Consider the following 121,896-nt stretch of genomic DNA (forward strand, 5'->3'; position numbering starts at 1 on the left):
GTCCAGGTAAAGGTTAACCATGTTGGTTGTCATTGCTGATTGTGAAATTGCCACTCAGCTAATCAGCTGCAAAATACAAGCTGTGGTACACAGGATGAGTGGATGACATAGCGTGACTGGGCCGTACCACTATTGATTTTGGAGCACTTGAATTGTACAAACACAAATAAAATGATATATGAACAAGGGCATTGCAAAGTGAGCAAGAGACACAAAAGTACGAAAAATTAAGTTATTGGGCTTTAATTTAATTTCGTGGCGCAGCAAAGGGGGCGCAGTGTAATTTGGTAGACTGGACTGCGCCGAGATGTGCCGAGGAGTCCACATTTTCAGCAGTGATAATTTCATGACAAAAGCTCACCAGCTCTGACCTGGTCTATTCAGGGCGCAGGCGAAGCGCACCCTGCATAATAGTAAAGTGTCTGCACATTTCAGTGGAAAAAACAATGACAGCAAACACTATTTCATGGAAGTGTCTGAACCAGCATGTATTTTTTTGTATTAATTGTTCCATCACAGGCGGCACGGTGGTCTAGTGGTTAGCGCGCAGACCTCACAGCTAGGAGACCAGGGTTCAATTCCACCCTCGGCCATCTCTGTGTGGAGTTTGCATGTTCTACCCCGTGCATGTGTGGGTTTTTTCCGGGTACTCCGGTTTCCTCCCACATTCCGCACATTGCGCACGGTGGCCTCTGATGCGCCATCCAGTCCTGCACATTTAAAGGCAATGATTGGTTAATGTTAATTAAGATAATTGGTTGGCCCTCTCATGCCTTCTCTCCTCCCTCTTTACTTCGGTGTAAAAGGATGGAAGCGTGGGTGCGCTGCGCCTGCGCCTGGTCCAAGAAATTATAGTCCATTGTGTTAAAATTGGTTCAATTCCACCGTCGGCCATCTCTGTGTGGAGTTTGCATGTTCTCCCCCGTGCATGCGTGGGTTTTCTCCGGGTACTCTGGTTTCCTCCCACATTCCAAAAAAAAGCATGCTAGGTTAATTAGCGACTCCAAATTGTCCATAGGTATGAATGTGAGTGTGAATGGTTGTTTGACTATATGTGCCCTGTGATTGGCTGGTGACCAGTCCAGGGTGTACCCCGCTTCTGGCCCAAAAACAGCTGGGATAGGCTCCAGCACCCCCCGCTGAATTTTTTGAATCTAATCTTATATAATCTTGTAATAATCTTATATAATGTTGTTCTTATTTTCAGCACTCCCCTCTCCCGTCAAAGTGGTTTTGCTCTTTGTTCAGGCTGCATTTGTAAATAAGAATTTGTTCTTAAATTTCTTGTTTGGGTAAATAAAGTTATAAATAAAAAATAAAAGATTTGATAAGATAATTAACAATGACCTGCATAGAAAACTTTCTAGATCTTCCAGAATCTGCACCTATTCCTTGGACAAAATGGTCAGTTTTTTTGGTTTTTTTTTGTCAGTTAATTTATTCCACCTCCAAGCACGTCCACTTGGTGTGGGCAAACACAACTGTGATTTGGACCCGGGGTGAAAACGGGTTTGATTTCCTTGCCCTAGAGGATACCACACGGTGCAATTCCCATGTAACCCTTAGCGAAAACCACCACTGACAACTGTTAACTGAATATGTTTTCAGATTTTAGATTAGATTTATTGGTCCCCTGTGGGAGATTGGTCTTCGTTGACTGTACATAACAAGAACAATATTACATAGACCACAGAGCACATCCCATACCACAACAGTAACAACACACAATTCAGGGAAGCTAAGGTCCAAGGGATCAGGCTTTTCCCAAGACAGGCCCTCCTGAACTTAATTGCTCTGTATCTTCATCCTGAAGGTAGTGAGATGAGGTATTGATTCAGTGGGTGTGTGATGATGTTGATGATGTGCTATGTTATTGGCTACACAATGGATAACCTGTTCTTTAGTTCTGTGAGGAGACAGATTCTAGCAGCTGTGTATGTGACATGTGTGAGTTTTGCCTAGTTGGTGTGGTCACAGATACTTCAACTTGCTGATATAGTTCATCTTCAAACTACAATAAATAATGCATAAGGCTAAAAATAACCAATTAGCTAAAAATGTCATCAAATACAAAAAAGGAGAAATATGATCTCAGGGAAGAAGTACATTTGAAACACTTCTATGCTAGGACTACGTTAAAAAGCCATAGCATTTCAGTATGTGGAATCAAACTATGGAATGGATTGAGTAAGGAAATCAAACAATGCACAACGATGAGCCAATTCAAGAAACAACACAAGCAGTTGATGTTTGCTAAATACAAGGATGAAGAGTCTTGAACCAGTCATGATGTGCTATATATATCACTATATTGACACTTACTATGGTACCCATTATGGCATTGGATGCTCATATCACCTCCTACTTCGGTATGTGACAAAAAAGGAAAAAAAATTAAAAATTTAAAAAATTTTAAAAAATTTAAAAAATTTAAAAAATTTAAAAAATTTAAAAAATTTAAAAAATTTAAAAAATTAATTAAAATTAAAATTAAAATTAAAATTAAAATTAAAATTAAAATTAAAATTAAAATTAAAATTAAACTATTTTAGGAAAGCAGGAAGTGAACAAATGTAACAGTTACTGATTGTAAAAGTACCAGATGGAGGGGTAGCATTTAATAAGCTTTGCTTCTTCCTAGGGCTGCACGGCGGACGAGTGGTTAGTGCGCAGACCTCACAGCACGGAGACCAGGGTTCAATTCCACCCTCGGCCATCTCTGTTTGGAGTTTGCATGTTCTCCCCGTGCATGCGTGGGTTTTCTCCGGGAACTCCGGTTTCCTCCCACATTCCAAAAACATGCTAGGTTAATTAGCGACTCCAAATTGTCCATAGGTATGAATGTGAGTGTGAATGGTTGTTTGTCTATATGTGCCCTGTGATTGGCTGGCCACCAGTCCAGGGTGTACCCCGCCTCTCCCCTTAAGACAGCTGGGATAGGCTATTCCCAGATATTTGAAGGTGTTTACTAGGGATGATGCAGATATCCATTACGGATAATGCATTTTTTCCGGATACGAGTACATTTCATTATTATCCGTATTTGTGTTGTGTACTCGCTTATCCTTAGTGCTTACTGTTTGGGTGTCTGTTCAACTTTTAGTGTTTTTTTTTTTCATGTTTCCTCAGTTCTGCTGTCTCCATCCGTGCCAACATACAAATAGTGAACATTAGGTAGAGAAAGCATGTTGTGTAATAAATTACATTACATGACTGAATGATTAAACATGCCACTGTTTTGCTGGCAAATGATATAAATAAACTGCGACTGGCTGGCAACGAGTCCAAGATGTAAAGCACGAAATCAGCTGGGATAAGCTCCAGCATACCCTTGCAACCCTAGTGAGGATAAGCACCATAGAAATTGTATGATGATAAAGAAAATCATGAATATAATGTATATTTTATTAAATATAGTTACATTTGGGAAGTTATATTGGCTGTTTTTTTGTGTATTCTCCGTGCAAATTACACGCTTTTGCATACCAGAAGCATCATTTTAACAAAATAAACACTAAATAATTTGTTATCCGCTGTTCAACTGTGCTATTTTTTTATTGAAATTATGGCCAGTTTTGAATGAAAAAAACACATTTTTTTTCTCTGCTCTGTTTTACAACATGTATACAAATGACGTGCAAATTAGCCAATGATGTAATTTAAGCGACATAAGTCCAACCAATCGCTACTCTTCTTACTGAAAGTTGGCAAAGATGACGCATGCGCAGTGTCAGTTAACGATAGCGACTTCTATACCATTGATGATTGAGTATATAGCGTATAATTGCCACACAACTATATGTACACCTGATATAGGTGTTTATTTTTAATAAAAAAATATGCCACTCTTTATGCCGTTTAATTTATGGTTGTGAGGAAAAGCGGTAGAAAATGAATGAATGAATGAAGTACAACCAATAGCTACTCTTCTTACTGAAAGGTGGCAAAAGTGACGCATGCGCAGTGTCTGTTAACGATAGCGACTTCTATACCATTGATGATTGAGTATATAGCGTATAATTGCCACACAACTATATGTACACCTGATATAGGTGTTTATTTTTAATAAAAAAAATATGCCACTCTTTATGCCGTTTAATTTATGGTTGTGAGGAAAAGCGGTAGAAAATGAATGAATGAATGAAGTACAACCAATGGCTACTCTTCTTACTGAAAGTTGGCAAAAGTGACGCATGCGCAGTGTCTGTTAACGATAGCGACTTCTATACCGTTGATGATCGAGTATATAGCGTATAATTGCCACAAAACTATATGTACACCTGATATAGGTATTTATTTTTAATAAAAAAATATGCCACTTTTTATGCCGTTTAATTTATGGTTGTGAGGAAAAGCGGTAGAAAATGAATGAATGAATGAAGTACAACCAATAGCTACTCTTCTTACTGAAAGGTGGCAAAAGTGACGCATGCGCAGTGTCAGTTAACGATAGCGACGTCTATACCGTTGATGATTAAGTATATAGCATATAATTGCCACACAACTATATGTACACCTGATATAGGTATTTATTTTTAATTAAAACATATGCCACTTTTTATGCTGTTTAATTTATGGTTGTGAGGAAAAGCGATAGAAAATGAATGAATGAATGAAGAATACTGTACAATCCGTACCAAAACACTATTAGTAAGATATGCTAGCTAGTGGTGCTGTGTTTATATTGTTTTATTTCAAACTATCCATTTGTATAGAGTCCGTTTAAAGAGTTAATATTCTTCTGCCAACGTCAAGTGGCACATGTGGAGGAAAAAATGTTGCCTATGGACACACATATTACTGACAGTGACCTATGTTTGTGACGCACACACACACAATTCTGAGTGTGTGATGACAGCTCGGAGCCCCGCTGTGAAGGGAATATCAATCGATCGATAACAAGGTGTTTGGAGCAGCGAAATGTTAGTATAGAATATCTGGCTGGATATCACGACTACGCTTGTTGGTTCCTTTTATTTTTATTATTTTTTTTTGATGTAATAATACGATTAGTCTTAATCTCCACCATCCTTTCTTCCGTCGGAAGCATCGAGCGCCCCACAGAAAGGTAGGTTATCGTTATATGTCATTATTGTTTCCCGACTTCACTGATTTTAGTTTTTAAAACATTTTTAAAACAAAGTCTTATTGACTTTTTTTTCGTCCCTATTGCGAGGTTTTACCACTTGCCGGAATATAAACACTATATTGTATATACTGTGCCTATGTACTGTGTGTATATACTGTGTACGGTGCGTATAGAACACTATACAATATCTTTAAAAAGTTTTTTTATTTCACTAGTTCTATGAAAAACTTTGATTCACAACATATATAGAGTCACTACACACACAGTCAAATGTCTTTTCATGTCATAAAAATTGTGTTGATTATATATTAGAGCCAACAAAAAAACTAAAACTTATTTAAAATCATATATTTGAAATAGTATGATAAATAATCTGCAAAAACTTAATAAAATCTAATGCATTTTCCACAATATTCACATTTATTGTGATGCACTTGTATATATCTATATATCAGTAGGGCTGCATGGTGGACAAGTGGTTAGCGGGTGGACCTCACAGCTAGGAGACCCGGGTTCAATTCCACCCTCGGCCAACTCTGCATGCGTGGGTTTTCCCCGGGTACTCCGGTTTCCTCCCACATTCCAAAAACATGCTAGGTTAATTAGCCACTCCAAATTGTCCATAGATATGAATGTGAGTGTGAATGGTTGTTTGTCTATATGTGCCCTGTGATTGGCTGGCCACCAGTCCAGGGTGTACCCCGCCTCTCGACCCAAGACAGCTGGGATAGGCTCCAGCAACCCCCACGACCCTCATGAGAATAAGCGGTAGAAAATGAATGAATGAATATTTGAAATAATACGATAAATAGGGCGGCACGGCGGTCGAGTGGTTAGCACGCAGACCTCACATCTAGGAGACCTGGGTTCAATTCCACCCTCGCCCATCACATAAGACAAAACAATTTTCAAAGCCGATTTAACCAATTTAAAAATAAAACAAAAATACATTGACTGGGCGGCACGGCGGACGAGTGGTTAGCGCGCAGACCTCACAGCTAGGAGACACGAGTTCATCACACAGCGACTTAACACAGCAACAACTCAAAATGTGTACCAACAATATTCACATTTATTGTGATGCACTTGTATATATATACATATATATCAGTAGGGCTGCATGGTGGACAAGTGGTTAGCGGGTGGACCTCACAGCTAGGAGACCCGGGTTCAATTCCACCCTTGGCCAACTCTGTGCATGCGTGGGTTTTCCCCGGGTACTCCGGTTTCCTCCCACATTCCAAAAAAATAATGCTAGGTTAATTAGCGACTCCAAATTATCCATAGGTATGAATGTGAGTGTGAATGGTTGTTTGTCTATATGTGCCCTGTGATTGGCTGGCCACCAGTCGAGGGTGTACCCCACCTCTCATCTGAAGACAGCTGGGATAGGCTCCAGCACCCCCACGACCCTCATGACAGAAAATGAATGAATGAATGAATATTTGAAATACTAACTAATACTAACTATAAATACTATAAATACTACAATACTACAAATACTAACTAACTAAACTAATCTTAATGAAATCGAATGCCTTTTGCACGATATGCACATTTATCGGGATGCACTTGTATAATTTCTTATATGATGCACTTCTATAACTATAATATCAGTTACAATATCGAATTGATTGTTATGACGTGACAGTGATGTTTGTAAAGGCAGCACTTGAATTAAGACGTTCCGTGTTCCATTTCATGGTTGTGATGCATTCCCATAAATGATGTGAATGATGAAATATTGTACAAAAAGAAAAGGAGAACTTAATGTGGGTGTGGCAGAATAATACGTATGTATATACAGTATGTATACGCTGAGGAAGGATGATGTCATTTTTATTTTTGTTTTTGTTGTTAACCCCTTTTCCCTCCATTATATCTCCTATGTGTTATGGTAGTGCATGAAAGAAAAGTAGGTTGTAATTAGACATCATAAAGAGCTCAGAAAAGGTACACATTGAGAGACCTGATCAGCATTGGCCAAGTGGCCATCATTAAGGATAAAGTGTGTCAGCAATTTGTCAAACCCATGAATATTTTCCACAAAAACAAATTTTATCGATGTTATTATTAGAAGCTTTGATAAGGTGACAATGAAACAGAGAGAACATTCAATGTTGCTGTCTACTGCAGAGTGTCCCAAGACAAATAAACATGCAGGCGTATATCATTAGGACGTAAATGCACATACATTGAGGCTTTTTATACAAAACAAACACTTCATCTGTACTAGGATACCACCAGAGGACCGAGGTCACTGTGTGACCCTGTCCAACTCACTGCAGAGACACTGGAAAAATATATATAAGGATATGTTTTACACATACAATAATAATTACATAGACAGAACAACAAGTAAAAAAAAAATCTCTTAAATTCTACAAATACTAAAAAGTTATATGAGTGTAGTCAGTGTACAGCTGTCTTCTGAAAATAAGCCATTATTATCTATATAGCTTATAGTAAACAAATTGTGCCATAAGTGACAACACTGGAATTATAACTCATTTTATCAAGTCAATTACGAAAAAGTAATTTCAGTCATTACCAGTGAATGTTTTTATAAGAGTAGCAGCATGCTTGTTGGTTAATTACAATGAATTGAAAGCATCGGTGCAGCTCTATCAATTAGAACACTGTAACAGTGTACAAATGAGAATTGCGCCTTTATAACCGCAGGGAATTAACTTGAGTCTTGTGTTGATGAACCTGTTTGCATGAATGTTAGTAATGTTAATTAAGTACTGGTTATTGTGGGTATGACAGGGGCTCCCATGAACATGTTTCATTGTTAACCATTTAGGCTGCCAGATTTTTGAAGATAATTTCAATTCCATGTCTGAGGCAGTGCTAGGCAACAATGTGCTCATACAAATATTTGACATTTATTTACGGTTTGAGGTTTATTCACTTGTGTTGCTATGAAGACAATAGTGATGACTTATTTTCAAAGGATGGTAATGTCACTGAAATGTGAGCGGTACCCTCACTTTTGTGAGATATTGCACTGGTACACCAAAAATAGTTTTTGTTTTAGCAGACAACACATCTCTCGATAGTCGATAATAATTTATTATTAATAGGGCTGTCAAAAATAATTTGCTAAGGGCATGAACTCATTCATTAAATTCAATAAATTGCACACCAGAGCAAAGCACGCCTCGGGTTTGATGTCGTACACACATTGGCACACGGAGCACAGTGGCGCGTCCTCAAACAGTCACACAGAGCCTGACATTGTCTTAGAACTTCAGTCTGACCTGAGCACACACAGCAGTACAATACCAACACCGTGTACTGTATGTATCTCCAAGCCACATGTCTCTGGTGTTTTCATTGTTTCTCACTCTCATTACAAGAGGGCGAGATGCCTTCAAGGACACTCCGAACATCACAAAAACAGCTTAATAATGCGTGTCCATTCATCCACCCTCTTATACCCTGGATCTCCCTCGATGCCTCCGACCAGTTGGACGTGCTCGGAACACCTCCGAGGCATCCTAACCAGATCCGAGGTTCAAATATATGGCTGATTCTGATAATGTGGTATTCCTCAATGGAAAACCACTAATATGATCGGTTACCACTTTCACATATCTCGGCATCATCATGACATCAGATGGTGATACAGAAACCGAAGTGCACTGTCAATTTACAGGATCAGCAATAATGTTACAACTCCTGAATAACATCTGGAAATTCACTTATGTGAGCATGTACATGAAGATACAACTTTATCAAACCATTGGTTTTTTTCCTACTGCAATATACTGTATGCTGCTGAAAATGGAAAATGACAGCAAGAATAGTGCATATATAGTGCAGGTCACAGAGTCACAGACAAGAGATCACAAAATAAACAAGTCAAAAGAATGGAACTTCGCATGCTCCAAGCAATCAATAGCAGAAGAAAAATAAGGCAGGACATGTGCTATCATTGCCAAAGGGATGATTACCAAAGGTTGCAGGACCAAGAAGAAAAAGGAGAAAAGAAGACATAGAAAAACATAACAAAAGACATTCCTGGATGACCAATAGAGCAGGTACAGAGCCAAGGTGACTGGAGACAACTTGCTTCCCAGTTTCAGTTTCAGTTTCAGTTACATACCAGCAGAGCACAGGAAACTTTTCATTCATTCATTCTCTACCGCTTATCCTCACGAGGGTCGCGGATGTGCTGGAGCCTATCCCAGCTGTCTTCGGGCGAGAGGCGGGGTACACCCTGGACTGGTGGCCAGCCAATCACAGGGCACATATAGACAAACAACCATTCACACTCACATTCATACCTATGGACAATTTGGAGTCGCTAATTAACCTAGCATGTTTTTGGAACGTGGGAGGAAACCGGAGTACCCGGAGAAAACCCACGCATGCACGGGGAGAATATGTAAACTCCACACAGAGATGGCCGAGGGTGAAATCGAACTCGGGTCTCCTAGCTGTGTGACCTGCGTGCCGTGAAACATCACGTTTGTTTATGTAATTTTTTTAATGCCTGTGTTAACAAGTTGTTAACGACATGACACTCTTAATCATACATCACAAACCAACAGGAAGTCAAGTCAAGGGCAGATTGTGATTAATGCATTGTCATGCAATCTGCTATTATTATTTATTATTTTATATTTATATTTAAATATTTTAAAAATAATAAAATATTATAATAATTACAATACAATTAAAATAATAATAATTATATTATTATTATGTAAAAAATGCAAATATAACAATAATATTATATATAATTAATATAATAATTAGCATTAATATAATAATTATAATAATCATAATAGTTCTAATAATAATTATAATAATCTAATAATAATTATAATAATCATTATTATTATTATTATGTGCTTGTGTCCCTTTTTTCAGGAGCACTTTGTAAACAACAGACCATGTCAAAAAACAAAATTGATAAAACCATCAAAAGGTTGGCTCAGGCCATGATGCCAGGTTGTATGTTGAGTTTAAATGAAATACTTTGGAAAGATTGGGCGGGCCGTATTCAAACACTTGGCGGGCCGGATGTGGCCCCCGGGCCGTAGTTTGCCCACCCCTGTTCTAGAACGTATTAATGACATCAACCAAGACACCACTGTATTTCTTTGTGTCATAAATGTTGTATGTTTTTGTATTGCATGCACTTGTGTTACTGTTATTGACAATTGTTTCATAAAGAAACACAGCTTTGTCCTTTAAAGGGGACCTATTACGCTTTTCTACTTTTCTGACCTATAAATGTAGTTAGAATGTGTATTTGTATAATGATTATATTCTTGTGTTAAACGATACCAAAGTTTCAGATTGAAGGTTTGCGCATTTGGAAGTGAGCCCTGAAAGAAGCTTGGGATGGTTAAAAACGCTCGGTTTCAAAAGGCGTGGTTCAAAAGGCTTCCTTATATGGTTCATAGCTAGGAAGCACTTTGGGCATGTGACCAATCCCAGCCAAGTGGGCATGCCTGGATGGTTTTGGCAGGAAATACAGCTGGAATAGGTACAGATTCTGGAAAATCTAAGTGGTTTTCCATGCAGGTTATTGTGTGTAAGCTGCTCTATAGGAGACCGCAACTCAATACAAAAGGATCAAAAAATGAGCAATAGGTCCCCATTAAAAAATAAATTACATACAGCTAGTGCTTATTTGTTCAAAAAAAGTAATTTAATTAGTCACAGAATTAATGTAATTAGCTTTTTGTGTGGAAAAACCTTCAAATCGCTGATGTGTGCTGTTGAGAGCTTAACATTTCAGTACATAATGTAACAACCTGCATGATTTGTGTTCATGTTTATGAATACATTTTGCGTGTGATTGATTGAGAATGAAGACATATTGTATGGTTGTGGAGAGGACGCAGTTGGAGATGTTGGAACTGAGCATTGCTGTTGACGTGTTAAGGTCAGAATAATGTTTAAAAAAAATAACAAAAACAATGCATGTTAAATGTAACATTTAAAAATAGTAATTAATTACATTACTCTTGATAGTATGGTATTGGACAGTAAAATAATAACTTATAATAATAATTTACACACCCTGTATAGGACTTCTCTGATTGGTACAACTCAGTTTGATCACGTTGCTGCGTTAAATTAGCAGAATTTCCTTTCACTCTTCCCTGATGAGTGTGACATTATCTGTTTCCACGGGGAGGTCTATCTTTAGATCGTATTTGCATCATGCCTTCAGGTAACATTTTGAATCCTGATAGGCACAGCATCCATGCATGACCATCAGTGAGACGCTAATTGTAGTTCAAATTTTCAAAAAAAAATCAAATCCTTGAAAAAAAACCCAAAACGATTTAGGTAATATATTTAAGTTTACTTATTAAAATCAATAATGCATGTTCTTGCATGTTCTTCCCGTGCATGCGTGGGTTTCCTCCCACATTCCAAAAACATGCTAGGTTAATTGGCGACTCCATGTGTGTGAGAGCAGGGTACGAATAGCCACTGTAATTGGTATATGTGTGAAAAGATGTACAGTGGTGTGACAACATAATCGCCCATCCTGATTTTTTTTTTATACATTTAAATGTTTCAGATCATAAAAAAAAATTCAATGTTAGCTAATGACAACACAAATGAACACAAAATTCAGTGTTTATGGAAACTATTTTATTATTAAGGGACAGTGTGGTTAGCGGCGTCACGGCGGTCTGGTGGTTAGCGCGCAGACCTCACAGCTCGAAGACCAGGGTTCAATTCCACCCTCGGCCATCTCTGTGTGGAGTTTGCATGTTCTCCCCGTGCATGCGTGGGTTTTCTCCGGGTACTCCGGTTTCCTCCCACATTCCAAAAACATGCTAGGTTTATTAGCGACTCCAAATTGTCCATAGGTATGAATGTGAGTGTGAATGGTTGTTTGTCTATATGTGCCCTGTGATTGGCTGGCCACCAGTCCAGGATGTACCCCGCCTCTCGCCCAAAGACAGCTGGGAGAGGCTCCAGCACCCCCCGCGACCCTCGTGAGGAAAAAGCGGTTGAAAATGAATGAATGAGTATGGTTAGCATGTAGGCCACACAGTCAATTTTAAGCACTTGCGAGTGTGACCAACCACAGTGGAGTAAACGTGCCTGGAGGTGGAATACATTAAAACAGACCCACAAAATCCGAAAAAAATACAGCTGAATATGTGCACATTCGAGAAGAACTATAGAAAGCTTTGTGTGCTGGTTATTGTGTGTAGCTGCTCTATAGGAGTCCACAACTCAATACAAAGGGACGAAAAAAATTAGCATAATAGCATGCCACCATGACAATAACAATACATTGCTAGTGCTGGGGAAGCATGGCGCTGGCTCTTGTTAAGAGTATCAAGATGAGGAGTCAGTAGAACATGTGGTTATGAAGCGCAAGGAGGTATGATACACAAATGGAGGTGGGAAGAAGGGAGCTGATGGTAGTGGAAATGAAATAATATGAAAAGGATTACTGAACATGGGTGAAAGAACACATCAAAGTAAGTTCAAGCACAGAGGAAAAAGCATAATTGGTCCCCTTTAAGAGCTCTACACACTCACTAATACCCACTCTGTCTCCTTACGCGCAGGCACACACACACACACACACACACACACACACACACACACACACAGCAATAACTGAAATGCTTGATTATAATTGAATTACTATCACGAATCACAAATACAGCATTGAAATAGCAAATTCTACATCTCAATATTTCCTTTCTAGCATAATGATATACGCAAATCGTTATAACATGATGCACAAAATATTCCACCCTACCAAGTTGGAAGAACTGCAGCCTGCACTGCCTGTCTGTTGTCCAATCATCCAGAGACAATTCACCAGGTTTGTTCCATTATCAGTCGTGATGCACACATCACGTTGTTGTTTAAAACCCTCTGTTCAAGTACTTCCTTGAGTGCTTGTGCTATCTCCTCTGCCGTATGTACAGTGGGTAATTACAACATTAGAATCAGAATCACGGTGTAGAAAGTTAAAATAAGAATAAGGAAAATTATGAAAATAAAACAAGGAATAAGGGTTCTACCATCTATCTTAATTATTGTGTGGAAATATGGGCTAATAACTATAAAAGCAATCTTCACTGGCTAAATGTACTGCAAAAAAGGTCAGTAAGGATAATTCATAATGCCGCCTACAAAGAACATACTAACTCCTTATTTCTAAAATCACAAATACTTCAACTTGCTGATATAGTTCATCTTCAAACAGCTAAAATAATGCATGAGGCTAAAAACAACAATTAGCTAAAAATGTCATCTAATACTTCTCTTCAAGAGAGGAGAAATATGATCTCAGGGAAGAAGTACATTTGAAACACTTCTATGCTAGGACTACGTTAAAAAGCCATAGCATTTCAGTATGTGGAATCAAACTATGGAATGGATTGAGTAAGGAAATCAAACAATGCACAACGATGAGCCAATTCAAGAAACAATACAAGCAGTTGATGTTTGCTAAATACAAGGATGAAGAGTCTTGAACCAGTCATGATGTGCTATATATATCACTATATTGATACTTACTATGGTATTTATTATGTCATTGTGTACTTTGGTATGTGACAAAAAATTAAATAAAAGTAAAATAAAGTAAAAAAAAAACACTTAAACTATATTAGGAAAGCAGGAAGTGAACAAATTTAACAGTTACTGATTGTAAAAGTACCAGATGGAGGAGTAGGATTTAATAAGCTTTGCTTTTTCCTACTCCCTTTTGGACATGTGCAACTGTGAACTGATTATGTGATGCATTCAATTGTAATCTGATGCATGTTCAAATGAAATAAAACCATTACCATAACAATCTAAATTTTAAAGTGCAAATATATGTACATCAAAAACAATAACCTATGGAGTAACAAGGTGTAGAATTGCAGTAACCAAAATTTTGTTTCACTTGAATTAACTTATTCGACATAAGTCCAGTATTGCACAATTGAAGCTTATTGTACATAACAGTGAGGTGTGTGTTTTAATAGTGCAAACATAAATAATGTTCATTTATGATTGTTAATGATTGTTCATTGCAGTGATGCTTTGAGAAAGAAGCTGTCCCTGAGTCTGTTTGTCCGGGTTTTGTGTGACCTGTACCGCCTGCCTGAGATTAGCAGGTCAAACAGGTACATCTGGTAAAACAAAATGTTCTGTCATTTGTTGGACTACCTTCTGAGAAAAGATTGTGTTGAGGCGGACTTGGAGAAAATGAAGGCAGTGCTAGAGTTGTTGACCCCTCAGGCTAGGAAGGCACTGTCGTCACATGTAACTTAAGCAGATTTATACATTTCAGCCGCCTTGCAGCACTCCTATCTGCATTAATATTGACCAAGATCACTGTACTGTAGAACCCCCACACATAAAAAAACAACACAGGGGCTCAAGCAGCTGTTTACTACCACCACCCCAATCCCGATCCAACCTGACCCTTCATCGTACATCATGGAAGAAGCAGCTTTATCTAAAAGTTCTCAAGATCTAAAGGTGCACCCATTTGCTTTTTATTACAGGCGCCTCTTCCCAACAGAAAGGAAATTACAACGTAACATAGAATTAACTGTTGGTGGTCAAACTGGCCTTGGAGGAGTGGTGCTTACCTGATGGAGGGGACTGAACAAACATTTCTGGTATGTAGACCTCGAAAATCATCCATTCTGCCACACGGTTCAACCTACCTTAACCTAGATCGTTTGGCGATTCCACTTCCAGTTCACCTATAACTCTAGAATTATTAAACCTGGCACCCGCTTTCACGGACCCTCTGGTTTGGTGTCAGGAGGCATGATTTTACCCCCTTCACGGATAATTATTGTACTCAGCATGCATTCTGACCCTTAATTACGCTTGTACTTACATTACTCTCGAAACCTGGAATTTCCCTTCATGTCTTACGTATACATTTGCGTTTTCACGATCTCAGTACTAACGCCAACTTCTCTTTCTACTTACGAACGTGAACACACGTTCCTCTTTGAATTTCATTTGTTTTTGTTCCATGCACAAATTGTGAATGAATTAGGGTTGTCAAATGATGAAAGATTTTCATCAGAGAAATCACAGATTAATTAATCATGAATAATCACCATTTGCAACTATATCTGAAATATGCCTAATTTCACAGATGAATGACCTGACCGGATTGTACGTATTTATTAGGCTGTCAATCGATTAAAATATGCAATTGTTTGAAAAAAAAAAATCAATCGCGATTTAATCGCAGTTTGTCCTCAGTTAACTCACAATTAATCACATTTAATCGCAGATAGAAATAGGTTTTTAATCCATAATAAGTAGGGAAAATATCTTTGTGGTAAACGTTTCGATGTACAACTACAACGATAATTACATCAAATTTTATGCAAAAGTATATCAATTATGGAACTACGGGCCAATCAGCAAGCTTTATTTGTATTACTATTTTTTTTTTACTATTAGCTCATAAACTCGCCCACAAACATTCAGCAAATACAAAACGTGAGCGAGTGAGACCTCTCACGCTGACATGTTTTTGTTTATTTGTGTCAGCTCAAAATAAGATTTTTGATTATTTATGAAAATTCTGAATGTTTGTGAGTAAAAAAAGCCTATTTAGGAACATTCAGAAAGAATTATTATTAAACATTTACCTCAGGGGTCTCAAACTCAATTTACCTGGGGGCCACTGGAGCTAGGGTCTGGGCGAAGCTGGGACGCATCAGGTTTTCCAAAAAAAAAAACCAACAAAAAAACGCATTCATTAAAAACAGAAAAAGGAATAAACTTTGCTTTGGTTCCGATTTTCTACAATAAAAGCTCTGATAAAACATTCCACTGTTCTCAAATATCTTAATTTTTATTTTTCTACACAAAATAAGATGAAAAATAAATAAACAAATCAAGAATAAAGAAAATCAATCAATCAGTAATAAATAAATAAATATAATAATAATAAAACGGCAAATAATAAAAACTCAAGAAACCACACATAATTGGTGGGTAAACATTTTTTTTTCAGATTCAAATTAACAAAGAATTATTAGAGCCCTGTAGACATGACAAAACAACTTTTGCAACTGCAGGGTCTTGTGACACATGCTAACTCGCAAACTAGAGAGCTAGCGACCTCCAAGTAGTAGCCTCCAAGTTATTTCCTTTAAACTTAAAAAGCCAAAAACTTACCACTTCCACACGGATAGGGAGGATAACTATTAACAGTTATTTAACCTTTAACATGAACATTAATCAAACGTAATAATTTTTTCTGGGTACATGATACCATACAGCATCCATATCAAACTTGCGCAGGCTGCACTAACATTAAATGTTCATATCAAGGCAGGGGCCTCAAACTAGTGTCCTGCGGGCCACATTTGGCCCGTGGGCCACGTGTTTGAGACCCCTGATTTACCTCAATGCAACTTCATGAAATGTACAAAAGAAAATACCTAAAACATTGGGCAATAGTCATAAAACATTTCATAAAAATTGCAAACTCAGTGTGCGGGGTGTTTGCTCTGGTGCGCATGCGTTAAATTCACGTTAAATATCGTAATTACTGAAATAAATGAGTTACCGTGTTATTTTTGATTGTCCTAAATAATAACAACGACCACCGACAGCATGACAGGACTACACAGTGCAATGACAGCACTGAAGACGCTTTATTTCAAGCATGAATAAGCTCAGTCATAACCTTGACTCTGCAGTTTTTCTTCAACTTTTTAGATATACTGTATATTTCAGCAAAACTGTGTTGGAATTCCAAATTGTAGAACCTAAAGAGCAAATTGTTATATACAGCATATGTATATAACATCACCTGTGCAACTCATTTTTCTTTTTTTCCAGGAAAGAATGGCGATGCTGGACAACCTCACGGAAGAAACGGTGGGGATGGCACTTGGATCAGTTAACACTACCTCCAATACCAGCCTGTTTGATTCCACAAACAATATTACTTTATTACCTTATTATCCACATACATGGTATGTGGCTACAAGCTACATTCTAGCATACCTCTTAATTTTCCTGCTGTGTGTTGTGGGGAATATCCTTGTGTGCCTCATCGTTCTGGGAAGCCGTCGTATGCAAACTGTCACTAACATTTTCATCCTAAACCTGGCCGTCAGTGACCTTCTGGTGGGCATCTTCTGCATCCCTACAACACTTGTGGACAACCTTATTACAGGTAATAAAATGTCACTCTGACACTAATGTGATGCAAGAAGTTTGAAACTATTGACGGTAGCAACTCATTTTAATTTGAAGCTTAAAAATCCTGTCAAGAACGAAATATAGAAATACGGACATATGATGCTCGAGATTGATCTGCTTCCTGAATACAGAAGAGGAGCCCTTGAGCAAGGCAAAGACTCCCCCTCCCCATACAATTCAGCTTTAGTCATTATTCTAAACGGGATAGAATATAGAAGCTCAATGCCACAAAACATCTGCCAATTGTGTTAATGATCATGAATTAGTAAGCATGTTTATGCAAAAATTATTGTGTGAAGGTGGCAAGGACGTAGTAAGACAATAAAAATGAGGATCTAGAGTGGAAACCAAAAACGGTTGGAGTTCCATCGAAATACATTTGTTTTAATCTGTCAACTGTATTTCACACTGGATGCTAAAATGCTAAAGCTAGTCACCATTGAGCGACGTCTTGAAGTAACCTCTTTTCTTGAGGACCTTCGGACTGTACAGGCTCTACTTCCGGATCGGATTCTAAATCCAACACATATGACTGTATGTTAATAGTAGACAATTTAGTCCACGGCAGAGTGGGTGGAATACATTAAAACGGACAATTTTCACAGGAAACACGAAATCCAAAGAAATCCAGCTGAATAGGTGCAGATTCTGGAAGAACTATAAAGCTTTCTGTGCTGGTTATTGTTTGTAGCTGCTCTATAGGAGTCCACAATTCAATACAAAGGGAAGAGAAATCAGCATAACAGGTCACTTATTAAACTTTGGAAAACGCTCGACAGATTGGTTTTCAGCGTTCGTGTTGGAAAAGCTAAAATGGAGCTAGCGTGAGTTTCGATCATTGGGTCTGTGAAATCAATGTTCCGGTAATGTTTGAAATAATCAAAATAAGGCAAAATACTCTAAGTATTACATGTTATCATCAATGTACTTGTTCATGCATGAGTTTTTTTTAGAGGGCTTTGTAGTCGAAATAGGTGTGCTCATATTAGCTTAGTTTTGCTAGCTTTTTATTTCAATAGGTTGAATTTAAGCTTCACTATTTTTGTCCACTCGTTATGGCTTTGGTTTAAAGGGGACCTACTATACTCATTTTTGGCCCTTTGTATTGAGATGTGCCTCCTATAGACCAGCTACATGCGATAAACCGCACAGAAAGCTTTCTAGATGTTCCAGAATCAGCACCTATTCCAACTGTATGTCTTTGTTTTTCCCAAATAGTCTATTTTACTTTATTCATACATACATGGCCCACCCGCAGGCATGCTTACTCTGCTCTTATTGATCACACTCCCAAGTGTTCCCAAGGACTTCTGGACTACTGCCGATCACTTTATTGATAGTAAATGACTAAACACTTTGGTGAGCGACTTGAAAAGTGGTTAGCTCGTGAGCTAACTTACCGTGTATGAACTCAAAGAGTGGTAACCGAGGTCCACGTTAATGTTGATACAACATCGGTAAAGGAAATTTGGTCATTACACCATTTTTGTGGGACTACCGATGTTTTAAAAAACTTTAAAAAAAATTCCGAAATCGATTCACTCCCTTCCAAACCTTATTATCTGAAACCTAAGCATAGTTTAACACGATAATACAACATTCTAACTACATTTATAGGCCAGAAACGTGGAAAAGGCATAATAGGTCCCCTTAAAGCCTGCATATTCATGTCATATTGGAAGTTGAAAGTTCAATAATCATTATAAAGCAATACATACAGCTAATGATAAAGCCTCATTTTGGGGGGGGGGGGGTCCCACTCCCATACATCATACAACGTACTCTGCTCATCGAATGCACACAGAGCAATTAACAACTTCATGCTGTGTCTCCTTTCTGCTGTGTCAGGCGTTCAGGCGCACCCGTAATTTGGACTGTTGAGCGCTAATTGTTTTTCATTTTTATTGACATATCTGCTGCGACAATTGGGGTTACACCAACAGTAATGTTTCAGGGGTGATATGTCATCAGTCAGGTAATCAATCAATCAAACAAAAAAACAGAAACCCCACATCGATTTATTGTATCTTACTATATTGATGAACACATGCGTTCTAATGTGCCACCAAGTCAGCTTTTGCTGGCTTCTGATTGGCCAAAATGCTATTTTTTTTTTAAACTCCATTCGTGTGGACGGACATTTTGGGGGTATATATGAGTTTATATACTTTATATTATATTTTATATATGAGAAAATATCTGAGCTCGTACCTTAATGTGATACTTCTTGAGCCACTCCTTTGTTGTCTTGGCCGTATGTTTGTTTAGTTGGCGGACAGATCTTTAGTGTTCAAGGTGAGGTTAGGAAGCATTCAGGAACCACTGACCTCTCAATGCACTGAAGTCTTCTTGTACCCTTTGCAGAGAAACAACCTTTAAAGCATATTCAGCATGGCAAGTCGACTTAGTACCAAAGAGTTCTTTTTTTTTTTCAGTAATTTGACTTTGTCACATTGCCACATGCTTTCCCTAAATCATCCGCATATTCATTGGCAAACTTCTAAATGTCTTGTATTCATGCTGGAGGGCACGGCTGGATATCAGTCGATAACAGCAAACTGTGGCGCCAGTGGTTTCCATGGTGACTCCGGCCTCCAATACTCTGAGATCAGTAACAAGCTTTTCCCTTGCAATCCTGGGCTTGTTGTTCTATTAATTATCCTTATTCTATGAGATGAAATGCTGTTTTGCAATTTTCTATGATTGAAGTATTCATACTAATCATGTTCATGTGGCTTTCACTGTAAAAAGCCACTGCCCTTCCAAACAGTGCAGAGGAAGGTGCTGTATAATGCTTTACACATCGGAGCTTTGTATAAAAAAGCTACAAACCTTGCCTGTGCTTGTCATCAAGGAAGATGTAGTCACCCATGCAATTCCAACTGCATATGTAGATATTTTTTATGACACTCTTGTTTATACTAAGGCCATTAGTATGTCCTGTGTGTTGAGAATAGTTGAGTACAAGAATAAACGTGCTTCCCGTCTTCACTCAGAGCCTGCATGCTGTCATTCCGCATTGTGAAACGCCCCTTACACATTAGGTTTGGGCGATAATAGTAATAAAGAAGAAGTCTAGAACACGATTAGTATCAATACTTCAATCATATTTCAACAGTTCAATTTCACACATGCACAAATAATACAAGATGATCAATGGTGTCCCACAATGAACAACAGCATAGTCAAATGTAAGTCATTGATAAGTTGCTGTTACATGTACTTACCAGAAGAGGGTGCTACTCAGCAACCACACCGAGTCATGTTAACGAAATAAACACGGCATCATTTGTTATTTGCCTTTAAATTGTGCTGGTTTAACAAAAAAAAAATTCAATTGCCAACGTTTGATGGGAAAATACAATAAAATAAAAAAAAATACTAACAAACCAGAAATCAATAATTCAATAGGTAACTAAGGTGTTTTTACGTACTTTTTTTTGTCTCGACTACCGGGTTATGTTCTTAACCTACTGCATTTGGCAACATTATATGCAAATTAGACAATTACATAATTTACCGACTTCTGGCTTCTAGAACAGGCGATAGCTACTTTTTTTAAGGAACTGAGGAAACGGCGAAAGGATGACAAAAAATATATTGCCTCATTACTGAAGATCTCGAGATTTTTTACGGCATCAGTAGAAAATTATACCGCCGACTGTGAGCCGAGTTCCAGTCGGCTACTGGGTGGCAGACACCAACACCTCACCTATGTGCGAAATAACCGTGGTCGAACCGGAAATGGGTCAGGCTTCCCATCGGTACATTGAAATTGACATGGCTGGATCAGAAGTTGCTATATTTATTATTACCCCACGATATGTGTACAGTGTATGTTTATTCAAATGATCTGTAAGACTTATTATTTCATTCTTTTTTAATGATCTGTGATGCTGAGCTGCAATGATAGTAAAGAGGGAAATAACTGTATTTTTTTCTGTGTGTTCAGAACTGTTTAAAGTTTTTCAGTTGACTTTATCTCAGCAGCCGAATGAGAAGAGATCAGACGAAAAAAGAAAAAAAAAAACACCAGCAGTGACACAACAAGCTTTATACAGCTTTCTTGTGAATTGCACCATGTACGGAACAAGTTTAAGATCACAACGTGCATACTGCAATACATTAAGAGAGATGTAATATTCGACCATAACCATACAGGCAGTGTGTTTGATGCAGGTGTACCTAATGTTGTGGCCAGTTAGTGCGGCAGTCAATCGGTTACTGTTACCACTGTCTGTGTTATATTGTAAATAGCACGCATTTTTTTATGATGACTTCATGCAATAAGACAGAAATATATTTCAAGGAAAATAGAGCTCATGCTATGCTACCCCTGATGCAAAAGTGACTGATGTATCTATTTATTCTCCACATTATTATTTATTAATATACGGGAGCCAGGAAACGAGATTTCATTGGCAATTTCACTGCTGTGTTATTGTGCAATGACAATAATCTATCTATCTATCTAATACAAGCCTGCACAGCGCTGTCTTGTCAAATGTACCGCGAACATTATAAGACAAGTTAGTAGCTTTAGGTATAAAGTAGAAAAAAAGAATAAATGGATGAAAATTGCCTACTACAATAGCATCAGCATTCAGACACTGCATCAAAATCAGAAATGAATCAGAAGTACAAAGAAGAATAAATAGATGAAAAATGGCTGACTCCTTTCAGCATTCATACAATAATGTACAGATGGACACTTGATATTTGGATATTTATTTGTATATTTCTCTGGTACACATTTTGAGTCGTTGCTGTGTTAAGCTGCTGTGTGATGATTAGTGTTCTTTGTAAAATAACAGACTGTTATATTGAATGACACAATTTTTAAATGACTTATGATGTGGACCTATCTCTTATAGTCTGGTGTACAGATGGTTTTGTTCCTCAAAATTTAGTGGGTGTGGCTTATACGTCGGTATGGCTTATTTTATTTAAAGTAACCACTCCCCCCGCCCCATTTTGAAATCTATTGTCTTTCCTTTTTTAAACAGGTTGGCCCTTTTCCAACACGGTGTGCAAGATGAGCGGTTTTGTTCAGGGTGTGTCTGTGTCTGCATCGGTCTTCACGTTGGTGGCGATAGCTGTTGAAAGGTTGGTAAACATGTTGCTGATACTTTTTCTTTTGACAGAACGTGAATGTATAAACCAAACGTACACATCAAAAATATGCGTACGGCATTTCCCACATGTTTATTCAAATGTATAAAAATCCATTGGTGATGAGAATGTGTAGCATGTAGACCAGGGGTCTCAAACTCAATTTACCTGGGGGCCACTGGAGCTAGGGTCTGGGCAAGGCTTGGCCGCATCAGGTTTTCCAAAAAAAAAACCCCACATTTATTAAAAACAGAAAAATATACTAACTTTTTCGGTGCTTTGGTTCCGATTTTCTACAATAAAAGCTCTGATAAAACATTCCACTGTTCTCAAATATCTTAATTTTTATTTTTCTGCACAAAATAAGATGAAAAATAAATAAACAAATCAAGAATAAAGAAAATCAATCAATCAGTAATAAATAAATATAATAATAATAATAAAACAGCAAATAATAAAAACTTAAGAAACCACATATAGTTGGTGGGTAGACAAATTATTTTTTTTCTGATTAAAATTAACAAATTTCCTTTCAAATAGCCAAAAACTTACCACTTCCACACGGATAGGGAGGATAACTATTAACAGTTATTTAACCTTTAACATGAACATTAATCAAACGTAATAATTTTTTCTGGGTACATGATACCATACAGCATCCATATCAAAATTGCGGGGGCCGCACTAACATTAAACTTTCATATCAAGGCGGGGGCCTCAAACTAGTGTCCTGCGGGCCACATTTGGCCCACGGGGCGCGTGTTTGAGACCCCTGATATAGACAGTCCTTTGAGGACAAGCTAATACATGAAGTGTTTCATTTAGATGTTTTTTTCAATTTAATTTCACTTTCGGTCTGCACGGCGGTCGAGTGGTTAGCGCGCAGACCTCACAGCTAGGAGACACAAGTTCAATCCCACCCTCGGACGTCTCTGTGTGGAGTTTGCATGTTCTCCCTGTGCATGTGTGGGTTTTCTCCGGGTCCTCCCACATTCCAAAAACATGCTAGGTTAATTGGTGACTCCAAATTGTCCATAGGTATGAATGTGAGTGTGAATGGTTGTTTGTCTATATGTGCCCTGTGATTGGCTGGCCACCAGTCCTGAAGATAGCTGGGATAGGCTCCAGCACATCCGCGACCCTCATGAGGATAAGCGGTACAAAATGAATGAATTTCACTTTCTTAGGATGTAATTAAATAAAAACTTGTTATGGATTTATTTTATTTACATTTGATAATTAAGTAAAAAAAATAGCCAACTAATTACGAAATATGAAAATGTGATACTCTCAGGTGACTGAATATGCACTGAAGCCCTTAAGGCATTTTTTAATTCCTGAAACGCACAACAGGTGCTGTATAATGCTTTACACATCGGAGCTTTGTATAAAAAGATACAAACCTTAACCCATATAATGAAATATACTGAAATCGTAAAAACGCATTTATTTATTAATAACAAACTGGCTACATTTGCTTACAGGATGTTAGCCTCTGCACACATTGCTACTAAATCTCCAACAAATTGTAATGCCTGTGCTTGTCATTACGGAAGATGTAGTCACCCATGCAATTCCAACTGCATATGTAGATATTTTTTTATGACACTTTGTCATTGTTTACACTAAGGCCATTAGTACGTATGTCATGTGTGTTGAGAATAGTTGGGTACAAGAATAAACGTGCTTCGCGTCTTCACTCAGAGTCTGCACGCTGTCATTCCGCATTGTGGAACGCCCCTTCCACATTAGGTTTGAGCGATAATAGTCTTCCAGTGATGACTTAGTACACCGGTATAAATGAAGCCCATTCTCATTATAAACACTAAACCGCCTCCTCCCGAACAAAACAGGTTGAAAGGCAATAAACACCGGCAAAGGTTGGTGGCACGGGGGTTAGCATGCGTGCTAATTTTCACCACTTTAATATATGAAGAAAAAGCATGTGGGAATATACGTACGTGGAGTTTTATACATCTGACGGCAAGACTGTGAATGCATTTTTTCCGATTCGGTGAGATTTGTACACCTGAATATAAGTACACATTTTGTACACACTCTTTAATTTTACAATACAGTGGATTCCCACATATTCATGGCCCTACAAATTCACCATTGAGTCGATAAGAATTTCTTAATACATGATAATACAGGTAAAATATATGGCATACATATTCCAATTTTAGAAATCCCACAAATATTTTATGTTTTTTTATGCATCACTTGTGGTTTTTCATCAAGTGTTGAAATTTCATACATTCATACCTATGGAATTGCCAATTAACCTAGCATATTTTTGGAATGTGGAAGGAAACCGGAGTACCCGGAGAACACATGCAAACTCCACACAGAGAAATGCCCGAGCAGGGAATCAAACTCGGGTCTCCTAGCTGTGTGGTCTTCGCGCCAACCCCTCAAATCACACTGGTACATATATTGTTATTATATACGTATGTTATTGTATATTTCTTTGGTACACATTTTGAGTCGTTGCTGTGTTAAGTCGCTGTGTGATGATTAGTGTTCTATTTGTAAAGCAGACTATCCTCCCTATTCCCCAATCAGCAGTTTACAGATTACACTAATAAGTGTAATCGGTGATCTGTGACTTTGATCCAAAAAACTGAGGGGTACAGTGCCAGAAAACATATCATATTTACAACATTTAAATATACAAAATACAAAATTTAACAACAACAACCCAATTTCGTTATTTGATGTGGCCTGGTGTTTAAAGTGCTCCTGAAAAAAGGCACACAAACAAAGAGTAGTCACCGCCGGTCCTCCTTCAACCTTGCCTGCCCGAGGAGGAGCACTCATTGTCGTATACACTTTGTCAGAAGCCGGACGTGAGGCCACCACATTTACGAACTGCAGACAATCTTGGCACAATATCGATAGTGGAAACGTACAAAGAAGAATAACTAGATGGAAACTAGCCCTCAAACTAACCCCTCAAATCACACTGGTACATATATTGTTATTATATATGTTATTGTATATTTCTTTGGTACACATTTTGAGTCGTTGCTGTGTTAAGTCGCTGTGTGATGACAGGTGTTCCATTTGTAAAGCAGACTATCCTCCTTATTCCCCAATCGGCAGATTACAGATTACACTAATAAGTGCAATCGGTAATCATATATATCATATCATATCATATATCGGTGTCATATTTAGTAAAAGAACAACAACACAATTTCGTTATTTGATGTGGCCTGGTGTTTAAAGTGCTCCTGAAAAAAGGCACACAAACAAAGAGTAGGCACCGCCGGTCCTCCTTCAACCTTGCCTGCCCGAGGAGGAGCACTCATTGTCGTATACACTTTGTCAGAAGCCGGACGTGTAGTCTTGAATTGTTTTGACATATTTGACGCCAAAAATCTATATTTTGGTCGATGGGATGGTCCTGTTTGGTAGATATGGCAGTGTCAGTGTCAGAAATATTTATAGCCTTAATAATAGTTCATCTACAGCATGTTGGAAATTTTCATTCCTCTGTAATGATTGAGGATGATGAGATGGCCCTTTATTGATCCTGTCACTTATACAGAAGTACAGGTTTGTGCAATCATCCGCCCATACATATACTTTACATTTGAAGTGTAAATATTGGAGATATATTGACTGTTAAAAATATGAAACATATTAATTCTTGAAAAGGGATGTCTTGTACAATATTGTGGAGATGATGATGATGCCTTTGTGTGCCTATGATATGAAGTATAATGGTTTTTCCTATTGTGATGTCTGGGTTATTTCCAATTGGTGAGTGAGTGGACAGTGCAACCTTGGAGCCTTTGATACAAATTGTGTTCCACCAAGCTGTGAGAGCTGAGGCTATAGAGATGTTTTGAAAGCAGGTATCCTTTTTCATTGTTTGCTCAATAGGACGAATGAAAGGTGTAATTCTGCAGAGTGCCTGTGTGATGAAGAATGATTGACTTGACAGGTTATATAGTTCAAATTTGGCCTCAAACAACCCTCCTTGAGTTTTGGGCTTTTAGAATGTTGATAGTTTTATACGTACTTTGGTATTTTTCTAGTAGAATTGAGATATTGTTGTGATAAGGCAGTTGAGCCACGGTAAAAATATGAAAGTGACAGGATCGTAGTAAATACGTAATTCATTTTAGGAAGAACTGACATTTTAGTTTTGAGATTCTTTCCGACAGTGAGATTTGTGGATTCCTAAATAATTTAATAATTTTTGGATTCCTAAATAATTTGGTGAAACTGTCAGGTGAGGGCTACCGCATCCTTTTGTTCCATGAAAAGTGGAGGATTTGGATAAGTTGATAGTATAATTAGATATACTGTAGATTAGAATGATTAAAGAGTTGCTCATTTTTTGAGCTGTGGAGTACTATAGAGCAGCTAAACACAATAACCCTTACAGAAAACACTCAAGATCAGGGGTCTCAAACTCATGGGACGCTAGTTCGAGGCCCCCGCCTTGATATGAAAGTTTCATTTGTTTTTTGATTTGCTTATTTATTTTTCCATCTTATTTTGTGTCAAAAAAGAAAAATTAACATTAAACATTTATTTAATAATTTAATAATAAATAAAAATTAATTTGTTCATTTGTTTCACTTGTTTCATTTGTTTTTTGATTTGCTTATTTATTTTTCCATCTTATTTAAAAAACAAAATTAATATTAAACATTTATTTAATAATTTAATAATAAATTTTAATAATAAATAAAAAATAATTTATAATAATTGATTATAATTCAATGATTTATCCGAGCTTTTGCAAAGAACCAAAGTGGAGGGTATAGCAGAAGCATTGAAGACTATTATATTATATATATTTTTTCCTTATATATATATATATTTTTTCCATATATATATATATATATATATATATTTTTTTTTTTTTTTTTTTTTACCTGATGCGGCCCAGCGTCACCCAGACCCTAGTTCCAGTGGCCCCCAGGTAAATTGAGTTTGAGACCCTGCTCTAGATCTTCCGGAATCTGCACCTATTCCAGCTATATATCCTTGAATTTATGCTTTCCACCAAAATGATCTGTTTAATTCATTCCACACGCAGCCCGCCACTGGGCACGCCCACTGTGTTGTGATTCCACGAAGGAGCACCACTTTCTAATATAGTGGTTATAGGAGTTAATAAAGATAATAAATTAATAAAGTGTGCTTCATGGCGGTCGAGTGGTTAGCATACAGACCTCACAGCTAGGAGACCAGGGTTCAATTCCACCTTCTGCAATCTCTGTGTGGAGTTTGCATGTTCTCTCCGGGTACTCTGATTTCTTGAATGTGAGTGTGAATGGTTGTTTGTCTATATGTGCCCTGTGATTGGCTGGCGACCAGTCCGGGGTCTACCCCGCCTTTCACCCGAAGACAGCTGGGATAGACTTACCGTGTATGAACTCAAAGAGTAGGCACCGCTGGTGCTCCTCCAACCTTGCCTGCTCGAGGAGCAGCACTCATTGTCGTACACACTTTGTCAGAAGCACCGTTGGTGCCGTGGAGCTCAGGAGAACCTCGTAAAAACACAGAAGCAGAGCTTTTGAAGTGCGAATTGTTGTGAGGTAATGGTGGCTGTTGGTGAGATGTATACATCCATCCATCTGTTTTCTATGCCGCTTATCCTCACTTGGGTTGCAGGGGTAATCTGTTCATCCATCATGTTACATTATCATTCATTAGTGATGAGTACCTATACATATTCCTATTTAAAATGCATGTCATATGTGATGCATATTGAAGAGAGACATGGGAGAGTTGTGAAGCTGAATCGAATATAATAATTACTGCGCGGTTATTGCACATATTGATGCAAAATTAATGTTAACATCAAGCTAGCAGTAGGATTTAGGGGGTGATTGAACCATAACTATCATGAAAGTGGGAATCTACTGTTCTACAATCAGTCAATGTATTCATTCATTCATTCATCTTCTACCGTTTATCCTCACGAGGGTCGCGCGGGGTGCTGGAGCCTATCCCAGCTGTCTTCGGGCGAGAGGCAGGGGTACACCCTGGGATTAGTCGCCAGCCAATCACAGGGCACATATAGACAAACAACCATTCACACTCACATTCATACCTACGGACAATTTGGAGTCGCTAATTAACCTAGCATGTTTTTGGAATGTGGGAGGAAACCGGAGTACCCGGAGAACACATGCAAACTCCACACAGAGAGATGCCCGAGCAGGGAATCGAACTCGGGTCTCCTAGCTGTGTGGCCTTCGCACCAACCCCTCAAATCACACTGGTACATATATTGTTATTATATATGTTATTGTATATTTCTTTGGTACACATTTTGAGTCGTTGCTGTGTTAAGTCGCTGTGTGATGAACTCGTGTCTGCGCGCTAACCACTCGCCCGCCGTGCCGCCCAGTCAATGTATTTTTGTTTTATTTTTAATTGCTTAAATCGTCTTTGAAAATTGTTTTGTCTTATGGAATATAATATTTTATATTTTTCACCGACAGATTTCGCTGCATCGTGTACCCTCTGCACCCCAAAGCGACGCTATGCATTGCTAAGGCAGCTATTGGGTTAATCTGGGTGCTAGCGATGGCTATCATGTGTCCAGCTGCGGTTGCGTTGACTGTGGAGGAAGTTTCTTTCCACAACATGGTCTGCAACGATGACTTCAACCACACAATGCCCGTATACGTCTGCTACGAAAACTTCGGCAACCCAAAAATGACGAAGGTTTACACAGTGGTTCTCTTTGCTCACATCTACATGGTCCCGTTGATGATCATCACGGTGACGTATGGCTGCATCGGGGTCAAACTGTGTTCACCCGGTTTTGCAAATAGAAGGCCGCAGGGTGCCAACGTCCAGAGAGTCATTTCTCAAAAAAAGATACAAGCGATAAAGATGCTTATTCTTGTGACCTTGCTTTTTATGTTGTCATGGTTACCACTTTGGACGCTGATGATAATGGCAGACTTTGCCGGATTGGAAAGTGACCAGATAGATCTGTTGACTAGCTACATCTTCCCCTTTGCTCATTGGCTGGCTTTTGCTAATTCCAGCATTAACCCCGTAGTCTACGGCTACTACAATGACAACTTTAAAAGAGGATTCCAAGTGGTGTGCAGGTCCAGGAATTTTTCCTGTCTGGTACCGAGTAAAATGTGGAGAAGGATTTCGGGATGTTTTCGGAAAGAAAGTGTACCGACGCCTTTTGAAGCTCCCAACTGCAGAGATAGCGACGGACATAAAAACCGGCTCTTATTTGGACTGAGAAACAGAATCCACAATCACAACAACAAACCCGTGCTGAACCTGGGCGCAAGGGGGGGGCGGACGGGTGCGAGAAGCAGTTCTGAGCAAGGCATCGAAATGTCAGCCGTGGGGAAAAAAAACAATCATTGTGACAACTTGGGGAAGGCGATCGCCGGGCCGGTTTCAGTGAATCAAGCATGGGATAACTGAGGGTTAGGCAAACCATGGCCTGGGGGCCACATCTGATCCGGCAAGTGTATAATCCGGCTTTTAAACATACAAGCTAGCTACATGACTGGTCCTCCTTTAACCTTGCCTGCCGGAGGAGGAGCACTCATTGTCGTACACACTTTGTCGGAAGCCAATATCGATAGTGGAAATGTGTTCCCTCACTCATACAGATAAAATAACGCTGTACCAGTTTCAGTGAATCAAGCATGCGATAACTGAGTTTAGAGTTTAGATCAGGGTTAGGCAAACCATGGCCTTGGGGCCACATCTGATCCGGCAAGTGTAGAATCCGGCTTTCAAATTTATTTAATATAAAAATTAAACATACAAGCTAGCTACATGACATGCAAGTCAGGTCGATATGCGAACGCTGTACCAGTTTCAGAGTTAGGCAAACCATGGCCTTGGGGCCACATCTGATCCGGCAAGTGTAGAATCTGGCGTTCAAAGTATTTAATATAAACATTAAACATACAAGCTAGCTACATGACATGCAAGTCGGGTCAATATGCGAACGCTGTGCCCGTTTCAGTGAATCAAGCATGGGATAACTGAGTTTAGACTTTAGATCAGAGTTAGGCAAACCATGTCCTGGGGGCCACTTCTGGCCCGGCAAGTGTAGAATCTGGCTTTCAAAGTATTTAATATAAACATTAAACATACAAGCTAGCTACATGACATGCAAGTCGGGTCAATATGCGAACGTTGTACCAGTTTCAGGGTTAGGCAAACCATGGCCTTGGGGCCACTTCTGGCCCGGCAAGTGTGGAATCCGGCTTTCAAAGTATTTAATATACACATTAAACATACAAGCTAGCTACATGTCTGGTCGTCCTTCAACCTTGCCTGCCCGAGGAGGAGCACTCATTGTCGTACACACTTTGTCAGAAGCCAATATCGTTCCCACACTCTTACAGATAAAATAAGACAAATAATTGCAGGTGGACTTAAAACCGTGTTTTCTGGCCTACTGGACTATTTTATTTAACTCAATGTGTCCCTTGAGTCAAAAGGTTTGCCCACCCCTCCTTCATATGAACCTAAACACAACTTTGCATACATAGTTCATAGAAAAATACTTGACGACCTCTACAAAAAACAGCCAAACTACCTCCACTCCGAGTGTAAATTGTGAAGTAACATGGTAAGAACTTACCATGCTTTTTTGACACCTCATTACTTACCTCGTTTACGGACTGATGACGCAGCATCAGCAGCAACTGCAGGTTAGCATCTCGCTCGAGAATACGGTCATGAAAACATCGTATAAAAAAAAGTAGGGTTGTCACAATACCAGAATTTCAGTCGATACCGGTGAATTTCCACAATTATAAAATACATATTTGATACCACAATAACGATTCAAAAGCAGAACCGATGTATTTTTTAAATGGCCGACTTTATTGAAGATCAGTCAGTTTAGCCTAGTTTAGCTATGCAGCTATTATTATTATTATTATTGTTGTTGTTATTTTGGATGCAAAATATCTCCACATATGACTTTGACTCCTTGGCTTATCGATGTGTGTTCAGCCGAAGTTGCTGAAGCCATTAAAAAAAAAAAATTAAATAAAAAAATCTTGAAAAAGCAGGCAATTATGTATTTTTCGCATGTTGATATCACCATTGTACTCAAGTATCGGTTCTTAAATTTTAGCCGCATTATTCATTGTATCGTAAACAAACACAGCAGACAAACATTGAGTTTAAATAAATGAGATGACTATAAGCTGTATGCCAGGGGGTCTCAAACTCAATTTACTTGGGGGGCCACTGGGCCACTTAGGGTCTGGGCGAGACTGGGCCGCATCAGGTTTTCCAAAAAAACACATTTATTAAAAACAGAAAAATGAATAAACTTTGCTTTGGTTTCGATTTTCTACAATAAAAGCTCTGATAAAACATTCCACTGTTCTCAAATATCTTAATTTTTATTTTTCTACACAAAATAAGATGAAAAATAAATAAACAAATCAAGAATAAAGAAAATCAATCAATCAGTAATGGATAAATAAATATAATAATAATAAAAACTTAAGAAACCACTTATAGTTGGTGGGTAGACAAATTATTTTTTTCAGATTAAAATGAACAAAGCATTATTAGAGCCCTGTAGACATGACAAAACACGACTATAGTCACATTTATACTCTTTTTATTTACAACATATTGCGCAACTGCAGGGTCTTGAGACGCATGCTAACTCGCAAACTAGAGAGCTAGCGACCTAAACGGTAGCCTTCAAGTTATTTCCTTTCAACTTAAATTGCCAAAAACTTACCACTTCCACACGCATAGGGAGGATAACTATTAACAGTTATGTAACCTTTAACATGAACATTAATCAAACGTAATATTTTTTTCTGCGTACATGATACCATAAACTTATATATATCAAGGCAGGGGCCTCAAACTAGTGTCCTGTGTGCCACATTTGGCCCGCGGGCCGCGTGTTTGAGACCCCTGCTGTATGCCAAGAAAAAGTGTCAGACACTGATCTACCTCATTGAAATATCCTACCTATAAAATGACAGTGATGACAAGAGGATGTACTGGGAAAACAGGATGTCTGGTCACCATAATGTTACCTTAGCTGTGCACGTTTTTTGTGACAGTGAGAGTCATTATTTATTTACAGACTGTGTACGTTACTTTTTGTTATCAAAAGCGGGAGATTTTTCGGGTTGAATGTGATTGTTACTCTAATATTTATTTTAAGTTTACTAATTCAGATGAATAAAACACACTCCGATTATGCATACATGCATTGTTTGCACATGGCGCTTGTGCACATGTGGTGCAGAAATTGATTTTACATTCATCAATATGACGGGAGCGCTATGTTTTGTTTTTTTTTTTGGTGTTATATGCTTGTTTGTCCTTTTTTTTGTCCATTACTGGTAAAATGATGTAAAATATATTATGTTTAATTTTTTTTTTTTTTCAAAATTGTACATTCTAGAAAGCCTCTCTGGATAGATTGTATTGTGGCATGAGTACAAAAACATGTTGTCCATTCATTAGTCATTTGTAATTACAATGTAAAACTTTAATTATTGTCTATAATGTGTTTTGTGTTATCATTTTTGTAGATATGGAATGGATTAATTTTATTTACATGATTTTCTATGGGAAAATTTGCTTTGGTTAGAGTCCGTTCTGGTTTAAGTCGGACCTTAAGTGGAACAAATTCATGACATTAACCAAGGCACCGCTGTATTTCTTTAAATGTTCATAAATGTTGTTAATTTATTCATGTTGTATGTTTTTGTATTGCATGTACTTGTGTTACTGTTATTGGCAATTGTTTCATAAAGAAACACAACTTTGTCTTTGATGCGACTATAATGCTTTATTTACTTTTCTGACCTATAAATGGAGTTTAAAATGTTGTATTCTCGTGTTAAACCATGCCAAGCTATTTGTTTACAATTCCTAAAGACGCCACGTTGGAGTTCCTGATTCCCTACCAGCAAAAGAAATGCATTGTTTCATGTTTCATGAACATGGAGGAGGCCAGTATGCAGCTGGAATAGCCGACAAACTTGCTGAAGTTTTTTTTAACGTGACTTAACTTGTGTCAAAGAGTCGGAAGAGCAAGCAGTAATAACAGTTTATCAGCGTCATGTGTTTATTTTGTTTAATTCATGGAGCAAAAGTCTGTGTAGCATTATAGAGTGTGCATACGGGGGTTTGCTAATAGCCGTTTCCCACCACAATTATGGGCTTTAAGTCCCGCAAAAAAAAGGATGTGATGCTAAAATGCTAAAGCTAATTACCATTGAAAGACGTCTTGAAGTAACCTCTTTTCTTGAGAAACTTCAAATGTCCAGTCGCTACTTCTGTATCGAATTTTGGATCCAACACATGGCTGTATGGTTAAAGCGGACATTTTAAAAGATAAATCGCCGTTTATTGTTAATTTCTGTGGGTGGAATACATTAAACCCATCCCTTTTCCCGAGAAGCACAAAATCCAAAGAAATTCAGCTGAATAGGTGCAGATTCTGGAAGAACTCTGTGCTGGTTATTGTGTGTAGCTGCTCTATAGGAGTCCACAACTCATTAAATAGGGACGAAAAATGAGCATAATAGGTCCCCTTTAACCCTTAGATGCATGAGTGACTGGACCCTACACTCTAACATAAGTGGGTCAAAAATGACCCATATTAGAATTAATGCGTTTTTATGACAATTTTGGTTAGGAATAATCACTTGTATGATATTTAGTATTATATTTAGGAGTTGATAAGTTGATAAGAATCAAAGGTTCCTATTGGATTCCATAGAAAATGCTTGGGGTAGTAACACAAAAACTAAAATTTCTTAAAATGTATAAAAGGTAAGTTAAAAATATGAATGGCATGATATCAAAAACGCGTTTTTTTAGGAATACCTGGAATATGAAATGATTAAAAAAATTAATTACAAAGATATTTCAAGTAAAACAACCTGACCGGGTCATTTTTGACCCACTTATGGAAGGTTGGGGTAGTAACACAAAAACAAAAATTTCTTAAAATGTATAAAAGGTAAGTTAAAAATGTAAATGGCATGATATCAAAAACATGTTTTTTGAGGAATACCTGGAATATGAAATTATCAAAAAATTTCATTACAAAGATATTTCAAGAAAACAACCTGACCGGGTCATTTTTGACCCACTTATGGAAGGTTGGGGTAGTAACAAAAACTAAAATTTCTTAAAATTTATAAAAGGTAAGTTAAAAATATGAATGGCATGATATCAAAAACATGTTTTTTGAGGAATACCTGGAATATGAAATTATCAAAAAATTTAATGACAAAGATATTTCAAGAAAACAACCTGACCGGGTCATTTTTGACCCACTTATGGAAGGTTGGGGTAGTAACACAAAAACAAAAATTTCTTCAAATGTATAAGGTAAATTAAAAATGTGAATGGCATGATATCAAAACAAAATGCATTGTTAAACGTTCCCTGGCCTGCTCATACATCTCCATTCAATATGAAAATAGATTACTATAACTATATTTTAAGATGAAAATAGCGTCCTATGTTATGCATGTTTTTGGTATGAATCTGTTAAAAGTGATGTTTATGTTATGTTTACTTAATAAAGTCAATTCTGGACTATCTGCACCGTAATTTCATATATAAAATCATCTTTCTTTGATTCATTATGCCGCTGTTGTGCCGTGCAAATGCTATGCTGTTTTCAGTATTTCTGTTAAATATTTAAAAAGTACTCCTTTGATTGTTTTGTACTCGGCTCTGACTTTGTGTTGCACCAGAAAATGACGGAATATTCATGAAAATGAGAATGAGGATGAAGAAACTGAGCTCACGATTGCTGTTGTACTAACAGAGGAGTGAGTATAAGCAACTGCAATGCCAGCACTGGAGAGAAAGCCACTGGCGGCCAATGAAAGTCCAATTCATATCTGAAGAGGAACCTTCTTATTTCCTGCAGCCAGTCTGGACAACTAAGAGCTCCTCAGACTGAGATAAGAAAAAGTGGCTCATCTCGACAATGTGTGTGTGTGTGTTTGTGTGTGAGGGTAACAATACGAACAAGGTGTGTTTGTACTAGCCATCATGCATCATGATTATTATGATACGTGTCTAAAAGCTAATCTATCTCAAAACTTATTTACAACAAAAAGAAAATATTCCATTCCTAACAACACAAACAAAAGAGCTAAGAATTAAGCTGTACAAAAACTGTATTTACATTTAATGTGTGCAAAAATGGCGACCAATGGAGTGTAGGCAGTAATGGCCTCTCTGCTAATATTTAATGAAAAAGAAGTATCATCTCTGGGAAACAAGATGACTTGGTTACTTGCACATGGAACGTTTGAAGGAGACCCACATGCTCCCAACGGGGCTAATGAAGAGCAATCGGCTGAAGACGGAAGGAGGAATGCTGACTGCTATTCCGAGCTAATAAGGCTAATTGATGATAGGAGCTTGTTGTTGATTCAACATGGAAATTGCTTGATGATGGCGGAGCCTTAAAATACTGAAATATTCATATGTAGAATAGTTCAAATGTTCATTATATTATATATTTCTGGAAAAAGTAAGAATAATATTTCAATATTGAACAAACACTCTATTGCTCTGTGGTTCTACCATATCTTATTTATTGTGTGGAAATATGGGCTAATAACTATAAAATCAATCTTCACTCGCTAAATGTACTGCAAAAAAGGCCAGTAAGGATAATTCATAATGCCGCCTACAGAGAACATATTAACTCCTTATTTCTAAAATTACAAATACTTCAACTTGCTGATATAGTTCATCTTCAAACAGCTAAAACTCATTATGTCATTGGATGCTCATATCACCTTGAACTTTGGTACGAGACAAAAAATAAAAAAATATATATATTTTTTAATTAAAAAAATCTTTAATGTTTAAAAATTTAATAATATTTTTTATAATAATAATTTGTTAAATAATATATATTTTTTAAATATATATTTTTTAATTACAAAAAACCCAAACAATATTAGGAAAGCAGGAAGTGAACAAATCATTATATTGACAGTTACTATGGTACCCATTATGTCATTGGATGCTCATATCACCACCTACTTTGGTACGTGACAAAAAATAAAAAAATATATATATTTTTTTAATTTAAAAAATCTTTAATGTTTAAAAAAATAAATATTTTATAATAATTTGTTAAATAATATTTTTTTTTTACAAAAAAACAATTACAAAAAACCCCAAACTATATTAGGAAAACAGGAAGTGAACAAATAATCACTATATTGACAGTTACTATGGTACCCATTATGTCATTGGATGCTCATATCACCTCCTACTTCGGTACGTGACAAAAAATTAAAAAATTAAAACTTAAACTATATTAGGAAAGCAGGAAGTGAACAAATGTAACAGTTACTGATTGTAAAAGTACCAGATGGAGGGGTAAGATTTAATAAGCTTTGCTTCTTCCTACTCCTTTTGGACATGTGGAACTGTGAACTGATTATGTGATGCATTCAATTGTAATCTGATGCATGTTCAAATGAAATAAAACCATTACCATTAGCATGATAATAATAATAATAATAATAATAAGCCTATATACTTCATTGACCAAAATAAGCATGATGGACAATGAAAGAGTAACCAAGAGCGGAGAATGTTATTACAGCATTGAGATGCAGGAGAAGGCATGAATGAATTATGGATTAAAACATAGCCACGATACTGACATGCTACCTCCTCCAAGGCAGCTGTCCTTGTAGCACAAAATGAAGACAATGTTGTATTTCCAGACTTGAAGAGGAGACTATAAAGAAGAGAAGATGACAAGCAGGGTCTTTCAGATAGAAGAATAGCAGAAGAAGAGCAAGACAGTGATGATGAAGGCCATCTCGTCAACGTGGAACCGCACAAAGAATGACATACCTACGAGCGACACCATCCAACATGAAAAACATCCCGCATCGTTATAATGACATCAAACAAGATTCAAAATTTTGATGACACGTTTCAGCGGGAGACGTATTCAGTTGTCAGATGGAACACGGCACAACGGAATAACTCAATGCAGAGGAAGAGTGATGAATTATCTCCAAGGCAACAGCACAAGACAAACACACAGGACGGCTACGTCAGGCACTTTAAATGGCAGCGGACCCTCAAGATATCTCAGTGGAAAGTGGAGGAGCGACAATCAGGAGACCAGTCACATGATAAAAGAAAAGCCAATCACAGGGCACATAAAGTCAAACAACCATTCACACTCACATTCATACCTATGGACAATTTGGAGTTGATAATTAACCTAGCATGTTTTTGGAATGTGGGAGGAAACCGGAGTACCCGGAAAAAACCCACGCATGCACGGGAAGAACATGCAAACTCCACACAGAGATGTCCAAGCAGTGGGGAATCGAACCCGGGTATCCTAGCTGTGAGACCTGGCAAAACGGTAACAGCAACAAAGTCAACTATAATGGGTAATATGAACAGAAAGATGACTGTAGGGGTGTTATTTCATGTCTAGAGGGCTCTATAAATATTCATTCATTCATTTTCGAACGAGAGGCGGGGTACACCCTGGACTGGTGGCCAGCCAATCACAGGGCACATAAAGTCAAACAACCATTCACACTCACATTCACACCTATGGACAATTTGGAGTCGCTAATTAACCTAGCATGTTTTTGGAATGTGGGAGGAAACCGGAGTACCCGGAGAAAACCCACGCATGCACGGGGAGAACATGTAAATTCCACACAGAGATGTCTGAGCGGGGAATCGAACCCAAGCCTCCTAGCTGTGAGACCTGGCAAAGCGCAACAGCAACAGAGTCAACTATAATGGGTAATATGAATGGAAAGCTGACTATAGGGGTGCTATTTCATGTCTAGAGGGCTCTATAAATATTCATTAATTTTCTACTGCTTTTTCCTCACGAGGGTCGCGGGGGTGCTGGAGCCTATCCCAGCTGTCTTCGGACGAGAGGCGGGGTACACCCTGGACTGGTGGCCAGCCAATCACAGGGCATATAAAGTCAAACAACCATTCACACTCACATTCACACCTATGGACAATTTGGAGTCGCTAATTAACCTAGCATGTTTTTGGAATGTGGGAGGAAACCGGAGTACCCGGAGAAAACCCACGCATGCACGGGGAGAACATGTAAATTCCACACAGAGATGTCTGAGCGGGGAATCGAACCCGAGCCTCCTAGCTGTGAGACCTGGCAAAGCGCAACAGCAACAGAGTCAACTATAATGGGTAATATGAATGGAAAGCTGACTGTAGGGGTGCTATTTCATGTCTAGAGGGCTCTATAAATATTCATTAATTTTCTACCGCTTTTTCCTCACGAGGGTCGCGGGGGTGCTGGAACCTATCCCAGCTGTCTTCGGACGAGAGGCGGGGTACACCCTGGACTGGTGGCCAGCCAATCACAGAGCACATACATATAGTCAAACAACCATTCACACTCACATTCATACCTATGGACAATTTGGAGTCGCTAATTAACCTAGCATGTTTTTGGAATGTGGGAGGAAAACCGGAGTACCCGGAGAAAACCCACGCATGCACAGGGGAGAACATGCAAACTCCACACAGAGATGGCCGAAAGTGGAATTGAACCCTGATCTCCTAGCGGTGAGGTCTGCGCGCTAACCACTTGAACACCGTGCAGCCCAAGTTTTAGTTACTTTTTTATAATATATTCCAGTAGTGTTTAAATGCATGGTTATTGCCTAAGTACAGCCTTTACATGATAACATGTATTTTGTTCTGGGATTTGAACTGTCTACCACTTACCACTTAAGGTCGGGTCACAGGGAAGCCCAGACTTTCCTCTAACTGGCACTTTGTCCAGATCCTTGGCAGATCGTGCACTGGGTCTTCCCCCGAGGAATCCTAAATTCCTTCACTTGGGGCTGAATCACCAACCTGGAGATGGCGACCCTTGTCCAGGGGGACGAGAACCATGGACTCGGACTTGTCATCCCGGCTGCTTCACACTCGGCCGTGAACCGATCCAGTGAGATTTGAAGAGTCACGCCTGGTTGAACCTCGCTGAAACCCCATCATCTGCAAAAAAGGCAGAAACCCAATCCCGCGTCCCCCCCCCCCCAAAAAAAAACGGAACCCCTGAACACCCCTGGCTGTGCCTGAAAATGGGTCCAAATTATTGCCGGCAATGCGAACCAAACTAACACTGGTCATACAGTCTGAATTAGGTAATGCAGTACTCCATATTACTGCAGTACTCTCCACAGAATTTCCTCTGTACTTCACAGAAATTCACTTATCACAGTCGGGTATTAAGCCAATGAACTGCGATAAACGAGGGATTATGATATTGATATTAATCGACACATTAGTAGTACATGTGTACAAAGTTTCCAACAAATATTGGGATAAGTTTTATCCTAATGTACGTATTTGAAACTATACATTGCTAAAACATTGTATTTTTTTGCAGGGGCAATTTTTATTGCGATATATAAAACATCCGTATTACACAGTCTATTAGCCGTTTCCTTTATACTTCATTTTGAATCTTATATTGTGATATATAAAACATCCTTTTACACAATCCATTAGCCGTTTCCTTTATACTGCATTTTGAATCTTTAACCGCGTCAAAGAGGTCAAGGATAACCTTTCAGGAAATTCAATTGGAAAAACTATATAATGCATACAGCAAATAGCTGCCATTTTTTTTTTCAAACAAACCATTCACACCATTGTCAGCTCCCATTACTATGGAGTCAACAAAGAGAATAAGTCAAATAAAGAGCGGATAGTCTTTAGGTGGATATAATATGCACACCGACAAGGCACGTAATGTGAGAGTTGAGCTCCGGCGATTAACCGCTGAGATCGGGATCATCGCTCTTGATTCTACAGGCCACCGCGGTTATCAGTGCGGCTCCTTTGCCACTTCCGTCCTCGGATTTATGGAAAGTCACCTTGCACTGGGGTGCCAAATCCTGCAAGGTATCTTGCATGATCCTGGAGAAACTTTGAATTCAAAATAAAAGAGCAAAATATGATCAGAAATGCGATTTTTTTTTAATTCAGATATATGATAAAATAATAAATGATACTTACTGAGGGTGCATCTTATAAAGGGTGCCGTCGACTCCAACTGTAATAACGAGCTGCTGCAAGTGGCGGTTCTGTCTTATCTTATCAACCACAGCAGCTAAGCCGGCGCCGCAGAGCTGCGCCGCACGCCGGGACACCACGCCACAGACCTCCTTAACGAGGACACTGTCATCATAAGTCGAAGTGACAAGACCCAGGTGCTGAAGGATGCAACGGACTTGCCTCATGGCCAGGCGGTCACTTTGGAAGAAAGAGACAACGTTGATAAGAAACTGTCTAGCGTAAAAAATAAGTATTTCATCATTTAGTCCCCTAAAGAAGAGTAGAAGTAGAATTGAGTGCATCCCATAATCAGTTCACAGTTCCACATGTCCAAAAGGAGTAGGAAGAAGCAAAGCTTATTAAATCCTACCCCTCCATCTGGTACTTTTACAATCAGTAACTGTTACATTTGTTCACTTCCTGCTTTCCTAATATAGTTTTAAGTTTTTTTACATGAAAATTAAAATTAAAATTAAAATTAAAATTAAAATTAAAATTAAAATTAAAATTAAAATTAAAATTAAAATTAAAATTACCTTGTACCTTGGTATGTGACAAAAAATTAAAATTAAAATTAAAATTAAAATTAAAATTAAAATTAAAATTAAAATTAAAATTAAAATTAAAATTAAAATTAAAATTAAAATTAAAATTAAAATTAAAATTAAAATTAAAATTAAAATTTAAAAATTTAAAAATTTAAAAATTTAAATTTAAATTAATCACCTCATACTTCGGAATGTGACAAAAAATTTAATTAAATTAAATTAAAAGTCATATCACCTCATACCAAAGTACGAGCTTTAGTTTAATTTAATTTAATTACATTTTTTGTCACATAAAGTACAAGGTTTAGTTTAATGTAATTTAATGTAATTTAATTTTTTGTCACATACCGAAGTAGGAGGTGATATGACCATCCAATGACATAATGGACAAAAAATTTAATTAAATTGAATTAAATTTTATTTAATTTTTTGTCACATACTGAAGTACAAGGTTTAGTTTAATTTAATTTAATGTAATCTAATTTTTTGTCACATACCGAAGTAGGAGGTGATATGAGCATCCAATGCCATAATGGGTACCATAGTAAGTGTCAATATAGTGATATATATAGCACATCATGACTGGTTCAAGACTCTTCATCCTTGTATTTAGCAAACATCAACTGCTTGTATTGTTTCTTGAATTGGCTCATCGTTGTGCATTGTTTAATTTCCTTACTCAATCCATTCCATAGTTTGATTCCACATACTGAAATGCTATGGCTTTTTAACGTAGTCCTAGCATAGAAGTGTTTCAAATGTACTTCTTCCCTGAGATCATATTTCTCCTCTCTTGTAGAGAAGTATTGGATGATATTTTTAGCTAATTGGTTATTTTTAGATGAACTATATCAGCAAGTTGAAGTATTTGTCATTTTAGAAATAAGGAGTGAGTATGTTCTATGTAGGCGGCATTATGAATTATCCTTACTGGCCTTTTTTGCAGTACATTTAGCGAGTGAAGATTGCTTTTATAGTTATTAGCCCATATTTCTACACAATAAGTAAGATATGGTAGAACCAGAGAGAAATAAAGAGTGTGGAGTGAAATTTTGCTTTGTTCAATATTGAAATATTTCTGGCCACCTTATGTTGTATATTTGTAATATGAGGTTTCCGGCTCATATTTTCATCTGTTGTGATCCCCAGAAATGTATTTTCCTTCACATTTCTTTCCTTTTAATGGTGTAGCTGTTACTCATCTGTATAATATAAGATATGCCTTCATTGTATAAATGCATTAGCCACATGGTAGAAGTAACAGATCAGGGGCCAGGGACCAGTTTATTTGCTCACTTTGATGTCTAGTACAACTATTCATTTGTGCAAATTCAAGAGAGTATATAGCATTTTCCATGGTTTTTTTTTTTTTTTTGATAATAACCAAAATCACTCAGGATCATTTCTTACATCAAAAGCTATGGCATTGTACTGCAGAAAAAGGCATTCTTTATATTCTTTAAGTAACATACTTGTAGTGGTAGCAGCCATTAAAATGAAGCCAAAAATTGAAGCAACAAGGCCGGTCTAATATTTGTTTCCATTACTGGAAACCCATAAAGTGCATACAGATGAAGGAGTGGATTTTCACGGCCACCCTCGAAAAAGGAAAGAGTAACTGACATTGTCTACACAATTTGCAATATATATATATTTTTTTTGATAAACCAGCCAAAAAAAATTGAGAACCTTAGAAATAAGGACACAGTAGCCTTGTGAACTTAAATCCACAGAATTATTTAACTGACAACCTGATGTTTGTTATCATCAATATTAATGGAACACATAATACTATGATGATTAGAACATAAAATGAAGTATTCAAGCGCTGCATTGTGGTTTTCATGTATCTTTTAGTCCGGATACAATATGTTTGTGTGTGATGGTGTTTATGATAAATTCATTCATTCATTTTCTACCGCTTTTGCTTAAACTGGTGGCCAGCCAATCACAGGGCACATATAGACAAACAACCATTCACACTCACATTCATACCTATGGACAATTTGGAGTCGCTAATTAACCTAGCATGTTTTTTTTGGAATGTGGGAGGAAACCGGAGTACCCGGAGAAAACCCACGCATGCACGGGGAGAACATGTAAATTTCACACAGAGATGCCCGAGCGGGGCGGAATCGAACCCGGGCCTCCTAGCTGTGAGACCTGGCAAAACGGCAACAGCAACAGAGTCAACTATAATGGGTAATATGAATGGAAAGCTGACTGTAGGGGTGTTATTTCATGTCTAGAGGGCTCTATAAATATTCATTCATTTTCTACCGCTTATCCTCACGAGGGTGGCGGGGGTGCTGGAGCCTATCCCAGCTGTCTTTGGGCAAGAAGCGGGGTACACCCTGGACTGGTCACCAGCCAATCACAGGGCACATATAGACAAACAACCATTCACACTCACATTCATACCTATGGACAATTTAGAGTCGCCAATTAACCTAGCATATTTTTGGAATGTGGGAGGAAACCATGCAATGCACGGCGAGAACATGCAAAGTCCACACAGAGATGGCCGAGGGTGGAATTGAACCCTGGTCTCCTAGCTGTGAGGTCTGCGCGCTAACCACTACACCGCTGTGCCGCCCGTGTTTATGATAAATTACAAATTATATTCATGTCTCATGTGAAACAACACAGCCTGTGATGTTTTTTGTAAGTTTAAATATTATTATTTTTTTGTATGTTTAATTCTAACTTCATCACTTAAAATGTGCCTTGCCTTTTTGCCATGTCTCCAAAAAATGTTTACGCCATATATTAAGTGCGCGCACCGGTGTTCGCATTCTCACGCCATACAGTACTTGGCATGGAAAACGACATATAAAAACTGTCCGGCCCTGTTTTGTGTGTGCGCAACCTTTACCGGTGAAGCCCCCTGGTCCTTCAAATCATCACCACCACCAAAGGCTGTAATTTCTGTGTCTTGCAGTTTCACTCTGTTGACACTTCAAGGTAATAATTCTGATAATAACAAGACGTCATTATATATAACTGTCAAATAACTGTCATTTGCCAATACTTCTGGTAAACAGCAACATTTACTGGTGGTGTTGCGTTATTTATGGAAATGTGGAGGAAAAATGCAATCAGTTGTTGGGGGATTGGGGGGGTGCCAAGTAAATACAATACTTAAAAAAAATCAAGGTGCCTGCATCATCAATCTGAATAAATGTAAATCTGAATGAATTTTTATAGCATTCCTCTTTCTTTCTGCCATCCTCGTGCTCTCTCTGTGGTATGTCTGGGCTTGCCTGACTCGATTTCATGGGAAGACACAGTACAGGCCGAACAAACTACTTTGTTATGTGCAGTACTGTACAAAAACCGAAATGGTGTACGAAACCTGAGGCGAATTTTGGGTTTAAAACTGAAAAGTATGACATATTAACGGGGACATACAATGAATTTGCTTACCAACAATGGTAAGCAAATAAGACGAACAAGAGATCGATGACAAGACAAGTGTATAATCCTTACCTTTCAATCTGTGACAAGAATTTTGTGGCAAAGATGCCCCGGGTCTTGAGTCTCTCAGACAGCTTGCCTCTGAACAGCAAGCCTTTTGCAGTGAATTCCATCAGCACATGTCTCACAATCTCGCCGAGGTACATGCCACTTATCATCTTCTCATACCTTGAAGGAGAAAAAACAGGGTTTTTTGTATTTGTGCGAAAACCCACCTCATACACCTTAAGTTGGTAATAATTTATAAATACTAGGGATGCAAAGATACATAAAATTTGTGGTTTGGTTTGGTATGTTTGTGTTACTATTTAATATATTGATATATTACAAAGAATTAAATTGTTACATCAAAAAAGCTATACTATACCGTACATTCTCATGCATCATATTAAACAAAAAAACAGGTTGACAGCAATAAAAGTAACTTCTTTGAATCATGTGGTAATGACCGGCTAAATGACCCGGGTACAGTTTGTAGCATATGTGTTCCTCCTTATTTCTAAAATCACAAATACTTAATACTTAAGACGGAAGGAGGAATGCTGACTGCTATGCCAAGCTAATAAGGCTAATTGATGATAGAAGCTTGTTGTTGATTCAACATGGAAATTGCTTGATGATGGCAGAGCCTTAAAATACTGAAATATTCATATGTGGAATATTTCAAATCTTCATTATATTATATTATCCTGGAAAAAGTAAGAATAATATTTCAATATTGAACAAAGCAAAATCAGAAATCACTCCATACTCTTTATTGCTCTCTGGTTCTACCATATCTTACTTATTGTGTGGAAATATGGGCTAATAACTATAAAAGCAATCTTCACTCAATAAATGTACTGCAAAAAAGGTCAGTAAGGATAATTCAGAATGCCGCCTACAGAGAACATACTAACTCCTTATTTTCTAAAATCACAAATACTTCAACTTGCTGATATAGTTCATCTTCAAACAGCTAAAATAATACATAAGGCTAAAAATAACCAATTAGCTAAAAATGTCATCCAATACTTCTCTACAAGAGAGGAGAAATATGATCTCAGGGAAGAAGTACATTATGGTACACATTATGTAATTGGATGGTCATATCACCTTGTACTTGTATGTGAAAAATAAAAATAAAAATAAAAATAAAAATAAAAATAAAAATAAAAATAAAAATAAAAATAAAAATAAAAATAAAAATAAAAATAAAAATAAAAATAAAAATAAAAATAAAAATATTAGGAAAGCAGGAAGTGATCAAATGTAACAGTTACTGATTGTAAAAGTACCAAATGGAGGGGTAGGATTTAATAAGCTTTGCTTCTTCCTACTCCTTTTGGACATGTGGAACTGTGAACTGATTATGGGATGCATTCAATTGTAATCTGATGCATGTTCAAATGAAATAAAACCATTACCATAACAATTACCATTGTTTTCTTCCGTTTCCAGTTATATCCACATCACTGTGATGTCGGCGTAAATGCGTTGTCATGTTTGTTGTATTTCCACCGACAGATTATAGTACTGTTTGACATTTGCCTTGCCATCAGGGTCATACTTCACTTTGCAACCTGACTCCAGTTTATATACACAATTCAGCAAAAACACTTCCTGCCTGCCGTTAAAAAAAATAATAATAATGGTACTGAGCAGTTGTGGTAGGCACGCAGCAAGTTACATTCAATTTAAAGTCACAGCATGTATGTGAATACCATAGACTGCCCTTCCTTACCTCTGTTTTCCAGGATAGTTTGAGGATGCATCGACAACACGATCAAACTGCGTGAAGATGTCATCCAGTTCGCCATTTTCACCAAATGCACCCCATTCCATATTGACACACATCTGGCCGTTATCACCATCAACCACTTCTATGTTGTGCATTTCCTCCATGTAGCACGCATTGGTCCCTGTGCCTGAATTAGAAGTAGGAATTACATGGAATGCAAAGACAACTTGGGCGTTTGACAGCAAAATTGGTGCACTCAAGCAATGTATATGCAGAGAAACAAAATTAGCCTCAAAGATGGTGGCGCACTTACCAACAATGAGTCCCACCTCACAATTGGGGTCCTCGTAACCACAAGTCATCATGGTTCCTACTGTGTCATTAACTACAGCCACAAATGTTATGTTGAATTCCTGCAAGTTGTGACAACACACGAAGAAATAGGGGTTCTAAATACAACTTTAACCAATATTTAACAACCTTTATTTGGAAGATTTACAATAGCTTGTGTTGTATTATACTGTATATGCACTTCTGTAATAGCAAATTCTATGTCTAATTCATCGATTTTAGATTCCCAAATTACCATGAAAAAAAAACACTGATAATGATACTGTGTTAATGTAATCACATTGCTTTTTTTCTGTCTGTCTTGCAAGTTCATGAAATCATTATTGCAGACAACAACATTTTTTTTAACAATCCATTAAATGTTAGTGAATAAAAATGTGATTATTAAAACATTTAAATTTTTGAATAATGTGCCTTGGCCATGTAATCATGTGATAATATGTCATGCTGCGTGTACTAACCCCTTGGCGCCGCACAGCATCCTTAAGTAATGTAACAACGTCATGTCCTTCACAACCACTCGCTTTGAAGCCTTTTGTCCACTTCAGAAGAATACCCTGAAAATATGAAATATTGTGCACATAATTTAATAATTATAAAGAATGGCTACACTTCAAATTGTCTTTTTTTTTTTTTTTTAAGTTAAAGAATGTCAGAACTCCTCCAGTTTCTCTGTTGCAGCTTGCTGATGACACTCTGACAAAAAAATCAGGTTCAGGGGCCACTTTCCTTGAAATACCGAACAGTAGGACATTTCCATTGAAAAGTTGAGAGACGGTCAAGTTTAGTTCATATGTTATGGTTATAGACAATTCAAGCTTCATCCATTGTGTGGAAATATGAGCTAATAACTATAAAAGCAATCTTCACTCGCTAAATGTACTGCAAAAAAGGCCAGTAAGGATAATTCATAATGCCGCCTACAGAGAACATACTAACTCCTTATTTCTAAAATCACAAATACTTCAACTTGCTGATATAGTTCATCTTCAAACAGCTAAAATAATATATAAGGCTAAAAATAACCAATTAGCTAAAAATGTCATCCAATACTTCTCTACAAGAGATTAGAAATATGATCTCAGGGAAGAAGTACATTTGAAACACTTCTATGCTAGGACTACGTTAAAAAGCCATAGCATTTCAGTATGTGGAATCAAACTATGGAATGGATTGAGTAAGGAAATCAAACAATGCACAACGATGAGCCAATTCAAGAAACAATACAAGCAGTTGATGTTTGCTAAATACAAGGATGAAGAGTCTTGAACCAGTCATGATGTGCTATATATATCACTATATTGACACTTACTATGGTACCCATTATGGCATTGGATGCTCATATCACCTCCTACTTCGGCATGTGACAAAAAATAAATAAAATTAAATAAAATTAAATACAATTAAATACAATTAAATACATTTAAATACAATTAAATACAATTAAATAAAATTTAATTTAATATAAAAAACAATTAAATTATATTAGGAAAGCAGGAAGTGAACAAATGTAACAGTTACTGATTGTAAAAGTACCAGATGGAGGGGTAGGATTTAATAAGCTTTGCTTCTTCCTACTCCTTTTGTGGAACTGTGAACTGATTATGGGATGCATTCAATTGTAATCTGATGCATGTTCAAATGAAATAAAAACCATTACCATTACCATTTTTGTCTCACTCCCATTTCTTCTATTTGCATTTCATTAAATCCTACTGAGAACCTCAAGATCCAACAGTGCAAAATGACAATTCTTGCCATTTTTCAACTGGAGTGTACCATACCATCTAAAGTTGAGGTATATGTGAAGAAGTAGAGATGAATCAAGGTACAAACACCCTCACCTGATCCAGTTTGCTTTGGTGACAGGGGAAGGAGAATGTGAACCCCAACGGTAAGGATGCTCCGCTCATGCCCATGTTTTCCAGAAAGTTGGCCATGCAGTCCACAATGTGTGTGAAAAGCTGTTACACCCCACAAAAAAAAACAAATTATGCACGTCATTTCTTCCATCATATACAGTATGCTTGTGTAGTGACACGTATTAAAATGATGCCATAAAGGATTTTTTTGGTTTAAAAATGGTCTTTTGTATAGAAAACAATTATTTCCTGAGCTTTTTTTTGTTTCTTTCACTTGAGGTTTATGAGACAGTTAACCATATGACCTCTTTGATGTGTGCACCTGTATCTAAAACATGGAACTTGTCAACTATTCATCTTGATAGCTTCTTTGACTTTTGAAAAAATGGCGACAAAACAGTAACGGCGCTAGAACAAATCCGTAAGTGTCAAATGGTCAAATTTTAATTGCAAATGTTGATCCAAAATCGGAGAAGGCTTTTGAGAAGGTGGGCTGTAGGCTTCGGGTGACCAGATCTATCCAAATACCGATAGTATCAATCCCAAGAGCTGTATTAGTATGAGACTGATAGGCTTCGAGTGTGATAAGATGGATATTTGTTTTTATTTTTAATATATTCTTTGTTGTGTTGTTCATATTTCCCTACTGTTGTATTTTGTTATATTGACATTCATTCATTCATTCATTTTCTGGTCTTCGGGCGAGAGGCGGGGTACACTCTGGACTGGTCGCCATCCAATGACAGGGCACATAGTATAGACAAACAACCATTCACACTCCCATTCATACCTATGGACAATTTGGAGTGGCTAATTAACCTAGCATGTTTTTGGAATGTGGGAGGATAACCGGAGTACCCGGAGAAAACCCACGCATGCACGGGGAGAACATGCAAACTCCACACAGAGATGCCCGAGCGGGGAATCGAACCCGGGCCTCCAAGCTGTGAGACCTGGCAAAACGGCAACAGCAACAGAGTCAACTATAATGGGTAATATGAATGGAAAGCTGACTGTAGGGGTGTTATTTCATGTCTAGAGGGCTCTATAAATATTCACTCCTTCGTTCATTTTCTACTGTTTATCCTCACAAGGGTCGTGGGGGGTGCTGGAGCCTATCCCAGCTGTCTTTAGGCGAGAGGCGGGGTACACCCTGGACTGGCAATTAACCTAGCATGTTTTTGGAATGTGGGAGGAAACCATGCAATGCACGGCGAGAACATGCAAACTCCACACAGGGATAGCCGAGGGTGGAATTTAACCCTGGTCTCCTAGCTGTGAGGTCTGCGCGCTAACCACTCAACCACCGTGCAGCCTGTTATATTGACATTTATTCATTCATTCATTTTCTACCGCTTTTTCCTCACGAGGGTCGCGGGGGTGCTGGAGCCTATCCCAGCTGTCTTTAGGCGAGAGGCGGGGTACACCCTGGACTGGTGACCAGCCAATCACAGGGCACATATAGACAAACAACCATTCACACTCACATTCATACCTATGGACAATTTGGAGTCGGCAATTAACCTAGCATGTTTTTGGAATGTGGGAGGAAACCATGCAATGCACGGCGAGAACATGCAAACTCCACACAGGGATAGCCGAGGGTGGAATTTAACCCTGGTCTCCTAGCTGTGAGGTCTGCGCGCTAACCACTAGACCACCGTGCAGCCTGTTATATTGACATATTCCTATATATAATTTATGAACAAAACCTCTATAAGTGCAAAGATACTTTACCTCTTCACCTGTGCCCTGCATTGTCTCCTGTGGGATATTGTAGATCTTATGGTGCATGTCAACATTGTGTGTCTTGCCACTTCGCACACGGACAAGCAGCACTCTAAAACTTGAGCCTCCAAGGTCCAAAACCAAGAAATCGCCGTGTTCTAAAGACACAGAATAGTTACATGCAATTTTCAAGTCATGAAAGGCACTTTGCAGTATGTGTGTTAAGAGCTACCTGTTCCATTTGGAATGGACCCGACAAACGTCGGAAGCATCTTGATGCTGGCCTGATCGTGTTCTTGCTTTGACAGGCCTCGCACCATTTCTTCGCTTATTCGATTTTTGACTTTGAGCAGCTGCTCGTGATTCAAACGCAGAGTGTCAAGAATGCGTTGACGCTCAGCATTTTGAGCGGCAAGTCGTAGGGCAACAGCTGTTACCATGGCGGCGCCTTTCCCGCTGCCAACCTCAGACCTCAAGAAACGAACGTCACAGTCAGGCACTAGCCGCCGTACCATCTTGTGGAGCCTCCTCGGGAACCTGGGTAAAGGTCATGAAAAAAGATGTGAGAAATGCATTAAGTTTCATCTCCAAGGTAATGTCCCTCTGATGTACTCGTTCCTGATCCTATCCATCCTGGTCACTCCCACAGGTGGCAAGCCCATCAAAATTTCAAAGTATTAACACTGCTTATCCTCACGAGGGTCGCGGAGGGTGCTGGAGCCTATCCCAATTGTCTTCGGGCAAGAGGCGGGGTACACCCTGGACTGGTGGCCAGCCAATCACAGGGCACATATAGACAAACAACCATTCACACTAACATTCATACCTATGGGCAATTTGGAGTCGCTAATTAACCTAGCATGTTTTTGAAATGTGGGAGGAAACCGGAGTACCCGAAGAAAACCCACGCATACACGCGGAGAACATGCTAAATCCACACAGAGATGGCCGAGGGTGGAATTGAACCCTCGTCTCCTAGCTGCGAGGTCAGCGCGTTAACCACTCGACCACCGTGCAGCCCTATTTGCAACAAATAGTTCTAATATACTCTATATACTATACTGTATTGTAAAAGTTTCTGTAATTTCCAAGTTTTCTATTTAGGTTTTCTCTCTCTCTTTGCCCAGCAACTAAACTTTATTTCTTAAGAAAAGGTCATCATATTGATCAACCTTCTTCACTGTTAGATTAATAATGTTCCCATATTGGACTTTTTTGTGTGACTTCTCTTATTCTTCACAAGCTATGAAAAATGATACAATACAATAATACAATAAGTAGTAGCATTTGAAATAGAAATATGATTCACAGAAATTCACAGAAATTTTCACAGAAGTTTGTTTTCAAGTGAAAGCCATTTATGACACAACCAAGGACAGGTGCTACTGTATAGTCCTTTGTGGATAAAATCCCACGGTTCCATGGCTTAATAGACATCATATCTTATCAGCCGCTCTATGTTCGCATTTACATTGTCTGGAAAAAGGAACACTACGAATAAGTGGCAAATATTAATAATCCTTTTGTATTGGAGACCTCCACATGCGAGCCTCTTTGTCGTGGCTCCGTTCGCAATGCTGAGCCGATTTCATTGTACTTGTTACAATAACAATAAGGGACTATGCTATTCAGTGAGCACCACAGCAATAATCCATACGCTATTATTATACTGTATGTTCATGTGGCCCATCTGACCATTGTTTGCCTGCAATAACAGCAATTCAAATGAAGCTCAGAACATTGACATTTTATGTTACATTTATTGACATTTTTTTCTTTCTTTGTTCCTAATTTGAAACACGTGATGGAAAGCAGAACTTACTCTGGATGATTCTTGTAGACAGAGCCATCCACTCCGATGGTGGTGCGAAGCTTCTCCGCCGCTTTATTGTCTCGGATCTGCCGAAGCACCGCCACGAGAGTGGCGGCACACAAATGTGCAGCCCGTGTAGAAACAATCTGACACACTCTCAAAGTGGCTATGCAGTCTTCCAAAGTCGGGTCCAAACCGAGACGCCGAAGCACGCTTTGAGCACTCATTAGCCCTTCCTCTCTGCTGCAGATGAAACAAATATGTGGAACCAGGTTAAGATTATCATTTCATATTTTAAGAGTTTAAAACCAGTTAATTCTATTATGTCTATTATGTTGAGTCTATTATGTATAATAATATATATTCTTTTGCTCATCTTTTTGGATGAAGTTAATTCAAACAATATACAGTATTAGGGCCTGATCAACTAAGATGCCAAATAACGAGCACTAAACTGCAAGAGCAAAATAAAATTGCATGTACTGTTAGTGAACATGTGTGTTTAAGGTTTAAGGACTTAATTTAATATTCTGTCCAGATATTGCGCAACCTTCAATGTACTTGTTTTACTTTTTTTTTTTATATGTAATTACTATTTATTCTTCTAGGTATGTGTGTGTTCAGTTGTGTCTGTGTCTACTTGTCCTTGTTTATTATTTATTCCATATGATGCTCTTTGTGTCCTTTCAATTGCCCCTGGGTGATAAATAAAGTGTTTTGAATCGAATTGAATTGAGAGGATAAGCGGGAGGGAGGGAGGGAGGGAAGGAAGGAAGGAAGGAAGGGAACCTTGCTAGATTATGCCTAACCGCCACTACATTGTGAAAAAAAACAAGGAAGGAAGGAAGGAAGGAAGGGAACCTTGCTAGATTATGCCTAACCGCCACTACATTGTGAAAAAAAACCAAGGAAGGAAGGAAGGAAGGAAGGAAGGAAGGAAGGCAGGAAGGAAGGAAGGAAGGAAGGGAACCTTGCTAGATTATGCCTAACCGCCACTACATTGTGAAAAAAATCAAGGAAGGAAGGAAGGAAGGAAGGAAGGGAACCTTGCTAGATTATGCCTAACCGCCACTACATTGTGAAAAAAAACAAGGAAGGAAGGAAGGAAGGAAGGAAGGAAGGGAACCTTGCTAGATTATGCCTAACCGCCACTAAATTGTGAAAAAAAACAAGGAAGCAAGGAAGGAAGGAAGAGAACCTTGCTAGATTATGCCTAACCACCACTACATTGTGAAAAAAAACAAGGAAGGAAGGAAGGAAGGAAGGAAGGTAACCTTGCTAGATTATGCCTAACCACCACTACATTGTGAAAAAAAACAAGGAAGGAAGGAAGGAAGGAAGGAAGGGAACCTTGCTAGATTATGCCTAACCGCCACTACATTGTGAAAAAAAACAAGGAAGGAAGGAAGGAAGGAAGGAAGGGAACCTTGCTAGATTATGCCTAACCGCCACTACATTGTGAAAAAAATCAAGGAAGGAAGGAAGGAAGGAAGGAAGGAAGGAAGGAAGGGAACCTTGCTAGATTATGCCTAACCGCCACTACATTGTGAAAAAAAACAAGGAAGGAAGGAAGGAAGGAAGGAAGGAAGGGAACCTTGCTAGATTATGCCTAACCGCCACTAAATTGTGAAAAAAAACAAGGAAGCAAGGAAGGAAGGAAGGAAGGGAACCTTGCTAGATTATGCCTAACCGCCACTACATTGTGAAAAAAACCAAGGAAGGAAGGAAGGAAGGAAGAGAACCTTGCTAGATTATGCCTAACCGCCACTACATTGTGAAAAAAAACAAGGAAGGAAGGAAGGAAGGAAGGAAGGTAACCTTGCTAGATTATGCCTAACCGCCACTACATTGTGAAAAAAAACAAGGAAGGAAGGAAGGAAGGAAGGTAACCTTGCTAGATTATGCCTAACCGCCACTACATTGTGAAAAAAACCAAGGAAGGAAGGAAGGAAGGAAGGGAACCTTGCTAGATTATGCCTAACCGCCACTACATTGTGAAAAAACAAGGAAGGAAGGAAGGAAGGAAGGAAGGAAGGAAGGGAACCTTGCTAGATTATGCCTAACCGCCACTACATTGTGAAAAAAACAAGGAAGGAAGGAAGGAAGGAAGGAAGGAAGGAAGGAAGGAAGGAAGGAAGGAAGGAAGGAAGGAAGGAAGGAAGGAAGGAAGGAAGGGCACCTTGCTAGATTATGCCTAACTGCCACTACATTGTGAAAAAAACCAAGGAAGGAAGGAAGGAAGGAAGAGAACCTTGCTAGATTATGCCTAACCACCACTACATTGTGAAAAAAAACAAGGAAGGAAGGAAGGAAGGAAGGAAGGAAGGGAACCTTGTTAGATTATGCCTAACCGCCACTACATTGTGAAAAAAAACAAGGAAGGAAGCAAGGCAGGAAGCAAGGAAGGAAGGAAGGAAGGAAGGAAGGAAGCAAGGAAGCAAGGAAGCAAGGAAGCAAGGAAGCAAGGAAGGAAGCAAGGAAGGAAGCACGCAAGGAAGCTAGCAAGGAAGCAAGGACGCAAGGACGCAAGGAAGGAAGCAAGGAAGGAAGGAAGCAAGGAAGCAAGGAAGCAAGGAAGGAAACCTTTTGATCACAGCTGCAAAATAAAAAAAAATGGAGGCAAATAAACTTACGGTACCACTTATTGAGAAAACTCCTACAAAATTCTGGTCTAATAGAGTAAGAGGATCGGGACATCATCGTTCCATTGAAGCCGTCGCAAAATGGCAGTCCTCGGTCCGGATACGGATCCAGGGATGGCCCTTTATGGACCCATGACATATTAAAAGAATGGAAAATAGAGTGATATCTAACTACGCTCACTTACTTACAGTTACGTGTCAGTAAATGCAGTGATGTCACTCAAATGAGGCAATGAAATAGGTGGTTTACTTGCCAAGAAGTGAGAAAAACATGGCTCAAAAATTGGTGGCGGAAAACCGGACATTAAAGAGTGAATGGACGGACATCACATGACCAAACACAGATCATTTGAAAGGACGTTTACGCAAGAAAGTTTAAGAGGATGTAACTTTGCAGATCTTCTGTTAAAGAGACATTTAAAAATAAAATAAAAAATTTTTTTTTTGTTTTTTCTGAGAAACTGGTGCACTTTTAAAAATTTAGCTTCTTGTATTAATTCATTTTTTGTTGTTTTGATTGAAGACCCCTGGTGTATTGTGTTTCACCAAAGAAACAAGCATTGGATCAGTACAAACAAAAAACAAACTAACTTGTCACTTTCTATGGAATAGATGTCGTTGGTGGTGAACTTTCCAGTAGTCCGGAGCTGGGTTGTTGTCTTGCCACCGAACAGCATCTGGTCTTTGGCCATTTTCACGAGAATGAGACGGACGAGTTCTCCCATGTACAGTCCGCTGATCATCTTCTCAAAGCTACAAATCAAAATATAAAATGAAATTAAAGCAGCTTCCAACATCCCACATTAAAAATTTATATAATATATATAGTTGATGTGCTATATATATCACTATATTGACACTTATGCCATAATGGTACCCATTATGGCATTGGATGCTCATATCACCTACTTCGGTACGTGATAAAAAAATAAATAAAAATAAAAATAAAAATAAAAATAAAAATAAAAATAAAAATAAAAATAAAAATAAAAATAAAAATACAAATAAAAATACAAATAAAAATACAAATACAAATAAAAATAAAAATACAAATACAAATACAAATAAAAATAAAAATAAAAATAAAAATAAAAATAAAAATAAAAATAAAAATAAAAATAAAAATAAAAATTTTTTGAAAGCAGGAAGTGAACAAATGTAACAGTTACTGATTGTAAAAGTACCAGATGGAGGGGTAGGATTTAATAAGCTTTGCTTCTTCCTACTCCTTTTGGACATGTGGAACTGTGAACTGATTATGGGATGCACTCAATTGTAATCTGATGCATGTTCAAATTAAATAAAACCATTACCATTACCAAAATAAGTAATAAAAGTATGTATGAGGCATACTACCCCAAGTACTATGTGGAGTTTAAAACAATACAGTATTATTGTGACACTATTAGCATATCAGCTCTTAAACTCGCCCATAAACACTCAGCAAATACAAAATGTGAGCGTTTGAGACCTCTCACACTGACACAAATATGTTTTATTGATTACAGTGTCAGCTCCAAATAAGATTTATTTATGATTCTGGTTTTACATTCTAAATGTTTGAGAGTAAAAAAAAGCTTATTTAGGAACATTCAGAAACGATTATTATTAAAGATTTGCTTCAATGCACCGTCCCTAATGTGCATAATTGTGGTATTTTGATGCTAAATGGCTAATGCTAACACAACACTGGACTTCATCCACGGTCATAACATTGACAGCAGTAACTCCAATTTAGCTAGCAGTTCAATGAAAAAATGAGATAATTTTGGTCTTGCTACAAGAGCCATTTGCCAAGGCTTTGAAGATAACTTTACCAATCTAAATAATATTTTCTTTCTCCATTTCTGCTCAATATTTATTCCATCACATTCCATTTCACACATTATAATTCTAAATATTTTCTGAAATCAAAAAGCAAAACTATATAAACTCTGCCGTTGTCCGAATTACTCACAGCTGTTTGCCAGGATTCAGAGAGCCAGCATCGATTTCTCGGTCAAAATCTGTGCGCAGGTCCTCCAAGCTACCATCCTCTCCAAAAGCACCCCACTCTGTATTTACACACATCTGCCCCTCATCACCATCCAGTAATTCAATGTTCCTCATCTGCTCCATGTAACAGGCATTGGTCCCTGTTCCTGAAAGAATGAAATATTAACGTAGTTAACACAAACTATTCTTACAAAATATGATTTCTTACCCTCATTACATTCACATTTACACCAATAATCATTATAGGGAGATGGAGAGATAGATGGATGGATGGATGGATGGATGGATGGATGGATGGATAGATGGATAGATAGATAGATATAAATAATAACAAAATAAAAATAATAATAATAATTTAAAGTTTTGCATGTGCAAAACTTAATTATTAATTAATTTTATTAATTAATAAAAAAATTAATTAATTTATTTATTTATTGCATGGTGTAACAATTAGTTTTAATACCGATTATTATAACGATTCAAGGACATCACTGGTTCATTTAGAACGATACGATCTGAAACGATACTGTAACTTTAAATTGATTTTTTAAGAAGCGGCTGTTTGAAGACGCAGGAGGCTGTCGTGCTAGGTGCTAGCATGATGACTGTTAGCATGTTAGCATTTTAGCTAATTTACTCATGTCTAAAGGCAAATAGACACATGGCATGATGTGGGGACACTATGGGACTGCCCCAAACTTTTCGGGACTTGAGGCTGTCTTGTTAGGTGCTAGCAGCGTAGCTGTTAGCATGTTAGCATTTAAGCTAATTTACTAATGTCTAAAGGCAAATAGACACATGGCATGATGTGGGGACACTATGGGACTGCCCCAAACTTTTCGGGACTTGAGGCTGTCTTGTTAGGTGCTAGCAGCGTAGCTGTTAGCATGTTAGCATTTAAGCTAATTTACTAATGTCTAAAGGCAAATAGACACATGGCATGATGTGGGGACACTATGGGACTGCCCCAAACTTTTCGGGACTTGAGGCTGTCTTGTTAGGTGCTAGCAGCGTAGCTGTTAGCATGTTAGCATTTAAGCTAATTTACTAATGTCTAAAGGCAAATAGACACATGGCATGATGTGGGGACACTATGGGACTGCCCCAAACTTTTCGGGACCTGAGGCTGTCTTGTTAGGTGCTAGCATGGTAGCCGTTAGCATGTTAGCAGACGCAGGGATCTTTCTACTCCTTTTCATGTATGTTGAATGGTGCAAGTGAAACCATGATGTTTCTTGAACGAACTTTTGTTCGGCATGTTTGAAATAAAGTAAACCATTACAGTTATCGTCAATGAAAACAACATCCGTGGCGACAAAAGTTAGTTCCGATGACTCACCCACAATGAGGCCGATTTCACAACGATGATCATCATAGCCACAGGTCATCATGGCTCCAACTGTGTCATTAATGACTGCCATAATGTCAATATTGAGGTCCTGCAACATATGTTGATTGTATATAATACAAGTTAAAAGGTCTGAATCCGAGTACTCGTTTTGATGATTCTATTGGAGTTGTATGTAAGTATTAATGATGTATTAATACTATAATGCTTATCCTCACGAGGGTCGCGGAGGGTGCTGGAGCCTATCCCAGTTGTCTTCGGGCAAGAGGCGGGGTACACCCTGGACTGGTCGCCAGCCAATCACAGAAGCTATCTTGGTAGGTGCTATTACGGTAGCCATTAGCATGTTAGCATTTAAGCTAATTTACTCATGTCTAAAGGCAGATACACACATGGCACGATGCAGGGAGGTTATAGGATAACCTTGGCAGTTTCTAAACTTGAGGCCCTCTTGCTAGGTGCTAGCATGGTAGCCGTTACCATGTTAGCATTTAAGCTAATTTACTCATGTCTAAAGGCAGATACACACATGGCATGATGCAGGGAGGTTATAGGATAACCTTGGCAGTTTCTAAACTTGAGGCCCTCTTGCTAGGTGCTAGCATGGTAGCCGTTACCATGTTAGCATTTAAGCTAATTTACTCATGTCTCAAGGAAAATACACACATGGTATGACGTGGGGACACTATCGGAATGCCTGGACACTTTTGGGACCTGAGGCTGTCTTGCTAGGTGCTAGCATGATGACTGTTAGCATGTTAGCATTTTAGCTAATTTACTCATGTCTAAAGGCAAATGCACACATGGCATGATGTGGGGACACTATGGGACTGCCCCAAACTTTTCGGGACCTGAGGCTGTCTTGTTAGGGGCTGGCATGGTAGCTGTTAGCATTTAAGCTAATTTACTAATGTCTAAAGGAAAATACACACATGGTATGATGTGGGGACACTATCGGAATGCCTGGACACTTTTGGGACCTGAGGCTGTCTTGCTAGGTGCTAGCATGATGACTGTTAGCATGTTAGCATTTTAGCTAATTTACTCATGTCCAAAGGCAAATACATACATGACATGATGTGGGGACACTATGGGACTGCCCCAAACTTTTCGGGACCTGAGGCTGTCTTGTTAGGTGCTAGCATGGTAGCCGTTAGCATGTTAGTGCTAATGAAGTGCTGGATAATATCTGTACATCGGATATTGGTAGGAAAGCCAATATAAAGCATGTCTGGTAGTAATACTGCAAATATGGATACAAAAATATGTTGAACACTTACCCCTCGTTTTTGAACAGATCTCTGCAGGAGGTTGACAACATCTTTTCCTTCTACTCCACTTGCCTTGAAGGCTTTGGTCCAAGAAATCAAGATACTCTAAAACAACGTCATCATCAAAAAAGGTTTTACTTTTACACTAAAATAATAAAAAAAATACATTCATAAAGAAAATGTGATGGGACAGAAACTCAGAAAGCATGATATATATTTTATTATACTAAATTGGAACCAAAAAAAATCTCACCTCATCCAGCTTGCTCTGTTGACAGGGAAAGGAGAAGGTAAAGCCCAAAGGAAGCCTTTTATCCTTGATTCCTAACTTCTCCATGAAATTAGCCAAACATGCAGCAATGTGGTCGAATAACTGAAAAGAAATTAAAAACAATTAATCTATCAGAACTGGGGAATTGTGGTGCAGTTGAGAACCCCGTTGTTGTAAAATCAAAACACAGGATGAGAGAATTCTTCATTTTTAATGTTAACCAAGGAATTTGTTTTCTTCAGAACTCCTTCAACAAGATGAGTTTATTATTCCAGATGATTTAAAGTATCTTATGTCTATTTTCACTATATTTTATTGATAGAAATATAAATGACACATGCACGGGGAGAACATGCAAACTCCACACAGAGATGGCCGAGGGTGGAATTGAACAGCGGTCTCCTAGCTGCGTTGTCTGCGCGCTAACCACTCGACGGCTGTGCAGCCACTTTAAGTAAATTAAAAAATAAAATAAAATAAAGAGCAATAATTTATAGTCTGAGTGTAAAAATATTCATGGAATGGTGCATGTTACAGTAGGGTAAAAAGAGGGTAAAAAGTCGAGAGTCGGTTGCATGTTTTGTGCAGTGCATCTAACCTCAGAGCCGATGCCTCTCATAAGGTGTTCAGGAATAGCATATATTTGATTTTCCATGTCCACTTTTGGCTCGCCGTTTGCCATAACTGTAACCAGTAGCACCCTGAAGGTGGATCCACCAAGGTCAAGGGCCAGGAATTCTCCTTGTTCTTTAAACACAAAAGCACATAAAAGATGACATGAAAAAAAAAAAACATATGTCAAATTTGCACAACTATTTCTAACAGTGAATGTAATGTTCTTAAATAATAATCATCATCAGAATAATACATTTATTTATAAGTGCTTTTCTAAATTTAAAACAAAAGGACACTGAACACAATACAGACAAAACAGCATAGTATAAAAGCAACATGAGCACTGAAGAAAAGACAAAGATAATATGCGGTCTTGAACATATGACTTTTGAGTCTCGAGTTGAAGATGAGGAGTGAGTGGATATGGATGTCAGATGGTAATGAGTTCCAGAGTTTGGAAATACACAGCGGCTGAAAGCTTTGCTCGCCATGGCAGCAGAGGCACAGTAAGATGAACGGAAGAGGAGGATCTGAGGGAGGGACCAAGAAGGGGCAACATGGAGGTGGTTATATGAAGAGGGCTGTGGCTGTGTATGGCCTTGAAGGTACAGTATGTGGAAGGACTTTTTTAGTCTATTCGTAGGATCGGGGGATGTAATGAAATGAGGCGGTTCTGGTTCAAATCCAGTTAGCAGAGTTCAGGGCTATTGACAAGGGTGGAGGCAGCATGGATAGCGAGGGACGGGCGGAGACGATTCATGTTGTGAAAGGTGAACATCAGCAAATCAAGTGAAGTTGTTGAATTGTGATTTACAGGACCGTCTGCTAGGGCGGCACGGTGGTCTAGCGCAGGGGTGGGCAAACTTTTTGACTCGCGGGCCGCATTGATATGACAAAATTTACGGGGGGGGGGCAGACTATATATTTTACACGTAACAGTCCACCTGGTATTATTGTATCTGTAAAATTGTCATGCAATCTGCTATTATTATTTATTATTTTAGATTTATATTTAAATATTTTAAAAATAATAAAATATTATAATAATTACAATAAAATTTAAATAATAATTATTATATTATTATTATGTAAAATATGCAAATATAACAATAATATTATATATAATTAATATGATAATTAGCATTAATATAATAATTATAATAATCATAATAGTTCTAATAATAATCTAATAATAATTATTATTATTATTATTATTATTATTATTATTATTATGTGCTTGTGTCCCTTTTTTCAGGAGCACTTTGTAAACAACAGACCATGTCAAAAAACGAAATTGATAAAACCATCAAAAGGTTGGCTCAGGCCATGATGCCAGGTTGTATGTTGAGTTTAAATGAAATACTTTGGAAAGATTGGGCGGGCCGTAGTCAAACACTTGGCGGGCCGGATGTGGCCCCCGGGCCGTAGTTTGCCCACCCCTGGTCTAGTGGTTAGCGCGCAGACCTCACAGCTAGGAGACCAGGGTTCAATCTCCGGTTTCCTGTCCCCACATCATGCCATGAGTCTATTTGCCTTTAGACATTAGTAAATTAGATTAAATGCTAACACGCTAACGGCTACCATGCTAGCACCTAACAAGACAGCCTCAAGTCCCGAAAAGTTTGGGTCAGTCCCATAGTGTCCCCACATCATGCCATGTGTGTATTTGCCTTTAGACATGAGTAAATTAGCTAAAATGCTAACATGCTAACAGTCATCATGCTAGCACTTAGCAAGACAGCCGAAGGTCCCAAAAGTATCCAAAAATATGCTAGGTTAATTGGTGACTCCAAGGTATGAATGTGAGTGTGAATGGTTGTTTGTCTATATGCGTCCAGGGTGTACCCTGCCTCTCGCCCAAAGACAGCTGGGATAGGCTCCAGCACCCCCGCGACCCTTGTGAGGAAAAGCGGTAGAAAATGAATGAATGAATGAAAGACCGTCTGCTATCCATCCAGGCTCTTTACCTGAGGGGAGGGGGAAACTGAGGAGCTGTCCATGGTGAGTGTGAAACAGCTGACTTTGAAAGTGATGATTGTGTTCCATTCATTCATTCATTTTCTACCGCTTTTTCCTCACGAGGGTCGCGGGGGTGCTGGAGCCTATCCCAGCTGTCTTCGGGCGAGAGGCGGGGTACACCCTGGACTGGTCGCCAGCCAATCACAGGGCACATATAGACAACCATTCACACTCACATTCATACCTATGGACAATTTGGAGTCGCTAATTAACCTAGCATGTTTTTGGAATGTGGGAGGAAACCGGAGTACCCGGAGAAAACCCACACATGCACAGGGAGAACATGCAAACTCCACACAAAGATGTGGAATCGAACCCTGGTCTTCCTAGCTGTGAGGTATGCGCGCTAACCACTTGACCGCCGACTTCACCGAACTATTCATTCATTCATTTTCTAGGCAGGGTGATTGTGTTCCAATTAGAAGAAATTCAGTTTTGTCATTAGCCCCGTTTACATGAGGAGTTTTTCTCTTTCCGAATGGAATCTTTCCGAAAAGCAATGGTATACATGGAAAGGAATATTCCGATCGCGTGTCTACATGCACCGCTATAATGCACACCAAAGCTGCTTGCCAACCGCCAATAAACAACAGAAGAAGAAGAAGAACACAGTCTGACAACTTTCCGTTTGAGCGGGTACAAGATACCTCAATCGGATTGGGGAAAGAAATATTCCACAACCTGGGAATCCCATTATATACGTATTCATTCGGATTGGCACTTTTCTTTCGGAATGAGGTGTATACAAAGGTTACATTCTTTCCGTTTGAGCAAATAACTCGAATGGAATTGGAATATTTGGGTCCATGTAAATGTGGCTAGTGTGATGAGAACGTTTGTGGCAAACAATACACAGGAGGTGAGGGAGGAGGCAGGGAGTGCGGAGTTTGGTTCCACCAAGCAGTGGAACTGGATATTGAACCTGCAGAAGATATTGCTAAAGGGGGAAGAGGTAGATGATGAAAAGAACAGAGGCCTGGGGTATGCAGTATATCCAGGTATATAAAGTGGGCCATTCTTTTTTAAATAAATATCATAAAGGTCAAATATAATCTTTTTTTTATATAACAAATCCTCAGCCAATAACAAAAGAATATAATATAAAACAGTGCCTGGTTTACGAGGACATTTTAAAATGTCAACAACTCAAAAATACCGTAGTATTTTTAAGTAAACATTTTTCAAAAGACACAATATGTCATTATTTTGTGCCATGAATACCAACGTGTTAGCTACATCAGGCTTAGTGGTTGTATAACTTGTACATGTGTGGTAGAGCTTATTTTGTAAATAACTGATTTTGACATCGCGAGTCCATTTTTAAAGCCTTATTTTTTTTTTTTCACGGTTGGGTCGGGGGCCATATATTAGCAATGTGATGAGATTCCATTAATGAGGAACGCAACATCAGTACGGCAGACATCGCACACGTTCCTCATTTTGGGGTTTGGAACAAGTTTTAACCCTTAGATGCATGAGTGACTGGACACTACACTCTTCCATAAGTGGATCAAAAATGACCCATACTAGAATGTATTTGTTTTTAAGCCATTTTTTGCCATTTTGGTTAGAACTAATGCTATAGCATATTTGACTATGCCAATGCTATATTATTCCAGAATGACAGTATCTCAGACAGGTGTAATACCTATACTGCATATTATATTTTACAAAAACTGTGCTAGTGTTAGCTTATTGGGGTAGTTGGGGTAGTAACGCAAAAACAAAAATTTCTTAAAATGTATAAAAGATAAGTTAAAAATTTGAATGGCATGATATCAAAAACATGTTTTTGAGCAATACCTGGAATATGAAATGATAACAATTTTTAATTTACGAAGATATTTCAAGAAAACAACCTGACCTGGTCATTTTTGACCCACTTATGCATCTAAGGCAGGGGTCTCAAACACGTGGCCCGCGGGCCAAATGTGGCCCACAGGACAATAGTTTGAGGCCCCCGCCTTGATATGAAAGTTTAATGTTAGTGCGGCCCGCGCAAGTTTGATATGGATGCTGTATGGTATCATGTACCCAGAAAAAAATATTAAGTTTGATTCATGTTCATGTTAAAGGTTAAATAACTGTTAATAGTTATCCTCCCTATCCGTGTGGAAGTGGTAAGTTTTTCAAGTCGATATCAACCATGTGTTTGGTTTTGATATTATGCTTAAAGTCAATGATACTTTTAGAAATATCAATATATCGCCCGGTCCTAGTACATAGAGTATATTAGAGTATAGTACATATAGTACAAAATACCTGTTCCATCAGGTGTTGAGAGCACATAAGTTGGGAGCATCTTGACAGCTGCTGTGGGGTTGGTGTCTCTGCAAAGTCCTTTGTCCATTTCCCGTCGGAATCTCACAGATATATCCATCAGCGTTTCATCGGGAAGCTGGAGGTCGTGCAAGTACTTGTCCAACTAAACCACGAGAGAAAGAACACACAAGCTTAATAAATACAAGCTTTTCTTGTAGAAAATCGAAACCAAAGCAAAGTTTATTCATTTTTCTGTTTTTAATAAATGGGTTTTTTTTTTTTTTTTGGAAAACCTGATGCGGGCACATCACAGGGCACATATAGACAAACAACCATTCACACTCACATTCATACCTATGGACAATTTGGAGTGGCCAATTAACCTAGCATGTTTTTGGAATGTGGGAGGAAACTGGAATACCCGGAGAAAACCCACGTATGCACGGAGAGAACATGCAAACTCCACACAGGGATGGCCGAGGATGGAATCGAACCATGGTCCTCCGAGCTGTGAGGTCTGCGTGCTAACCACTTGATATTTATATTGGTGAGAAACTTCTGCTCCACATTTCAGCCCAGTATTCATTCATTCATTCATTTTCTACCACTTATCCTCAAGGGTCAATGGGGTGCTGGAGCCTATCCCAGCTGTCTTCGGGCGAGAGGCGGGGTACACCCTGGACTGGTGGCCAGCCAATCACAGGGCACATATAGACAAACAACCATTCACACTCACATTCATACCTACGGACAATTTGGAGTCACCAATTAACCTAGCATGTTTTTGGATACTTTTGGGACCTTAGGCTGTCTTGCTAAGTGCTAGCATGATGACTGTTAGCATGTTAGCATTTTAGCTAATTTACTCATGTCTAAAGGCAAACACACACATGGCATGATGTGTGGACACTATGGGACTGACCCAAACTTTTCGGGACCTGAGGCTGTCTTGTTAGGTGCTAGCATGGTAGCCGTTAACATGTTAGCATTTAAGCTAATTTACTAATGTCTAAAGGGAAATAGACACATGGCATGCAGGGTCGCGGGGGTGCTGGAGCCTATCCCAGCTGTCTTCGGGCGTGAGGCGGGGTACACCCTGGACTGGTCGCCAGCCAATCACAGGGCACATATAGACAAACAACCATTCACACTCACATTCATACCTATGGACAATATACTAAACAAAAATTAAAAATTAGATGATATCATTATGGCAGTCTTTTCATTTTACATGGGGCAAGTTCGGGCAAGTAGTTCTCACCTTAAGGATTCCCCATGGGCAAGTAATTCTTGTTTTTAACGTAGAGCCCTGGTTATCCCTTTTTTTTCACTAAATGAATATTTTAAGTCTTAATGATGTTCCCGCCAACAGTGTTTCGATTACGGAAATGACACGGCTGTCTCTGCTCTTGACTAGCGGCTGACGCTCGCTCCTTGACTTTGTGGCCTTTCTGGCCACTGGTGTGTTTCACATTCCAATTGTCTCCTCCTCTTACCGTCACCTGCTGTCCACTCCTGAGCCAAGAGTGACACACTTCTGTTCTTTCATCGCTCCTCCGCTTTGTTTTAATCTCTGCAAATATTAACTTTTCATCATTCTGTGTAATGCGAACAGAGAATGGTTTAAATACATCAGCTAGCTCCTTTGTTATACCTCATTAAAATTGTTGAACCAGTTGAAGAATTTACATTTTACACTGTTGGATCTCAAGGGGGGTTTTAAGTAGAGCTTCGGATCATTCAGATCAAACGGGAGTGAGCCAACAAAACTTAGTGAATGGCTGTTTGTTTATATGTGCCCGTGACCAGTAGGGGGGCACCAAGAGCATTCAATAGTGGGGAATGGGGGGGTTTGCTGGAGCCTATCCCAGATGTCTTCAGGTGAGAGGCGGGGTACACCCTGGACTGGTCGCCAGCCAATCACAGGGTACATATAGACAAACAACCATTCACACTCACAATCATACTATGGACAATTTAGAGTCGGCAATTAACCTAGCATGTTTTTGGAATGTGGGAGGAAACCGGAGTACCCGGAGAAAACCCACGCATGCACGGGGAGAACATGCAAACTCCACACAGAGATGCCCGAGCGGGGAATCGAACCCGGGCCTCCTAGCTGTGAGACCTGGCAAAACAGCAACAGCAACAGAGTCAACTATAATGGGTAATATGAATGGAAAGCTGACTGTAGGGGTGTTATTTCATGTCTATAGGGCTCTATAAATATTCATTCATTCATTTTCTACCACTTATCCTCACAAGGGTCGTGGGGGTGCTGGAGCCTATCCCAGCTGTCTTTGGGCGAGAAGCGGGGTACACCCTGGACTGGTGGCCAGCCAATCACAGGGCACATATAGACAAACAACCATTCACACTCACATTCATATCTATGGACAATATGGAGTCGCTAATTAAGCTAGCATGTTTTTGGAATGTGGGAGGAAACCATGCAATGCACGGCGAGAACATGCAAACTCCACACAGAGAAGCCAGAGCGGGAAATCTCTGAGCTGTGTGGCCTGCGCGCTAACCACTTGTGTCCACAAGCAAACAAACAGACAAAAGTACAAATGCCAACATAAACATAAACATAAATCCTCCGTGCTGTGCTTGGTGGAGGTAAAAAAGCCTTACGGAGCACAAGCATTATGGAAACAAGCAGAGAGTTGCAGCAAATGGAGGGGGCACTGTCAAGGTCTCACATTAATGCAGAAGCTGTTCGGGGCACTAAAGGAGTACAGTCTCTTATTGCCACGCCATGGAAGATGTGCAGCACATTGTTGTCCTCCAAAGAGAATTTGAAAACCTGAAGGAAGGCCTATTATAAAAAAGGTCTGCCTCAGGGTTACAGACTGGAACTAAATGGTCACATTTTGCAAGTACAATTTCAGACCTTGCAAGTAAGCATTTCAGCTACTCGTGCATTTGCCCATTTTATTTTCATTCATTCATTCATTTTCTACTGCTTTTTCCTCACGAGGGTCGTGGGGTGCTGCAGCCTATCCCAGCTGTCTTCGGGCGAGAGGCGGGGTACACCCTGGACTGGTGGCCAGCCAATCACAGGGCACATATAGACAAACAACCATTCACACTCACAAATTCATACCTATGGACAATTTGGAGTCGCTAATTAACCTAGCATGTTTTTGGAATGTGGGAGGAAACCGGAGTACCCGGAGAAAACCCACGCATGCACGGGGAGAACATGCAAACTCCACACAGAGATGGCCGAGGGTGGAATTGAACCCTGGTGTCCTAGCTGTAAGGTCTGCGCACTAACCACTCGTCCGCCATGCAGCCCACCTACGTAATTAAATTCATTCATTTGCTACCGCTTTTCCTCACGAGGGTCGTGGGGGGTACTGGAGCCTATCCCAGCTGTCTTGGGGCGAGAGGCGGGGTACACCCTGGACTGGTCGCCAGCCAATCACAGGGCACATATAGACAAACAACCATTCACACTCACATTCATAACAATATACAATTTGGAGTCACCAATTAACCTAGCATGTTTTTGGATACTTGTGTAAGTGCTAGCATGATGACTGTTAGCATGTTAGCATTTTAGCACACACAGTACACACATGGCATGATGTGGGGACACTATGGGACTGACCCAAAATTTTCGGGACCTGAGGCTGTCTTGTTAGGTGCTAGCGTGGTAGCCGTTAGCATGTTAGCATTTAAGCTAATTTACTAATGTCTAAAGACAAATAGACACATGGCATGCAGGGTCAAGAGGGTGCTGGAGCCTATCCCAGCTGTCTTTAGGCGAGAGGCGGGGTACACCCTGGACTGGTGGCCAGCCAATCACAGGGCACATATAGACAAACAACCATTCACACTCACATTCATACCTATGGACAATTTGGAGTCGCTAATTAACCTAGCATGTTTTTGGAATGTGGGAGGAAACCGGAGAAAACCGACGCATGCACGGGGAAAACATGCAAACTCCACAGAGATGGCCGAGGGCGGGATTGAACTCGGTTCTCCTAGCTGTGCAGCCCCACTTCAGACCACACACCTCGGAGACCTGGGTTCGATTCCCCCGATCTCTGTGTGGTGCAGGCGTAGTTTTCCTCCCACATTCCAAAAAACATGCATGTTAGGTTAATTGGTGATGTGATTGGCTGGCCACCAGTCCAGGGTGTACCCCGCCTCTCGCCCGAAGACAGCTGGGATAGGCTCCAGCATACCCGTGACCCTAGTGAGGATAAACGGTAAGGAAAATGAATAAATAATTTAAAAGGTGAGCTCATTAACACTGACCGCCTCTCACCTGAAGACAGCTGGGATAGGCTCCAGCATACCCACGACCCTCGTGAGGATAAGCGGGAGAAAATGAATGAATGAATGCTTTTGGGGGCCCCCACACTGGTCACGGGCACATATAAACAAACAGCCATTCACACACATTCATTCCTATGACCAATTGTGTGGAATATGGTCTTTACGATTTCCTGTGTGGCCTGCATGCCAACCACTCATCCACCTTCCCGCCATGGTGGGTTATCGTCCAGCAAAAGTTGTTACTGCGACAGGCCAAGTGCTTGCGTCATTTATTTAGCAAAATATGATGGCGTCTCAATGTCTGATTTCCTGCTGTGCTATTTCTGCTCTGTAGCCCGTCTTACTACCCGGGCTAAACGCTAAAAAGAAACTTTTAACAGGCTTGTTCCTGTGACTTTCAGGTATATATATATAAAAAACTAAATTACAGGCTAGCTAAATATCCTAACTAAAAGTAGCTGATACAAGTGAACGCCTCTCCGGCCTCAGCAGGTGATGGTGTCACATATTGAGACAACACCACTACATTCAACCAGTGTTACCAGTTTGGCCCGTCTTCAAGGTGGCTTTCGTGGTATAGTACCGAGTAAGCACAGACTAAAAGTCTTTAAAACGGATTTGTATAAAACACCAATATAGTTACTCACTTTAAGTACTTGATCGTCATGGAGTTCGGTGGAGTATTTAGCAAGTAGACTCGAAGCCAACATTGTCGATCCTACTTCTTCAGCTTTTGCAATAGTTCAACGTTTTAATGTTGTTTATTCCAACCGTTTCATTTAACTACCGCACGTCTCCGTTTAAACTTGATTTTCAAAAAAAAAAAACAACAAAATTCCAGTTTCCGGGATTCAGTGGGGTCACGCTCTCACGTCAGGTCGAGTCGCTGATTGGTTGGAAAGAGGGCGTGACGTCATGACGTGCTGTCCTGCTCCGCACTGTTCAGGGGGGATACTGCATATTTAGGTATCGATTCGATACCAAGTAAATGTAGACTCAATATTACCGATGCCGAAACATTTCATGACATGGAATGGTTTTGTATATTTGCCTTTATCATGTTTATAATTACAATTAAAAATGTAGGACAAATATTTTTAGACAAAAAAAATCAAAACAAAAAATCAACAACCAACTGAAAAATCTATAAATACACTCAAACGTTGTGATGCTGTGATTGACAAGAGATGTGATCTATGCGGAAATCATCAAACATCGTCAAAAATCATCGGTTTTTATTTTGTTTTGTAGGCGTCATTTTTGGGTATTAAACCCTGTTCTAATGTGTGTTGAATTGTAACTGTAAAATATGCTGCCGGGCATTTAAAAACGAACTGCGGTCAGCAAACGCCCCATTTCTGTGTGTACCAATGCTGGGGAAACTCTTCTACTTTTACTGACTCGAATTCTTCTGAGTCAGTAGCAGAAGTGAATGCGGGGGATTCGATTCACTTGAGTCAACCGTCAAAGAGCACTTGGGCATGAACTTGGACCCGCATTTAATCACGCTCCGACATGTTACCTAGTTTCCCTTTTCTAATGTAACTAACAGTAACAGGATTATGAATAAATAAATGAACGAGTTGGGAAAAACGGTTCCGGAAAAACCCGGCAGTTGTGAATGAGTCGTTCAATAATCGCACATCTCTATACTACAACGGACATGCTTAGCATGGTCTTGCTCATGAACTCATGAACATGTCATGAACTTTTTTTAATTAAATGTAGTTTTAATAGCAATAATTTAAACACACGAAAGATAACTTCGCTATGTAAAAAGAAACGAACAACAATGCAACCTAATTAAGCGAGGAACAACTCAGGTGTGGGTCTCTCCTCCCATCATCTCACCCCGTCGCCACCTGCCGCCATGACAGTTCATTAACAGCACACGGCGCCTGACATGACTCCAATTAGGCGCTGCTCGATAAAATGAAGGTGCCGGAGGAGGAGTTAATGAGTGACATTTTGAAACGTCTGACAGGTGAGTTGGCGTTGCCAGTTTACAGCAACATTGAGAAATTCAAACGAGGCAAGGATGGCTTCTACGTGGTGGCTGAGGACTTCCACGAAACTGTTAAAAAAAGAGAGCAAGTCAACGCCAAGGAACGGCTGAGGGTGAGTTAGTACTGTTCTTTTATGTGCAGTGAATGTTTACATTCGTACACTTTTGACTTATACAATATACAGGAATTTACTGTGAAAGTTCCGCTGTTCTTAAATTGAACATAAAGGAATAGCTAGCTAATAACAGCTAGTTAGCAAGCAGCTCTGTATGTGGTTCACCAAGGGTGTGTGGATCGATCCAAATGTCGATTCTAGTGATACAAAGGGCAGTAGCAATATAGAGTCCTCTGTTGACATTCACAAATATTTTTGTGTGATTGTGGTTTTATTATTGTTTATTACAGATCCCCATTAGTCCCCCCTGCAGTGAAGACTATTCTTCCTGGGGTCCAAAAAATTACATTTCACATTTCAAAACACAATACAATAAAAACAGTCTTTACAATTAAATATAATTAAATCTAAACAAAAATAATCTGTAATGTAATGTAAATAATCTGGTATGTAATCTGAAATCTAACCTAGTTAGAGACCAATAACAACTCATCTTGCAACAACTTATTAATATAACATAGATAGACTTTCTTTAGGCCCCCGCCTTGATATGAAAGTTTAATGTTAGTGCGGCCCGCGCAAGTTTGATATGGATGCTGTATGGTATCATGTACCCAGAAAAAATTATTACGTTTGATTCATGTTCATGTTAAAGGTTAAATAACTGTTAATAGTTATCCTCCCTATCCGTGTGGAAGTGGTAATAACTTGGAAAGAAAATAACTTGAAGGCTACCGTTTAGGTCGCTAGCTCTCTAGTTTGCGAGTTAGCATGTGTCTCGAGACTCTGCAGTTGCGCAATATGTTGTAAATAAAAAGAGTATAAATGTGACTATAGTCGTGTTTTGTCATGTCTACAGGGCTCTAATAATGCTTTGTTCATTTTAATCTGAAAAAAATAATTTGTCTACCCACCAACTATATGTGGTTTCTTAATTTTTAAATATTTGCCGTTTTATTATTATATTTATTCATTACTGATTGATTTTCTTTATTCTTGATTTGTTTATTTATTTTTCATCTTATTTTGTGTAGAAAAATAAAAAGTAAGATATTTGAGAACAGTGGAATGTTTTATCAGAGCTTTTCTTGTAGAAAATCGAAACCAAAGCAAAGTTTATTCATTTTTCTGTTTTTAATAAATGCGTTTTTTTTGGGGGGGGGGGAAACCTGATGCGTCTCGCCCAGACCCTAGCTCCAGTGGTCCCCAAGTAAATTGAGTTTGACCCCTGACTTAAAGATATATAAAATACTATAATAGTAATTTGAAGGCACAGTCACACAATCATTAGACTAAAATATTAGCTGATTTTGCTGATATTACTTTAATAGTGGATCATATCAAAGTTTGCAGGATCACACAAACCAAATGTCTTTGCCGCAGTTCACTGAACATTGTGGGCCTGTAAGTATCATGATCAGCAAAGGCAAAATTACAAAGTTTTGGTAATACTGGCTCTGTTTTTATTTGGCGTTGCATCAATACCAAAATGTTGTTTTGCCCAACCTTCATTTAATCTGCAATTAATACTTGATCACAGCGCAAAACTGGACACACACTCAAAACTGGGTTTATAATGCAAATATTGCTTTTTAAGTCTAAAAAATGACTTTTTATGCACAAGTGTCTGTTAATTGAGCTAATGTATTATGAATTAATGCTGTGCTTTATTTATTCTGTGACTGTAATTTTCAATGTGTATTTCTATGCAGATAAGGAACCTGAACACCATGTTCTCTCGCTTGAAGCGCATGGTACCGTTGATGCGACCAGACCGCAAGCCCAGTAAAGTAGACACACTTAAAGCTGCAACGGAGTACATTCGATTGTTACTTGCAGTTCTGCAGGACACTGATAATGTACGTAGCCTTGGTCAATGCACTGTTTTTTGATTTAAAGAAAATATTTTAGTTGTTTTAATTCCATTCTGATCTTTAGACTGATGGTAACCAGACTGACTTCATACAGCAAAGAACTGCAGGCCTCAAAGTGAGTTAATGTGTTTTTGACTGTACCATAACAAAAACGGGGTATGGCTCGTACTAAAGTATTTCAGAGGTAATAAAGGGGAAACATGCTGAAAAGTAACTGTACTTTTAATGGGATGGGGAGATAAACGAGAAGAAAGGACATAAGCATTTTGTGCATGTTTTTCCCATGACAGTTTCTGAGTATGCCGGAGGACAACATTGAAGATATCTTCACTATGCCATCAGAAGCAGGAACAGAAGACGAAGATCTGACCAGTCTAGTGTTGCAACATTGCGTGATGCCTTCCTACCAGTTCATCATTCAAGTAGCACCTGATCAAAACTCGGTAACCGTTTGTTTGTTTTGTCACTGTCGCTGAAGTAGACAACTATAGAACTCCTTACCTCTAGAGCAGGGGTCTCAAACTCAATTTACCTGGGGGCCACTGGAGCTAGGGTCTGGGCAAGGCTGGGCAGCATCAGGTTTTCCAGGAAAAAAAAAACGCATTTATTAAAACAGAAAAATATACAAACTTTTTCAGTGCTTTGGTTCCGATTTTCTACAATAAAAGCTCTGATAAAAATTCCACTGTTCTCAAATATCTTAATTTTTATTTTTCTACTCAAAGTAAGGTGAAAAATAAACAAATCAAGAATAAAGAAAATCAATCAGTAATAAATAAATATAATAATAATAATAAAAACTTAAGAAACCACATAGTTGGTGGGTAGACAAATTATTTTTTTCAGATTAAAATGAACAAAGCATTATTAGAGCCCTGTAGACATGACAAAACACGACTATAGTCACATTTATACTTTTTTTTTTTTTTATTTACAACATATTGCGCAACTGCAGGGTCTTGAGACACATGCTAACTCTCAAACTAGAGAGCTAGCCACCTAAACGGTAGCCTTCAAGTTATTTCCTTTAAACTTAAATAGCCAAAAACTTACCACTTCCACACGGATAGGGAGGATAACTATTAACAGTTATTTAACCTTTAACATGAACATTAATCAAACGTATTTTTTTCTGGGTACATGATACCATACAGCATCCATATCAAACATTAAACTTTCATATCAAAGCGGGGGCCTCAAACTAGTGTCCTGCGGGCCACATTTGGTCCGCGGGCCGCGTGTTTGAGACCCCTGCTCTAGAGTTCTGAATCAAAGTTTGGCCTCAAGACTCCCGGGACGGGATGCAGTATTGATATCAGAAAATAATTTAATCTATTAAAAGGCAATGCAACAAGCATTTTTGTAGGCTATATACCAGGACGACTATTAAACGATGCACTTTTGAATGTGCTAAGCACAGGTGTATGAGGTCTTCACTATAACTGGCACACCTGTGCAATATTCTGTCTAATCAGCGTCTTTATTTCCCACACCTGTGAAGTGTGTGGATTACCTCAGCAAAGGAGTAGCGCTCACAAACACGGATTTTATGAACAGTATTTCAGATAAAATAGACCTTTTTTTTGTGTGTTTCTGGGCTCATTTGCCTTTCAGTTTACCCTAATTGAGTTCAAGCGTTTGCAAAATACTTAAATGCAATCTTTTGAACAAACGGCAATCAGATGCTTCAATTCCTGAAATGAAGAACCCCGGAATACATTATTAGAAATGACTTTCAACACAATGCATTTGATTGTTGTCAACGAGTCACAAAGAGCTGGAATTAGACATCGGAACTGTGTTTGTGTTTGTGTGATTTGATGATTGAAGGTGAATAGGCTGTGATTACAGCTGCGTTACCCACACACAATTTGAAGTACATCAACTGTACTGTGGCGCTCACACAACGTCTGAGGTGAGGGATGTGGTGTGCCAACATTGATCAGTGCTAGTGGAGTTTTTTTTAATTCTCATCCAGGAAAACAAATGTCTACAATTTATAACTGAGGCCTTTTTCTCCCAACAGATCTCCCTACCTTGTTGAATGATGTTTGGAAACATACCAGGTTTGTGTAGTTTTTTTTTTTATTTACAACATATTGCGCAACTGCAGGGTCTTGAGACACATGCTAACTCGCAAACTAGAGAGCTAGCGACCTAAACGGTAGCCTCCATGTTATTTCCTTTAAACTTAAATAGCCAGAAACTTACCACTTCCACACGGATAGGGAGGATAACTATTAACAGTTATTTAACCTTTTTAACATGAACATTAATCAAACGTAATAATTTTTTCTGGGTACATGATACCATACAGCATCCATGTCAAACTTGCGCGGGCCGCACTAACACCTTGAGGGCCACATTTGGCCCGTGCGCCGCGTGTTTGAGACCCCTGTCTTAAAATTTGATAGATATAAAAGTAAGGTAATTAATGCATTGCATTGAATGCTGGGCTGATGCTTGATAGTTGAAGCTGTAGTAGATCTTCTTGCACACTGTCATGATTATCTATATATGGATACTTTGTCTAAAGTAGTAATTTTGACATTGTGGTGGTAATGGTACATTTTTCACTACAGAACCAAAATGCTACACAGCAGAGGTAAGATTCATAGTCGTATGCTGCCCTCGTATGGTCAAATATTTCTGTACAATTTCACTAAGGAATAGTGTAATACCACAAAGATTACTACCGTATCACTATTACCACCAAGGCTTTATCAGCTTATGCTTTGAGATTCAGCAGTGCAATATGCTTTCTTTTTTTGGTCAAGTGGGTGATTGATTTTGTTGTCAAATTATTATCCCCCCCAGGGATCGTTAATTTGAAGAAAGGAATTTTCCAGAAGATGGTGTTCTATTTCCTATTTTACTTTTGAAACTTAGTTGTAGGTATATAAAATGTATTTGTTTCACCAAATATATCCTTGGCCACATTTTGAAGTGTACATCCAAGTGATTTTGTAAAGGAACGGCAGTGCTGCAGTTATTTGTACAATCCTAATAAAAACTTTTGACTGCTAATAAACTGAAATCAATTGTGAGTTGTATATGCATTATTGTAGTTTCAATACAGTTTAATCAAAATGTCACAAGGGCTTCCTGGGCCCTATGTAAGTGTGTTGACTTTAAATTGTGTCTTTAAACGTCTCGTATACCACTATGTATTGATAAACAGCTCTGTTTTAATGTGACCAAGTCATATGCAGTATATGGTGAGTTATGATGCCATCTACTGTACAATAGTTGTAAGGACAAGCTACACCAACAATCCCATCATAATGTGTCTGTAAGCATGTTTTTGGAATGTGGGAGGAAACCGGAGTACCCGGAGAAAACCCACACATGCACAGGGGAGAACATGCCGAGGGTGGAATTGAACTCGGGTCTCCTAGCTGTGAGGTCTGCGCGCTAACCACTCTTTCACCATGCAGCCCCCCAATGTTTTTCATTCATTTTCTACCGCTTGTCCTCATGAGGGTCACGGGGGGTGCTGGAGCCTATCCCAGCTGTCTTTGGGCGAGAGGCGGGGTACACCCTGGACTGGTCAATCACCAGCCAATCACAGGGCACATATAGACAAACAACCATTCACACTCACATTCATACCTGTGGCCAATTAACCTAGCATGTTTTTGGAATGTGGGAGGAAACCGGAGTACCCGGAGAAAACCTGCTGAGGGTGGAATTGAACTCGGGTCTCCTAGCTGTGAGGTCTGTGCGCTAACCACTTGAACACCGTGCAGCCCCTCCAATGTTTTTCAGTGAATGTCAAATATTCGTTTTCACATTTTTTTTATGCTGTTCATATTGTTGCTTTATGTTTATATGTAAGTATTTTCTTGATCACAGACAAAGAATTTCAATGAGAGCAAATTAGTTTTTGCTTTTGTTTACTTTTTTGGACTTCTGTATTTTCCTCAAACAATTATATGTAATAAAAGGCATTAAGGGAACAATTGTGTTATCTTGTTTTGTTACATTGTCATATATTTATATTAGGGTTGCACCGATTACAATTTTCCTGAGGATCACCTATCTTAAGAAAGCACACGTCCACATCAATATTGTGACACTCAAGGGTCTTTTCTTGCAGGGAATAACTTTTATTAAAAGAGTAAGAGAGAAACTTGCTTTCAACACTTATAACAGGAAATGTCAACATTAAATACATAACAACGCAACAGACAAACAAAAGCATTCCCACTGCTTGAACAGAACGAGGACGAACGAATATGAACCTCCAACTACAAACCTACGAAGCATCCACATCGGCAGCGCCGCAAAGCACGCCGGGAACACGGAAGTGCCCCCAGTGACGCCGCAATATGTACTGTAGGCCTATACTTAGTTGAATACTTGATTCCTAAAGTATCATATTTTAATAGAATAGCGTTATCCCAAATCAATGACTTGTCACTTCCTCTTACCGGAAATTACAATGGTAATATGACGTTTTCTCCTCTTCTTTGCATTATTTATCAATTATGACTCAAGACTACGCCCCTCTTCCGCTACGTAGCCAAGATGGCGATGATTCATTGGCCGTGTTGAGTGAAACATCCGGGTACTGCAGCTCTTCTTTCCAGCATGAACGCACTTTGTACACTCGAAATGCTAAGTGTAAGTGTATAAGTGCGCCATTTGGAGCACTGTGTTACGACCGCTCCAGACTGGGCAGGCGTGGCAGTGGGCTGGTCCTTTTGGAGGCGCAGTCGGCAATGAAAAGCATCATGGTCCCTCAGACTTGCTAGTAGATACCCTGACAAAGGAAGGCGGTTCTTGCAACGTATATTAATCCACCGCATTTGCCTTATTTGAAAGGGGATGCTGGGCATGCACTGAGGTGAGTGCACTGCTTTTCTAGTAAGTGTTTTATTTTTGTGTTTCTGTGTTTTTGCGTGTGTGATTGGGCGTTGTGCAGCATCCTCATTGATGCTGCATCTCAAACGCTTTGCATGTCCATTACTCTTAAGTATATATGAAATATAATATGCGTGTGTGTATTTCTTTTAATACTCAGTTGCGTTCATGGCGTCGTTTATCCGAGTACGATTCAAAGACTTATTGTTGCCAAAACAACCAAAATTTTCTCCTGCAACATTTTTGGACTGCGTTGAATCGGCCTTGTCGTGTTTCCGTCGCTGTCGGCCTCCACATATTGCGGATGGCAGTCAACGCATCATTGGCTCTGCTGGTGCTGATGCTGCCTTTGCGTGCTTTGAGTGTTGCTAGGGAGCCATGCAACGTGCGACCGCAAGGGGATGATGGAGTACAGAGAGGGGCGTCCTGTGGATATGATTCACTCACCGTACATGTTTTGCTTCTGCTACATTGTTATTGTTATTGGTATTTGAAGGGGCTATGCAGTAGACGGTGATACCAAGGGACGTTTATTTTCATAATTGCATGTGTTTTTGTTGTATTGTTCATATTGTTACTTTATTGATAGTGATACAGATATATATTCTGTATTAAATTTCAATTTTAAAAAGTATTGTTATCGGTATCTGTATTGACAATACTGGCCCTGTGTTTACATAGTCGTGCTGACGGATATTGATGAATTTGCATATTGGTGCATGTGCATGTTTATGGACACTGGAGAGCAGAAATATGAAATGAAAAGCAAAACAAATATGGTATTTTTTTTCTTTTCTGCAAGACGGAGCTGCATGTGAGTGCTTTTAGATTATGAGAGAGGACACAGAAGCACATGTTTTAATGTTGCAGTCTCCAAAAGTGTCCATTAAGACCAGAAAAAGTCATTAAATATGTGGCTAGTCGCTTTTTTTTTTGATAAAGAGAATGTAGTGACTGGATTAGGGCTTCAACTACAGCTGGTCAATATGGACCAAAACTCATATCTTGATATATTTAGGTTGAATATCGATAACAATATATGTATATCCACATATTTTTGAGACAAAAAAAAAACGCAAAAAAAACATGCAGCCCGCGGGCCAAATGTGGCCCGCAGGACTCAAGTTTGAGGCCCCCGCCTTGATATGAAAGTTTAATGTTAGCGCGGCCCGCGCAAGTTTGATATGGATGCTGTATGGTATCATGTACCCAGAAAAAATTATTACGTTTGATTAATGTTCATGTTAAATGTTAAATAACTGTTAATAGTTATCCTCCCTATCCGTGTGGAAGTGGTAAGTTTTTGGCTATTTAAGTTTAAAGGAAATAACTTGAAGGCTACCGTTTAGGTCGCTAGCTTTCGAGTTTGCGAGTTAGCATGTGTCTCAAGACCCTGCAGTTGCGCAATATGTTGTAAATAAAAAGAGTATAAATGTGACTATAGTCGTGTTTTGTCATGTCTACAGGGCTCTAATAATGCTTTGTTCATTTTAATCTGAAAAAAATCATTTGTCTACCCACCAACTATATGTGGTTTCTTAAGTTTTTATTTTGTGCCGTTTTATTATTATTTTTTATTATATTTATTTATTACTGATTGATTGATTTTCTTTATTCTTGATTTGTTTAGTTATTTTTCATCTTATTTTGTGTAGAAAAATAAAAATTAAGATATTTGAGAACAGTGGAATGTTTTATCAGAGCTTTTATTGTAGAAAATTGGAACCAAAGCGAAGTTTATTCATTTTTCTGTTTTTAATAAATGCGTTTTTTTGTTTTTTGTTTTTAAACCTGATGTGGCCCAGCCTCACCCAGACCCTAGCTCCAGTGGCCCCCAGGTAAATTGAGTTTGAGACCCCTGGTTTAGTTTTATTAAAATGTAAACAATCTTATCGAACAATAGCTGCTGAAATAAATAATATATTATCTTTCAATAAATATAGAAAAAGTTAATCTAATGTTCAATCTTCAGTCGAATCATGCTGCACTCAGGGTAGTCTCTGCAGCCGGGTAAGCACCATTAGCTCTTCCATTTCACGTTTCCCATGACGACAGACGGTAAATATGGTTGATACGGTCTTTATGATACCGTCTTTTTTGCAGTTCACTCCCACTATACAGCCTCTCCTCCTTCGTATCTCTGCAGGGATCTCCGATTGCTCCTCATAGCGAAGGGGTGCTCAAAGCTGCTCCCGAGTGTAAGCAATGGAGCAAGCTTCAAGCTACAAACGTAACAAAATGAACATCCATAGCTGCAATCCTGGTTAAGGGGTCGGTATGGCACCAAAAACAATAATGAAGTAATAAATGAAGTACTATTAAACACTAAAAACGCTGCAGAAGATACAGACCGGTCGTAACTAGCTTGTACACAAACGGCACCATCAAATCCAGTCTACAAATGATATGCTTGTTTTTTGACATCATTCTTAAAAGAAATATAGATATTTTTAAAATATCGATATATATATAGCCCAGCCCTAGTTGAAACTAACAATTATTTTCTTCTTTCAATTAATCTGAAGCTTGTTTTGATTAGTCGTAGTTGGTTACAAATCAATATGAACCAAACACAAAAGCTGATGTGTTTAAATATCTATAAATGAATCAATCAATCAATCAATTAATAATGAAATAATTGTTGCAGTACTAGTCTTAATAGTCTTAAAAGTCTGCAACACTGATCCCTCTTGCTGTGTCTTCTTATTCTCCAGCAGACCAAATACAAATAAGATGTCTTAAGAATCAGCATTACGATTCCATCTACTGTACGGAGTTGTAACAACATTCACAGACAGTCGACAAATGTCTTTGTGGCTGTTTGTTTGCCTGTTACAAGTACAAGTTATGTGTAACAATAATAATACAGTATAATACTCATGGTCCTGATTTAGGTGGGCGTTGAAGTGAAATGTTGAAGTGACTATGGTTACAACTGGCTATAATAAAAACATGCACATCTAAATCAACGTCATTTCTATGAAATTTATACTATGTTGCCACGGAGATTAGTGATGACTCAGTCATAAAACATACAATTTTGTTTATCCATCCATCCATCCATCCATCCATTTTCTACGCCGCTTATCATCACAAGTTTTAGTCTCATGAAAGTGCAAACCTGCTTAAGTATTATTCCAACGAACATACATGTGCATTTACAATATGTACTACATGCATGTGTATGAGAGGCTAATGTGCACCATAATGGATTTCTGTGAAATTTGATTCTCAGTGCATAGCAGCATGTTTCCATCAGTCTCTCCTCAGACGTTATCTATACATATATTACTTGTAAAAATAGCTAAGTATGAAAATAATGTACAGTACTTACATAAAACCAGTTCCCATAGAATGTATTTTTTGGCAAACAGTATGTAAGTAATTGAGTAAGACACACAAAAAGGGAGGGTGTGGTGTTTTGGGACCTTATCTGCTCCATGCAGCGCTATAAGTGTGTGTGTATGTGTGTGTATGTGCGTGTGTGTGTGTGTGTGTGTGTGTGTGAGGCCACCGCTTTTCCACAGATCGTTAAAGTATATCTGGTGTTTTTCGCCACTTTACCAGGCTGTGTTGCTGATCCACTTCCTGTTCATCATTCGGATTAATCTTTACGTGAGCTTGTACTACCATGCTGCGTGTACGAGTATACACTTTCCTTTGTTTTGGTAGGTTTCCTTTCAGTTATCCTTTTTCTGTTATTATTTTTGGAAATTGAGGATTCATGTGCTGCTAAATGCTGATAATGTGATGATAGATTACCGGTTGGTGCCTTCAAGCAGAAAAGTGTAGGAAATTGAATGAAAAAAGAATTTTAATATCTTCATTTATTCATTCAATTTCTACCGCTTTTTCCTCACGAGGGTCGCGAAGGGTGCTGGAGCCTATCCCAGCTGTCTTCAGGCGAGAGGCGGGGTACACCCTGGACTGGTCGCCAGCCAATCACAGGGCACATATAGACAAACAACCATTCACACTCACATTCATACCTATGGACAATTTGGAGTCGCTAATTAACCTAGCATGTTTTTGGAATGTGGGAGGAAACCGGAGTACCCGGAAAAAACCCACGCGTGCACGGGGAGAACATGCAAACTCCACACAGAGATGGCCGAGGGTGGGAATTGAACCCTGGTCTCCTAGCTGGGAGGTCTGCGCGCTAACCACTAGACCGCCGTGCCGCCTGGAGCTGATCTAAGGACGTAAAAACAAAAAATGAAAATCCGAAAACAAACTCTACTCTCTACTATGAATACAGGTGATATGATATAATATACGTATATAATTATGGCCCTTGATGAAAAGTGGTTAGCATGTTGGCCACACAGTCAGGAGACCTGTGTTCGATTCTCCGCGCCGGCATCTCTGTGTTGAATTACCTCCGGTTTCCTCCCACATTCCAAAAACATGCTAGGTTAATTAGCGACTCCAAATTGTCCATAGGTATGAATGTGAGTGTGAATGGTTGTTTGTCTATATGTGCCCTGTGAAACAACAAAATAATGATTTGTTGCAGTCCTGGTTATGTCAAAATCAATAAGAACAAATAAAGAAGGGTGAGAGGGGCAACTGGAAAGGAACTAGCACTGACTAAAAGAAGTGTAGAGGTGGTTATAGGGGTGTTAGATTGTGTCTAGAGGGCTCTAACAATGTTAAAAATTGTATTTCAGGAGTGTCCAAAATGCAGACTATGGGACATTTTTTACCCATGGCTGTTTTTTTTGTTCATTCATTCATTCATTCATTTTCTACCGCTTTTTCCTCACAAGGGTCACCGGGGGTGCTGGAGTCTATCCCAGCTGTCTTTGGGCGAGAGGCCGGGTACACCCTGGTTATCGTTTTCAAATTCAAAAAATAGAATTCAACAAGAAAACTATTTCAAAAGGACAGAAAAAGTGAAAATACTAAGAGAAAAAAGTGTTAATCTAGGAAGAACATTTTATGAGAAAGAATTTTATGAGAATAATTTTGTTATATAATGAGGAAAAACAACATTAAAGAAAGAAGTCATAATCTTATGATGAGAAACAACAGAACAAATAATGTTATAAGTTTGTGGAAATTAGGTTGCAGAACGATGAGCAGAAAGCCAAAATATCATGGGAATAAAATTGAAACAATGTTTCCTATTATGACTAATTGGAATTTAAAAAAAATTAAATAAATTAATTGAATTAACTATAACTCCAAAGCACCCATTTAAGTTTTGCACAAATGGAGGAACAATTACAATTGAATGCATCTCATAATCAGTTCCCAGTTCCACATTTCCAAAAGGAGTAGGAAGAAGCAAAGCTTATTAAATCCTACCCCTCCATCTGGTACTTTTACAGTCACTAACTGTTACATTTGTTCACTTCCTGCTTTCCTAACATAGTTTAATTTTTTTTTTTCAATTGAGTGCATCCCGTAATCAGTTCCCAGTTCCACATGTCCAAAAGGAGTAGGAAGAAGCAAAGCTTATTAAATCCTACCCCTCCATCTGGTACTTTTACAATCAGTAACTGTTGCATTTGTTCACTTCCCGCTTTCCTAATATAGTTTAAGGTTTTTTTATTTATATTTTTTAATTTTGTAATTTTTTGTCAAAATGATCTGACACATTTGTAGGTTAAGTAAAAGGAAAATAAAGTAAAGAAACAAAAAAATGTTTTTACTTTTGAAAAGTAAATGTTACATTTGTTCACTTCCTGCTTTCCAGTTACAGTATTAACTATTATATTTTCTGTATTCATATTTTCTCCAGAGTTATCCTCGACCCAGACCTGGTTGTAAGACACCAACTGTGTAAGATGAGCAAGTCCCCCACCCCGAAGGGCACCCCGGTGCAGCGCAGCCCCAGTGATGGGGTCCCGGAGGGCCTCCAGTCTCCTCAGCATTCAACACCTAGCTCTGGACCCCAGCTTAAGAAACGCATCTCGAGCCTCCTTCAGAGTCCGGTAAGATCAGCGAGCTCTACAGGAATACAACATCATCAAATATGAGCAAATGTAGACTTATCATAGTTGTAACTCTAACTCTATACTGTGTTTGATATGAAATATTGATGGTGAGACTGTGATGATGCGTTTGAAGTAAGAGTGCAAATGAGGCATGAACTATGAGTACAATCAGCAGTGGTTTTAATGGAGTACACTAATGTACATATCTTTAATGACTGATGTACATCGACCTGTGTGTACAGTCATTCAGGGAGGAACTGGATGTGCTGATTCAGGAACAGATGAAAAAAGGCGGCAACTCCTCAAACCTATGGGCACTCAGGCAGTTGGCGGACTACATGACCTTGCACGGCTCCCCGGCCGCCCTACCTGTCTCCCCATCCAGTATGTACATTTATATACGCCGTCAGTTACAAATGTTACAATTTTTCGGCTATTTGTTCTGGGGTGGACGACACTACAAAAATCGGTATTGATGCCATACCAAGTAATGGTAATGGTAATGGTTTTATTTCATGCATCCCATAATCAGTTCCCAGTTCCACAGGTCCAAAAGGAGTAGGAAGAAGCAAAGCTGATTAAATCCTACCCCTCCATCTGGTACTTTTACAATCAGTAACTGTTACATTTGTTCACTTCCTGCTTTCCTAATATAGTTTAAGGAAACTAATAAACGAATAAATTAAATTATTGATCTGTTAATTTAATTTAATTTAATTTAATTTAATTTAATTTAATTTAATTTAATTTAATTTAATTTAATTTAATTTAATTTAATTTAATTTAATTTAATTTAATTTAATTTAATTTAATTCACACTCACATTCATACCTATGGACAATTTGGAGTCGCCAATTAACCTAGCATGTTTTTTTGGAATGTGGGAGGAAACCGGAGTACCCGGAGAAAACCCACGCATGCACTGGGAGAACATGCAAACTCCACACAGAGATGGCAGAGGGTGGAATTGAACCCTGGTCTCCTAGCTAACCACTCAACTGCCGTGCCGCCCAGTTTATTCATTCATTCATTCATTTTCTACCGCTTTCGCGGGGGTGCTGGAGCCTATCCCAGCTGTGATTTAATTTAATTTAATTTAATTTAATTTAATTTAATTTAATTTAATTTAATTTAATTTAATTTAATTTAATTTAATTTAATTTAATTTAATTTAATTTAATTTAATTTAATTTAATTTAATTTAATTTAATTTAATTTAATTTAATTTAATTTAATTTAATTTAATTTAATTTAATTTAATTTAATTTAATTTAATACAAGTATTCCTGATACTATCTTTGAATGAATTTCAGACTTCACGTTTTGATTGATTGCTGTGACCCCAGGATGCAAAGGTCATGGTTGCTGATGTTGAATCATTGAATCATTCATGAACAATGTGTCTGCACCACGCAAAAAATTGCAATGTACCAAAATAACTGGAACACTCAACAGCACTGCTAAGACTAAACACAAAACTCACCAACGCAAGTGGAAACAGGAAGGCACAGGTGGACAAATCAAACACACACATACAGTAGTCCAAAGTACACACAAAGGTAAAACTTATGGTATATACGATTATTCTCTTGTGTGGTTTTGTGACCTATGCCTCTGTCCACCCCACAGACATGATGATGGTGACGCCCATCAATGACCTCCAGGGCTGCGATCCTGGCAGCATGGTGAAAGGGGAAAGACTGATGCGCTGCAAACTCGCCAGCGTCCATCGTCTGTTTGATCTCTACGGCTGGTCCCAGATCAGTCACACCTGTCTCACTGTTGGTTTTGTATTTTAGTTGATACTCACCTGGTCGTAACTGTTGCATTACGATTCCATTTTTGTTAATGTTATCATTTAGGATTTGTATTTTTCTTTTTTTTTTCTTTTTTTTTTTTTTAAACAGCTGCGAGTCAGCAAAGAACAGGAACACTTCTTGGTGCTACCCGACGGCCTGGCTTATAGCGAGGTTACTGGATCAAGCCTGGTTAGTAGAGGCTATGTCCTCATTCATTAGCATTGGATAATATGATTATCGGCAAAAAAAACAGTCTATTTTTATTATTGGTTGATACTAAGTAAACATATGCTTTGGGGATTGTGTGATTTTCAGGTAAAGGTGAATATCTTGGGTGAAATAGTGGAGAAGGGCAGTACCAACCTTGGCGTGGATGAAGAGAAGTTCAGCCTGCACTCAGCCATCTACTCGGCACGACCTGATGCTCGCTGCCTACTCCACCTTCATACGCCAGCCACAGCTGCAGTGAGTCTTCCTGGGGCATCATTTGGGGAATAATAGTAATAATAAAAAAATAATAATAAAAATAATAACAATAATAATTATTTTTTTATTATTATTATCAATAATAATAATTATTATTATTATTATTAGTAGTAGTAGTAGTAGTAGTAGTAGTATATATAATTATTATTAGATATAATTATATTGTTATTATTATATTATATAATAATAATAATAATTACTATTTAATATTAATAAATATAATTAATATAATAATTATTATTATACAATATAATAATAATTATTATTATTATTATTATTATTATCATTGTTATTATTATTTCATAATATATATATATTATATATAATATATATAATAATTATTATTATTAACACAATAATAATACAATAATAAAACACAATAATAATAATAATAATAACATAATATTATTATTATATTATAATATAATATTATTATTAACACAATAATAATAATAAGAACAATTAAATTAAATTAAATTACATTAAATTACATTAAATTACATTAAATTACATTAAATTACATTAAATTACATTAAATTACATTAGGAAAGCAGGAAGTGAACAAATGTAACAGTTACTGATTGTAAAAGTACCAGATGGAGGGGTAGGATTTAATAAGCTTTGCTTCTTCCTACTCCTTTTGGACATGTGGAACTGGGAACTGATTATGGGATGCACTCAATTGTAATCTGATGCATGTTCAAATGAAATAAAACCATTACCATTACCATTACCATTACAGTTTGGTGACAGTTGATGCCAGCATGATGAAGCAACCTTACCAACCTGAGGCAAAAGTGGCTCATTTTGGGTCCGTGATCAGGAAACTCCACAAACCTTAATCTCTTTCAGGACTTGTGGTTGATGAAAATACAGATATGAATACATAATAAATACAGCAGTATACAGAAACATTGTATAATGCATAAATAATGCAGAATATCAACTGGGCTTATTAATGATACATGAATGAGATACATTGCTTGGCATTGTTGATATTGACATACAAGCTTCTGATGTTTTAATGAATAATTGATCATTTTATTGTCATATTTAATGTTACTGTTATCCAATTCTTGATCTTCCTGTTCAGCAATCCTTTGAATTGTTGTGTTGTTGGCGTGGAATGTCGATGACTTTATTCCATCAGAAGACATCGATATTTGTGCCTTTCATTTTTCCTTGTAGTCGACATGATGTAATGTTTTGTATTTGTCCGATATCTTGATGTCCTTGAAAACAACTACTATGGCTTTTGCCTCAGGTTGGTAAGGTTGCTTCATCATGCTGGCTTTATTTCATTTGAACATGCATCAGATTACAATTGAATGCATCCCATAATCAGTTCACAGTTCCACATGTCCAAAAGGAGTAGGAAGAAGCAAAGCTTATTAAATCCTACCCCTCCATCTGGTACTTTTATAATCAGTAACTGTTACATTTGTTCTCTTCCTGCTTTCTTAATTTAATTTAATTTAATTTAATTTAATTTAATTTAATTTAATTTAATTTAATTTAATTTAATTTAATTTAATTTAATTTAATTTAATTTAATTTAATTTAATTTAATTTAATTTAGTTGAATTTAATTTAATTTAATTTAATTTAATGAAATTTAATTTAATTTAATTTAATTTAATTTAATTTAATTTAATTTAATTTAATTTAATTTAATTTAATTTAATTTAATTTAATTTAATTTAATTTAATTTAATTGTTACAGGTCGAGTGGTTAGCGCGCAGACCTCACAGCTAGGAGATCAGGGTTCAATTCCACCCTCGGCCATCTCTGTGTGGAGTTTGCATGTTCTCCCCGTGCATGCGTGGGTTTCTTGGCGATGTGAACATCAAGAGTGACAAATGTCTGTCCTCAGGTTTCAGCCATTAAATGTGGCCTCCTGCCATTATCCCACGAGGCCCTGCTCGTGGGTGATGTCGCCTATTATGAATTCAATGGAGTCATGGATGCGGAGGAGGAACGTGTGGAGCTTCAGAAAAGCCTCGGACCCACTTGTAAGGTGAGACAATCGAGGCTTGAGTCAGGCGGCTGCTTCGTGCTTTGTATAAATACTTAATTATCAAATCAGGCACTGCGGCAATATTACTGCTTTTATGATACGCTTTTATTCCACATGCATGCATTTTATTTTATTTTATTGATTGTTTTTAATTAAGTCTTAATCATGTGAAGGTTCTGGTGCTCAGAAATCATGGAATAGTGGCTCTGGGGGAGTCGGTGGAGGAGGCATTCTACACAATATACCACATTCAGGCTGCCTGTCAGATCCAGGTACACACTCACACACACACAGGTCTTTAAATATATATAAACGTTAATGTAGAACTTTACTTTTAAAGTGATTAAATATCATTTCGACTTCTGTGTGCCAGGTATCAGCACTGTGTAGTGCCGGGGGTGAAAAGAACCTGATCCTCCTTGACCGGACCACCCATAAACCAAACTATGCTGGAACAGTGGGTAGAACCGGCTCTACCTTTGGTCCAATGCACAAGAGCCGCATTGGAGAGCATGAGTTTGAAGCCCTTATGAGAACGCTAGATAATTTGGTGAGTCAATTCTATACAAAGTTATACTGAGCAGGTAAAAAGTAACATATAGTTGAACCTTTTTTGGTGGTTGATTGACAATGACAGTATTGTTAGCTAGCTGAAATTAACTTGTTTTCTTGTGTTATAATGCACAGAAAAGGGACAGAAATATGTCTTCATGTGAATGATGGGGGGGGGGAAGTTCAGTACTATGTTGTAGATTAGATTAGATTAGATTAGATTAGATTAGATTAGATTAGATTAGATTAGATTAGATTAGATTAGATAGATATATACAAGAAGGTATATACAAGATATCCAAAATATTTGGCTTAATTGGTCGAACCAGGGGGCGGCACAGCGGTCGAGTGGTTAGCGCGCAGACCTCCCAGCTAGGACACCAGGGTTCAATTCCACCCTCGGCCATCTCTGTGTGGAGTTTGCATGTTCTCCCCGTGCATGCGTGGGTTTTCTCCGGGTACTCCGGTTTCCTCTCACATTCCAAAAACATGCTAGGTTAATTAGCGACTCCAAATTGTCCATAGGTATGAATGTGAGTGTGAATGGTTGTTTGTCTATATGTGCCCTGTGATTGGCTGGCCACCAGTCCAGGGTGTACCCCGCCTGAAGACAGCTGGGATAGGCTCCAGCAACCCCCACGACCCTCGTGAGGAAAAAGCGGTAGAAAATGAATGAATGGTCGAACCAGGAAGTAGTCTGCTAACAAAATCAACACATCACAATGTATTTTTATGTACTGTAACCTAAAACTTTATTTGGCCTATGGAAGAAAAAACGTAAAAACTTACTGTAAATTGGTAAATGTTCGTTATCTGATGAAATGGTAACTTTTACCGCCTGGTGTTCTCTAGGGTTACCGTACAGGCTACACCTACCGTTTCCCGTTACTGCTCGAAAGATCACGTACACGAAGGGATATAGAGGTTCCTGCGACCGCCACAGCCTTTCACCAGTTTGACGATGACGGAGTCCCTCTGGGTCTCAAGCAGCATCCTTTTACCCAACGCCAGCAGCAGGAGAGAACTCGATGGCTCAATACTCCGAATACCTACCAAAAAGTCAGCCAGGAGCAGGCCAGTCCTGGACAGCGTACCACTGTAAGTATGCAGCGTTAGAAATGTTACAGGATTCATGAATACACTGGATGGTTAGGGACTGTCTATAACCGACTTTTAATTTCAAATTTTAATACAAAAGGACAGTCAGAAAGTCATACACTAATCCCGTGAGGGGCCGTGTCAGGTCAGACATTAGGGACACGATCAAGACCAGGACTGAGATTAAAATGAAATGTAGATGGACAATGAGAATAAGCCTTGAAACTTAATGAGATTTCAGACCATGGAGTCCATTGATGGCGTGCAAATACAACGTCAGTGGAACATTGGTTAGCACCATTCATTCATTTTGTTTCCTTTTCCTGTTCGCTTTAGTATTGATTTTAATATTTTATTGTTTGTTTTTAAGGCGTTGAATGGCCTGGCCCCTAAATACATCTCGGACCTCATTCACATTTACTCTCCAGCGCGGTCACTGAGGTCCGAGGGCCAGCTCCAACTTGTGGTGCCCAAGACGAGACTTAAGACCAAGGGAGACCGAGCCTTTTCTGTGATTGGCCCCAAGCTATGGAAGTCTCTCCCCTCCCATGTAAAAAAAAAGCCCCCCAATATCGAAAGCTTTAAGTCTCGTCTTAAAACCCACTTTTATTCTCTGGCTTTTAACTCGGAGTGAGTCGTTGTTTTTATTTTAATTGGTTTTATTTTTTATACTTTTATTGCTTTGCTTATTTAATATTGAAATTTTTTTTAATTACATTTTTTTTATTTTTATTTTTTTAAATTAATATTCTAATTAATATTTTAAAATATTTAATATTTTAATATGTTTTTAATATTTTAATATCTATTTTACTATTTTAGTAACATATTTTTCAGAGAGCCCTGTGATTGGCTGGCGACCAGTCCAGGGTGTACCCCGCCTCTCGCCTGAAGACAGCTGGGATAGGCTCCAGCACCCCCCGCAACCCTCGTGAGGAAAAAGCGGTAGAAAATGAATGAATTAATTTTTTTTTAATTAATATTCTAATTAATATTTTAATATTTTAAAATATTTAATATTTTAATATGTTTTTAATATTTTAATATCTATTTTAGTAACATATTTTTCAGAGAGCCCTGTGATTGGCTGGCGACCAGTCCAGGGTGTACCCCGCCTCTCGCCCGAAGACAGCTGGGATAGGCTCCAGCACCCCCCGCGACCCTCGTGAGGAAAAGCGGTAGAAAATGAATGAATGAATGAATGAATTTTTCAGAGATAGCCAAGGGTGGAATTGAACTCGGGTCTTCTAGCTGTGAGGTCTGTGCGCTAACCACCTGACCGCCGTGCAGCCCTGCAATTATGTTTTTGTAATACAACAACAATATGAGTCATTGGTGATATCGTGGTCTGCAAAGCTGTCATGCAGGGCTTGATTCTGTATTCATGTTTTAACTGTTAGGTGAACTGTCCAGGGTGCTGGAATGAAGCAGCATTAAAAATGAATGGAAATGTGGAGAAAGGAAATGATACTGGTTGTTTGAATCAGTAGGAGGCGCTAGCTTTTCCAAGATGTTTACCCCCCCCCTTTTTTTTTTCCTCCCACCTCACTGAAGCTTTCTGCATTGCAGAGAAAGCCAGCTCTGGATGCACCCTGACTGCTGCAGTGCAGCGTCTGCCCTCTGGTGGAAAAAAAACAACAGCACCAAAATATTATATTTTAGACCTGAATCTCCAATAAAATAATAACAATGTTGAGTATTGCACTGTTTTTGTTCAATATATTCAATTGCTGTTTGTCTACCACAGTGGATGAAGACAGAAGAGGTGACACAAGCTGGTAGTACATCCATCAAGATAGAAAACCCCAACCAGTTTGTGCCTCTTTTTACCAACCCTCGGGAAGTGATTGAGACACGAAACAAGGTAACGTGAGATTGTCCTTTTCTGTCAAATCTTAACATCCTACTGATGTTCAACCACCCCCCCCCCCCCACCTCAAACCCATCACCACCACAGATCCGACAGCAGAATCGCCAGGACATGAAGACAGCAGGTCCACAGTCTCAAGTCCTCGCCAGTGTCATAACGGACGATAGCCCTCCGGTAAAACGCAACATCATCTCCTTGCAGATTAACTCCAGATTTTAAGAGCTTTGTTTTTTTTTTTTTAATTATGTTAGTCTCCGGTCAGCCCACCACAAGTTCCACCAGAGCCTGAAACCCCAAACCCCTTTAACCAGCTGACAGACCAGGAACTCGAGGAGTATCGCAAGGAAGTGCAGAAGAAACAGGACAGTGGGACCAACGGTATGTTTCATTGTCAATGGGCTGTTGTCTATTACTACCCAGGAGATATAAAGTACTTTTAACTGTACAGTACATTTTAATTTAGAGCCGAAATAGCGCAAAACTATATTTGCAAGCCAACTTAGAGTACACCCAGACCTGACCCAGACCTGACCCAGACCCAAGGCCGACGCATACAATGAAACCCTTCTATGTCAACAACCTGTTTATGTACACCAATTCCTGAAGTCTACTGTACATTTTTACATTTATTTATGATGAGTGGTATTGGTCAGGGGCCCTGTTTGACGATTCCAAGGGCCTAATAATATGAAATCATCATAAAATAAAAATAAAAATAAAAATAAAAATAAAAATAAAAATAAAAATAAAAATAAAAATAAAAATAAAAATAAATATAAAAATAAATTAAAATTAAAATTAAAATTAAAATTAAAATTAAAATTAAAATTAAAATTAAAATTAAAATTAAAATTAAAATTAAAATTAAAATTAAAATACAAACACAAATACAAACACAAATACAAACACAAATACAAACACAAATACAAACACAAATACAAACACAAACACAAACACAAACACAAACACAAACACAAATACAAACACAAACAAAAATAAAGAAGAAAAGCGGTAGAAAATGAATAAAATAAAAATAAAAATAAAAATAAAAATAAAAATAAAAATAAAAATAAAAATAAAAATAAAAATAAAAATAAAAATAAAAATAAAAATAAAAATAAATTTATTTACAATACATTTTATTTGTATAGTGCTTTTCAAAATACTCACACACTTTACAGAAGAATGGAGTTGAATAAAAGCAAGTAAACAGAGCAAAAGATACATTAAAATACAACATTCATTCGTTAATACACAGCTAAAACAAGAGTAAAAGCGGGGCACAGCAGTCAGGTATAAAAAGTTAGACATTAAAAACAGATTTAATGAGGTGGGTTTTGAGTTGTTTTTCAATATTATAATTCAGTATAATAAACAATATTTCCACAGTTTATTGTCATTGTACAGAGGGATTGAAAAGTGCTTATTATTTATTTGTGAACTATAATTCTTGCAAGAAATGAACATGAGAAGAAAGCGTATTGCATGGAGTTTTATTTAAAATTCCATATGAGCGCCAGCATTGGCTTTTACACAATTACTGTACTTTTAATATTGAGACCTCATCTTCCTTTGACGTGATTGTTGTGATGTGTTTTGTCTTAAATGTTTTTTTTCACTGTTTCATATCATTCATCTACACACTGAACTTGTTTTGTTTTTACACTGATTAATACTCTCATCATTACTGATGTCCACCGTACCTTTAATGCTAATCTTGGCCTCTCAGCTTGACGTTCTGCACATCCAAGCACTTATCTCAGTTTCTTAGCATCTTACTCTGTGTTTTTGTAAGTAGGGGAGGAGGTGGCAGATGAGACTTCGCCTGCTACCTCCCCCACAAAGGGCCCTCTGCCCAACCAATCTCCCCTCTCAGGTGAGGTTTAGCAATGCATTCACTGCCTGCCATGCATGCCATCTACAGTGGCTACCTGGTCAACCGCCTTCTGCAGTCTGATTGACATGAAGCAGCCAGATTGATTTTTTTTTTTTTTGCCTCTACCGCTTCCCATGCTCACTGACAGCCCTGTTACTCCCTCTAGTGAACTAGTATGATCATGCTATTTGAAATTGTTGATCCGAGTTATAGTTATAAGTTATATATCCCCGTGCCACTCATTACATAAACACTAAAAGAGTAAATAATCACTCAAGGTGCAACCAAACACACACACCCATGCGCCACATGGAGTGGGTATCGAAATAAACAGTCCTCCACCAATATACAATACCGCAATATATGCTGGGTAACCTGTCAGGGAAGTGTGCATTAAGCTTACCAGCATGCCTTGTGGGTGCTAAATTAGTATAAAATAGTATTGCATGTATATTAGTTCGTAAGCGTTAGTTGAAGTTTGTCAGTGACAAATTTTTGTCCTACTTATGGTTGACCAACGTAGAGATGGTTTTCCTACCAATAAACAGCCTAATTGTGTCGATTGGAAATTTGGTCTGTTAATATGCAGTGTGATGAATATATGGAGCTCATGTTTGTCGGGACAAAATTAATTGTTATAAAGTAAATAATAGTTCCCCCTTGGCATGTTATCCCTGTGCATGTGTGGGTTTTTTCCAGGTACTCCGGTTTCCTCCGACATTCCAAAAATATGCTAGGTTAATTGGCGACTCCAAATTGTCAATAGGTATGAATGTGAGTGTGAATGATTGTTTGTTTATATGTGCCCTGTGATTGGCTGGAGATGGGTTTCCTACCAATAAACAGCCTAATTGTGTCGATTTGAAGTTTGGTCTGTTAATATGCAGTGTGATGAATATATGGAGCTCATGTTTGTCGCGACAAAATTTATTGTTATAAAGTAAATAATAGTTCCCCCCTCGGCCATCTCTGTGTGGAGTTTGCATGTTCTCCCTGTGCATGCGTGGGTTTTTTCCGGGTACTCCGGTTTCTTCCCACATTCCAAAAACATGCTAGGTTAATTGGCGACTTCAAATTATCCATAGGTATGAATGTGAGTGTGAATGGTTGTTTGTTTATATGTGCCCTGTGATTGGCTGGAGATGGGTTTCCTACCAATAAACAGCCTAATTGTGTCGATTTGAAGTTTGGTCTGTTAATATGCAGTGTGATGAATATATGGAGCTCATGTTTGTCGCGACAAAATGAATTGTTTAAAAAGTAAATAATAGTTACTACATAATGATATTATTGTTGATACAATTGATGCATTTATAGTGTTACTTCCAATTTTTCTCAGCCAGAAGGGAGTAATATTGGGTGTCAGGGTTTATTTGCTGTCTGCATGATGCTGTGTTTTTCATTTGAAAGACATTTTGGCTTGTCATGCTAGCCGGAAACGGGGCTGAACAGCTTTATATTGACGCCAGCTTGCGCAGCATCCGAACCCCATGATGGTTTACAGCTTACTGTATACCGCCAGTCAAAATGTCACGTTTCCATCTGTCTGTGTACCCACTGTATCTTGTGTCCCTCTGTGTCTGTCTGTCCTTTTCTGTGTTACTCCACAATGATTCATAGGGCACACCTCTGGTGCTTTGGTCTTGTCTCACTAGTAAGTACAGAAACAGTACACATGTCACATGACTAGAGCATGCTCATCTGCACTGCCATTTAGCTTTACAGCGCCGATAATGCAACACTTTTTGTGTCCCGTTGCTAAAATAATATCCTATTTTTCCAATCCTCTGAGCAGGAGATGCCAAAACGGACTCTCCAGTCATACAGAACGGAGGTGAAGAGGAGAAACAAGCAACCGAAGAACTGGAGAAAGGGATGAAGGCCCTTTCCACCAACGACTCCTCTGCTACTATCGACGTGTCTGCCAAACCGCAGGGCGGCACCCCCGAAGGCTCGCCGTCAAAGTCCCCGTCAAAGAAGAAAAAGAAGTTTAAGCCGCCGTCGTTCCTGAAAAAAAGCAAGAAGCAGAAGGAGAAAGCGGAAACCTGAGTTTGAAACCTTGATGAATTATCGCTGAGGTGTGTCTTTGTGTAGAATGCAGTAACAGACTGGTGCAGTTGACTGCCTTTCCAACACACAAACAGACATAAAGACAACAATCACACTTTTAATCTTTGGTTTGAAAAAAAACAAAACAAAACATACTATTTGACACCCCCGCTGATCCCTTCAATTTCATCACATTTTTCAACACTTTATGTACCTCTCATGTCTTTTTTGTCACCTACCATGACTCAAGAAGCCAATAACACTCCTTTTGGTCAATTAATATATTAATACAAAATATACACAACTGCAACTTTCCAATTCCCTAAAATAGTGCACGCTTGATCCCCTTACAAGCACTTGGAATAATGTAGATTTACATGTTGTGACTGATCATAGCATCTAATGGTTTAGCTATAAGTATAACATTGATGTTGCAGGTATACTAATGCACTGATAGCTACTGATTGTGCTCTGAATGCTGTTTATTGTTTATTGACAATAGATGTTGTTAAAGCAAGGAAAAAAACAAGACAAAAGCTGGCATCCTGTCTTGCGAGAAAAAGCGGTCATCTATAAGATATGTCACTGCAGCTTGAAGACTGGTAAATATACACTGACGGCACTAGTACATTCCACATTTTTCCACATTTCATATGTGTATACCAAATACCTCCAGTTAATTTCTGTCTTAAGTCGGACAGAAAAAAAAAACAACAATGTTAATGTGTTGTTTGCTCATAGTTTGGTTGATTTCATATTAGAATGTGTAAGTGAATGTTGCAAGTTTACCATATATCTGTCATGATTAAAGTTTTATTTAAAATCAAGTGAATTTTAATTATGGACACATTCTTTAATTTTATGAAATAAGTTTAATTTATGTGAATTTCAAATAAAAACAAAATACCAACTTAGTTTTCAACCTCCAGTTAATTTCTGTCTTAAGTCGGACAGAAAAAAAAACAACAATGTTAATGTGTTGTTTGCTCATAGTTTGGTTGATTTCATATTAGAATGTGTAAGTGAATGTTGCAAGTTTACCATATATCTGTCATGATTAAAGTTTTATTTAAAATCAAGTGAATTTTAATTATGGACACATTCTTTAATTTTATGAAATAAGTTTAATTTATGTGAATTTCAAATTTAAAAAAAATACCAACTTAGGCTTCATTATATCTTTGACTACTCAGTAGTCATTACTGGACGTACAGTACCTAACAGGCGCTACTATCATTGTTTACCTCCGACTCATAGGGGGCGCTGTAGAAAAAAAACAAGCGGAAGTAGGCATAGGACAAAGCGGAAGTTTGTCGTTAATGTTAGCGGTTAGCTAAAAACCTATCCTAGATCGCTAAAAAAAACTAGAGTGAACAGCCGTAATTTCTTTTGTTGTACTTCGTTTATCTGTTCTTTTTACATTTTTTGTTCCGTATTTCACCATTGAAAATGGGAAGGAGCAGGAGTCGAACTCCTCCAAGACGTGGTAAGAGTCAGGATGTCGTTTAGCGTGATGTATTCAGTGTGTAATTTAGCATACATCGACACCATTGTAGAAGAAGCTAGGATGTAGCACTTATAATTACAAAAAATGCACTGCTATATTATATAATGTGTGATAATGTTTATGTAACACGAATGCAGCTGTTAGTTAGAGCTTGTAGTGCAAAATCACCGATGTTTTTCGCCATTAAATGACACATTCATTAGCATTTTAACATGTAAGGTAAGTGTGTTTTTACTTTTGTCTTCTATAATGATTATGTGCCAATTCCATGGTGGCTGACAATTTCAAACGCGCAGAAATTATCCAAACACAAAGCAATCATAATAAAAGACATTAGGAGTAGATTACATCTGTTTTTGATCACATCAGGTAGCAAAGTGAAGAAAATAAATAAGTTCACCAGCAGATTGGAAGCAACGTCTTGTACTGATTAGTGTTGTGACTTGAGTTCCATATTGCCACATACATCAACAATATATATCATAATTTAGTCTTCGGCATATAAATTATAATTAAAAAAAATTCAATACAGGTTGCAAAGGCATCTCTGTTGACTGCTAACGTGCTGCATGCACAATATTAAAGTACAGTCATCCCTCACTCCATCCATCCATTTTCACTAATGTCGCGGGTATGCTGGAGCCTATCCCAGCTGTCTTTAGGCAAGAGGTGGGGTACAGCCTGGACTGGTCGTCAGCAAATCGCGGGGCACAAACGACACACTCGCATTCATACCTATGGACAATTCGTGGGAGGAAACCGGAGTACCCGGAGAAAACCCACGCGTGCACGGAGAGAACATGCAAACTCCACACAGAGATGCCAGAGGGTGGAATTGAACCCTGGTTTCCTAGCTGTGAGGTCTGCGCACTAACCACTAGACCATCATGTATCCAGAAAAAAATATTACGTTTGATTAATGTTCATGTTAAAGGTTAAATAACTGTTAATAGTTATCCTCCCTATCCGTGTGGAAGTGGTAAGTTTTTGGCTATTTAAGTTTAAAGGAAATAACTTGAAGGCTACCGTTTAGGTCGCTAGCTCTCTAGTTTGCGAGTTAGCATGTGTCTCAAGACCCTGCAGTTGCGCAATATGTTGTAAATATAGAGTATAAATGTGACACCAACTATATGTGGTTTCTTAAGTTTTTATTATTTGCCGTTTTATTATTATTATTATATTTATTTATTACTGATTGATTTTATTTATTCTTGATTTGTTTATTTATTTTTCATCTTATTTTTGGTTGAAAAATAAAAAGTAAGATATTTGAGAACAGTGGAATGTTTTATCAGAGCTTTTTTGTAGAAAATTGGAACCAAAGCGAATTAAAAAAAAAAAAAGTTTTTAATAAATGTGTTTTTAAAAAAAAATTTTTTTGGGAAAACCTGATGCGGCCCAGTCTCACCCAGACCCTAGCTCCAGTGGCCCCCAAGTAAATTAAGACCCCTGGTCCAAAGAATATTGAAAGACAAGTCATATATTGTATTCTGGTCACTAAGCGTCCATAATGTTACATTGATGAGACATGACATTGCATATCTTCACACTACATGGAGTCAGCCATGACATAGTGAAAAAAAGTTCCCCTCCCATTCCGTATGTTGCTAAGTGTACGTTTTTGGCTTCTTACTTTGTCCGTATTCCCTATTCTGTTTGAAACCCCGACGTTAAGAATAAACAAATAGGCGGCTACCATTCTATGGTAACATGGGCATTACAGTTGAGCAGTATGTTGTAAACAAATAATAATGTGACAGTAGCGGTGTTATTTCATGTCTACAGGGCTCTATGAAAATGTTCCATTTATTCATATAGAATCCTACTTAGCGGACATTCACTTATCAGGATTTGTTCTAGAACCAATTAACCACAATAAACAAGGGACGATTTATACTACTACAGCGTGTTGTTTGCATACTCTCTTTACGTTCCTGTGTAATTCACTCATCGTATTTCACACAGACAGAAGACGTTCCCGCTCCGCTTCACGAGAACGCGATCGAAGGAGAAGGGAGAGAGATCGGTCTCGGGATCGAGACAGAGAGAGAGACCGAAGAAGAAGTCGCTCTCGATCTCCTCACAGGAGACGATCAAGGTGATGGAACTTTTAAGTTTCAATCTGCAGTTTCAATCTTTTGATTAATTTTTTTTTGTATTTGTGGGACTTATAATGTCCATCCATACGTGGTAGGAAAGTAGGATTGTAAATCTCTTTGTGATAGGCGATTCGATCTGAATCTAGATACGCAGGTTGCCATGCAATTCAAAACGATATATATATGCAAAACAGAATGATTCCATACAGTCTACATATGATTCAGTTTGATTCTACGGTTAATGTTTGCCAATGTAGACATTAATCTTCCATTATAAAATCAACAAGTCAATTCTATAAAAGTGGCTTTCTTACAGTATTTTCAAAAGTTTAAAAGAGCACAAAATCCCCAAGATGCTGGAAGGTTGGGGCCATTCGAGCTTCCACACCAATGTACATACAAAACATGCTATTTATATATACTAAATTATACTAAATTTATATATACTAAGTTATATACTAAGTTGCAACCCACAAGCTATACTGGGAAGCCCGTGTGTACAACATGAAGTTGCACTGCATACCTTGCGGTTATGAATCAGTATAAGATAGTATTGTTTTATTATGTTCATTATGATACCCACATTGTCCGTGTGGTGCAGCTACATTGTGTGTTCCGCGTGTGTTACTTCTCAGGTTTTTGTAGGCACTGTGAGTGAGAGAGGTGTCGGTTCGATGACCTGCTGTTGGTTTGTGTTAGTGTCAAAATACACATTTGTGTACAATTACTTGTGGTGTTTCACCATTATAGCCAATAACCGTATTGTTTTTTTCTACATAAACTATGATGAACTATGCTTTTTCCGCTTTTCTGACCTATAAATGTAGTTAGAATGTTGTATTCTCATGTTAAACGATGACAAAGTTTCAGATAATGATGTTTGCACATTTGGAAGTGAGCCCTGAAAGAAGTTTGCGATGGTTTGAAAAGGTGTGGTAAAACCGTTCCTTTATGATGTCCCAGACGAGCGGACTTTCTTATATGTAAACTCGTCTCCCTCATCCAAGCTCTGCTCATGTAGAGGAGTCAGAAGGGCAAACAGTAAGTAACGGTTTATCAGTGTCCTAACTGTGTTTGGAGAAAAAGTGCTTGTAGCATTATAGTGTTTTCACAGGAACCACGGAATCCAAAGAAATACAGCTGAATAGGTGCAGATTCTGGAAGAACTAGAACACCCTTATAAGAGTCCATAACTCAATGCAAAGGGCAATAATGAGAATATCAGGTCCCCTTTAATCAACTATGAAATGTATTAATTCCACATTTGCAGAGATACACTCAATAGTTGAAATAAACCCTCTGGCAACTGTCTGTTTTCCCCTCTACAGGTCTCCTCGACGCCATCGCTCTTCCTCCATCTCTCCTTTGAGACAAAAAGACAGACGTGAAGATGACCGTAAAGACATGAAGTCGTCCAAGCCCATTCAAATATCAGGTACCAGGCCGTACTGACATTTAGTAGTCTCATACATGACACATTGGCACCATTAATGTAATTCTACTCAATTACATTACTTTTTTTTTAACAGCTGAGGACATGCAAGGCAAAACCGAAGAGGAAATTGAGATGATGAAACTGATGGGATTTTCAACATTTGACACCAGCAAGGTAAGCGTGTTAGATGTTTCATAAAGAATGCTTCTATAACAGCTGAGTCACTGCTCTTCATCTAAATTGCTTAATATAGACAACCCGTCTAACGGTCTAACATGTATACATTTTTTTTTTTTTATATACCCGGCACACATTTTGACCCTTGAAAACGTTTGTACGATTCACTGCTCTTCAGGTGCGCATTTTGTTGCATTTCGCAGGTTTTAGTTTCACGCTCGGTCTCTGCACATCCAACAAAAATTAATTATTTCCTGTCGCTACTCTATACGACTTGTTCGTGTACAGCCCACCCCCACAAAGGTGGTCTCCTCTGATTTTGGATCACCTTGCAATAAAATGACTGTTGTAACACAGTCTAGTTCTAGTTTAGTTCCAGCTGCAAAAACACTCATTAAAAAAACATTATTGTTGTTCGCTTGCCACGAAGGAAGCCAACAAGCTCAATAGTCGACAAAAGTTGTTTGCTCAGGGAGCTGACATCACTTCACATAGTCAGCGAGAGCTATACAAGCTGGGCTGTTTAGGGGCCATTTGCGGCCCATGGTTGTATCGTTATTGGCCTGTTGCACATTGTAGAAATAAAATTAAAACAAAAAATTGAGTAAAAGTAGGGATGTTCCGATGAAGGTTTTATGCCGCCGATACAGATCCCGATAATCCATGAGTGAAATCGGCCAATACTAATACTGATCACATACATGCAGTGTAAATGTTTAAATGTACTACAGGCTATATTAGGGATCACCAAGGTTACTTTTACAAAATGAAAATGGCCAAGAGCTCTTTTGTAACATTTATTTTCATAGCTTATTTAAAGCCAAAAAAACTTAATATGCTTGTCTTACCAGGAACAAAATGCTCAAGTGTTGTATTTTACAATGCATTTATTTCTAGTCTTCTCAAATTAACTGAAAACCTGAATGAAAAGCAGGTTTATCCACCTCTGCTGGGTCCCTCCACCCGCATCCGCTGCCTTCTGAAGCACAGATGCAGCGACTCCCTCTTCTGTGCCCGAAGAGGAGATGTAATATCAGTGTCAACAACGCCCATTTCAAATTCGGCGCAAACGCTTACTCGCACACATCATCTGGAGTCCGACGCAGCCCTGCACACAACAAATTATTTTTTTCAGATTAAAATGAAGAAAGCATTATTAGAGCCCTGTAGACATGACAAAACACGACTATAGTCACATTTATACTTTTTTTTATTTACAACATATTGCGCAACTGCAGGATCTTGAGACACATGCTAACTCGCAAACTAGAGAGCTAGCGACCTAAACGGTAGCCTTCAAGTTATTTCCTTTAAACTTAAATAGCCAAAAACTTACCACTTCCACACGGATAGGGAGGATAACTATTAACAGTTATTTAACCTTTAACATGAACATTAATCAAACGTAATAATTTTTTCTGGGTACATGATACCATACAGCATCCATATCAAACTTGCGCGGGGCCGCACTAACATTAAACTTTCATATCAAGGCGGGGACCTCAAACTAGTGTCCTGCGGGCCGCATATGGATCAGAGCATCCCTAGTTAAAAGGCATAATCTAATGCTAATGCAGCAGGCATGCCAACTGTTTGACTGTTTTTTAATTTGTTCCTCAATTTGAACCATAAGACTGTTTCAATGTTTGAAAGACATTTTTTTTCTTCAATCAGGGGAAGAAAAGCGAAGCATCGACCAACGCGTATGCTGTCAACGTGACCATGAAGAGAAAATACAGGTACGGCAAGCACATAAACAAATGTTTCTACTTTTTTGACACGCTGTCACATTTGATAACACAGCCGTTGATCCCATGGTACTCATCAAACCCCTCCACCCCCCACATTGCTGTTTCAAAATGTAAATTTTTTTTTGTCCCCTCACAGGAAGCGCTATCGCTGCTAGTGTAGCCAATCACCTCTGCAGGTGTTTCTATGCAGAGATTCTGGCTTCCCTATTGGTGCATGATGATGTAACCTGTGAGTGTTGCGAGGGTAACAGTGATGTAATGTTTTGTCTCTCTTTTTTTCTAATTATTATTTTCCAGGCAGTACATGAACAGAAAAGGTGGGTTCAACAGACCACTGGACTTCATCGCATGAAAGCTCGCAACATCTTTGCCGCTATACTCCTGAAACTTTTGACGTACCTGACAAGGATAGATAATGGTTTGCTTTTTTTGTTATTTTGTAATATTTGCTTTTGTATATACAGTACATTTATGATTCATTAATGGTTGTGCTCATGTTAAGTTTTGGTGCAAATCCATTGCAAACATGTGGCTAATGAAGCTGTCATAGCATGACTCATGTGAGTAGTTAATTAGTTGTTTGAAACCATTGAAATAAAGGTCTTTTAATATCTGCATTGTCTTTATTATGAAAGTCAAAACGTGGTTCCATACCTATTTAGTTGTATGACTACTATTTCAGTCAATATTGAACTTGGAACAAATTTATCTACGAATTGTGCCTTCCCGGGTGTATATGATTTGTAGGCGGGGCCAGTTGGGAAACAGCATGGGAATTTGACGAATCATCGATCAGAAACGAGACCAACAACACCACAACAGCCAATCACAGTCAGACACCGCGAAACGACACGTTAAGAGGGCGTATCACTTGAGCAATTGAGGCAATTTCGACCAATGATTGGTGGGTTTACCTATATCTAACCAATCAGAGTGCAACACTGCGTCCCAGCGTATCTGCGTCCATTGTGGCTCTGCGTCACTTACACTTTTATGTAGACGTGAAACAAAATGGCTGATCGCGGCCTTCGGTTTCTGCTATTCGCATGAGTGACATATTGAATGACCAATAGAAGTCTAGAGTTGCTATGTCCAGTAGCCAATAATATTTTATCACACACAAAGCTTTGCCACGAAATACAATTATTAGCTGTTTTCCAAATATACACAATGATTTTTTTTTGGAGAGCGGAATTATATTAGTGGTAAAACGCGAACTAGCACACAACTGCTACTCTAGCGACATATTACTGAACTGACAGGTTGGGTGATATTGCCGGGGGAACTTTTTAAAAGACTCAATGACACTGTAACCACTTAAGGAGGCGGATATTTGTAGGGTTTTTTTTGTGGTGCTATTGACAGTTGCTTCGAACGAACAGAGTTAGCTTAAACAGTAAAGCTAGCCTCTTACCTGAAACAACTGCTGTCATTTGAGAGACGACACCGGGAGAAAAACAAGCGCTTTGCCTTTATTATCCATTCGACGGATCGTCGGCAATACAATCATTGGCGTTTAAAAAGCAGAAACAAAACCAAAAAGAAGCCTGTATCCGAGTTTTAGAACGTTGTTGTGTTGGGACGAGAAGCAGGTTGTGTACAACCGGATTGTATTGAAAAATATCAGCGGTTATTACTCTAAACATGACGGCTATCGGAATGGTGCAGATGCTGATCGAAGCAGCCGAATATCTTGACCGAAGGGAACGAGGTAAAGTATCATTTTATTCTTGTTTGTAATGATATTTTTGTATCCTGTTGAGAATTTGCAGCGACTCCCCTCCCCCTTATTTGTGCTACCTACCTACTATGTCAAATCAGCGACTGTTCACATTTCTCATTTATTTAATATTTGCTATTACGTTCATTTACTGATTGCATTTTTTGCACAACTATGCACTAAGGTGCACCACTCACTGGCTAAAAATGCAGACATCAATAGCCATCAATGTTTGCCATGACTGTCGTGCACTTGAGCAAAGTCAAATTTGCATTGCATTTAACGCATTTTATTCTTCTTTTTTTTTTTACAATGAAAGCTGCAATGTGATGTTTGCTGAAGACATTGTTTTCACACTGGCCCCTCCTTTCCTGCTGTTGTGGTTTGCTAGTGGGGTTTATTCCAGTTCAAGATGACATCATTGTCCAGGCTGAGGGGGAGAAAATACAGTACAAAGATATAATGCTAAATTTGTGTTTACAATTAAGCAAAAGAATATCAGTGCAATGCTTAAAAAAAAGGTAGAAATGCACACTGTGTGAATTTTGGTCATGGTTTTTTAGCTCAATGTCTGTCCATCTGACCACTCTTATGTGCTTGCAGAAGCTGAACATGGCTATGCCTCCATGCCTCCCTTCATTAGCAGTCGAGAGAGAGAGAGCTTGAAAAGGAAGAACAAAAGCAAGAAAAACATAAGTAGCAGGTACAAACCGTCCATCTCTAGCTTTCGTGCATGGAATCATTCTGCATTCATTTTTGCAACAATCATTGCATATATCATCATCAGATGTGTTCCCCAAAGAGTAGGGGTTTATTCCGCCACATATAACCCCTCAAAATATCCACAGACTGCCGTGTTTGTTTTCTGTGAGAACAATGCAACAGTCACGTTGACAGCATTGATTCGTGTCAGTATTGCATACTGTACATCAGGGGTGTCCAAACTTACCGAAAACATACCGAAAATTCAACACATTTGGAATCAGAATCAGAAAAGGGTTTATTGCCAGGTATGATCAAACACATACTAGGAATTTGTTTTGGTGAAGTAGGTGCAGACACATGTATTAAAAAAGAATGACAAATACAAAATATACAGAATAAACAGTATAAATATATGCACACAGTCTGTTTTTATTTTTGTTGTTTTAAAACTGGCTAAAATCTGATATGTTCAGAAATTGAGAAATCGGCAACATATCCCAAAGGAGACTCACATAGTCACGTATGAGAGGCTGAAATCAGGCGATATTAAAAAAAAATTTAAAATCCAATTCTAAAATAGTGGTCAATTAACTGCATAACCCATTAATCGCTAATTAATCAATTAACTGTTGCAGCTGTTCTAAGAAGTTATACACAGTGGAACTTGACTTCAGCGGATTCGGCTTATTATGTCATCACTCATCCAGGATTCTACCACAGCAACTAACAAAATGCAAATATGAATCGATTAATTTAATTCATCAACAACTATTTTGGGGAGTGTGAATGGTTGTTTGTCTATATGTGCCCTGTAATTGGCTGGCGACCAGTCCAGGGTGTACCCCGCCTCTTTGCATATATATACTTATAAACAATAAATGAAAGGGATCAATGAACATTGACATACTTTAACCTTAATTGAAAATGTGACAGACCTCACAGCTAGGAGACCTGGTTCAATTCCACCCTCGGCCATCTCTGTGTGGAGTTTGCATGTTCTCCCCGTGCATGCGTGGGTTTTCTCCTGGTATTTTGGTTTCCTCCCACATTCCAAAAACATGCTAGGTTAATTAGCGACTCCAAATTGACCATAGTTATGAGTGTGAGTGTGAATGGTTGTTTGTCTATATGTGCCCTGTGATTGGCTGGCCACCAGTCCAGGGTGTACCCCGCCTCTCGCTCGAAGACAGCTGGGATAGGCTCCAGCACATCCGCGACCCCCGTGAGGAAAAACGGTAGAAAATTAATGAATGAAAATGTGACAGGTTATATGGCGGTCAAGTGGTTAGCGCACAGGCCTCACAGCTAGGAGACCCGAATTCAATTCCAGCCTCGGCCATCTCTGTGTGGAGTTTGTATGTGTCCATGTGTGTTGTCAAGGGCCATGTTTTGACTCCATTGCATTTGAAGACGTCACATGGAGTGGCAGCAGCAAACAAGTGTCTGGCCGATGTCCGGAGGCCGCTTGTTAAGGCAAAGTGTGTCAGCCAAGGTGACTTGCAGGAGACATTTCAGCGACGGCCAGTTCTGACAACTCGGGTCACCTCAGCGCCGACTGCTCGAGCATAGTGTACATTCATAGCGTGATCTGGATGCCTTAAATTCTTCCAGTCAAGACAGTTTTGTGTTGCATCCACACCTCCCTGCTCGGTGATTAAATCACTCTTCTGTTACCTTGGCCGGCGTTCCTCACTGGGATACAACTACGGCTCTGCAGTGCTTTTATTTTGTACACCCCTTTTTAGTTATACTCTTCAAGCCGAGTCGTGCACACACAATTTAACCTTTGCAAGCTTCAATTCACGCTCTGTGTGAGGAGATTCAGCCAACTTTCGCAGGCGTTGATTACCATTTCAACCTGTTTTGGTCAGGAGTTCGGATTATGTTATCATTTATACCGATATAAGTCATTTTCTTATCATTGGAAGTATCTATACTGGTATACCGGTACATAATAAAACCTTTTAATGTTAACCACTGTAAAAAAATAAATAAACACTGTTCATTGACAGTGGGCGGCACGGTGGGCGAGTGGTTAGCGCGCAGACCTCACAGCGAGGAGACCAGGGTTCAATTCCACCCTCGGCCATCTCTGTGTGGAGTTTGCATGTTCTCCCCGTGCATGCATGGGTTTTTTCCGGGTACTCCGGTTTCCTCCCACATTCCTAAAAACATGCTAGGTAAATTAATTGGCGACTCCACATTGTCCATAGGTATGAATGTGAGTGTGAATGGTTGTTTGTCTATATGTGCCCTGTGATTGGCTCCAGCAGCCCCCACGGCAGAAAATGAATGAATGAATGAATGAATGAATGAATGAATGAAAACACACTGGACATATTTTGATTCAAAACAAACAAAAAGTACCCTTTTGGCCACCGATCGGTAAGGGCCGAGTTCCATGAAAAAGTACAGTATCGGCATATGGGTTCGATTCCACGCTTGTTCATGCGTGGGTTTTCTCCGGGTACTCCGATTTACTCCCATATTCCAAAAACATGCTAGGTTAATTAGCGACTCCAAATTGTCCATAGGTATAAATGTGAGTGTGAATGGTTGTTTGTCTATATGTGCCCTGTGATTGGCTGGCGACCAGTCCAGGGTGTAACCCCGCCTCTCACCCAAAGACAAAAAAGCAAGATTTGCTGTGCAGGGAAGAACTGCCTATGTCAGAGTGAGGAGAAGCTCCTCCAGTGCCCGTTGTTTCTCCATGGAGTAGACGTTTGAGATAGTGGGGGAGGGGAATGTGTATGTGTATGTGCCAGTTGTAGTTCCTTTCCCCTCCCCCCTCATCTCTTGCTTTTTTTGCTCTCTTTTCCCTTCTCTGTATTTTATCTTCCCTCACTCCCTACACCTCAATGTCCTCACAGCTCAGTTCCCACTGTTAGCATGGAGAGCATCATCTCCTCCATTAGAGACATATAATTCCTCCCTTCCTCCCTTCCTCACATGGACATGCATATACATTAGTGCCGCCCCTCTCCCCCAGGTTGTGCTCAAAATACATTTGCTTGTCACTTCCTGAAAGGCATGTAGCAAATTTTTTCTGCTGAAAATTTAAATTTCAAGTCAGTTCCGACTTCAAACTTTGGGGTTTAATAACAGTGCCACCTTGTGTTTTATTTTGTCAGACTAATAACAGCATAGGCATCGCAGGAGGGTTGCATATTCTGCTCTATTTTCACACTTTAGTGAGCAACCGCTCATGAGTGGGCTGTCCTTATTTTTTCACATGACCCTGGCATGACCATAGCAACATCGCTCCCTCATGCTATCACGTTTTTTTTTTTGCAAAAATGTATTAATAAATGAATGCGCTTTTGGGGGTTGACATGGCACATTAGAGGAAAAAATATTGAAAGACAAGTTATATGTAGGGCTGCACGGCGGTTGAGTGGTTAGCGCGCAGACCTCACAGCTAGGAGACCAGGGTTCAAATCCACCCTCTGCCAAAAAAACAAAAAGATGAATACGAGACCGTAGAGCTCCCTCATGTAAGGAACAGAGACAGTGAAGGGTAGACTCACATGCCGAGACACCCAAGGCTGTTTGAATCAGGTGATACTAAGCAATAACAACCCATATTTTTGGGCTGCATGGCGGTCGAGTGGTTAGCGTGCAGACCTCACAGCTAGGAGACCCGAGTTCAATTCCACCTGTGCGGAGTTTGCATGTTCTCCCCCGTGCATGCGTGGGTTTTCTCCGGGTACTCCGGTTTCCTCCCACATTCCAAAAACATGCTAGGTTAATTAGCGACTCCAAATTGTCCATAGGTATGAATGTGAGTGTGAATGGTTGTTTGTTCATATGTGCCCTGTGATTGGCTGGTGACCAGTCCAGGGTGTACCCCGCCTCTCGCCCGAAGACAGCTGGGATAGGCTCCAGCACCCCCGCGACCCTCGTGAGGAAAAAGCGGTAGAAAATGAATGAATGAATGAATTTTGGAAGACACAAATCAGCCAAAAAAAATCCATCCATCCATCTATCTACTATGTAGTAGTATGCTGGAGACTATCCCAGCCAATCACAGGTCACATATAGCCAAACAACCATTCACACTCAACAAATATAGCGCAAACTAGAACCAGAAACTAGAATAGAGGTTGTGAAAGGATAGATCGGTCAGTAACTAGAATCCATTCTGAACGAGAGGTATCTCCTGCCAGCACTGTTATGTCACGAGCGTCTGTCTGCCCTGCATAGAATTCATACTCTGCTGGTGGGGGGGGCCTCGGTGCAACCGAGGTGAGTTTTTAAAGGTGACAGCTACATGCTACTTGCAAGTTGGAATCCCCTGATGTTGGAACGGGCTAATTTTGGACAGGGGTTTGAGGGATCGTGGGGTCTGGTTGAGGTAGTGAGGTGCTTAGGAATGCAAAGGGATCTTCTTCCCTGAGACATGGCCACCATTTTTTTTTTTACATACTGTAGGTCAAGGAAATTTGCTCCAAAAATAATCAACTGACCCAATTTCTTACTTCATTAATATCAATGTACTTGTCTAGTTTTAACATGTTCAATTTTGACACCCAGACAGAAAAATATCCCCTTCCTCAGTTGCATGCAGAATAGACAATTGGGGAATATCAAAGGGCCTAGTCCAGGGGTCTCAAACTCAATTTACCTGGGGGCCACCGTAGCTAGGTTCTGGGTGAAGCTGCATCAGGTTTTCAAAAAAACCCAAAACGCATTTTTTAAAAACTGGAAAAAAAACAATAAAAAAAACTATCTTCAATGTTTTTGCTTCTGCTATACCCTACACTTTTTCAATACTTTGGTTCCGGTTTTCCACACCAAAATATCTGATAAAACATTCCACTGTATCTTAATTTTTATTTTTCTATACACAAAATAAAAATAAATAAATAAACAAATTAAGAATAAAGACAATAAATCAATCAATCAGTAATAAATAAGTAAAATAATAATAAAACAGCAAATAAGAAAAACGTAAGAAACCACATACAGTTGGTAGAGAAATAATTTTTTTCAGATTCAAATGTACAGTATTAACAGTTATTTAACCTTTAACATGAACATTAATGAAACTTAATATTTTTACCCAATTAGCAAGTTAGCATCTGGGAGCAGCATCGTAACTTTAACAACATGTTTGATGAGATGCTTTATCTTGACGTGTATTTTCCGTTTTATTCCAAATAATTTCTTGCCTATATTTGTACCCAGCGGCGTCATAAGCCTTTAGCTTCATTGCTAATCCAAAGCAAAACAGGGCGGGGTAACAGGGTAGGGTAACAGTATGGGCGGGGCAAAAATCATGTTAATTGTGTCCGGTGTGTGCACACAGCTTTAAGCTGTCATTTCAACATTAAACTTTTGGTATCAAGGTGGGGGCCTCAAAGTAGCGTCTTGCGGGCCGCAAGTTTGAGACCACTGGCCTAGTCCTTCCGACTGTTTCTGGTTATTGTTATTATGTTTATTGCTGGCCCACCTCATCACGTGTGTACATGTGGTCCTTTAAAAAGGACATGTTTCCACCCCAGATGGACCTGAAGGCTTCAGACTACTATTAGAATACTAGACATTTGGTCCGCTAAGCCATACCCTCCCACGCATCCTTTTCTGACTCACGTTCATGCCCATTCCTCTGCACTGCATAGACTGCACCAAGACGGTTATGTTTTTTTTTTTTTTTCATCAGATCTGTTATGTTTGGTTGCTCATGTATTGCTTTATCTTCACAGGTCTACACACAATGAAATGGAAAAGAACAGGTATGTTAATAGCAATACAATCCAACACCTTCCTTTATTTCTCAAATCCGCCCCATGCTATTGCCATGGAAATATGCATACAAATCATCATCAAACATTTTACAGACATCCTGCAGCATAATGAATCCAGACTCCCATGAATACATTAATTGTAACTAGACATAAATGATATTCGGTGGTAAGTAATAGATAATTTTCATGCATAGTCAATACTGACTATGGTTAATGCCTTCAGTAGGAAGATGCGCTGTTTAATTTTTCCTGTTCTAGCATCTTGGCAGGCGTCCTTGTACTTACTAATTATCAATAACCATCTTCCCTCTGGTAAAATCTACATAAGACAAGCAGCATGTTTGCCTTACTTTTCAAAGATTTATGCATATTTCATACCATGCACACATTTTGGACCTTGAATTCGCTTGTGTGCTTTGCTGCTGTGTAGATACACATTTTGCCCTTTGTCAGTTTTTAAGTTCAGTGATGTGCGCTGAACTCAAATCAAACTCGTAGAACGTTATTTCCTGTGTGTATACAACTGGCTCAGAGGGCAGACGGCACACCTCCACAAGCACCTTCTCTGATTTTGGATCAACAAAAAAAATGACTTAAATTAGTTCCAGGCGGTCGAGTGGTTCGTGCGCAGACCTCACAGCTAGGAGACCAGGGTTCAATTCCACCCTCGGCCATCTCTGCGTGGAGTTTGCATGTTCTCCCCGTTTGCATGCGTGGGTTTTCTCCGGGTACTCCGGTTTCCTCCCACATTCCAAAAACATGCTAGGTTAATTGGCGACTCCAAATTGTCCATAGGTATGAATGTGAGTGTGAATGGTTGTTTGTCTATATGTGCCCTGTGATTGGCTGGCCACCAGTCCAGGGTGTACCCCGCCTCTCGCTTGAAGACAGCTGGGATAGGCTCCAGCACCCCCCCGACCCTTGTGAGGAAAAGCGGTAGAAAATGAATGAATATTTAATATAATATATTTTAATATACATATACAAAAGTTACACTAATAAAAATCACATTGATAAGCAAAAAACAATAAAAATAGACGCTCCAATTAAAAAAAGGCACACACAGTTATCTATAATAATACACATGCTTCTAAGGTATTCTCGTAATATTAAAACTTTTTTTCTTTGAATATAATTTATTATTATTGTATGAATATTATTTTGAATATAGTTTTTTTTCTTTTGATATTATAACATAATTCTCATAAAACTACTGCTGTTCTGTTTTCCATTTTTGCTGTTTCATGACTGTTTTATGTGCTTTGGGGAAAGTACTACGAAAGTAGTGCTCATTTTTTCATTTTTGTTGGGTTTTTTTTTGTGAGCGCCTAAATGAGTACTTGATTAATCGACACAACAGGCTTCAGATTAATCGACTTAATTAAAAAAAATAATCGGTAGTTGCATTATTTAATCATCCATGTTGTAAAACATTTAAATCGTTGTATTTTTATGCCCCCAGATTGACCACTATCTATGACCACCTTCTTGTCTTACATACGGTCCTACCAGCTATTTATGCCGTTTACCGCAACATGCCTGAGGACAAAAGCGAAGACAAAAGCAGTATGATTTATTTACTGCCACTGATCAGTCAGAGTGACCTAGTTGTCGTTTTTAGCCAGTTTTGGTCTAATGAAAGAGGAAAACATTGTTGCATAGCTGCTCCTTTACATATCTATATTGCTGTAGGTATACTTACATATTGACACACTGATCTTATGGATTCAGCCAGAATAACCTGGTAGCATTCATACAATGCTACTGTGTGTGTGTATAAGAAAAAAAAATATATTTTATTTTGATAGACACTCTTCTAGAATGTCTTGTAGTACGTTTTACTTAGATGTAACTAAGTTGAGGTGTCATTTGACTAAAACCACAGCAAAATCAGAATATTTCATTCATTAATTCATTTTCTAACGCTTTTCCTCACGAGGGTCGCGGGGCCCTCTGGTCGCCAGCCAATCACAGGGCACATATAGACAAACAACCATTCACACTCATATTGATACCTATGGACAATTTGTAGTCGCCAATTAACCTAGCATGTTTTTGGAATGTGGGAGGAAACCGGAGTACCCGGAGAAAACCCACACATGCACGGGGAGAACATGCAAACTCCACACAGAGATGCCCGAGGGTGGAATTGAACCCTGGTCTCCTAGCTGTGAGGTCTGCGCGCTAACCACTCGACCGCCGTGCCGCCCCAATAGTATAATTTATAATTATTTATAGTAATATTTGTGATCATAAATTCAGTTCTGGCAGTGACGCTTCCGTGCTGCCAACATCAAACCGGCAGAAAACTCAAAAAAACATTTTCACAATCAACCCTCAGAAGGAGTGTGACGTCCACACTCCCACTCGCTCACAGGCTCACATGATGCACACGGGCACGCACACACACACTTTTATGAGGCTGGAGACGGAGGTGTGTGTGTGTGTGTTGCATAACAGCAGGGTCAGTCGGTCTCAAACACCCACCAAGACCTCAGCAACTGCCAGAACTGTGAGCAGGCGGAAACGGAAAAGATGTACAGTAAAATGTGTGAAGATGGCACATGACATATGGGCACATTATCAATTATTTCTACATGATATGGATACATTTGCAGCATATTTTGTACGCATCGTTTTGCACTGTTGTTGCTAATGTGGGTTCAAGTTTGCAATTGACTTTTATATTCAATAATATGAATCAGTCTGGCGGTCTAGTGGTTAGCACGCAGACCTCACAGCTAGGAGACCAGGGTTCAATTCCACCCTCGGTCATTTCTGTGTGGAGTTTGCATGTTCTCCCCGTGCATGCGTGGGTTTTCTCCGGGTACTCCGGTTTCCTCCCACATTCCAAAAACATGCTAGGTTAATTAGCGACTCCAAATTGAATGTGAGTGTGAATGGTTGTTTGTCTATATGTGCCCTGTGATTGGCTGGCAACCAGTCCGGGGTGTACCCCGCCTCTTGCCCAAAGACAGCTGAGATAGGCTAATTACACATCTGAGTGATCTGAGTCGCCAATTAACCTAGCATGTTTTTTTTTAATGTGGGAGGAAACCGGAGTACCCGGAGAAAACCCACGCATGCACGGGGAGAACATGCAAACTCCACACAGAGATGGCCAAGGGTGGAATTGAACTCGGGGTCTCCTAGCTGTGAGGTCTGCGCGCTATAACCACTCGTCTGCAGTGCAGCCCGCCAGATTGGCAGTCTAAGCTAATGCTTCCATAACCAAACAAATGCCACAGTACACAAATGTGGTGCATTCAAGGACTGCCAACGCAAACTATGGAATCAAAGCGCTTGACGAATAAACATTATGAGTGTAGGATGAAAACAGAAACGTGAAAATAATTCTAATAGCGGTACATGCATTCTGTACACAAAAAAAAACAAAAAAAAATAAGTTCCCCAAAAATCCACTGCATAGCATGCAAAAAAGATGAGTAGTATAACCATGTATGAATTGTTCTTCTTTTCCTTTCTCTACCTTCAGACGGGCGCATCTACGACTTTGTTTAGAGCGACTCAAATCTCTGGTTCCTTTGGGTCCGGACGCCAACAGACACACCACCTTGAGTCTGCTGATGAAGGCCAAAGATCACATCAAGGTGTGTGCGCACGTGGACTATTTTACTCCTCTAGTTACTGCTCGCGGTGAACATTTGTTAATCGATGGAATCTTATCTCCACGGGAATTCACTCTTGTCAAAACAGAAGTGACAATTCACTCTCATTTTTGTGTTACATCTCTGCAATCTATGATCACCGACTAAACAGTCTCTTCTTAAACCAAATGACATTGCATGGTGTAAATTGAGCTTCATTGTTGTTCCTTGTTCGCCCCGCAGAGGTTGGAAGAGAGTGACAGAAGAGCTCAGCACACCTTGGAGCAGCTTCAGAGGGAGCAGAGACATCTCAGGAGGCGTCTGGAGCAGCTCGGGGTGGAGAGAACCCGCATGGACAGCACCGGGTCCACCGTGTCCTCTGACAAATCTGACTCTGATCAAGGTCAGTCAGACATACGTCCTCCCTGTTTTGGTTTGTTTTGGTGCAAAATCTACACCAACATTTCAGAACATTTTGTTATCGTTCAAACTCATGAGTGTTCCTCATACATGGCTTAAAGGAGTGTTCCTTGTTCATGAGTGTGGGGGTTTGCGTGAATGCAAAGGTACCGTATTTTGTGGACTATAAGTCGCTCCAGAGTATAAGTCGCACAAGGCCAAAAATGCATAATTAGGTAGAAAAAACATATATAAGTCTCACAAGGCCAAAAATGCTTAATTAGGTAGAAAAAAAACACACATAAGTCGCTCCGGAGTATAAGTCGCACAGGGCCAAAAATGCATAATTAGGTAGAAAAAAAACATATATAAGTCGCACAAGGCCAAAAATGCATAATTAGGTAGAAAAAAACATACATAAGTCGCACTGGAGTATAAGTCGCACAAGGCCAAAAATGCATAATTAGGTAGAAAAAAACATATATAAGTTGCTTCGGAGTATAAGTCGCACAAGGCCAAAAATGCATAATTAGTTAGAAAAAAACATACATAAGTCGCTCCGGAGTATAAGTCTCACAAGGCCAAAAATGCATAATTAGGTAGAAAAAAAACATACATAAGTCGCTCCGGAGTATACGTCGCACAAGGCCAAAAATGCATAATTAGGTAGAAAAAAAACATACATAAGTTGCTTCAGAGTATAAGTCGCACATGGCCAAAAATGCATAATTAGGAAGAAAAAAACATATATAAGTCGCTCCGGAGTATAAGTCGCACAAGGCCAAAAATGCATAATTCGATAGAAAAAAAACATACATAAGTTGCTCCGGAGTATAAGTCGCACAAGGCCAAAAATGCATAATTAGATAGAAAAAAACCTATATAAGTCGCACAAGGCCAAAAATGCATAATTAGGTAGAAAAAAACATACATAAGTTGCTCCGGCGTATAAGTCGCACAAGGCCAAAAATGCATAATTAGGTAGAAAAAAACATATATAAGTCGCATAAGGCCAAATTATGTAGGAAAACACATATATAAGTCGCACAAGGCCAAAAATGCTTAATTAGGTAGAAAAAAACATACATAAGTCGCTCCGGAGTATAAGTCGCACAAGGCCAAAAATGCATAATTAGGTAGAAAAAAACATACATAAGTCGCTCCAGAGTATAAGTCGCACAAGGCCAAAAATGCATAATTAGGTAGAAAAAAACATACATAAGTCGCTCCGGCGTATAAGTCGCACAAGGCCAAAAATACATAATTAGGTAGAAAAAAACATATATAAGTCGCATAAGGCCAAATTATGTAGGAAAACACATATATAAGTCGCACAAGGCCAAAAATGCTTAATTAGGTAGAAAAAAACATACATAAGTCGCTCCGGAGTATAAGTCGCACAAGGCCAAAAATGCATAATTAGGTAGAAAAAAACATACATAAGTCGCTCCAGAGTATAAGTCGCACAAGGCCAAAAATCCATAATGGTCCAGTCAGGTATCAAAAACAGACTTTTTATGGGCATCTCCATTACTCACTATCACTATACTTCATGCAGTATATAATCATAGCAATCTCATTGTGTCACCTTTCCTTGTTGCATACTTTTAGAAATAATACATTCTGTTCCCTGTATTGCAAACCAAAGCTCTCCAAGGCATGTTACTTTTGGCTGTTCCTGTATGTTTGACACAAAACCAAACAGTCAAATGTGGCTATTGGACTGACTTAACATCCTCCTTGTCCCCAACAGAGGACCTGGACGTGGACGTGGAAGGAACAGACTACCTGCTGGGTGATCTGGAGTGGAGCACCAGCAGCGTGAGTGACTCAGGGGACGAGCGGGGCAGCCTGCGAAGCAGCTGCAGCGACGAGGGCTACGCCAGCGCCAGCCTGCAGCGTCTGCAGGACACTCAGGAGAGAGCCAAGCAGCTGGGCTGCAGCCTGTAAAACGTCACACGGTCACCGGCCTATCAGAATGTGTCGTCATGTCCTGGTCATACACCCACCTCACCCCCCCCCCACTCTCACCCTACCAGGAATAACCAAATCTGAGGCTTCTCATCCAGCAAAGCATTTTGACTCTCATCTAGACCGAGCATCTTTGCCCACAATCGGTACGTCATCAGCTGACCATCTTTTAGGGGGTTAGTCTCTCTGCACCAATCAAATATGTCGGGTCGTTCAGACGGAGAATGTCACCACACAATAGCCCACTGCCTCTTCTCCATGTCTCAAGAGCCATGGGAAGCACTTACGAGATTTTACACACACTTACACACACTATCCATCCTCGCTGTCCCCGGAATGACCGTGCTCCAAAAAAGGTGTCACACAAATGGGGCATTTCGGTCTGGTCTAACCACCAGTCATTTGTGCATCACATCATTTTTTTTGCTTGAAAATATAAAGGCCCTCTTTATACCACAGCAGAAATAACACCAGTCCTACAGGGAGGGTGTTTAAAGACATTTTTGAGTGGCCTGTCTAGAAGAGTTTTTGCAAACTCTTTTGTTTTAAAAACAAAGAGAAAAAAAAAAACATAAAAAAAAAAGGGTCAGGGAACTGCAATATGAGCCTCACTATCAAGGCATCTTTACCCTGGCATTTTTGGGGTCCACACTTGGACACTGGAGGATTTAGAGTAGGGGTAAAATAGTTGACGCTTTTTGCCACTCTCTAATGACTGTGTTTTTAATGTATGTGTGTGTGTGTGTGTGTGTGTGTGTGTGAGCTTGTCAACGATCGAGATCACCAGTCAGTTTCTAACACCAGCCACCGGGTCAACTTGGTGCTGGTGCATTTTTGTCCACTACTTCTCGAATGGGTGTCACCCGTTGAGGAAAAAATCTACCTGTAGAGAGCAGTCGAGAGACTGGAGCACATTCCACTATTGGAGGGGCGGACAGGCAAGTTAGGTTGAGAGCGTTCATTTCTTTTGATAGCAATGTCGATGTTATAGAAGTATCACGCAAAAAAAACGATATAACTGCAAGGGATGGGCATTCAACTAAATGTGCTTGAAAGTTAAGTCAATCATGATTTTATTTATGTTTATGTCAACTAACTCAATTCCCAGTTCAACATATACAGTGGAACCTTGGTTATCATTAATACGTTCCAAAAGTGGGAATTATTTTGCATTTGTAATCACAAAGAAAGCACAGACTTGGTTAGCAAAAAAAGTGCAGAACTGTCACCATTTAGGGTTTGGTATATATGGTAAAGTCCTTTTGAAATTGCAATTTTATTATTACATTTTTTTTTTTTTGACACTCAGTTTTGAGGGCCTTAACATGCATGAAAAGTCACCAAAGTTGATTAAATTTGATATTTCAGTTTAACTTCAGGGCGGCACGGTGGGCGAGTGGTTAGCGCGCAGACCTCACAGCTAGGATACCAGGGTTCAATTCCACCCTCGGCCATCTCTGTGTGGAGTTCATGCATGTTCTCCCCATGCATGCCCCGTGGGTTTTCTCCGGGTACTCCGGTTTCTTCCCACATTCCAAAAACATGCTAGGTTAATTAATTGGCGACTTCAAATTGTCCATAGGTATGAATGTGAGTGTGAATGGTTGTTTGTCTATATGTGCCCTGTGATTGGCTGGCGACCAGTCCAGGGTGTACCCCGCCTCTCGCCCAAAGACAGCTGGGATAGGCTCCAGCACCCCCGCGACCCTCGTGAGGGAAAAGCGGTAGAAAATGAATGAATGAATGAACTTCATTACTTCACTCCAGATGATCAGATCTCCTTTTGAAACTGTTCTGAGGGTTAATTTCCACTCCAGTGGGCACCCTTACCTAAGGCTCACATTGAATCCGTTGCGGCTCCGGGCCTGATCCACTCCGGCTTGCTGCAAAGTGCCACTCACACTGATAAACGCAGCGGCACATGGTAATGGTAATGGTTGTATTTCATTTGAACATGCATCAGATTAAAATTGAATGCATCACATTAATCAGTTCCCAGTTCCACATGTCCAAAAGGAGTAGGAAGAAGCAAAGCTTATTAAATCCTACCCCTCCATCTGGTACTTTTACAATCACTAACTGTTACATTTGTTCACTTCCTGCTTTCCTAATATATTAAAAAAAAATTTTTTTCAATAGTCATGGTCAGAGATATTTTTGGTTGTGTTTACAACCACTTATGTTGACGTGAGTCACCTGATCTGACATCTACACCTTCTCAGGTGAAAAACATATTTCAGTTTTGTTTTTTTTTTTGATTTTTTTTAAAGACAAATTCAAAAAAAAAATTTGTCTCACTTTTCTATATTGTAGTTCTACTTAACTGTGATTGGCTGGCGACCCCACCCAAAGACAGCTGGTATAGGCTCCAGCATGCCCTTGACCCCCATGAGGATAAGTGGCACAGAAAATGAATGGATAGTTCTACTTAAAACCTCCAAGTCCAAATGTCCAAAATGCATAATCTAATATTCTTTCAACTGATCTTAAAAGTTTATTATGCCCATCCCTCATGTCTGGTTTATTTCCTTTTAGAGGACTCAAATCTATTTATTCTGTGCGGGAAAAACCACAAATGATCTCTCCTTTGCCTTGCCTTGATAGCCGTCTATTGTTTCTGAAGAAATGTACACCTTTAATGTAAATAGTTTACAGAAAGATATTTATGTCTATCAGAAGTATTTATTAGAGATGCAAAAATCTAGAGGATATAAATATATATTTCATTAGTTCTACCCAGCTTTTGTTCTTTTTGTGAGGTTTAATCAAGAGTTTTTTTTGTGCTGATTGTTTGCACAGAATAGTCAATCCATAGAATATTTAGAAATGTCTATTGTGCCTCCAGTTTTGTGTGTGTGTGTGTGTATGTGTGTGTGTCTTCACAAGTTGGGCGAGGAGCTCTTAGAAGATGAAATGTTACTCGGTGGTTCATGGTTTTTCTTAGCTGTTTTGCAGTACCACCGCCCCCCTAAGACAAAAAAAAAAAATTTATGTCAATGAAAAATTATGAAATAGAGAAAGTGGTGGTTTAGAGTGTAGGAGCCTCAAATAAAGATTTCATCTCCTTATTTGGTCAGGAAGACACATGCGGGATGAGGATTGCAGTTTTTTTGAATGTAGATGTCCTCCATCCTGCATCCAACGTCGTGTCCGCTCGGTGCCAAAGGAGCCCCCTTTGCCCCCATTACTTGTTTCTAGCGGTTCAAGCATGAAGATGGTACACCAAAATAAATAATGGAAAAAAAAGCAACAAAATCCAAAAAATAGAAAATAGTCCTTAAGTGTGGAATGCTGCTTTTTTTTTTGTAATCCAGAAAGTAACCGTGTAGCAATGTTTTAAAGGGGTTGTGGCTGGGTGTGTGTGTGTGTGTGCGTGTGTGTGCATCCTTGGCGATTGATAAGGTACATCTCGATAAAGTGAAGTATATCATAGAAAAAAAAACATTGACATAATCTTGTTTTATTTTAAGCGTAATGCAGTGAATCACATTTGCAATCCAGCAAATTTGTGGATTTTTGGTTTAAAAAAAAATTGTGAAAAATGGCAGTGATAGAGAAAACAGAAGGATTTTGTAGCTGAATCTAATGTAATAATAACAACAGTCACTTATTTTTTTCATTTTTTTTGCTAATAGAAATTTTTTTTTTCCATTCATTGGAAGTCCTGGAACATCACTCCTGTAAAAAGCAGGAATTTAGTTTTATGTCATCCATAAAATATATACCATGTGACCTTAAAGGGGAAGTGCACTTTTTTGGAATGTTGCCCATCCTTTACAATCCTTATGTGAAACATAAACATATATATTTTTTTCCCTTTTCTGTGAATTATAACGCAAAAAAATTAGTTAATACGAGCTTGCTACAATGCACATCATTGGGACACAGCTAACGAAAACCATAAAAAAAAAATCTATTTTCATAACCGACCTGTATCTTCACAGAGGTACAGCGATATTGTTATTGTAGCAGCTAATTCGGAGTACGATATTTCTAACGGAGTAACGCTTTGCTGTGGGCATCAAAGCCAAGACACAAGCTAGCGACAGAATGACTGTCAAGCAAAAATGTTCCGATAATGTTTTAAATAATTTAAATAAGGCAAAATAATGTAAGTATTACATGTTATCAATGTACTTGTTCATGTGTCTCAATGACTTGCATTGTTAGCTAGCTCATCTTTTTTACCATTGTAAAAAAAAAAAAAAAGTACAGTTCCCCTTTAACCTGGAATGACTGTAAGTCAAAAACGTTATTTATTACGGCACTTTTGTCGAGATGTAACCGAAGTGGAACCTTTGCTTACGTCGACAACTCTTCAAGTTGAGCAACTCACGTCCTCGTCCTCCGTGTTCTTATTACTAAAATCCCCGCCCATGTCGAGTTGTTATAGTCTTTTTTTAAAAGATGTGTCCAAACCAATCGGAACAAATGAAGAAGGGAGGGGCAAAAGGAATGGAAATGAAGGATCCTTTTTTTTTTTTTTGCTTATAGACTTCTCTGCAGGTTCTTGTTTACCCTTTCCGAAGAAAATGCGCACATTAAAAAAAAAAATCCCGATCTTATCATCCAATCTCAACGGGTTCTACTGTAATAGATGTTTATTTCGTGAATGTCTTCAGAGAGATTTTTGTTCGGGCGGAGGAGCTGGGGGGTAATGGTAGTTTTAAGAACATAAAGGCACTTTATGTTGTTTAGCTTTTAATTAAAAAACAAACAAACAAAAAAACGAATTAATCTGACGGGATATTTATGCGTTACCATTAGCATTTTTTTTTCCCCATCCGTGGCCTGCGTGTCTTCCGCCAATCAAACATGTGCAACTCCCCCCTTCCACATGCTGCATTGGCAATCTGTGGTGCAGGCCAGGTGGGTATATGGGTGGGGGGGGGGTTAAGACCCTGGTGCTTTCAATACCTGTCTTTAAAAGACAAAGTATTCAGTCTCAAAGAACAACCAGCTGTTTAAGCTACATGTTCCAGCATGGGTGGATCTTCTTTATGTTTGTAATATTTGTGCATACATTGTGGCTATTAATGTTTTGAAAATGTAACCCCCCCCCCCCCCTCCCCAACAAAAAATACACTACATGTTTGAATATGATATATTAAAAACGTATATATGGCACGCGTTCGTACGACAAGACAGATCCGGCTTGGTCATAGATCCCATGAATGTCATTGTCACCTGATGCTGCCTTTCTTCTAAGAAGGCTCACGTCTTGTGTTCAAATACGACCTAAAGGTGGACATTTTGTGCACTTCATTTTTAAGAATTGGAGAACTGAAAGACGCCACTTGGAATATGTGGCGGCAATTTATATTTGCCAGAGAAAGCAATTAAAACAATTTGAAACCCTTGTTTATCTACCCAGAGACGTGTCTTTGTCTTTATTTTAGAAGGCACGGGAATGTTTTTATATAGTACTCTCTAAAAGTGTCGGAACAGTGAATTAAATTCCTTTACTTACTGAAAATATTTGGGTTTGACAAAAAAAAGATGAATACAAGACCAGAGAGCTCCCTCGT

General features: G+C 38.8%; 6 protein-coding genes across 9 annotated transcripts; 5 read left to right on the forward strand and 1 right to left on the reverse strand.

Moving 5' to 3' along the window:
• Window positions 1-14,687: 14,687 nt before the first annotated feature.
• On the forward strand, window positions 14,688-30,045 carry npffr1l2 (neuropeptide FF receptor 1 like 2). The gene is made up of 4 exons (XM_078789188.1): window positions 14,688-14,712; window positions 16,913-17,252; window positions 22,285-22,384; window positions 28,864-30,045. Exons 2-4 carry the CDS (start codon window positions 16,919-16,921, stop codon window positions 29,819-29,821), a joined length of 1,392 nt encoding a protein of 463 aa, XP_078645314.1. The 5' UTR covers window positions 14,688-14,712; window positions 16,913-16,918; the 3' UTR covers window positions 29,822-30,045.
• Window positions 30,046-39,791: 9,746 nt separating this feature from the next.
• Window positions 39,792-69,563, reverse strand: hk2 (hexokinase 2). Of its 2 annotated transcripts, XM_058069764.2 has the most exons (18): window positions 69,346-69,559; window positions 64,403-64,565; window positions 60,105-60,253; window positions 59,489-59,608; window positions 59,245-59,340; window positions 57,956-58,055; window positions 56,579-56,762; window positions 55,213-55,374; window positions 51,989-52,222; window positions 50,399-50,703; window positions 50,176-50,324; window positions 48,421-48,540; window positions 47,038-47,133; window positions 46,539-46,638; window positions 46,229-46,412; window positions 44,518-44,673; window positions 40,442-40,678; window positions 39,792-40,351 (listed from the first exon to the last, which is right to left on the reverse strand). In XM_058069764.2, the coding sequence occupies exons 1-18, from the start codon at window positions 69,406-69,408 to the stop codon at window positions 40,198-40,200; spliced, it is 2,772 nt and encodes a 923-aa protein (XP_057925747.2). In that variant the 5' UTR covers window positions 69,409-69,559; the 3' UTR covers window positions 39,792-40,197. The 2 variants fall into 2 exon arrangements, with proteins under 2 accessions (XP_057925747.2, XP_057925748.2); XM_058069765.2 differs by lacking the exons at window positions 39,792-40,351; window positions 40,442-40,678; window positions 44,518-44,673; ... (1 more) ...; window positions 46,539-46,638; window positions 47,038-47,133 and adding an exon at window positions 47,168-47,272 and having other exon boundaries at window positions 69,346-69,563.
• Window positions 69,564-70,619: 1,056 nt separating this feature from the next.
• figla (folliculogenesis specific bHLH transcription factor) lies at window positions 70,620-75,735 on the forward strand. Its single transcript, XM_058069767.2, has 6 exons — window positions 70,620-70,816; window positions 72,532-72,678; window positions 72,758-72,808; window positions 72,984-73,136; window positions 74,720-74,759; window positions 75,511-75,735. Exons 1-5 carry the CDS (start codon window positions 70,631-70,633, stop codon window positions 74,735-74,737), a joined length of 555 nt encoding a protein of 184 aa, XP_057925750.2. The 5' UTR covers window positions 70,620-70,630; the 3' UTR covers window positions 74,738-74,759; window positions 75,511-75,735.
• Window positions 75,736-77,331: 1,596 nt separating this feature from the next.
• Window positions 77,332-96,076, forward strand: add2 (adducin 2 (beta)). 3 transcript variants are annotated; one of them, XM_058070100.2, is made up of 15 exons: window positions 77,332-77,542; window positions 83,306-83,498; window positions 83,744-83,885; window positions 85,131-85,282; window positions 85,409-85,489; window positions 85,616-85,765; window positions 87,661-87,804; window positions 87,978-88,076; window positions 88,178-88,354; window positions 89,209-89,454; window positions 91,202-91,318; window positions 91,412-91,498; window positions 91,576-91,702; window positions 93,123-93,200; window positions 94,996-96,076. In XM_058070100.2, the coding sequence occupies exons 2-15, from the start codon at window positions 83,352-83,354 to the stop codon at window positions 95,247-95,249; spliced, it is 2,001 nt and encodes a 666-aa protein (XP_057926083.2). In that variant the 5' UTR covers window positions 77,332-77,542; window positions 83,306-83,351; the 3' UTR covers window positions 95,250-96,076. The 3 variants fall into 3 exon arrangements, with proteins under 3 accessions (XP_057926083.2, XP_057926086.2, XP_057926085.2); XM_058070102.2 differs by lacking the exon at window positions 77,332-77,542 and adding an exon at window positions 81,077-81,227; XM_058070103.2 differs by lacking the exon at window positions 93,123-93,200 and having other exon boundaries at window positions 77,339-77,542.
• A 453-nt stretch (window positions 96,077-96,529) lies between these two features.
• Window positions 96,530-102,831, forward strand: snrnp27 (small nuclear ribonucleoprotein 27 (U4/U6.U5)). Its single transcript, XM_058070105.2, has 6 exons — window positions 96,530-96,735; window positions 98,722-98,854; window positions 100,184-100,290; window positions 100,385-100,464; window positions 102,142-102,206; window positions 102,516-102,831. The coding sequence occupies exons 1-6, from the start codon at window positions 96,699-96,701 to the stop codon at window positions 102,568-102,570; spliced, it is 477 nt and encodes a 158-aa protein (XP_057926088.2). The 5' UTR covers window positions 96,530-96,698; the 3' UTR covers window positions 102,571-102,831.
• Window positions 102,832-103,350: 519 nt separating this feature from the next.
• Window positions 103,351-121,431, forward strand: mxd1 (MAX dimerization protein 1). The gene is made up of 6 exons (XM_058070104.2): window positions 103,351-103,929; window positions 104,542-104,641; window positions 110,349-110,378; window positions 113,887-114,001; window positions 114,242-114,401; window positions 116,151-121,431. The coding sequence occupies exons 1-6, from the start codon at window positions 103,863-103,865 to the stop codon at window positions 116,345-116,347; spliced, it is 669 nt and encodes a 222-aa protein (XP_057926087.1). The 5' UTR covers window positions 103,351-103,862; the 3' UTR covers window positions 116,348-121,431.
• Window positions 121,432-121,896: the final 465 nt, after the last annotated feature.

Source organism: Doryrhamphus excisus, linkage group LG3 (genome assembly GCF_037039965.1).
Source record: "Doryrhamphus excisus strain RoL-2023G ecotype Guam linkage group LG3, RoL_Dexc_Guam_v1.1, whole genome shotgun sequence".
NCBI classification, from domain to species: domain Eukaryota; kingdom Metazoa; phylum Chordata; class Actinopteri; order Syngnathiformes; family Syngnathidae; genus Doryrhamphus; species Doryrhamphus excisus.

Excerpts from the sequence above, each read along its gene's own strand:
- mxd1 (XM_058070104.2), top strand. The coding sequence starts at position 103,863 with ATGACGGCTATCGGAATGGTGCAGATGCTGATCGAAGCAGCCGAATAT. Across the intron at positions 103,930-104,541 it reads TCTTGACCGAAGGGAACGAG|AAGCTGAACATGGCTATGCC; the intron begins GTAAAGTATCAT and ends ATGTGCTTGCAG. Across the intron at positions 104,642-110,348 it reads AAGAAAAACATAAGTAGCAG|GTCTACACACAATGAAATGG; the intron begins GTACAAACCGTC and ends TTATCTTCACAG.
- figla (XM_058069767.2), top strand. The coding sequence starts at position 70,631 with ATGAAGGTGCCGGAGGAGGAGTTAATGAGTGACATTTTGAAACGTCTG. Across the intron at positions 70,817-72,531 it reads ACGCCAAGGAACGGCTGAGG|ATAAGGAACCTGAACACCAT; the intron begins GTGAGTTAGTAC and ends ATTTCTATGCAG. Across the intron at positions 72,679-72,757 it reads TTCTGCAGGACACTGATAAT|ACTGATGGTAACCAGACTGA; the intron begins GTACGTAGCCTT and ends TCTGATCTTTAG.
- hk2 (XM_058069764.2), bottom strand. The coding sequence starts at position 69,408 with ATGTTGGCTTCGAGTCTACTTGCTAAATACTCCACCGAACTCCATGAC. Across the intron at positions 46,639-47,037 it reads ATGCTGTGCGGCGCCAAGGG|GAATTCAACATAACATTTGT; the intron begins GTTAGTACACGC and ends CACAACTTGCAG. Across the intron at positions 40,352-40,441 it reads CTTTATAAGATGCACCCTCA|TTTCTCCAGGATCATGCAAG; the intron begins GTAAGTATCATT and ends TTGAATTCAAAG.
- add2 (XM_058070100.2), top strand. The coding sequence starts at position 83,352 with ATGAGCAAGTCCCCCACCCCGAAGGGCACCCCGGTGCAGCGCAGCCCC. Across the intron at positions 88,077-88,177 it reads AGGCTGCCTGTCAGATCCAG|GTATCAGCACTGTGTAGTGC; the intron begins GTACACACTCAC and ends TCTGTGTGCCAG. Across the intron at positions 91,703-93,122 it reads ACAGGACAGTGGGACCAACG|GGGAGGAGGTGGCAGATGAG; the intron begins GTATGTTTCATT and ends TTTTGTAAGTAG.
- snrnp27 (XM_058070105.2), top strand. The coding sequence starts at position 96,699 with ATGGGAAGGAGCAGGAGTCGAACTCCTCCAAGACGTG. Across the intron at positions 96,736-98,721 it reads TCGAACTCCTCCAAGACGTG|ACAGAAGACGTTCCCGCTCC; the intron begins GTAAGAGTCAGG and ends TATTTCACACAG. Across the intron at positions 102,207-102,515 it reads ACCATGAAGAGAAAATACAG|GCAGTACATGAACAGAAAAG; the intron begins GTACGGCAAGCA and ends ATTATTTTCCAG.
- npffr1l2 (XM_078789188.1), top strand. The coding sequence starts at position 16,919 with ATGGCGATGCTGGACAACCTCACGGAAGAAACGGTGGGGATGGCACTT. Across the intron at positions 17,253-22,284 it reads TGTGGACAACCTTATTACAG|GTTGGCCCTTTTCCAACACG; the intron begins GTAATAAAATGT and ends TTTTTTAAACAG. Across the intron at positions 22,385-28,863 it reads GTGGCGATAGCTGTTGAAAG|ATTTCGCTGCATCGTGTACC; the intron begins GTTGGTAAACAT and ends TTTCACCGACAG.